Source organism: Cherax quadricarinatus, chromosome 20, assembly GCF_038502225.1.
Source record: "Cherax quadricarinatus isolate ZL_2023a chromosome 20, ASM3850222v1, whole genome shotgun sequence".
NCBI lineage: Eukaryota > Metazoa > Arthropoda > Malacostraca > Decapoda > Parastacidae > Cherax > Cherax quadricarinatus.
The window spans coordinates 32,451,356-32,595,534 of record NC_091311.1 but is presented as its reverse complement, the minus strand read 5'-3'; the positions used below and the strand labels follow the sequence as shown (position 1 = coordinate 32,595,534).

The following is a 144,179-nucleotide window of genomic DNA, read 5'->3' as shown; positions in this document are numbered from 1 at the left end:
TAGTAATTATGTCTTACCAGGTTCTCATTATTTGTGAAAATAAGGTCATGAGGGTCATACGGGTATGAGACATGTTGATCAAAAAGTGTCTGAGGGACATTGGCAAAATACTTTTTGCTTTAACAAATTGTTTTACCATCGTTTGATAGTGTCACATGCTGCTTTCTACTGAATGCTTCAAATACAGTGGACCCTCGACTAATGATAAAATTGGGTAATGATGCGTTTTTGCGTAAAAATATTGGCTTGACCTACTGAAAAAACTCGCGTAAGGACATTCATCCCAAATGCGTCCACTTGTCCATCCAGCCTGAGCACCTCAGCTGCCCTTCCTTTAGCTAGTGTGCCATTGTTTACAAGCCAGGGCGGATGGTTCCACGCATAAATTCGATACATTTTGTATTCCATTGTTTTTAGTGCTTGTAACTGCTAAATAAGCCACCACCGTCATCTGCTGCTGTTGCTGCACCACCGTCGGCTGCTGCTGTTGCTGCACCACCGTCGGCTGCTGCTGCACCACCGTCGGCTGCTGCTGTTGCTGCACCACCGTCGGCTGCTGCTGTTGCTGCACCACCGTCGGCTGCTGCTGTTGCTGCACCACCGTCGGCTGCTGCTGTTGCTGCACCACCGTCGGCTGCTGCTGTTGTTGCACCACCGTCGGCTGCTGCTGCACCACCGTCTGCTGTTGCTGCACCACCGTCGGCTGCTGCTGTTGCTGCACCACCGTCGGCTGCTGCTGTTGCTGCACCACCGGCGGCTGCTGCTGTTGCGGCGCCACCGTCGGCTGCTGCTGTTGCTGCACCACCGTCGGCTGCTGCTGTTGCTGCACCACCGTCGGCTGCTGCTGTTGCTGCACCACCGTCGGCTGCTGCTGTTGCTGCACCACCGTCGGCTGCTGCTGTTGCTGCACCACCGTCGGCTGCTGCTGCTGCTGCACCACCGTCGGCTGCTGCTGGTGCTGCACCACCGTCGGCTGCTGCTGCTGCTGCACCACCGTCGGCTGCTGCTGCACCACCGTCTGCTGGTGCTGCACCACCGTCTGCTGGTGCTGCACCACCGTCTGCTGGTGCTGCACCACCATCTCTGCTGTTGCTGCACCACCGTCTGCTGTTGCTGCACCACCGTCGGCTGCTGCTGTTGCTGCACCACCATCGGCTGTTGCTGCACCACCATCGGCTGTTGCTGCACCACCATCGGCTGTTGCTGAACCACCATCGGCTGTTGCTGCACCACCGTCGGCTGTTGCTGCACCACCGTCGGCTGTTGCTGCACCACCGTCGGCTGTTGCACCACCGTCGGCTGTTGCACCACCGTCGGCTGTTGCTGCACCACCGTCGGCTGTTGCTGCACCACGGTCGGCTGCTGCTGTTGCTGCACCACGGTCGGCTGCTGCTGTTGCTGCACCACGGTCGGCTGCTGCTGTTGCTGCACCACGGTCGGCTGCTGCTGTTGCTGCACCACGGTCGGCGGCTGCTGCTGCACCATGGTCAGCTGTACTACTCGAAGATGTGGAGAGTGTTGGTGTGGCTTAACGAGAAACAATTACCGAGAAACAACCCCAGAGGGTTAGCCACCCAGGATAACCCAAGAAAGTCACCGCTTCATCAAGGAATAACTTATTTCCATTGGGGTCCTTAATCTTGTCCCCCAGGATGCGACCCACACCAGTCGACTAACACCCAGGTGAACAGGAAAAAATGCCTGGAACTAATGCTCATATTGGTGAATTTAAGGCCAGCAGAGGTTGGTTTGAGAGATTTAAGAATCGTAGTGCCATACACAGTGTGATGAGGCATGGCGAAGCTGAAAAATTCCAACCCCAACAAGTGTTAAGTTGTGACGAAACAGGCCTGTTCTGGAAGAAAATGCCAAACAGGATCTACATTACTCAGGAAGAAAAGGCACTCCCAGGACACAAGCCTATGAAAGACAGGCTAACTCTAATGTTTTGTTGTAATGCTAGTGGGGATTGCAAAGTGAAGCCTTTACTCGTGTATCACTCTGAAAATCCCAGTGTGTTCAAGAAAGTGTCTCATCACTCATCAATACTCTTCAATGAACCTAAGTGTCATTTTTGTATTTATGTATTGTGCATGTCTCGTTGTTTTCTTTGTAGGGAAGTGTATATTTCATGTAAAAAAAAACTTTTTTTTTACTACTTTTGGCTGTCTGGAACAGATTAATTGGATTTCTATTATTTCTTATGGGGGAAATTAATTCGGCTCTGGAATAGATTAAAATTGTTAGTCGAGGGTCCACTGTAGTTACATAATGTCTTGCTCTACTGGTAGCCATTTTTGTAGCCACTTTGAAAGTGTGATCACTCGACCATTGTCACAGACATATGCAACAATGGTTAATTGCATTGCAATCACACTTCATGGGTTTTGACTTTTTTTATAGCAGTTTTTTCTTTGAGGCCAGTATTAATTCACACATATTTAATTAGAGTGTATGGACTTGTAAGAAATATACATTTGTGAAATTGCTATTCCTTGTATATAGTAGTTAAAAATGTTAAACTTCCCCAGGCTTTGCAACGAAGGCCAACCATGAGCAATCAAGTACCTGCTATTGCCAAGCCTGCACCTGTCTTCAAAGGAACTGCAGTTGTGGATGGTTCATTCAAGGAAATTTCTTTGGAAGATTATGTAGGCAAATACGTTGTGTTGTTCTTCTACCCTCTTGACTTCACCTTCGTCTGCCCTACAGAAATAATTGCCTTCTCTGATAGAGTAGAAGAATTCCGTAACATTGGCTGTGAAGTGGTGGCTTGTTCAACAGATTCCCATTTCTCACATCTTGCATGGTATGTATCGATCACAAATGTTTTAGTAATTGATGCTGGTCTTTTTAACTTGGTGTGATAGTATTGGTCAAATGTTTGTTAGTTGCTTATATTAAATTTTATCCTTATTTTTAATTGTATCTTTTTATGGCTGAGTGCTGTAAACATGCGATCAATTCTGTCAGTGTCACTACTACTACAAGTGTTCAGGTAGCTTTTGAAAAAAAAAAAATAAAGTAAAATGTAGGTACTCTAATGAAACCTAAATTTTTGTAGGGTCAACACTCCTCGCAAAGAAGGTGGCTTGGGAGCAATGAACATTCCCCTCTTGGCTGATAAATCTCTGGAAATTTCAAAGGCTTATGGTGTTCTCAAAGAGGATGAAGGAATAGCATTCCGTGGTCTATTCATTATTGATGGTCATCAAAATCTTCGTCAGGTATGTTAGCATTTAAAATGAAAATATTAACATTAAGAAACAAAATTGTTCTTTGTCCATGTATTTAAAACTTGGACAAGAAAGGCAGCTAGCATAACCCATAGCTGGTCCAGCAGGGTGGCTAGTGTAACTTGTAGCTGGTCCAGCAGGGTGGCTAGTGTAACTTGTAGCTGGTCCAGCAGGGTGGCTAGTGTAACTTGTAGCTGGTCCAGCAGGGTGGCTAGTGTAACTTGTAGCTGGTCCAGCAGGGTGGCTAGTGTAACTTGTAGCTGGTCCAGCAGGGTGGCTAGTGTAACTTGTAGCTGGTCCAGCAGGGTGGCTAGTGTAACTTGTAGCTGGTCCAGCAGGGTGGCTAGTGTAACCTGTAGCTGGTCCAGCAGGGTGGCTAGTGTAACCTGTAGCTGGTCCAGCAGGGTGGCTAGTGTAACTTGTAGCTGGTCCAGCAGGGTGGCTAGTGTAACTTGTAGCTGGTCCAGCAGGGTGGCTAGTGTAACTTGTAGCTGGTCTAGCAGGGTGGCTAGTGTAACTTGTAGCTGGTCCAGCAGGGTGGCTAGTGTAACTTGTAGCTGGTCCAGCAGGGTGGCTAGTGTAACCTGTAGCTGGTCCAGCAGGGTGGCTAGTGTAACTTGTAGCTGGTCCAGCAGGGTGGCTAGTGTAACTTGTAGCTGGTCCAGCAGGGTGGCTAGTGTAACTTGTAGCTGGTCCAGCAGGGTAGCTAGTGTAACCCGTAGCTGGTCCAGTGGGGCGGCTAGTGTAACCCGTAGCTGGTCCAGCGGGGCGGCTAGTGTAACCCGTAGCTGGTCCAGCAGGGTGGCTAGTGTAACTTGTAGCTGGTCCAGCAGGGGGCTAGTGTAACTGTAGTGGTCCAGCAGGGTGGCTAGTGTAACCTGTAGCTGGTCCAGCAGGGTGGCTAGTGTAACTTGTAGCTGGTCCAGCAGGGTGGCTAGTGTAACTTGTAGCTGGTCCAGCAGGGTGGCTAGTGTAACTTGTAGGTGGTCCAGCAGGGTAGCTAGTGTAACCTGTAGCTGGTCCAGCAGGGTGGCTAGTGTAACTTGTAGCTGGTCCAGCAGGGTAGCTAGTGTAACTTGTAGCTGGTCCAGCAGGGTGGCTAGTGTAACCTGTAGCTGGTCCAGCAGGGTGGCTAGTGTAACCTGTAGCTGGTCCAGCAGGGTGGCTAGTGTAACCTGTAGCTGGTCCAGCAGGGTGGCTAGTGTAACCTGTAGCTGGTCCAGCAGGGTGGCTAGTGTAACCTGTAGCTGAAAAAACCATACCCCCGGCCGGGATTGAACCCGCGGTCATAGTCTCAAAACTCCAGCCCGTCGCGCTAACCACTAGACCAGCTAGCCACAATAAGATTCATCCAACTAGGTATATTTCTACACCATAGGAAGGTTAGCACAGGCACCTCTGTGACCACAAATGCAAGTCACGGCCACGCTAGCTGGAGATTCGTCTGTAAAAACTTGCATTTGTGGTCACAGAGGTGCCTGTGCTAACCTTCCTATGGTGTAGAAATATACCTAGTTGGATGAATCTTATTGTGGCTAGCTGGTCTAGTGGTTAGCGCGACGGGCTGGAGTTTTGAGACTATGACCGCGGGTTCAATCCCGGCCGGGGGGTATGGTTTATTTGCAATCGTGTCATTACGATTTCTTAAGTCATGTTAACCTGTAGCTGGTCCAGCAGGGTGGCTAGTGTAACCTGTAGCTGGTCCAGCAGGGTGGCTAGCATAACCTGTAGCTGGTCCAGCAGGGTAGCTAGTGTAACTTGTAGCTGGTCCAGCAGGGTGGCTAGTGTAACCTGTAGCTGGTCCAGCAGGGTGGCTAGTGTAACCTGTAGCTGGTCCAGCAGGGTGGCTAGTGTAACCTGTAGCTGGTCCAGCAGGGCGGCTAGTGCAACCTGTAGCTGGTCCAGCGGGGCGGCTAGTGTAACCTGTAGCTGGTCCAGCAGGGTAGCTAGTGTAACCTGTAGCTGGTCCAGCAGGGTGGCTAGTGTAACCTGTAGCTGGTCCAGCAGGGTGGCTAGTGTAACCTGTAGCTGGTCCAGCAGGGTGGCTAGTGTAACCTGTAGCTGGGCCAGCGGGAGGGCTGGTGCCACCCGTAGCTGGGCCAGCGGGAGGGCTGGTGCCACCCGTAGCTGGGCCAGCGGGAGGGCTGGTGCCACCCGTAGCTGGGCCAGCGGGAGGGCTGGTGCCACCCGTAGCTGGGCCAGCGGGAGGGCTGGTGCCACCCGTAGCTGGGCCAGCGGGAGGGCTGGTGCCACCCGTAGCTGGGCCAGCGGGAGGGCTGGTGCCACCCGTAGCTGGGCCAGCGGGAGGGCTGGTGCCACCCGTAGCTGGGCCAGCGGGAGGGCTGGTGCCACCCGTAGCTGGGCCAGCGGGAGGGCTGGTGCCACCCGTAGCTGGGCCAGCGGGAGGGCTGGTGCCACCCGTAGCTGGGCCAGCGGGAGGGCTGGTGCCACCCGTAGCTGGGCCAGCGGGAGGGCTGGTGCCACCCGTAGCTGGGCCAGCGGGGGGGCTGGTGCCACCCGTAGCTGGGCCAGCGGGGGGGCTGGTGCCACCCGTAGCTGGGCCAGCGGGAGGGCTGGTGCCACCCGTAGCTGGGCCAGCGGGAGTAGCTGGGCCAGCGGGAGGGCTGGTGCCACCCGTAGCTGGGCCAGCGGGAGGGCTGGTGCCACCCGTAGCTGGGCCAGCGGGGGGGCTGGTGCCACCCGTAGCTGGACCAGCGGGAGGGCTGGTGCCACCCGTAGCTGGGCCAGCGGGAGGGCTGGTGCCACCCGTAGCTGGGCCAGCGGGAGGGCTGGTGCCACCCGTAGCTGGGCCAGCGGGAGGGCTGGTGCCACCCGTAGCTGGGCCAGCGGGAGGGCTGGTGCCACCCGTAGCTGGGCCAGCGGGAGGGCTGGTGCCACCCGTAGCTGGGCCAGCGGGAGGGCTGGTGCCACCCGTAGCTGGGGCTAACTGAAACTTGAGTGCATACAATTTTAGGGGTAGGTCTCTTGGAGAGGAAAAATATGCCCTGATGTGGTGTCCTGTAACTCGATCGCTGGTGCACTTAGCTCGCACTCTTGAGGTCTGAGGGTATGGGTGGAATAATTAGGACATGTTTCCTTAAGGCACTGGCTGTCCCTGTTCACCTATCAGTAAAATAAATACTTGGGTGTTAGTTGAGTGGTGTAGGTTGCATCCTGGGGACAAAATATACCTAATTTGCTTGAAATGTTCTGCATAACAAGGGGCTTTCTATTTAGCAGTATGTCATTGACATGAGCTAGTCTGTATACCTTGTACATATACTTATAGATATAATTATGTATGTATGTACCAGATTTGTTTTACATAAGCTGTTTTGCATTAGCTGTCACTTGTCCAAGAGCACTCTTGCAAGATGTGCATTCATGTCAGAATTAAATTGACCCTAAAATCTATAACATCGCCACCCATCCCTCAGAATTCAGGCTATTTACTTACCCATTCCAGAGCTCAAGTCAGCTTGAAGTTGTTTGTCTGAATCCTACATTATGGCATTTAAGGATTTTAACCCCTTGACTGTCGCAACCCCAAATCCTGAAGTGTCTCCTTGGGTCGCAAAATTTCCGAAAAAAAAAAAAATTTTCTTATGAAACGATAATCTTTTCCCGATTGTAATGACACCAAAAGAACAAAATTGATGGAAAACTGACAGAATTACTCTCACGAAGTTAGCGACCTTGGCAATATTTGCGAATCGGCGATTTCACCCACTTAGAGCCCAATTTTTGGCTAATTCCATCATTCTAGTGGACCAAACTCAGCTAATTCTTTAGAACTCCATTTTTTCTATCGATTGAGTACAAGAAACTGCCCATTTAATGATTTCAACCACCCAATAACGTGGTCAGAAATTTGCAATTTGGCCAATTTCATGAAAAATAAAAAATGACAATTTCAAAATAGTCCAGAATGAACATGCAGACACTTTCTCTGTTCATCAGTCACATCTCCAAGCCCCTCTGATATTACTCTTGCTTTCTATTTTGAATTTTTGTTCAGACAAAAAAATATTTACTGTTATGCAGACTACTGCAATATTGTAATAATTGTTTAAATAATGTCATCCCATTCATGACTGCATATTAGAATGGCTAGTTGGACATTTATTGGAAAATGACATCATTTGTTTACTTTTGAACGTCGGCAAAAATCAAACATTTCCCCTACTTTGAGCTCCATTTCAAGGTTCTTTTCATAGTAAAACCAATCAAAATCACCTCTATTTCTAATATGTTTTCAATTCTATCAAATGAGACCAAGGAAACGAGAATACAACCATAAATACTATACGAAAATAGACCACAAAGTCGGCATTTTAATTAAAAAAAAAAAAAAACGGTTGGAGTTTTTTTTTCCTCATTATGCACTGCGGTCTGCAGGATTTTTTTATATGGTGCACACAGATGCAGTCCCTCACATGTGGGCCTACCAGCTTTCTCCTGCTTGATTTGAAACTGCTAGAATTTGAGTATATATACATCAAACAGTGGCTCGTAAGACGTATATTTACGACCGAAACAGTCGAAGGGTTAAACAATTGTGTAAGAGGTGGAAAGCATATACAGTATTTTTTATTATAATCTGAGGAATTAGCCCATGTGTTGATGAAATATACAAAATGCATGGTTAAATTAGTGACAGGTTTGCCATTAGTGTATGTAGTTGAGCTGCTATATAGGGAGAAACTGATTATAGAGAAATTAGAGATTTTTTTTTAATATTAATGGTGTCAAGTAAATTGTACATCATTTTATATACTGTACCAATTGGAAATCTTAACCCTTAAATGGTCCAAACGTATATATACATTTTTTCAACATCTGAAAGTATGTAAAAAAAATGTAGATCTTCTTTTTTGTTTTACATTTGAAAATGTGTATATTTGTTATATTTGAAAATATGTAAAAAAAAAGTAGATATACTTTTGTAGCACTACGAATTTGAACGTCAGTCTCTTTGGACCGTTTAAGGGTTAATTGCATTGTTTCTTGTAAGAGTTTTTTTTAAAATAGGATATAGAGTAGGGCCCCCATTTACATGGCAGGTTAAGTACTAGGCTACTGCCGGAAAGCAGACATCGCCGGAAAGCAGAACGCCATTTATTTCTACTTATGAATGTTGGATAATAAGTTTACACTAACATATATTAAGTTAGCAATAGAACAAGGCATTAAAAAACAAGAAAAAATAAAATACACACACAGTACACTCATTACTTATCTCAAAATATTTGTAGTCTTAATGTAGGGTGAGGAGTGAGTAGTGTTTGTTGTAAGTTGTGTGGTAGGTATGATAACCAGCCAGGCAACCCCACCCCACTCACACACAATATACAGTGGACCCTCAACCAGCGATATTAATCCGTTCCTGAGAGCTCATCGTTAATCAAAATAATCGTTAGTCAAGTTAATTTTCCCTATAAGAAATAATGGAAATCAAATTAATCCGTGCAAGACACCCCAAAGTATTGAAAAAAAAATTTTTTTTACCACATGAAATTTTTTTTTTTTATCACACCGGCCAATTCCCACCAAGGCAGGGTGGCCCGAAAAAGAAAAACTTTCACCATCATTCACTCCATCACTGTCTTGCCAAAAGGGTGCTTTACACTACAGTTTTTAAACTGCAACATTAACACCCCTCCTTCAGAGTGCAGGCACTGTACTTCCCATCTCCAGGACTCAAGTCCGGCCTGCCGGTTTCCCTGAACCCCTTTATAAATGTTACTTTGCTCACACTCCAACAGCACGTCAAGTATTAAAAACCATTTGTCTCCATTCACTCCTATCAAACACGCTCACGCATGCCTGCTGGAAGTCCAAGCCCCTCGCACACAAAACCTCCTTTACCCCCTCTCTCCAACCTTTCCTAGGCCGCCCCCTACCCTGCCTTCCTTCCACTACAGACTGATACACTCTTGAAGTTATTCTGTTTCGCTCCATTCTCTCCACATGTCCGAACCACCTCAACAACCCTTCCTCAGCCCTCTGGACAACAGTTTTGGTAATCCCGCACCTCCTCCTAACTTCCAAACTACGAATTCTCTGCATGATATTCACACCACACATTGCCCTCAGACATGACATCTCCACTGCCTCCAGCCTTCTCCTCGCTGCAACATTCATCACCCATGCTTCACACCCATATAAGAGCGTTGGTAAAACTATACTCTCATACATTCCCCTCTTTGCCTCCAAGGACAAAGTTCTTTGTCTCCACAGACTCCTAAGTGCACCACTCACTCTTTTTCCCTCATCAATTCTATGATTCACCTCATCTTTCATAGACCCATCTGCTGACACGTCCAACTCCCAGATATCTGAATACGTTCACCTCCTCCATACTCTCTCCCTCCAATCTGATATTCAATCTTTCATCACCTAATCTTTTTGTTATCCTTATAACCTTACTCTTTCCTGTATTCACCTTTAATTTTCTTCTTTTGCACACCCTACCAAATTCATCCACCAATCTCTGCAACTTCTCTTCAGAATCTCCCAAGAGCACAGTGTCATCAGCAAAGAGCAGCTGTGACAACTCCCACTTTGTGTGTGATTCTTTATCTTTTAACTCCACGCCTCTTGCCAAGACCCTCGCATTTACTTCTCTTACAACCCCATCTATAAATATATTAAACAACCACGGTGACATCACACATCCTTGTCTAAGGCCTACTTTTACTGAGAAAAAATTTCCCTCTTTCCTACATACTCTAACTTGAGCCTCACTATCCTCGTAAAAACTCTTCACTGCTTTCAGTAACCTACCTCCTACACCATACACTTGCAACATCTGCCACATTGCCCCCCTATCCACCCTGTCATACGCCTTTTCCAAATCCATAAATGCCACAAAGACCTCTTTAGCCTTATCTAAATACTGTTCACTTATATGTTTCACTGTAAACACCTGGTCCACACACCTCCTATCTTTCCTAAAGCCTCCTTGTTCATCTGCTATCCTATTTTCCGTCTTACTCTTAATTCTTTCAATTATAACTCTACCATACACTTTACCAGGTATACTCAACAGACTTATCCCCCTATAATTTTTGCACTCTCTTTTGTCCCCTTTGCCTTTATACAAAGGAACTATGCATGCTCTCTGCCAATCCCTAGGTACCTTACCCTCTTCCATACATTTATTAAATAATTGCACCAAGCACTCCAAAACTATATCCCCACCTGCTTTTAACATTTCTATCTTTATCCCATCAATCCCGGCTGCCTTACCCCCTTTCATTTTACCTACTGCCTCACGAACTTCCCCCACACTCACAACTGGCTCTTCCTCACTCCTACAAGATGTTGTTCCTCCTTGCCCTATACACGAAATCACAGCTTCCCTATCTTCATCAACATTTAACAATTCCTCAAAATATTCCCTCCATCTTCCCAATACCTCTAACTCTCCATTTAATAACTCTCCTCTCATATTTTTAACTGACAAATCCATTTGTTCTCTAGGCTTTCTTAACTTGTTAATCTCACTCCAAAACTTTTTCTTATTTTCAACAAAATTTGTTGATAACATATCACCCACTCTCTCATTTGCTCTCTTTTTACATTGCTTCACCACTCTCTTAACCTCTCTCTTTTTCTCCATATACTCTTCCCTCCTTGCATCATTTCTACTTTGTAAAAACTTCTCATATGCTAACTTTTTCTCCCTTACTACTCTCTTTACATCATCATTCTACCAATCATTCCACCTGTAACCACAAACTTCTGCTGAACACTCTAACACTACATTTTTAAACCTACCCCATACCTCTTCAACCCCATTGCCTATGCTCTCATTAGCCCATCTATCCTCCAATAGCTGTTTATATCTTACCCTAACTGCCTCCTCTTTTAGTTTATAACTAAAGTGGTTCACAACATTGTCAGTGTACAGGTTGCCAACACGGCTTGCAGTAGCTGTGTCAGGGTGATTATCATCCATAAAGCTTTGCACTTTAAGCCACATTGCACAGACTTCCTTAATCTTAGAAGTAGGCAACTTCTTCAATTTCTCTCTCCCCTCCTCCAAAGCAGTTTCCTCAGGTCTGCCCTCTTGCTGTTCAAGATGATCTAGCAGCTCATCAGTGGTTAGTTCTTCACTGTCCTCCACCACCAACTCTTCCACATCCTCCCCACTAACCTCCAACCCCAAGGACTTCCCCAATGCCACAATGGATTCCTCAACTGGCATAGGATTCTCAGGGTTAGCCTCAAACCCATCAAGATCCCTTTTGTCTACACATTCTGGCCACAGTTTTTTCCAAGCAGAGTTCAATGTCCTCTTAGTCACTTCCTTCCAAGCCTTACCTATAGTGTTTACACAATTGAGGATGGTAAAATGATCTTTCCAAAACTCTCATAGAGTCAGTTGAGTTTGAGGTCACTACAAAGCACCTTTCAAACATAGCTTTTGTGTACAGTTTCTTGAAGTTGGAAATAACCTGCTGCTCCATGGGCTGCAGGAGAGGAGTGGTATTAGGAGGCAAAAACTTCACCTTAATGAAGCTCATGTCCCTAGAAAGTCGCTCTGCCACGTCTGTAGGATGACCAGGGGCATTGTCTAATACCAGGAGGCACTTAAGGTCTAATTTCTTTTCAATTAGGTAATTTTTCACATCGGGGGCAAATGCATGGTGTAACCAGTCATAGAAAAAGTCCCTAGTGACCCATGCCTTACTGTTTGCCCTCCACAGCACACACAAATTAGCCTTGAGGACGTTGTTTTTCCTGAACACTCTGGGGGTTTCAGAGTGATACACCAATAAAGGCTTCACTTTGCAATCACCACTAGCATTGGCACACATCAACAAAGTAAGCCTGTCTTTCATAGGCTTATGTCCTGGGAGTGCCTTTTCCTCCTGAGTAATGTACGTCCTGCTTGGCATTTTCTTCCAAAACAGGCCTGTTTCGTCACAATTAAACACTTGTTCAGGTTTCAGTCCTTCACTGTCTATGTACTCCTTGAAGTCCTGCACATATTTTTCAGCCGCTTTGTGGTCCGAACTGGCAGCCTCACCATGCCTTATCACACTATGAATGCCACTACGCTTCTTAAATCTCTCAAACCAACCTTTGCTGGCCTTAAATTTACTCACATCACTAGTTGCTGGCATTTTTTTAATTAAATCGTCATGCAACTTCCTAGTCTATTCACATATGATCGCTTGAGAGATACTGTCTCCTGCTATCTGTTTCTCGTTTATCCACACCAATAACAGTCTCTAAACATCTTCGAGTACTTGCGATCTCAGTTTCGAAAACATAGTTGCACCTTTGGCAAGAACAGCTTCCTTGATTGCCGTTTTCTTGCCCACAATAGTAGCAATGGTTGATTGGAGTTTATTATACAACCTGACCAGCTCAGAGATACGCACTCCACTTTCATATTTATCAGTGATCTCTTTCTTCATCTCCATAGTAATTCTCACCCTTTTTGCTGTAGGGTTGGCACTAGAAGCTTTCTTGGGGCCCATGGTGACTTATTTTGCAGGTGCAATCACTAAAAAGGCTGTGATAATATGAAATGTTCCAGTTGTATGTTTGGAAGCGACCGCGGTGGCTGGCTGGCTTGTAAACACTGGCACCAAAGGGACAAGTGAGGCGCGCTCAGGCCAAAGTGGACGCGTATGGTACGGAACGAAAAGCGCTGGTCGGGTTTTTAAGCGCTAGTCGAGGCAAAATTTTTGCGTTTAAATGAATCGCTAGTCAGATTTATCGTTAATCGATGCAATCGCTGGTTGAGGGTCCACTGTACATTATATACAGTATTGGTCTCTCAGGCCCCCAAATGTTAGTAGGAAAAGAAAAAAAATTGGAAAAGAAAAGAAAAAACTATAAAAACCGCTAAATAATGTAATGCGCGTATGTGGAATTCGTCGATGTTGCCGCCGCCACATCATTTTGGACAAACTTCTTGGCACTGTATCTCGGTAAGTACTGATCAGAAAATTTTTTTTTTGTCTTATTACCTTCACAAAAATATGCTCTTTAATTCTGTAAGAAAAAATAATTTTTTTTTTTTTTTTTTTTCAAAATTTCTTGGACACTGGAGCACCACTTCAGATTTTGGCCTTGGACCCTGAAGAGGTTAAATCAGGAGTGTGTGCACTTGTATATATTTGTCAGTGCAGTTTCAAGAAAGTTGAAATTTTCATTTTGTTTTCTTTTAGGCAACAATCAATGATTTACCCGTTGGACGTGATGTAGATGAGACTCTGCGTCTTGTGCAAGCATTCCAGTTTGTCGAGGAACATGGTGAAGGTAAGTTGTATGGTAATGTATTTTGATTTAGTATTAGAATTGGATATTGGGGCTGTGGCAAATTTTTTGCTGATACAGATATTTGATTTTAGGCAGATACAGTACAGAGACTCCTTTTGTGAGATATGTTTCAAGCTATACATTGGAAGTCCTACTTTTTCCTGGTCTGAAACTGAATCTGCAAGTTGTGGTTGTGGTTGTGTGTGTGTGGTTGTGTGTGTGTGGTTGTGTGTGTGTGGTTGTGTGTGTGTGGTTGTGTGTGTGTGGTTGTGTGTGTGTGGTTGTGTGTGTGTGGTTGTGTGTGTGTGGTTGTGTGTGTGTGGTTGTGTGTGTGTGGTTGTGTGTGTGTGGTTGTGTGTGTGTGGTTGTGTGTGTGTGGTTGTGTGTGTGTGGTTGTGTGTGTGTGGTTGTGTGTGTGTGGTTGTGTGTGTGTGGTTGTGTGTGTGTGGTTGTGTGTGTGTGGTTGTGTGTGTGTGGTTGTGTGTGTGTGTATGTATGTATGTATGTATGTATGTGTATATATATATATATATATATATATATATATAATAAACACACACACACACACACACACACACACACACACACACACACACACACACACACACACACACACACACACACACACACACACACACACACACAGTGGTCCCTCAATAATCGTCCATAATCCGTTCCTGGAAGTGGGACTATTATCGAAATGGACGATTTTCGAATCAATTTTCCCCATAAGAAATAATGTAAATCCAATTAATTCGTTCCAGACACCTAGAAGTATCAACAAAAAAAAATTTTTTACCTAAAAGATAGATTTACATGCACAAAAGAATGAACATTCAACATGACAGTTACCTTTATTGGAGGCTGTTGTTGTAATAAAGTTGGTAGAATTACCGACAATATGTAAAGTAAAAGGACACAAGTGCAACTAATGTGACATTTTATTGTGGCAACGTTTCGCTCTCCAGGAGCTTTGTCAAGCCGTTACAAACAATACATGGACACAGAGGGTATATATAGGCTCAGAGTGAGGTGCAATACTAGTGAGGTACCATTTCGATGTTAACTAGTGGTAGTAGTAGTAGTGACAAAAGTAATACAATATGGTAGAGCAATTAATTCGTACATGAGTAAAAGGATATAAAAACTATTACTTGGGTAACATAAAAATAGGTTGGACAAATATAGACTGGAAAGAGGCAGGTTGTTTCAGTGTTCACTCTCTGTAATGTGCTTTGTGTAGTATAACAGGAGAGACTATGTGATGGCAGGGTTTACTGTTTTCAGGAGGATTCTTGCTAAGACTGCAGAGATGGTGAAGCTGCCGTTGTTTTGTTTAATTGTATTCGAAACTGCGATCAGTGCTGATTCGAGGCACTTGCGTCTGCGGAAATTAGTTTCTTTGATCACTAATTGGGCGTCTCTGAATTTCATGAGGTGATTGGTGGAATTTCGGTGTTGTACACAGGCGTTGTGTAGCGTTGTTCAAGTTATCGTTCCTACATGCGTAAATGAGTTCACTGAAGAGCTCTTCAGATCATTAATTCTCCACGCATCAACACCACTCCCAACAAAGTTATAATTCTTCCCAACAGCAGGGAAGAGTATATGGAGAAAAAGAGAGAGGTTAAGAGAGTGGTGAAGCAATGTAAAAAGAGAGCAAATGAGAGAGTGGGTGAGATGTTATCAACAAATTTTGTTGAAAATAAGAAAAAGTTTTGGAGTGAGATTAACAAGTTAAGGAAGCCTGGAGAACAAATGGATTTGTCAGTTAAAAATATGAGAGGAGAGTTATTAAATGGAGAGTTAGAGGTATTGGGAAGATGGAGGAATATTTTGAGGAATTGTTAAATGTTGATGAAGATAGGGAAGCTGTGATTTCGTGTATAGGGCAAGGAGGAATAACATCTTGTAGGAGTGAGGAAGAGCCAGTTGTGAGTGTGGGGGAAGTTCGTGAGGCAGTAGGTAAAATGAAAGGGGGTAAGGCAGTCGGGATTGATGGGATAAAGATAGGAATGTTAAAAGCAGGTGGGGATAGTTTTGGAGTGGTTGGTGCAATTATTTAATAAATGTATGGAAGAGGGTAAGGTACCTAGGGATTGGCAGAGAGCATGCATAGTTCCTTTGTATAAAGGCAAAGGGGACAAAAGGGAGTGCAAAAATTATAGGGGGATAAGTCTGTTGAGTATACCTGGTAAAGTGTATGGTAGTTATTATTGAAAGAATTAAGAGTAAGACAGAGAATAGGATAGCAGATGAACAAGGAGGCTTTAGGAAAGGTAGGGGATGTGTGGACCAGGTGTTTACAGTGAAACATATAAGTGAACAGTATTTAGATAAGGCTAAAGAGGTCTTTGTGGCATTTATGGATTTGGAAAAGGTGTATGACAGGGTGGATTGGGGGGCAATGTGGCAGATGTTGCAGGCGTATGGTGTAGGAGGTAGGTTACTGAAAGCAGTGAAGAGTTTTTACGAGGATAGTGAGGCTCAAGCTAGAGTATGTAGGAAAGAGGGAAATTGTTTCCCAGTAAAAGTAGGCCTTAGACAAGGATGTGTGATGTCACCGTGGTTGTTTAATATATTTATAGATGGGGTTGTAAGAGAAGTAAATGCGAGGGTCTTGGCAAGAGGCGTGGAGTTAAAAGATAAAGAATCACACACAAAGTGGGAGTTGTCACAGTTGCTCTTTGCTGATGACACTGTGCTCTTGGGAGATTCTGAAGAGAAGCTGCAGAGATTGGTGGATGAATTTGGTAGGGTGTGCAAAAGAAGAAAATTAAAAGTGAATACAGGAAAGAGTAAGGTAATGATGATGATAAAAACATTAGGTGATGAAAGATTGGAGGGAGAGAGTATGGAGGAGGTGAATGTATTCAGATACTTGGGAGTGGACGTGTCAGCGGATGGGTCTATGAAAGATGAGGTGAATCATAGAATTGATGATGGGAAAAGGGTGAGTGGTGCACTTAGGAGTCTGTGGAGACAAAGGACTTTGTCCTTGGAGGCAAAGAGGGGAATGTATGAGGGTATAGTTTTACCAACGCTCTTATATGGGTGTGAAGCATGGGTGATGAATGTTGCAGCGAGGAGAAGGCTGGAGGCAGTGGAGATGTCATGTCTGAGGGCAATGTGTGGTGTGAATATAATGCAGAGAATTCGTAGTTTGGAAGTTAGGAGGATGTGCGGGATTACCAAAACTGTTGTCCAGAGGGCTGAGGAAGGGTTGTTGAGGTGGTTCGGACATGTAAAGAGAATGGAGCGAAACAGAGTGACTTCAAGAGTGTATCAGTCTGTAGTGGAAGGAAGGCGGGGTAGGGGTCGGCCTAGGAAAGATTGGAGGGAGGGGTTAAAGGAGGTTTTGTGTGCGAGGGGCTTGGACTTCCAGCAGGCATGTGTGAGCGTGTTTGATAGGAGTGAATGGAGACAAATGGTTTTTAATACTTGACGTGCTGTTGGAGTGTGAGCAAAGTAACCTTTATGAAGGGGTTCAGGGAAACCGGCAGGCTGGACTTGAGTCCTGGAGATGGGAAGTACAGTGCCTGCACTCTGAAGGAGGGGTGTTAATGTTGCAGTTTAAAAACTGTAGTGTAAAGCACCCTTCTGGCAAGACAGTGATGGAGTGAATGATGGTGAAAGTTTTTCTTTTTCGGGCCACCCTGCCTTGGTGGGAATCGGCCAGTGTGATAATAATAAAAAATAAATTTTTCAGCCGTCTTGTGGTCCGAACTGGCAGCCTCACCATGCCTTACCACACTGTGTATGCCAGTACGGTTCTAAAATCTCTCAAACCAGCCTTTGCTGGCCTTAAATTCCCTCTCATCACCACTAGTTGCAGGCAATTTCTTTACCAAATCGTCATTCAACTGCGTAGCCTTTTCACAAATAACGAAGTCATAAGAGTATCTCCTGCTAATTGTTTCTCGTTTATCCACACCAATAATAACTTCTCAACCTCTTCGAGTACTAGTGATCTCATTTTTGTCAGCATAGTTACCCCTTTTGCAACAACAGCATCCTTGATTTCCTTTTTCTTGGCCACTATGGAACATAAGGTTGTGTAGGGTTTCTTATACATCCTGCCCAGTTCGGCCACGCTTGTACCACTTTCATATTGGTCAATGATGGTTTTCTTAAATTCAATCATATTACTCACCTTCTTTACCACAGGCTTGGCACTAGCAGCTTTCTTTGGAGCCATGGTAGCTTATTTAGTACTTGCAAGCACTAAAATAAATGGAATATTATGAAATATTTTGCTGGAGCACGTGAAGGGACCTTCGCTCACAGGTAAACAATGCCAGACTGGCTGCTGCCATGGCTCAAGCCGTGGGTACGCGTCCCAGACGAACTACGACTCGCGAGTCAGCTTATGAAAAGCGAGTCCATGGCTCCAAAGAAAGCTTCTAGTGCCAGCCCTTTGGTGGTGATCACTTAACTCAGTGGTGACCTGTACTTAACTCAGTGGTGACTCCGTGGATTGAACCAAGATGGTGCCCAGAAGCGCTGAAAGGTATTTGGCAAGGTGGCCGGCTAGTCTGTGTGGTGCACTCCCTATGCCCGAAGTGATAGGCCGTAGTGGGATGCCAGGTTTGTGTGTCTTAGGAAGGCCATACAGGCGTGCTGGTTTCGGTTGACCTGGTAAAAGTTTAAGTAGTTTTTTGCCTTGTTCTGTTTTTTGTAAGATGCTACGAGCATCTTACAAAAAACTACTTAAACTTTTACCAGGTCAACCGAAACCAGCACGCCTGTATGGCCTTCCTAAGACACACAAACCTGGCATCCCACTACGGCCTATCACTTCGGGCATAGCGAGTGCACCACACAGACTAGCCGGCCACCTTGCCAAATACCTTTCAGCGCTTCTGGGCACCATCAGTCAAGCCCACCTCAAACACTCGGGTGACCTTCTCTCCTGAATTTCCAACCTGAATGTCAAAAACAAAAGCATGGCTTCCTTTGATGTCACAGCCCTCTTCACCAACGTTCCTACTGACGCTGCAATCAACATTCTGGGACAGAGGCTCACTGAAAACCATGACCTCCCTTTACCTCTTCTAGATTTCATCAATCTAGTGGAACTTTGTGTTAATTTCAACTTCTTCAAGTATCAGGACAACTGTTACAAACAGTGCTTTGGGATGGCAATGGGCAGCCCGCTCAGTGCTGTGCTTGCCAACCTCTTCATGGAAAACCTGGAGACTGAGAAATTCAGCACCCTCATTCCCAACACCGTTACTTGGCCAAGATACGTTGATGATGTATTGGTCTTTTATCCGAGACGTCTCAATATCCAGGCCCTTCTCAACAAGATCAATGCAGTTGAACCATCAATAAAGTTTACACTTGAACTCAAAAATGATGGCAAACTTCCTTTCCTCGACGTTCTACTATGCAGATCTCCCAACAGTGACAAACTTCTCTTCAAAGTGTATAGAAAACCTACCAACAAGGACGATCTTATATACTTTTATTCACACCAAGACACCTGCACTAAGAGAGGAGTCCTCATTGGCTTCTTCTTGAGAGCTCTTTGCATCTCCAGCCCTTGTTTTCTAGAAGAATGCACTTACATAACACAAGCCTTTACACGTCTTCAGTTCCCATCTTTCTTCATGCGAGATTGCAGACTCGAGGCATAAGCTATCCTCAACAAACCGCCCATGGAACAGCCCCGTAAGCTGACCTATACCTGCTAATCAGGTCTTCACTCCTACGTCTGCCAACATCGTTGCCTCCAGCACTGAGACAGATAATAGGATTGCTCCCATTACCTCTCATGATGTCATCCAGACGGCTAACAATATCCTCCATCCCAGCCCCAGGAAAGCAAACCCTTTGTCTCCTACTCCTGTCCTTCAAGCAGAACACCCTATCCATATACCTAACTTCTTACCTTCCTTGGTGTCGTTCGTCGTGACGTTTCCAGTAGTCGACTCACATTCGTCGGGTAGCCTCAATAACCTAGTTGGGTTATTGAGGTTAGGACTTTGGGTAGTTTCAAATTTAGGTTGGATAAGTACATGAGTGGGAGGGGTTGGGTTTGAGTGGGACTTGAACATCACAGTTTATTTCTTGGGTAGCATTGAAAATTGGGATGGGCAAATGTTTTGTTAGTGGGATGAATTGTAAAGGACCTGCCTAGTATGGGCCAACAGGCCTGCTGCAGTGTTCCTCATTTCTTATGTTCTTATAACGAGAGCTTCAGAACGAAGCCAACTCGGTGCACTGTTTACCTAGCTGTGGGAGCAGTTCTCTCCTGCTTTGCTTACATTTTTGACAGTAATTTGGCCAAATTTTGCTTTTCTAGTCATGGGTCCTAAGAAAGTAAGTGTAAAGGACAGTGCTGAGAAGAAAAAGATAATTTCCTTTTTTATTATTATTTATTTAGGGAACTAGAGCACATATCCAATTCCCTAGATCAAGAGCCTCTCACCAGTGTCAAGAAACCTTGATGCTGGTGAGGGACTTCAGTTCCCTAAATTATCAATGATAATACATAGTTATAATAATAATTATTACAATAACGATAGAGCTTCAGTTCCCTAAATTAATAATACATTATAACGAGAGCTTCAGAACAGTCAACTCAGTGCGCTGTTTACCTAGCTGTGGGAGCAGTTCTCTCCTGCTTTGCTTACATTTTTGACAGTAATTTGGCCAAATTTTGCTTTTCTAGGCATGGGTCCTAAAAAAGTAAGTGTAAAGGACAGTGCTGACAAGAAAAAAGAGGATGATTTCCATGGAATTAAAGCATGAAATCATAGATAAACAAGAGGTGTCTAGGTTTTGGGTTGGGGGGGGGGGAGCTGGCTCGTAAGTCGGAGCAAAAAATCGACCGATCGATGGCTTGTATCTCAAAAAAACTCGTACGTTGGGACACTCATAAGCCAAGGTTCCACTGTATTATTATATGTGTGTAAATAAACAATATTTTCACTTAAAATTTAAGTGGTAATTTTTTGGGTTATGGAATGGATTAATAAAATTTACAATTCTTATGGGAAAAATTGTTTTATCATTTAAAAAGCATCTTAGAATAGATTAAGCTCGAATATCGCGGTACCACTGTACTTGCTTATTACTTGGACTTCATGTAAAATAGAGGAACTGCATATACTTAATATACCCATTTCAGATGTACTCTTCTAGGAAAAAGTTGGCAGGAGCATAGTTGTTCAAACCTTTATTTATTATAGCATTCTACCATTTTTAATTCCTTCCTCTGTCCTGTAATTGCCTAGGATTGATCTTGTATTTAAATTGCCTAGACTTTTCCCTTTCCCTCAAATATAGGAAAATATCAGTCTTATTGTTTCACATTTTATTCTGTAAGATGTAACAGTTAACCTTTTGCTTTCCCACTTAAGACAAACCATCACAAGACTGGCTGCCAGCATTTATTTCCCCCCATCCTCTTAGTTATGTTGCAGGATACTAAATACATGTATATTGTGCCTCTTTTCTACTAGTTTGTCACCAGGAATTGTCATTCCATCTTGCTACTTCACTTCCCATATGCTTTAGTCTTACCTGGCTCCAGTTATACAAGCTCTAATTTGTAGTATGCAATAACTAAATTTGAAAGAAATCTGGTGTTTGACATGTTATATAAGCTGGTATTTGTAATAAGAACCTGATATACGAGTGTTCTTTACAGTTTGCCCAGCTGGATGGAAGCCTGGAGCTAAAACCATGAAGGCTGATCCTACTGGCAGCAAGGAATACTTCCAGAGTGAGAATTAAGAAATGAAGAAGAATGGACGTCTAGCTGCCTTAACATACATTAATGAACTGTGATTTTTTTCTCTTAAAATACTAAGTCATTTATTTCTAGTTACCCTTAATATGTGAAGCTTTTGCAGCTTAGCAGTTGAACTCAGTGGATGTATATTTTCAATATTAATATTTATGTATGTTATAAAATAGTACACATGGTAATACCTGTACTGTGTTAACTTTAGTACAGTACTTTAATGTATTTCTGGTAATTAAAATAAAGATTTAAAATACTAAGACTTTTAGTCAAATTCATTCAGAGTAGAGGTAATACAATTGGACCAGACTAATTTACTTGAGATTGCAGTCTAGTTTAGCTACTGATAGCTTATCAAAACCTATTTACAGTAGGGCCCCACTTATACGGCAGGTTAGGTTCCAGGCTACCGCCATGAAGTGGAAATCGCCGTAAAGTGGAACACCCTTATTTTCCACTCATAAATTCATATAAATACACCTACCATCTGACTTACGACCTGCTCGACATAAGACCAATCGACTTACGATCGTGTTTTCTATGCCAAATTTCTGGGAAATAAACAACTGTTTGTGTTGTACACAGTGTTTATCCTAAACCTTACAGAATAAAATACAGTACTAACAGCATAAAAAGTAAAGTAAAAAATGAAATACCAAAATAAAACAATAAAATAGTCATTACAAAAATGTGATGCTGATATTCAGTAGTAAGGTTCGACTTGCATCCATTTCGACTTACGACCAGTTTGTCGGAACCGAACTCGGTCGTAAGTCGGATGGTACCTGTACTAGGTAACAAGTTTACAATAACATATATTAAGTTAGCAATAGAACTAGGCATTAAAAAACAATAAAGTAAAATACACATATAGTACACTCATTACTTACCTTAAAATATTTGTAGTCTTAATCAAGGGTGAGATGAGTAGTATGTATGGTAGTCAGCTGGGCTACCATACCAGGCCATTCCACCCATACAATATTCTATGACATTTAACCCTTTGAGGGTCGACAGGCCCTCTCCGAGACTCGTTCTCAGTGTCGGCCAAATTTAAAAAAAAAAAAAAAAAAAATTTCTTATGAAAAGATAGAGAATCTTTTCCCGATCATAATGACACCAAAAGTATGAAATTTGATGGAAAACTTAGGGAATTATGCTCTCCCGAATTAGCGGTCTCAGCGATGTTTATGCATCTGCGATTTTGCCCACTTTGAGCCCCATTTTCGGCCAATTCCACTGTACTAGTCGACAAAAAACATGAATGTTTCGCTAGAACTCCATTTTTTCTATCGAACGAGTGCAAGAAACCACCCATTTACCAATTTCATCTATCCAGTACAGTGGTCAGAATTTAGCGATTTTGCCAATTTCACACAAATTTCAAAAGATGCCAATTTCCGAATAGGGTCCAGAATAAACAGACATTCCCTCTGTTCATTAGTCACATCTCAAGGCCCCTCTTACATTCTTTTGCTTTCCACTTTGAATTTTTATTCTCACAAAAAATAGAAGATTTACTGTTATGCAGACTACTGCATTAGTGTAAAAAATGGTATAAATAATAATGGCGCACTTGCAAAAGAATATTAGACTCGCCAGTTGACGCGTATTGGACGCTTGGCATGATTTGTTTACTTTTGAACTTTGGTAAAAATCGAACATTTCTGCTACTTTGAGCTCAATTTCAAGGTACTTTTCATTGTAAAACCAGTCAAAATCGTCTAAATTTCTGTAATATGCCTTCCATTCTATAAAATGAGACCAAGAAAACTATAGTACAACAATGAATACCATATGAAAATACAGTGCAAAGTCGCTGTTTTATTCCAAAAAAACGGTGTTTTTTTTCTCATTATGCACTGTGTCCTGCAGGATTTTCTTTATACTGTGCACACTGACCACATAGACCCATTCTTTCATATGTAGACCTACCAGCTTTCTCCCACTAGATTTGAGGGCGCTAGAATTTAGGCGTACTAGTACGTCAAAAACCCTGGAGCGTAAGCCGTACTAGTACGGCCGAAACCCTCAAAGGGTTAAGCATCCTAGAGCGATGAAATGCATATACAGTTCACTCAATACTTGCCTTAAAATATTTGTAGTCTTAATCTAGGGTGAGATGAGTAGTATTTATTGTAAGAAATCAAGTGTGGTGTGTATGGTAGCCAGCCAGGCCAACCCACCCACACATATTCTATGACGTTTAAGCGTCCCAGAGCGATAAAATGCATATACAGCTTACTCATTACTTACCTTAAAATATTTGTAGTCTTAATGTAGGGTCAGAGGTGAGTAAACAAAATAAAATGAATAAATGAGAGAGCGAGAGAGAATAAGTACATGAGGACACTCTTGGAGTTATGTAAACAAACCAGGTGAACGTGAGTTATGTAAACAGTGTACACTTCTGGTTTGTGTACAAGTTACATTGTGTACAAGTTGTCTCTACATTGACACGGAGGAATAAATAAAGAAGAACACTCCCATTCTCATGTAACACTATTTTTAGAAGAAATAAAGCTCTGAGTGAAGGCAATGGAAATAGTCACATGGACGTTTTTTGGGTTATCCTAGGTACTTTACACACATGCTGCTATGTATGATAATCTATGTAACTATTTGTGTATACCTGAATAAACTTGCATGCATACAAAAGGAATAATTTTTCTACAGTTACCCATCATAGATGGATTAATGAAAATGTGTATATTAACGTAATGTACGACATTTAATGAGACTCGGTGATGATTATTATTATTATTATTATTTATCATCATCATTAACATAGTGTCTCAAGACATAAGACACACTGATTTTAATGTGTACCTGCATCCCAGCACTGTGTAAGTTTATTTAGGTACAGGTATATATAAGTATAATTACCAGAGTATATATAAAGGAGGGGTTTCGGGATATTAGCAGTTTGGAGGGATATGTTGTGTATCTTTATACGTACAGTATATGTTTCTAAACTGTTGTGTTCTGAGCACCTCTGCAAAAACAGTGATTATGTATTAGTGAGGTGAAAGTCTTGAATGATGATGAAAGTGTTTTCTTTTTGGGGATTTTCTTTCTTTTTGGGTCACCCAAAAATATAAATATATATATACATATATAGACAGCAACCACCCAGGGAGGTACTACCGTCCTGCCAAGTGAGTGTAAAACGAAAGCCTGTAATTGTTTTACATGATGGTAGGATAGCTGGTGTCTTTTGTCTGTCTCCTAAATATGCAAAATTACAGGTATGTCTTGCTACTTCTACTTACACTTAGGTCACACTACACATACATGTACACGTTTATTTATACACACTCATCTGAGTTTTCTTTGATTTTATCTTAATAGTTCATGGTCTTGTTACTTTTCCTTTTATATCCATGGGGAAGTGGAATAAGAATCTTTCCTCCGTAAGCCATGCGTGTTGTAAAAGTCAACTAAGATGCCAGGAACATTGGGCTAGTAACCCCTTTTCCTGTAAAGATTACTAAAAAGAATAAGAAGAAGAAAATTGTCAAAGTGGGAAGTCTGAATGTGTGTGGATGTTGTGCAAATGATAAGAAAGAGATGATTGTGGATGTTATGAATGAGAAGAAGCTGGATGTCCTGGCTTTAAGTGAAACAAAGCTGAAGGGGGTGGGAGAGTTTCAATGGAGAGGAATAAATGGGATTAGGTCAGGGGTTTCAAATAGAGTTAGAGCTAAAGAAGGAGTAGCAATAATGTTGAAGGATAAGCTATGACAGGAAAAGAGGGACTATAAATGTATTAATTCAAGGATTATGTGGAGTAAAATAAAGATTGGATGTGAAAAGTGGGTTATAATAAGCGTGTATGCACCTGGAGAAAGAGAGATTTTGGGAAATGCTGAGTGAATGCATGGGGAGTTTTCAGTCAAGTGTGAGAGTAATGGTGGTTGGGGATTTCAATGCTACAGTGGGTAAAAATGTTATGGAGGGAGTAGTAGGTAAATTTGGGGTGCCAGGGGTAAATGTAAATGGGGAGCCTTTAACTGAGCTATGTGTAGAAAGAGATTTGGTAATAAGTAATACATATTTTATGAAAAAGAGGATAAATAAATATACAAGGTATGATGTAGCACGTAATGAAAGTAGTTTCTTAGATTATGTATTGGTGGATAAAAGGTTGATGGGTAGTCTCCAGGAAATACATGTTTATAGAGGGGCAACTTATATATCGGACCATTATTTAGTTGTAGCTACAGTTAGAGTAAGAGGTAGATGGGAAAAGAGGAAGGTGGCAACAACAACTAAGAGGGAGGTGAAAGTGTATAAACTAAGGGAGGAGGAAGTTCGGGTGAGATATAAGCGACTATTGGCAGAAAGGTGGGCTAGTGCAAAGATGAGTAGTGGGGGGGGGGGGGGTTGAAGAGGGTTGGAATAGTTTTAAAAATGCAGTATTAGAATGTGGGGCAGAAGTTTGTGGTTATAGGAGGATGGGGGCAGGAGGAAAGAGGAGTGATTGGTGGAATGATGAAGTAAAGGGTGTGATAAAAGAGAAAAAGTTAGCTTATGAGAGGTTTTTACAAAGCAGAAGTGTTATAAGAAGAGCAGAGTATATGGAGAGTAAAAGAAAGGTGAAGAGTGGCAAGAGAGTGCAAAAGGAGAGCAGATGATAGAATGGGAGAGGCACTGTCAAGAAATTTTAATGAAAATAAGAAAAAATTTTGGAGTGAGTTAAACAAGTAAGAAAGCCTAGGGAAAGTATGGATTTGTCAGTTAAAAACAGAGTAGGGGAGTTAGTAGATGGGGAGATGGAGGTATTAGGTAGATGGTGAGAATATTTTGAGGAACTTTTAAATGTTAAGGAAGAAAGAGAGGCGGTAATTTCATGCACTGGTCAGGGAGGTATACCATTTTTTAGGAGTGAAGAAGAGCAGGATGTAAGTGTGGGGGAGGTACGTGAGGCATTACGTAGAATGAAAGGGGGTAAAGCAGCTGGAACTGATGGGATCATGACAGAAATGTTAAAAGCAGAGGGGGATATAGTGTTGGAGTGGTTGGTACTTTTGTTTAATAAATGTATGAAAGAGGGGAAGGTACCTAGGGATTGGCGGAAGTTTTTATTGCATTTATGGATTTAGAAAAGGCATATGATAGTGGATAGAGGAGCAATGTGGCAGATGTTGCAAGTATATGGAATAAGTGGTAAGTTATTAAATGCTGTAAAGAGTTTTTATGAGGACAGTGAGGCTCAGGTTAGGGTGTGTAGAAGAGAGGGAGACTACTTCCCGGTAAAAGTAGGTCTTAGACAGGGATGTGTAATGTCACCATGGTTGTTTAATATATTTATAGATGGGGTTGTAAAGGAAGTAAATGCTAGGGTGTTCGGGAGAGGGGTGGGATTAAATTTTGGGGAATCAAATTCAAAATGAGAATTGACACAGTTACTTTTTGCTGATGATACTGTGCTTACGGGAGATTCTAAAGAAAAATTGCAAAGGTTAGTGGATGAGTTTGGGAATGTGTGTAAAGGTAGAAAGTTGAAAGTGAACAAAGAAAAGAGTAAGGTGATGCAGGTATCAAATGATTTAGATAAAGAAAAATTGGATATCAAATTGGGGAGGAGGAGTATGGAAGAAATCAATGTTTTCAGATACTTGGGAGTTGACGTGTCGGCGGATGGATTTATGAAGGATGAGGTTAATCATAGAATTGATGAGGGAAAAAAGATGAGTGGTGCGTTGAGGTATATGTGGAGTCAAAAAAGTTATCTATGGAGGCAAAGAAGGGAATGTATGAAAGTATAGTAGTACCAACACTCTTATATGGGTGTGAAGCTTGGGTGGTAAATGCAGCAGCGAGGAGACGGTTGGAGGCAGTGGAGATGTCTTGTTTAAGGGCAATGTGTGGTGTAAATATTATGCAGAAAATTCGGAGTGTGGAAATTAGGAAAAGGTGTGGAGTTAATAAAAGTATTAGTCAGAGGGCAGAAGAGGGGTTGTTGAGGTGGTTTGGTCATTTAGAGAGAATGGATCAAAGTAGAATGACATGGAAAGCATATAAATCTATAGGGAAAGGAAGGCGGGGTAGGGGTCGTCCTCGAAAGGGTTGGAGAGAGGGGGTGAAGGAGATTTTGTGGGCGAGGGGCTTGGACTTCCAGCAAGCGTGAGTGAGCATGTTAGATAGGAGTGAATGGAGACGAATGGTACTTGGGACCTGACGATCTGTTGGAGTGTGAGCAGGGTAATATTTAGTGAAGGGATTCAGGGAAACCGGCTATTTTCATATAGTCGGATTTGAGTCCTGGAAATGGGAAGTACAATGCCTGCACTTTAATCCTTTGACTGTCGCGGCCGTATATATACGTCTTACGAGGTACCGTGTTTGACGTATATATACTCATAAATTCTAGCGGCTTCAAATCAAGCAGGAGAAAGCTGGTAGGCCCACATGTGAGAGAATGGGTCTGTGTGGTCAGTGTGCACCATATAAAAAAATCCTGGAGCATGCAGTGCATAATGGGAAAAAAAAAACTCCGACCGTTTTTTTTAATTAAAATGCCGACTTTGTGGTCTATTTTCGTATAGTATTTATGGTTGTATTCTTGTTTTCTTGGTCTCATTTGATAGAATGGAAAACGTATTATAGAAATAGAGGTGATTTTGACTGATTTTACTATAAAAAGAACCTAGAAATGGAGCTCAAAGTAGGGGAAATGTTTGATTTTTGCCAATGTTCAAAAGTAAACAAATGCCATTGTCCAATAAATGTCCAACTAGCCATTCTAATATGCAGTCATGAATGGGTTGATGTTATTTATACAATTATTACAGTATTGCAGTAGTCTGCATAATAGTAAGTCTTCAATTTTTTGTTTGAATAAAAATTCAAAATAGAAAGCAAGAGTAATATCAGAGGGACCTGGAGACATGACTGATGAACAAAGAAAGTTATTTTAGAGCCAGGAATGTCTGCATTGTTCATTCTGGACCTTATTTTGAAATTGTCATATTTTTTAGTTTCGTGAAACTGGCCAAATTGCAAATTTCTGACCACATTATTAGGTAGTTGAAATCGGTAAATGGGCAGTTTCTTATACTCAATCGATAGAAAAAATGGAGTTCTAAAGAAACAGCTATGAGTTTGGTCGACTGGAACAATGGAATTAACCGAAAATAGGGCTCAAAGTGGGCGAAATCGCCGATTTGTAAACAGCGCCGAGGTCGCTAACTTCGTGAGAGCGTAATTCCGTCAGTTTTCCATCAAATTTCGTTTTTTTGGTGTCATTACAATCGGGAAAAGATTCTCTATCATTTCACTAGAAAAATATATATTTTTTTTTTAAATTTTGGGACACCAGGAGACACCTCAGGATTGGGGGTTGCGACAGTCAAAGGGTTAAAGGAGAGATTTGGGATATTGGCAGTTTGGAGGGATATGTTGTGTATCTTTATATGTATATGCTTCTAAACTGTTGTATTCTGAGCACCTCTGCAAAAACAGTGATAATGTGTGAGTGTGGTGAAAGTGTTGAATGATGATGAAAGTATGTTCTTTTTGGGTCACCCTGTCTCGGTGGGAAACGGCCGACTTGTTGAAAAAAAAAAAATATACACACACACACACACACACACACATATATATATATATATATATATATATATATATATATATATATTATATATATATATATATATATATATATATATATATATATATATATATATATGTCGTGCCGAATAGGCAGAATTTGCGATCTTGGCTTAAATAGCAACGCTCATCTTGCCATATGGCAAGTAAAAATTTGTGTATGCAGTGAACCTAACGAAAAAAAATATATTTCACTGTGTTTGTTTAGTATTAAATTATTGTAAACAAATCTAAAATATATTTAGTTAGCTTAGGCTAAAATAAATTGAGCTTGTTATGATTAGGTTAGGTAAGTTTTCTAAGTTCTTTTTGGTGCAAAATTATAAATTTTTACACCAACATTAATGAAAAAAAATATATCTTTGAACGTATAAGAGAAAATTTTAGAAAGGACTTATATATATATATATATATATAAAATATGAAATGACTTAACACTTGAAATGGAGAGAATTAGTGCTGACGGATCTCACATAGAATGTAAACAAACCGGGTGGGGCATGGTGACTGTATTAGAAAGTTAGGTGGGGGGAGCCGTATAGAGAGTTTTGGTCATAATTTGAAATGACTGTATTAGCGGAACACCATAAAGTGAAACGTTGTAAAGCGGGGCCCTACTGTACTGTATATTAATGGAAGTGCTAAACTCGTGTAGGTCATGGAGCTGGGGTGGTAAACAAGTGTTGGGGTGAGTAATTGGTTTAACCCTTTTGACTGTTGCAACCCCAAATCCTGAAGTATCTCCTGGTGTTGAAAAATATTTTTGAAAAAAAAAAAAAGAAAAATTCTCATGAAATGATAGAAAATCTTTTCCCAATGGTAACGACACCAAAAGTACAAAATTTGATCGTAAACTTATGGAATTACTCTTGTGAATTTAGCGACCTCTGCAATATTTACGCATCGGTGATTTTGCCCACTTTGGGCCCTATTTTCGGCCAATTCCATTATTCCAGTCGACCAAACTCATAGCTATTTCTTTAGAACTTCATTTGTTCTATTGACTAAGTAAAAGAAACTGCCCATTTACCGATTTCAACTACCCAATAAAGTTGTCAAAAATTGGTAATTTGGCCAATTTCACGCAAATTAAAAAATATGCCAATTTCAAAATGAGGTCCAGAATGAATAATGCAGACATTCCTAGCACTAAAATAACATTTTCTCTGTTCATCAGTCACGTCTCCAGGCCCCTCTTATATTACTCTTGCTTTCTTAATAATTCTATTTTGAATATTTATTTACACACAAAAAAAATAGATTTACTGTTATGCAGACTGCTGCAATATTGTAATAATTGAATAAATGTCAACCCATTCATGACTGTGTATTAGAATGGCTAGTTGGACATTTATTGGACAATGATGTCATTTGTTTACTCTTGAACATAGGCAAAAATCTAACATTTCAGCTATTTTGAGCTCCATTTCAAAGTCCTTTTCATAGTAAAACCAATCAAAATCGCCTCTATTTCTGTATGTTTTCATTCTCTCAAATGAGGAAGAAAATGAGAATACAACCATAAATACTATAAGAAAATACACCTCAAAGTCTGTGTTTTAATCCAAAAACACGGTCAGTTTTTTTTTTTTCCGTGCGCTGCAGGATTTTTTTTATACTGTGCAAAGTGAGTACACAGACCCATTCTCTCACATGTGGGCCTACCAGTTTTCTCCCACTTGACTTGAAGCTGCTAGAATTTTTGAGTATGTATACGTCGAACACATTGGCTTGTAAGACGTATATATACGACCGAAACAGTCAAAGGGTTAATCCAAAGGGGAGGGTATGTAACTCATACTTGATTGAAGAGCCCTTTTGCAGCTTAGAAGGCACCTCTTGATAGGTCTTGATAATAAAACATGTGCAGTCTGATATACATTCTCTGCCAGTTTGTTCACATCTCTGAAATTCATGATAAGTCACACTTGCAGGCTACCCATCAGTAATAGATGGGTTGTTACTTCTGACCCTTTGACTGTTTTGGTCGTATATATATAAGTCTTACGAGCCACCGTTTTTGACGTATATGTACTCATAAATTCTAGCGGCTTCAAATCAAGCAGGAGAAAGCTGGTAGATGCCCACATGTGAGAGAATGGGTTTGTGTGGTTAGTGTGCACCATATAAAAAAATCCTCCAGCACGCAGTGCATAATGAGAAAAAAAAATCCAACTTTTTTTTTTAATTAAAATTCCGAATTTGAGGTCTATTTTCGTAAAGTATTTATGGTCGTATTCTCGTTTTCTTGGTCTTATTTGATAGAATGGAAAACATATAGAAACAGAGGTGATTTTGATTGGTTTTACTATGAAAATTATTATAATAAAAAAGAAGCGCTAAGCCACAAGGGCTATACAGCGCTGCAGGGCAGGAAGGAAGCGAGGGCATCAGGTGGCATAAGGGAGATGGATGAGTAATAGGTTACAGATAACAGCGGGATAGTGGATGGTGAAAGGGTAAAGGGCAGCAAGAGACTGAACTAGAAAGGGCTGAGGGGAGTGCGAAAAGTATCATCAGCGTTTGTGGAGTAAATCAGTTGTTGTCAAGAAGTCAATGAGAGAGTCAGGATTAAAGGAGGGTCCATCAGCAAGAAGGGAAGGTAAAGAGAGAGTAGTAGAACGAAGACGACGTTGGAGGTAAATTCTGCGTGCTCGTTGATAGAGAGGGCAGTCTAACAGAATGTGGCTAATCGATACTGGAACTTGACACTGCTCACAGAGAGGAACAGGGTGCCTCTCCATGAGATACCCATGAGTAAGACGAGTGTGGCCAATGCGAAGGCGGGAGTGGTCTCCCAACCTCGGCACTGATGACAAGAAGACGGCCAGTAACCTATGCTCGGTTTAATAGAATGAAGTTTGTTACCGAGCAGAGATGACCAACGGGTGCGAAGGTGGGTAGCTATTGCAGCAAAATAGTCCAGAAATGGAACACCTCGATAGGAAATTGGTAGGTCATGCACTGCTGACTGCGCAGCAGTGTCTGCTTGTTCATTGCCCTATACGTCGACATGACCAGGGACCCAACAAAAAACAACATCTTTATGTTTGGTAGAGATACGGCATAGCCAAAGTTGGATACGGAGAACTAGGGGATGAGATGTATCAAATTTTCGTATAGCCTGTAGAGCACTAAGGGAGTCTGAGACTACTACAAATGATGACACAGGCATAGATGCGATACGAATAAGTGCTGCAAGAATGGCATACAGTTCAGCAGTAAAAATGCTAGCTGAAGATAGTAAATGCCCCCGCACGACGCTGTCCGGAAACACTGCTGCGAATCCGACGCCGTCTGAAGACTTAGAGCCATCTGTGTACACAGCGGTGGCATGAGAATGGGAGTGGAAGTGATCAAGAAAAAGAGAGCGGGAAGCCACCGTAGGCAGTTGAGCTTTCGAGCAAGGGAGGGAAAAAGAACAGACCCGAACAGCTGGAACTTCCCAGGGGGGTAGGGAAAAGTGAGATGCTACATGAACATATAAAGGTGGTAACTGAAGGGAAGACAAGAGTGAATGTAGGCGAAGAGAAAAGGGATGGAGCAAACAGGGGCGGTGAACGAATAAAGAATGTCTACTAATATCGGTAACCATTCTATAAATGGAAGGATTGTGTAGATCGTGAGAGCGTACATAATAGCGAAGGCAATGGGCATCACGGCGATCAGACAAGGATGGAACATTTGCTTCTGTATAGAGGCTCTCAACAGGGGAAGAGCGAAAAGCACCAAGGCACAAACGTAAGCCTTGGTGATGGATAGAGTTAAGGCTTGAGAGAGTAGCAGGAGAGGCCGCGGAATAAACCTGGTCACCATAATCGAGTTTCGATAAAACGAGGGCTGAATGTAGGCGAAGCAGAGTTTGACGATCAGCTCCCAAGGAAAGATGAGCAAGGGTTTTAAGAAGGTTTAGCCGGCTGTGACAAGTTGCATTCAGAGAGGTAATGTGAGGTTTCCAGGATAACCGACGGTCAAAGAGAAGGCCTAGAAACCTGACTGTATCACGTTCGGGGATATGGGAGCCATAGAGATACAAAGGATGATCGGAGATAACAGAGCGTCTAGTGAAAGTAATTTGGTGAGTTTTGGTACTTGAAAATTTAAACCCATGCGTGGTGGCCCAAGTGGAAACACGGTCGACCGCATGCTGGAGAGAAACTGCAATAAGGTGACAGTCAGCGCCTGCACAAGCAATAGCGAAGTCATCAACATAGAGTGATGACCAAATATTGGGTGGAAGAACAGAGGCCAAATCATTTATAGCAAGGAGAAAAAGTGTTGTGCTTAGAACACATCCCTGAGGGACACCTTCAGCTTGGACGAAGTCCGGGGAAAGAACATTATTGACTCGAACACGGAAATGTCTGTCAGTTAAAAAGTTCTTAAGGAAGGATGGTAGATTGCCTTGGAGGCCTAAGGAATGGGCCTGGGCCAAAATATTATACCTCCAAGTTGTGTCATATGCCTTCTCAAGGTCAAAAAATATGGCAATAACTGAGTGATTATTCGCAAAGGCATTACGAACATACGTATCCAAGCGTAGTAAGGGGTCTATGGTAGAACGACCCTTACGAAAGCCATATTGACTAGCGGAGAGACTGTTGTGAGTCTCTAAATACCACATTAAACGTCGATTTACGAGGCGTTCCATCACTTTGCAAACTGCACTAGTAAGAGCGACGGGGCGATAGTGGGAGGCATCATGTCCTGTAGTACCCGGTTTGCGGAAAGGGAGAACAATGGCAGATTTCCACAGCTGGGGAAGAATTCCTTGTGCCCAAATAAGATTGAAGAGGTGTAAGAGGACTACAAGGGCTGACCGATGTAAATGTTGTAACATACGAATATGAATGTCGTCAGGCCCAGCTGCCGATGGTCGGCAAGCTGAGAGCGTTGCCTCCAGTTCTTGAAGTGTAAAAGGCACATTATACTGTTCTTCTCTGAGAGAAGAAAAGTCCAAGGGTACTAACTCTCTGGCAGACTTTGAGGAAAGAAACGAGGGGCATAGATGGAGCCCTCGGGAAATACGGACCAGATGTGTGCCAAGTTCAATGGCAACGTCAAGAGGGTTTGCTACATCAACACCAGCGACCCGTAGAACAGGAGCCGGGTCAGGAGAGTATTTACCACTCAATTTCCTCACTTTTTTCCAGACTGCACTCATAGAAGAAGCAGAGGTGATGGTGGAAACATAGTCTCGCCAACAAGTGCGTTTAGCTTCACGGATGACATGGCGAGCGATCGCACGCTTCTGCTTAAAATCAAGAAGTCTCTCAGCGGTTCTATTGTACCGGTACCTGCCCCATGCAGCACGTTTCAAACGTACTGCACGAGCACAAGCAGGAGACCACCAAGGCACGCACTTCTGAGAATGCCTGCCTGAGGTTTGGGGTATAGAATGAGAAGCTGCGGTATAAACTGATGTCGAGAAGATGTGTAGGAGCTCATCAATGGAGGATGAAGGAACCTCACTAAAAGCAGTGAGGTGTGAGTAAAGATCCCAATTTGCCCGATCAAATTGCCAGCGAGGGCTACGGAAAGGTGGTGAATAGGAAGGAGAAGTAAGAATGATCAGAAAATGATCGCTGTCATGTAAGTCTGGTAGAACAGACCAGGTGAAGTCTAGTGCAGTGGAGGAAGAGCAGACTGATAGATCGATGCAAGAGAGAGTATGAGTACGAGGATCAAAATGGGTGGGAGTACCCGTATTTAAAACATGGAGGGGGTGAGAGGCGAGAAAAGCCTCCAACTGAATGCCACGTGAGTCACAATGAGACCCCCCCCAGAGGAAATGGTGGGCATTAAAATCACCAAGTAACAGAAGTTGTGGTGGTAAGGATGAAACAAGAAAGGCAAAGTCTGGGATAGAAAATGCTCGAGAAGGAGAGAGATATAAAGAACATATTGTAAACCACTTATTCAAGTGGATACGGGCTGCAGTGTAATGCAGCGATATATGGACAAATAGTTGACAGTACGGAATATCATTGCGTAGAAGAAGGGCACTTTCATTAAAGGTCCCATCTGAGAAAGGATCCGAAGAATACAATAAATTATAGCCTGAGATAGGTTGGAAAACAGCCGAGTGTAATTTTGGTTCTTGTAAGCAAGCACCAACAGGGGAAAACCTGGAAAGCAACATCTGAAGCTCACCCCGATTACCCCTGAGGCCGCGGATATTCCACTGTAAATAGGCCATGATTGGCGATGAAGAAAATATCAGGAATCTGTAGGTAAAGGCACCTACGGACTAGAGGGGTTAGAAAAGTCAACGTGTGGTGGCATTGGAAGACGTTCAAGTAGCGAAGGAACGGAGCGTTGCGAAGAATGGGGTTGTGAAGATGGAGGAGAGGGAAGAGAAGGAACAGGAAGTGAATCAGTGTCCATTGAAGGTTTAGTCTCTGCAATATATTCTGAAATGGCTTCAAGTGTTTCTGAATTCAAAGATGTATGGGAGACCATATTGGAGATAGAAGATTGGGACAGTAATGGACTGTACCAAAGTAGAGGGGGAGGGAAGAGTGTAAGGGACTGGAGATGAAGTGTAGGGGGGGACAGAAGAGGCAGAAACCTGGGAGGTGGCAGAAGAGGGAGAAACTTGGGAGGGGACGGGGGTGGAAGGCATAGTACGAGGAGGAGGGTGAATCTCCACACTTGTAATAGAGCCAGAGAGAGGGGAAGAACTAGGTACAGAGACTGGAAAGGTAAAGTGTGGAGGTGGAAGAAGGGAAGGAAGGGGAAAAGAAGATTTGAGCAATGTGGATTTTTTGGACTTCTGAGTAGAGGGGCGATTGGTATTAGGTGTCGTACGAGGTCTTGTCGATACTGGGGCTTGTGAGGAAGGACGCGAAGATGTGAGAACAGACTGAGTTGTAGTCGGGACGTCAGAGCCAAGGACAGCAAAAGGATTAGATGCCGTAGTGGCTATGGGAGGGGTAACAACAGAGGAGGCTGCAGAAGATGGGACCCCAGAAGTGGGGGCATGTTTGGAAACACGAGAATAAGAAACACGGGGTAGTCTCCCTTGGAGGCGGAGATGAGTAACTGCCATAGCATAAGGGAGACCTTCTGCCTCTTTGAGGCAACGGATTTCACGTTCATTTAAGTAGACCTGGCAACGGCGGGAGTACGAAGGGTGAGCTTCATTACAATTAAGGCAAGATGGAGGTTGACTGCAAGATGTATTAGAATGGTCGTCGGCACCACAGACTGGGCATTCGGCCATAGATCTGCAATATTTCGCTGGGTGACCAAAACGCCAGCAATTTCTACATTGTTGCGGTGTAGGTATCACCTTTCGAACTTGTAACCGATGTCCAGCGACATATACAGAGGACGGGAGTTCTCGGCTGTCAAAAGTTAAACGAGCCACATTGCAAGGGTAACGTCTCCGCCCCCGGGCAGGAAGGACATAAGTGTCTACTTTGAGGATTGGGAGATCCTGGGGTTCCAGCTGTTCAAAAATGTCATTGCCACATGACTGGAAATTCTGTTGGACTATGGTATGGGGCAGAATGACAGTACCACTACAAGAATTGAGAGAAAGATGTTTTTCCATAGTGATAGGAGTAGTATCGATATTCGAAAGGAGAGAAAGATCATGAGCTTGGTTAGCATTCTGGACAGTGACGATGCGCGTACCGCTCTTGAGAGCATGAAATGAAATATCTCTGCCAACATGACGCAGGAGCGCTTTGCCAATACTATGGTCAGAAAGGTAGGCAGAAGAAGAAGTCGGTCTTAAAGTAAAGAATTTTGTCCATTGTGTGGTCCGAAACTGAGCGTGGAGAGGGAGTGCTTGACGTGTCGGTCTTTTCCGAGTAGAATGGGAAGGTAACGAAGGAGCATCATCAGGAGATTGACGTTGGCGTTTAGGAGTAGGACCGGAGTTGGTCTGGCGTGAAATGGGCGGGCGATTCGAAAATTGCCGTACCGTAGAGGGAGAAGCCGGAAGCATAGTCAAAGAAGAGCGGAGTTCAGACAAATCGAAGGAGTCAGTCGAAGCCCCGGTACCTGAAGCGGGTGAGGAAACAGCACCAGCAATCAGGGGCATCAGGAGTGTCCGAAGAGTGGTCTAAACACAGGGCAGGGTCAGAATGGGGTGCGGTATCAAGAAGGGGCCCGGGGGTAGTGGGTTCATGGACTAGGGCTGCCATGGTTAGGTTACTCCTTTGCTTTTTGTTTTAAGAAAAAAAAGAAAAGAAAAGAAAATAAAAATAAAAAAAGAATAAATAAAGGGGGGAGCGGGGAGGAATAGTTCCCAGGAGGAATGAAAGGGCCGGAAATCTCCCTCCTCGCCCAAGAGGACCTCAACACCGCTAGTAGCGCAGATGCAGCATGGAACCCGTGCCATACCCTACCCTTCATGTCAGTAAACCAGCAATCCGGGATAGCAACCTCACATCTGCCGAGCTACCTCAGTGGACAAAAGAGAGGGTGGCCGGATATCCGCCACAAAGCATACCTCCTTCGGCCACCACCCCCGGAATCCGAAAGGTGGCTTCCAGAGATACACCCGTCGCCCGAAAGATACCCAAAGCTACTCCGGGATACCGGAGAGGGATCGGGACATCCCCAGGCAATCCAGATTCCACGGCAAACTACGCCACCGCCAAGAACCTCAACGGAATGGGATGGACCCCGGTGTTCTTTCCCCTACCTAGGAACTAGCGCGCCTGTGGGAGAAATCCCAAAGGCCAAAAAGAGGAAGGGCAAAAGGGAGGGGTGGGGAGGAGGAGGAGGAATGGAAAAAGGGGAGGATGGAGAGGATGGGATAGGGGAGGGGAGAATGGGGGGTAATTAGGTTCGGTCTGAGGAAGAAGACGGACAGGGCTAATTCCTCAGACCAAGAGCCTCTTCACCACGCCAAGGAGCCCCCCTTGAAGAGGTTTACTATGAAAAGAATCTTGAAATGGAGCTCAAAGTAGGGGAAATGTTTGATTTTTGCCGATGTTCAAAAGTAAACAAATGATGTCATTTTCCAATAAATGCCCAAGTAGCCATTCTAATATGCAGTTATGGATGGGTTGACATTATTTATACAATTATTACAATATTGCAGTAGTCTGCATAACAGTAAATCTTCTATTTTTTGTTTGAATAAAAATTCAATATAGAAAGCAAGAGTAATATCAGAGGGGCCTGGAGACGTGACTGATGAACAAAGAAAATGTTATTTTAGAGCCAGGAATGTCTGCATTGCTCATTCTGGACCCTATTTTGAAATTGTCATATTTTCTAATTTTCGTGAAATTGGCCAAATTGCAAATTTCTGACCATGTTATTGGGTAGTTGAAATCGGTAAATGGGCAGTTTCTTGTATTCAGTCGATAGAAAAAAATGGAGTTCTAAAGAAATAGCTATGAATTTGGTCGACTGGAACAATGGAATTAGCTGAAAATAAGGCTCAAAGTGGGTAAAATCGTCAATTCGTAAATATTGCCAAGGTCACTAACTTCGTGAGAACGTAATTCCGTCAGTTTTCCATCAAATTTCGTTCTTTTGGTGTCATTACAACCGGGAAAAGATTCTCATCATTTCGTAATTTTTTTTTTTTTTAAATTTTGCGACACCAGGAGACACCTTAGGATTTGGGGTTGCGACAATCAAGGGGTTAATCATTGCCTCTATTGCAAATCTGCTTTTTTTACTCTTGCTTCTCTACTGTTCATTAGTTTGCTCTGCCACCTTTAGAGATCCAGCAATCAGTATCTTTACCTCCCCAAGAAGGCAGATAAGGATAATTTGCCTTTAAAAAATGCAGGCAAAGTTGGGTTTCAGACTGGTTATGACTCCTTTTAAATGCCTGATTTTGCTTTTATGAAGGAAAAACACGTGAACAGTCAGTTAAGGTAGCAAGGATGGTTAAGTGTGATAGCTATGGTCCATTTCTCCAAAGATTTGACATTGTGATCTGCAATACATATGTAACTGGCTATCATACTTAGATGAAGTGCTAATACTGGTAGGGGTCATACATCATTGAGGAATGGGAGGTAATTGGGTTTGATCCAAGGAAAGGGAGAAAAAATATAATTCTTTGGATCAAGAACCCTTCATCATCACTGAACTTCCCTTTAAGGGATAAGCAGCTTTTTGGTGATTTTTCACTTTATGGCAGTACCCTGGAACCAGACTCACTGTATAAGTGGGGCTCTAGTATCTTTTCTACTGACAGTCACTTGAAATATTCAACAATGCAGTTGTACCTTTTAACCCTTTGAGGGTTTTGGCCATACTAGTACGGCTTACGACCCAGGGTTTTTGACGTACTAGTATGCCTAAATTCTAGCGCCCTCAAATCTGGTGAGAGAAAGCTGGTAGGCCTACATATGAAAGAATGGGTCTATGTGGTCAGTGTGCGCAGTATAAAAAAAAAATCCTGCAGCACACAGTGCGTAATGAGAAAAAAACTTTGACAGTGTTTTTGGATTAAAACAGTGACTTAGCACTCTATTTTCGTATGGTATTTATTGTTGTATTCTACTTTTCTTGGTCTCATTTTAGAATGGAAGACATATTACAAAAATTATGATGATTTTGACTGGTTTTACAATGAAAAGTACCTTGAAATTGAGAGCAAAGTAGCAGAAATGTTCAATTTTTACCAAAGTTCAAAAGTAAACAAATCATGCCAAGCATCCAATACACGTCAACTGGTGAGTCTAATATTCTTTCACAAGTACGCTGATATTATTTATACCATTTCTACACTAATGCAGCAGTCTGCATAACAGTAAATCTTCTATTTTTTTGTAATAATAGAAATTCGAAGTGGAAAGCCAAAGAAATATAAGAGGGGCCTGAGGATGTGACTAACGAACAGAGAACTTGTTATTTTAGTGCCAGGAATGCCTTTCTTGTTTATTCTGGACCCTATTCGGAAATTGGCATCTTTTGAAACTTGTGTGAAATTGGCAAAATTGCTAAATTCTGACCACTTTATTGGATAGTTGAAATTGGTAAATGGGTGGTTTCTTGTGCTCATTCGATAGAAAAAATGGAGTTCTAGCGAAATAGTTATGATTTTTGTCGACTAGTACATTGGAATTGGCCAAAAATAGGGCTCAAAGTGGACAAAATCGCCGATGCGTAAACATCGTTGAGATCACTAACTTCGCGAGAGCATAATTCTGTAAGTTTTCAATCAAATTTCATACTTTTGGTGTCATTATGATTGAGAAAAGATTCTCTATCTTTTCATAAAAAATAATTTTTTTTTTTGAAATTTGACCGACCCTGAGAACAAGTTTCGGAGAGGGCACCTGGGGGCACGTCAGAAGTATAGGGCCTGAAGTTTCTCATTGGCCACAACTTTCACAATAAATTGTGCACTTGTCCACCTATAGCCTTGTAGGTTTTTGTGAGCAAATTACATTTTATTTTTATGGCATATATAAAATCTACTCCTTTCATCAGCAATAGCACACCTCTTCCAGTTATGGACCTGTGGTAACAAGGCATGCTCCTTCAAACCAGCACCATCTGCAGAGGATACCAAAGATTCTTGCCACTCTGTCCTTTTTTCTGGTCTACACAATGGTGCCTCTTCAAGTGGGGGCTCCTCGTAGTTGTGAAGAGACTTTTGATTTGAGGAATTGGACCTTTCGTTCTTCTGCTGAACCTAATTACCCCCCCCCCATTCTTCCCTTCACATTGTACCATACCTGGAGGGGGTATTCCGGGGATCAATGCCCCTGCAGCCCGGTCCATAACCAGGCCTCCCTGTGGATCAGGGCATGATCAACCAGGCTGTTACTGCTGGCCACATGTAATCCAATGTACAAACCAGAGCCCGGCTGTCCAGCTCCCTCTTGAAGGCAGCCAGGGGACTATTCGTAATTCCCCTTATACATGGTGGGAGGCTGTTGAACAGTCTTGGGCCCTGGACACTTACGGTATTTTCTCTTAGTGTACCAATGGTACCCCTACTTTTCATTGAGGGTATTTTGCACTGCCAGCCCAGTCTTTTACTTTTGTAGGGAGTGATTTCTGTGTGTAGATTTGGGACCATTCCCTCTAGGATTTTCCAAGTGTAGATTATATCTCTCGCCAGCATTCCAGTGAGTACAAGTCAGGTGCCTCCAAGCGTTCCCAGTAGTTAAGGCGTTTGACGGAACTTATATGTGCAGTAAAGGTTGTCTGTACATTCTCTGGTTCTGCAATTTCACCTCTTTGAATGGAGATGTTCATGTACAGCAATATTCCAGCCTAGAGAGAACAAGTGATTTGAAAAGGATCTTCATTGGCTTGGCATCTCGTGTTTTGAACGTTCTCATTATCCATCCTATCATTTTCTTTGCAGTTGTGATCGTGGCACTTGTGATTCTTGAAAGTGAGATCCTCAAACATTACAACTCCAGGTCCCTTGCATTATTTTTCTGCTCTATTGTATGGTCAGTTTGTAATATACTCAGTTCTAGTTTTTTTTTTTTTAATAAGTCGGCTGGCTCCCACCGAGGCAGGGTGACCCAAAAAGAAAGAAAATCCCCAAAAAAGAAAAATTTCATCATTCAACACTTTCACCTCACTCACACATAATCACTGTTTTTGCAGAGGTGTTGTGTATAAAGATACACAACATATCCCTGCAAACTGCCAATATCCCAAACCCCTCCTTTAAAGTGCAGGCATTGTACTTCCCATTTCCAGGACTTGAGTCTGGCTATATAAAAATTACCGGTTTCCATGAATCCCTTCGCTAAATATTACCCTGCTCACACTCCAACAGCTCGTCAGGTGCCAAATACCATTCGTCTCCGTTCACTCCTATCTAACACGCTCACGCACGCTTGCTGGAAGTCCAAGCCCCTCGCCCACAAAACCTCTTTTACCCCCTCCCTCCAACCTTTTCGAGGATGACCCCTACCCCGCCTTCCTTCCCCTACAGATTTTTACGCTCTCCATGTCATTCTACTTTGATCCATTCTCTCTAAATGACCAAACCACCTCAACAACCCCTCTTCAGCCCTCTGACTAATACTTTTATTAACTTCACACCTAATTTCCACACTCTGAATTTTCTGCATAATATTTACACCACATACTGCCTTTAGGACATCTCCACTACCTCCAACTGCCTCCTCACTGCAGCATTTACAACCCAAGCTTCACACCCATATAAGAAAGTTGGTACTACTATACTTTCATACATTCCCTTCTTTGCCTCCATAGATAACATTTATTGTCCCCACATATACTTCAATGCACCACTCGCCTTTTTCCCTTCATCAGTTCTATGATTAACCTCATCCTTCATAAATCCATCCGCTGACACGTCAACTCCCAAATATCTGAAAACATTCACTTCTTCCATACTCCTCCTCAATTTGATATCCAATTTTTCTTTATCCAAATCATTTGATACCCTCAATTTTCCATAACGAAGTAGTTGGAATTTGTCTTCATTGAACATCATAGTTTTCTGTTGCCCATTGGAAACCTTGGTTTATATCTTGGTTAACAGTATCCTCAATAGATGGCAGTCTCATGCAGATCCTAGTATTGTCTGCAAAGGATGATACAGTGCTGTGGATTACATCTGTCTGATATGAGGAACAGGATGGGGGTGAGGACTGTGCCTTGTGGAACAGAGCTTTTCACTATGCCAGCTTCTGATTTAACTCTGTTGACCACTACCGTTTGTGTTCAATTGGTTAGGAAGTTGAAGATCCATCTCCCCACTTAGCCAGTTATTCCTTTAGCATGTATTTTGTGTGCTATTACGCCATGATCATGCCTGTCAAAGGCTTTTGCAAAATTAAACATTAATAAAAGACAGTTGCCCATGGCTTACTAACAGCATTCTAAGACTCGTCAATATGAAAAACAATATAGAAGGGGCTTAATAACTAAAGAATTTATCACACGCTATACATCGGTTGTCACCAAATTAATCAAAGTCCAAGCAATTATACTATTCTAATAGTCACTGAAACTAGAAGAGATAAAAAACATTTCTGCTGGACCACAATGACAAGGTTCTGGATACTTTAGAGGATAAACAAAATGCAGATGTATACACAGACTTCGCAAAAGCTTTTGACAAGTGCGACCACGGTGTAATAACAAAATGCATGACAAAGAAAACAGGAAAAGTTGGTAGATGGATCTGTAACTTCCTAACAAACAGAACACAAAAAGTAATAGTAAACAGTCAAGTCTGAGGCACAATGCTTGTTCCCATCTTGTTCCTCCTCATATCTGACGTAGACAAAGATGTAAGCCATAGCTCCGTGCCTTCTTTGCGGATGGCACTCGAATTGCCATGAGTGTCCTCTATCAAAGACACTGCAAGACTCCCAGAAGACATCAATCAAATCTTTAAATGGGCTGCAGAAAACAATATGAAGTTCAACGAAGAGAAATTTCAACTACTCGGATATGGAAAACTTGAGTTAATTAAAATTTTATCAGGGTATAAAAAATTCTAACCACACAACAGAGTGAACAACTAATGTGAAGGACCTGGGAGTGATAATGTCAGATAGATAATGAGATACATTGTTGTCTTTGAAGGACCTCTCCTTCAAAGACAACAATGTACAGTGGACCCCCGCATAATGATTACCTCCGAATGCGACCAATTATGTAAGTGTATTTATGTAAGTGCATTTGTATGTGTATGTTTGGGGGTCTGAAATGGACTAATCTACTTCACAATATTTCTTATGGGAACAAATTCGGTCAGTACTGGCACCTGAACATACTTCTGGAGTGAAAAAATATCGTTAACCGGGGGTCCACTGTATCTATCTCATCTGCTAGAAAAATGATGGGATGCATAATGAGAACCTTCAAAACTAGGGATGCCAAGCCCATGATGATTCTCTTCAAGTTGCTGCTTCTCTCTAGGCTGGAATACTGCTATACACTAACTACCCCCTTCAAGGCAGGCAAAAATGCTGACCTTGAGAATGTATAGAGAACTTTCATGGCACACACAAGTATGATAAAGCACCTACATTACTGGGAATGGTTGAATCCCTTTGATTTGTATTCCCTGGAATGCAGGTGAGAAAGATGCATGATAATATACACTTAGAAAATCCTAGAAGGATTAGTACCAAACTTGCACATGAAAATCACTTCCTACAAAAGCAAGAGATTCTGCATGAGATGCAACATTACCCCCATGAGAAGTAGGGGGGCCATGAGTACACTAAGAGACAACACACTAAGTGTCAGGGGCCCAAGACTGTTCAACTGCCTCCCAGCATACATAAGGGGGATTACAAATAGACCCCTGTCTTCAAGGTGTTGGACACACACCTAAAGTCAGTATCTGATCAGTCGGGCTGTGGTTCGTACATAAGTTTACATGTGGCCAGCAGTAACACCCTGGTTGATCAGACCCAGAGCCACTATGAGGCCTGGTCTTAGACTGGGCCGTGGGGAAGTTGATCCCCGAAACCCTCTCCAAATAACTCCAGGTAGACAACATCCCCCCCCCCCCCCTACACACTTCAAAGACCTAAACCTACTCATGTACAAAACATTCACACCTGCTACTGTGCAACCTACATTTACAGAACCATAAATTCTAATATTAATCCCAAACTAAAACACTTGATAGTTGCAACAGGACCCATAGACAATTTTTTTTTTTTCAACAAGTCAGCAGTCTCCCACCGAGGCAGGGTGACCCAAAAAAGAAAGAAAATCCCCAAAAAGAAAATACTTTCATCATCATTCAACACTTTCACCACACTCGCACATTATCACTGTTTTTTGCAGAGGTGCTCAGAATACAACAGTCTAGAAGCATACACATATAAAGATACACAACATATCCCTCCAAACTGCCAATATCCCAAACCCCTCCTTTAAAGTGCAGGCATTGTACTTCCCATTTCCAGGACTCAAGTCCGACTATATGAAAATAACTGGTTTCCCTGAATCCCTTCACTAAATATTACCCTGCTCACACTCCAACAGATCGTCAGGTCCCAAGTACCATTCGTCTCCATTCACTCCTATCTAACACGCTCACGCACGCTTGCTGGAAGTCCAAGCCCCTTGCCCACAAAACCTCCTTTACCCCCTCTCTCCAACCCTTTCGAGGATGACCCTTACCCCGCCTTCCTTCCCCTATAGATTTATATGCTCTCCATGTCATTCTACTTTGATCCATTCTCTCTAAATGACCAAACCACCTCAACAACCCCTCTTCTGCCCTCTGACTAATACTTTTATTAACTCCACACCTTTTCCTAATTTCCACACTCCGAATTTTCTGCATAATATTTACACCACACATTGCCCTTAAACAGGACATCTCCACTGCCTCCAACCGTCTCCTCGCTGCTGCATTTACCACCCAAGCTTCACACCCATATAAGAGTGTTGGTACTACTATACTTTCATACATTCCCTTCTTTGCCTCCATAGATAACGTTTTTTGACTCCACATATACCTCAACGCACCACTCACCTTTTTTCCCTCATCAATTCTATGATTAACCTCATCCTTCATAAATCCATCCGCCGACACGTCAACTCCCAAGTATCTGAAAACATTCACTTCTTCCATACTCCTCCTCCCCAATTTGATATCCAATTTTTCTTTATCTAAATCATTTGACACCCTCATCACCTTACTCTTTTCTATGTTCACTTTCAACTTTCTACCTTTACACACATTCCCAAACTCATCCACTAACCTTTGCAATTTTTCTTTAGAATCTCCCATAAGCACAGTATCATCAGCAAAAAGTAACTGTGTCAATTCCCATTTTGAATTTGATTCCCCAAAATTTAATCCCACCCCTCTCCCGAACACCCTAGCATTTACTTCCTTTACAACCCCATCTATAAATATATTAAACAACCATGGTGACATTACACATCCCTGTCTAAGACCTACTTTTACCGGGAAGTAGTCTCCCTCTCTTCTACACACCCTAACCTGAGCCTCACTATCCTCATAAAAACTCTTTACAGCATTTAGTAACTTACCACCTATTCCATATACTTGCAACATCTGCCACATTGCTCCTCTATCCACTCTATCATATGCCTTTTCTAAATCCATAAATGCAATAAAAACTTCTCTACCTTTATCTAAATACTGTACATAATACCAGACACAAAAGTCTCTGATATTCATAGTGTCCCGCTAAATCTCTTAAAAAATTCAATATACATAAAAGGACCCAAAATCAGGAAAACACTGCCCGAAATCTCCAGAATGGCTGACGAAGTCCTGTCCTCGGGAATGAAAATATTCATTGCTAGTGTAATCCTGTATTAATGGTTTACAAAACTGACAAGTACGCAAGTATCTTTGTCTTGTACTAGCTGCAATGTGGCGTTCTGTACTGGATTAATACAACCACTGGTTGCAGTGCTGTGTAACCCTTGTGGTTTAGCGCTTTTTGATTATAACAACCACCACCACCGGTGGGTGAAATGTCTCCGCAATAAAGATGCCCAAGTGTTGCATTTGTATCATACAGCTCGTACAAAAATAATGCAAAAACAAACAAAAAAAAAAAAAATACCATGAAAAAAAAAAATTAACTTCCAAGCAATATAATGATTTCTCACATTATCAAGGAACTGTTCCTTGATAATATACACAGCCTCTCCTCACTTAACGATGGAGTTCCGTTCCCAAGACCACATTGGTAAACGAATTTGTCGTTAAGTGAGGAGCATACTATAATGGAAGTGGGTTTGTGTCAACCATCTTTGATATTGTTTTAATGTCACCTCTGCACCAATTATAACATTTCTGGTATATCTTTAAATGTTTATACAGTAGTGTACTGTATATTGTAATAAACAGAATAGAGGAAATCAGCTCTAATATACATTATTTAGGTATGCAAACTGGTCAGAGAGCCTGTCATAAGTCAGTCTTTAGTAAATGAGTATGTTGCTAAGCGAGGACAGGCTGTATATTATGGAAAAATTGCGAATAAGCAAATAATTTGAGCTTAAATGCTTCCTCTGATCGTATTTGCTTGGACCACCACCACCTCTTTTCTACAACATTGCAAATGCAGCTTATGGCAACCATGAAAGTGTCTACCACTCTAAAAACACACACACAAAAGTGGATGACTAAAACTGCTAGTTTTGCTCTGAAAGACTTAAATGTCTAGTATGGTAGCAATGTACAAGCTTACAGGACAAATCATAAAGAATAATTATTGGGTGAGAACCAAAATAAGACCAGTATTTTATTTCATTTAATTCCATAGATACAACCAGGTCTGACATCACTAGCATAAAATCTTAAAACTAATTCCAGTACTCAAAACATTATGTAAATATTTATACATTCATGGGGGAGCACTAAACATTCAGCACCTGGGGGGCATGGAAAGTAATCAGGTTCAGTCCAGGGAAGGGAAGGTTATCCAGTTTCTTGGAGCATATGCTTCTCATTGGCATCAAGGAACCTTCCTTGAGAGGTTAGGTCATTATAATTAAGCACTAAACCCATAAGGGTCATACAACAATGTGGGGGTTATGTAAATAACTGAAAATTGCAGACTGACTACTAAATCATTTTAAGATACTAAGTGCCTGCAACTCCTTGGCTAGCAGAAGTGTTATAAATTATTCCAACACTAGTTTAACCAATCTACATTGCAAGTAATTTGTTTTATGAATCTGAAGGGTTTATAGAGTGTAACCTACTCTTTCATTAAGGCATTTCCCTTGTAGGGCAAATTGCCAAGAGCACTTGATCCAGAGAACTGGAATTACTCTCCACTTCTTCAGATCAAATCTGTTAGCCATTTCCCCACTTACTTTATGACCCCCCTATGGCTTTAGTGTTTCTCCAGAAACGATACAATCTTGTTCAACTTAACGACCAAACTAACAATATTCTTAACTAATATTTAAGGGTGTTGAAGCTTTACAAAAGAGGCAACTAACTTGCAGGCAAGTGCACCCATATTACTCTGAAGTGATCAATATAAAATATTACAAATTAGAAAGCCAAGAGCCAAATAGCAGAACTGAGAAACCATGAAAAAGCTGCTTTCAATAAAATGGCATATTGCACTTGCTTATGATTATAATAATCTAAATTCCTTATGAGTAAAATATTCACAACAGAGCTGGCAAACTACAATTTACCACTGCCAGCAGAGAAGCTACATCTCTTCGTTAAAGCTTAGGTGGCTTCCAGTTATCTTTTTCTGCTCTAATGGCAGCCATGGTTGCTACTGGGTCAGAAGTGTTAGCGTGTTGCTGGACTGAAGCTTCTGCTACTCTCATGAAGGGATTAATCTGCTTCTCTTCTCCTGAAATTTGAAATAATTGACATCATATAAACTTAATAGTTGATAGCAGGCATATGTGAACAAATAAGAGAATGGAGATGAATGCTTTTTTTGGGACCTGATGAGCCGAGTGTGAGGAGGGTAATATTTTGTGAAGGGATTCAGGGAAACTGGTTAGCTGGACACGAGTTCTGGAGGTGGGAAGTACAATGTCTGCACTTTGGACCCCTCAAAGGGTTTGAGGTTTGGCCTCTGAGGGACAGCCAGGTATTTTCTCTTATGAAATGGTAGAGAATCTTTTTTTGAAGGTAAAAAAAAAAAAAAAAAAGTACGAAATTTGATGGAAGATTTACAAAATTATGCTCTCTTGAATTTTGATGCATCAGCGATATTTACACATCGGCGATTTTGCCAACTTTCACACCCATTTTAGGCCAATTACATTATTCCAGTTGACCAAATTCTTAGCTATTTCACTAGTATTACTTTTATTTTATCGATTGAGCATAAGAAATCGCCTGGTCAACTGTTTCAACTACCCAATAAATTGATCAGAAATTGGTAATTTGGCTAATTTAACACAAAGTTCAAAATACAGTGGAACTTCAAATATCTAACTGCTCCCAACTCAACCAATTATGTAAGTGTATTTTTGTAAGTGCTTTTATAAGTGTATTTTTGAGGGTCTGAAACGAACTAATCTAATTACATTATTCCCGCTGGGAATAAATTCATTTGGTAACGGCACTCGAACAGCTGTCTGGAACGTAGAAAGTTCGATATTTGAAGTTCCACTGTATTCTAATTTCAAAATAAGGTCCTGAATGAACAATGCAGGGATTCCTGGCAGTAAACTAACATTTCCTCTGCTTATTAGTTACATTTTCAGGCTTTGCAAATGAATTCCCTTTTTATATTTTATTCACATAATGTATTTTTATTCACGCCAAAAAATAGATTTACTGTTATGCAATATTGTAATAATTGTATAAATAATATCAGCACATTTGTGAACATACATTAGACCCACCAGCTGATGTGTATTAGTCTTGTGATGACATTTGTTTACTCTTGAACATCAGCAAAAATTGAAAATTTCTGCTACTTTGAGCTCAGTTTCAAGCCATTTTCAGTACTAAAACCAATCAAAAGCAACTATTTCTGTAACATATCTTCCATTCTATCAAACAAGATCAAGAAATTGTGAATACAAATGTAAAAAACTTACAGAAAAACACAGCAAAGTTGCTGTTTTAATCCAAAATTACGGTCAGTTTTTTTTCTCTTGTTATGCACTGTGCGGGATTTGTTTTATGTGGTGCACACTTACCACATAGATGTATTCTCTCATATCTAGGTCCAAATTTACTGCTCATAGGTAATCCAAGTGAGCTGAGCTCATGGCGTAGATCTACGGCTTGGACCCTGGCTTCAAAGCCGTAGATTTATGGGACGGACCCTGAAAGGGTTAAAGGAGGGGCTTGGGATATTGGCTGTTTGGAGTGACATCTAAACTGTTGTATCAGAGCACCTCTGGAAAGACAGTGATTGTGTGAATGATGGTGTTTTTCTTATTTGAGTCACCCTGCCTCTTTTTAACTTTAGCAATGTATACAGGAGAAGGGGTTACTAGCCCCTTTCTCCTGGCATTTTAGTTGCCTCTTTTGACACGCATGGCTTATGGAGGAAGAATTTTGTTCCACTTCTCCCCTGGAGGTATGAGGAAATAAACAAGAACTAGTAAGAAAATAGAAGAAAACCCAGATGAGTGTGTATACATAAACGTGTACATGCACGTGTAGTGTGAAGTAAGTCCAAGTGTGTATGTATGTATGTATGTATATGTGTGTGTGTGTGTGTGTGTGTGTGTGTGTGTGTGTGTGTGTGTGTGTGTGTGTATGTGTGTATTTTTTTTTTTTTTTTCAACAAGTCGGCCGTCTCCCACCGAGGCAGGGTGACCCAAAAAAGAAAGAAAATCCCCAAAAAGAAAATACTTTCATCATCATTCAAAACTTTCACCACACTCGCACATTATCACTGTTTTTGCAGAGGTGCTCAGAATACAACAGTCTAGAAGCATACACATATAAAGATACACAACATATCCCTCCAAACTGCCAATATCCCAAACCCCTCCTTTAAAGTGCAGGCATTGTACTTCCCATTTCCAGGACTCAAATCCGACTATATGAAAATAACCGGTTTCCCTGAATCCCTTCACTAAATATTACCCTGCTCACACTCCAACAGATCGTCAGGTCCCAAGTACCATTCGTCTCCATTCACTCCTATCTAACACGCTCACGCACGCTTGCTGGAAGTCCAAGCCCCTTACCCACAAAACCTCCTTTACCCTCTCTCTCCAACCCTTTCGAGGACGACCCCTACCCCGCCTTCCTTCCCATATAGATTTATATGCTTTCCATGTCATTCTACTTTGATCCATTCTTTCTAAATGACCAAACCACCTCAACAACCCCTCTTCTGCCCTCTGACTAATACTTTTATTAACTCCACACCTTCTCCTAATTTCCACACTCCGAATTTTCTGCATAATATTTACACCACACATTGCCCTTAAACAGGACATCTCCACTGCCTCCAACCGTCTCCTCGCTGCTGCATTTACCACCCAAGCTTCACACCCATATAAGAGTGTTGGTACTACTATACTTTCATACATTCCCTTCTTTGCCTCCATAGATAACGTTTTTTGACTCCACATATACCTCAACGCACCACTCACCTTTTTTCCCTCATCAATTCTATGATTAACCTCATCCTTCATAAATCCATCCGCCGACACGTCAACTCCCAAGTATCTGAAAACATTCACTTCTTCCATACTCCTCCTCCCCAATTTGATATCCAATTTTTCTTTATCTAAATCATTTGACACCCTCATCACCTTACTCTTTTCTATGTTCACTTTCAACTTTCTACCTTTACACACATTCCCAAACTCATCCACTAACCTTTGCAATTTTTCTTTAGAATCTCCCATAAGCACAGTATCATCAGCAAAAAGTAACTGTGTCAATTCCCATTTTGAATTTGATTCCCCATAATTTAATCCCACCCCTCTCCCAAACACCCTAGCATTTACTACCTTAACAACCCCATCTATAAATATATTAAACAACCATGGTGACATCCCTGTCTAAGACCTACTTTTACCGGGAAGTAGTCTCCCTCTCTTCTACACACCCTAACCTGAGCCTCACTATCCTCATAAAAACTCTTTACAGCATTTAATAACTTACCACCTATTCCATATACTTGCAACATCTGCCACATTGCTCCTCTATCCACTCTATCATATGCCTTTTCTAAATCCATAAATGCAATAAAAACTTCCCTATCTTTATCTAAATACTGTTCAAATGTATGCTTCAATGTAAACACCTGATCTACACATCCCCTACCCACTCTAAAACCTCCTTGCTCATCCGCAATCCTACATTCTGTCTTACCTCTAATTCTTTCAATTATAACCCTACCGTACACTTTTCCTGGTATACTCAGTAAGCTTATTCCTCTATAATTTTTACAGTCTCTTTTGTCCCCTTTCCCTTTATATAAAGGGACTATACATGCTCTCTGCCAATCCCTAGGTACCTTCCCCTCTTTCATACATTTATTAAACAAAAGTACCAACCACTCCAACACTATATCCCCCCCTGCTTTTAACATTTCTGTCATGATCCCATCAGTTCCAGCTGCTTTACCCCCTTTCATTTTACGTAATGCCTCACGTACCTCCCCCACACTTACATTCTGCTCTTCTTCACTCCTAAAAGATGGTATGCCTCCCTGACCAGTGCATGAAATTACTGTCTCTGTTTCTTCCTTAACATTTAAAAGTTCCTCAAAATATTCTCGCCATCTACCCAATACCTCCATCTCCCCATCTACTAACTCCCCTACTCTGTTTTTAACTGACAAATCCATATTTTCCCTAGGCTTTCTTAACTTGTTTAACTCACTCCAAAATTTTTTCTTATTTTCATTAAAATTTCTTGACAGTGCCTCTCCCACTCTATCATCTGCTCTCCTTTTGCACTCTCTCACCACTCTCTTTACCTTTCTTTTACTCTCCATATACTCTGCTCTTCTTATAACACTTCTGCTTTGTAAAAACCTCTCATAAGCTACCTTTTTCTCTTTTATCACACCCTTTACTTCATCATTCCACCAATCACTCCTCTTTCCTCCTGCCCCCACCCTCCTATAACCACAAACTTCTGCCCCACATTCTAATACTGCATTTTTAAAACTATTCCAACCCTCTTCAACCCCCCCACTACTCATCTTTGCACTAGCCCACCTTTCTGCCAATAGTCGCTTATATCTCACCCGAACTTCCTCCTCCCTTAGTTTATACACTTTCACCTCCCTCTTACTTGTTGTTGCCACCTTCCTCTTTTCCCATCTACCTCTTACTCTAACTGTAGCTACAACTAAATAATGATCCGATATATCAGTTGCCCCTCTATAAACATGTACATCCTGGAGCCTACCCATCAACCTTTTATCCACCAATACATAATCTAATAAACTACTTTCATTACGTGCTACATCATACCTTGTATATTTATTTATCCTCTTTTTCATAAAATATGTATTACTTATTACCAAATTTCTTTCTACACATAGCTCAATTAAAGGCTCCCCATTTACATTTACCCCTGGCACCCCAAATTTACCTACTACTCCTTCCATAACATTTTTACCCACTTTAGCACTGAAATCCCCAACCACCATTACTCTCACACTTGATTCAAAACTCCCCACGCATTCACTCAACATTTCCCAAAATCTCTCTCTCTCCTCTACACTTCTCTCTTCTCCAGGTGCATACACGCTTATTATAACCCACTTTTCACATCCAATCTTTATTTTACTCCACATAATCCTTGAATTAATACATTTATAGTCCCTCTTTTCCTGCCATAGCTTATCCTTCAACATTATTGCTACTCCTTCTTTAGCTCTAACTCTATTTGAAACCCCTGACCTAATCCCATTTATTCCTCTCCACTGAAACTCTCCCACCCCCTTCAGCTTTGTTTCACTTAAAGCCAGGACATCCAGCTTCTTCTCATTCATAACATCCACAATCATCTCTTTCTTATCATCTGCACAACATCCACGCACATTCAGACTTCCCACTTTGACAATTTTCTTCTTCTTATTCTTTTTAGTAATCTTTACAGGAAAAGGGGTTACTAGCCCATTGTTCCCGGCATTTTAGTTGACTTTTACAACACGCATGGCTTACGGAGGAAAGATTCTTATTCCACTTCCCCATGGATATAAAAGGAAAATTATATATATATATATATATATATATATATATATATATTATTTTTTTTATTATTATCACACTGGCCGATTCCCACCAAGGCAGGGTTGCCCGAAAAAGAAAAACTTTCACCATCATTCACTCCATCACTGTCTTGCCAGAAGGGTGCTTTACACTACAGTTTTTAAACTGCTACATTAACACCCCTCCTAGTAGGTTGGTAGACAACAACCACCCAGGGAAGTACTACCGTCCTGCCAGATGACTGTGAAACAGAAACCTGTAACTGTTTTGCATGATGGTAGGATTGCTGGTTTCTTTTTCTGTCTCATAAACACGCTAGATAACAGGGATATCTTGCTACTCCTACTTACACTTTGGTCACACTTCACAGACACGCACATGCATATATATATACATACATCTAGGTTTTTCTCCTTTTTCTAAATAGCTCTTGTTCTTCTTTATTTCTTCTATTGTCCATGGGGAAGTGGAAAAGAATCTTTCCTCCGTAAGCCATGCGTGTCGTATGAGGCGACTAAAATGCCGGGAGCAATGGGCTAGTAACCCCTTCTCCTGTAGACACTTACTAAAAAAGAGAAGAAAAACTTTATAAAACTGGGATGCTTAAATGTGCGTGGATGTAGTGCGGATGACAAGAAACAGATGATTGCTGATGTTATGAATGAAAAGAAGTTGGATGTCCTGGCCCTAAGCGAAACAAAGCTGAAGGGGGTAGGAGAGTTTCAGTGGGGGGAAATAAATGGGATTAAATCTGGAGTATCTGAGAGAGTTAGAGCAAAGGAAGGGGTAGCAGTAATGTTAAATGATCAGTTATGGAAGGAGAAAAGAGAATATGAATGTGTAAATTCAAGAATTATGTGGATTAAAGTAAAGGTTGGATGCGAGAAGTGGGTCATAATAAGCGTGTATGCACCTGGAGAAGAGAGGAATGCAGAGGAGAGAGAGAGATTTTGGGAGATGTTAAGTGAATGTATAGGAGCCTTTGAACCAAGTGAGAAAGTAATTGTGGTAGGGGACCTGAATGCTAAAGTAGGAGAAACTTTTAGAGAGGGTATGGTAGGTAAGTTTGGGGTGCCAGGTGTAAATGATAATGGGAGCCCTTTGATTGAACTTTGTATAGAAAGGGGTTTAGTTATAGGTAATACATATTTTAAGAAAAAGAGGATAAATAAGTATACAAGATATGATGTAGGGCAAAATGACAGAAGTTTGTTGGATTATGTATTGGTAGATAAAAGACTGTTGAGTAGACTTCAGGATGTACATGTTTATAGAGGGGCCACAGATATATCAGATCACTTTCTAGTTGTAGCTACACTGAGAGTGAAAGGTAGATGGGATACAAGGAGAATAGAAGCATCAGGGAAGAGAGAGGTGAAGGTTTATAAACTAAAAGAGGAGGCAGTTAGGGTAAGATATAAACAGCTATTGGAGGATAGATGGGCTAATGAGAGCATAGGCAATGGGGTCGAAGAGGTATGGGGTAGGTTTAAAAATGTAGTGTTAGAGTGTTCAGCAGAAGTTTGTGGTTACAGGGAAGTGGGTGCGGGAGGGAAGAGGAGCGATTGGTGGAATGATGATGTAAAGAGAGTAGTAAGGGAGAAAAAGTTAGCATATGAGAAGTTTTTACAAAGTAGAAGTGATGCAAGGAGGGAAGAGTATATGGAGAAAAAGAGAGAGGTTAAGAGAGTGGTGAAGCAATGTAAAAAGAGAGCAAATGAGAGAGTGGGTGAGATGTTATCAACAAATTTTGTTGAAAATAAGAAAAAGTTTTGGAGTGAGATTAACAAGTTAAGAAAGCCTAGAGAACAAATGGATTTGTCAGTTAAAAATAGGAGAGGAGAGTTATTAAATGGAGAGTTAGAGGTATTGGGAAGATGGAGGGAATATTTTGAGGAATTGTTAAATGTTGATGAAGATAGGGAAGCTGTGATTTCGTGTATAGGGCAAGGAGGAATAACATCTTGTAGGAGTGAGGAAGAGCCAGTTGTGAGTGTGGGGGAAGTTCGTGAGGCAGTAGGTAAAATGAAAGGGGGTAAGGCAGCCGGGATTGATGGGATAAAGATAGAAATGTTAAAAGCAGGTGGGGATATAGTTTTAGAGTGGTTGGTGCAATTATTTACTAAATGTATGGAAGAGGGTAAGGTACCTAGGGATTGGCAGAGAGCATGCATAGTTCCTTTGTATAAAGGCAAAGGGGATAAAAGAGAGTGCAAAAATTATAGGGGGATAAGTCTGTTGAGTGTACCTGGTAAAGTGTATGGTAGAGTTATAATTGAAAGAATTAAGAGTAAGACGGAGAATAGGCTAGCAGATGAACAAGGAGGCTTTAGGAAAGGTAGGGGGTGTGTGGACCAGGTGTTTACAGTGAAACATATAAGTGAACAGTATTTAGATAAGGCTAAAGAGGTCTTTGTGGCATTTATGGATTTGGAAAAGGCGTATGACAGGGTGGATAGGGGGGCAATGTGGCAGATGTTGCAAGTGTATGGTGTAGGAGGTAGGTTACTGAAAGCAGTGAAGAGTTTTTACGAGGATAGTGAGGCTCAAGTTAGAGTATGTAGGAAGGAGGGAAATTTTTTCCCAGTAAAAGTAGGCCTTAGACAAGGATGTGTGATGTCACCGTGGTTGTTTAATATATTTATAGATGGGGTTGTAAGAGAAGTAAATGCGAGGGTCTTGGCAAGAGGCGTGGAGTTAAAAGATAAAGAATCACACACAAAGTGGGAGTTGTCACAGCTGCTCTTTGCTGATGACACTGTGCTCTTGGGAGATTCTGAAGAGAAGTTGCAGAGATTGGTGGATGAATTTGGTAGGGTGTGCAAAAGAAGAAAATTAAAGGTGAATACAGGAAAGAGTAAGGTTATGAGGATAACAAAAAGATTAGGTGATGAAAGATTGAATATCAGATTGGAGGGAGAGAGTATGGAGGAGGTGAACGTATTCAGATATTTGGGAGTGGACGTGTCAGCGGATGGGTCTATGAAAGATGAGGTGAATCATAGAATTGATGAGGGAAAAAGAGTGAGTGGTGCACTTAGGAGTCTGTGGAGACAAAGAACTTTGTCCTTGGAGGCAAAGAGGGGAATGTATGAGAGTATAGTTTTACCAACGCTCTTATATGGGTGTGAAGCGTGGGTGATGAATGTTGCAGCGAGGAGAAGGCTGGAGGCAGTGGAGATGTCATGTCTGAGGGCAATGTGTGGTGTGAATATAATGCAGAGAATTCGTAGTTTGGAAGTTAGGAGGAGGTGCGGGATTACCAAAACTTTTGTCCAGAGGGCTGAGGAAGGGTTGTTGAGGTGGTTTGGACATGTAGAGAGAATGGAGCGAAACAGAATGACTTCAAGAGTGTATCAGTCTGTAGTGGAAGGAAGGCGGGGTAGGGGTCGGCCTAGGAAAGGTTGGAGGGAGGGGGTAAAGGAGGTTTTGTGTGCGAGGGGCTTGGACTTCCAGCAGGCATGCATGAGCGTGTTTGATAGGAGTGAATGGAGACAAATGGTTTTTAATGCTTGACGTGCTGTTGGAGTGTGAGCAAAGTAACATTTATGAAGGGATTCAGGGAAACCGGCAGGCCGGACTTGAGTCCTGGAGATGGGAAGTACAGTGCCTGCACTCTGAAGGAGGGGTGTTAATGTTGCAGTTTAAAAACTGTAGTGTAAAGCACCCTTCTGGCAAGACAGTGATGGAGTGAATGATGGTGAAAGTTTTTCTTTTTCGGGCCACCCTGCCTTGGTGGGAATCGGCCAGTGTGATAATAAAAAAAAAAAATATATATATATATATATATATATATATATATATATATATATATATATCCAATAAACGTCAACTGGCAAGTCTAATATTCTTTCACAAGTGCGCTGATATTATTTATACCATTTCTACACTAATGCAGCAGTCTGCATAACAGTAAATCTTGTATTTTTTGAAAGAATAAAAATTGAAAGTGGAAAGCCAAAGAAATATAAGAGGGGCCTGGGGATGTGACTAACGAACAGAGGAAATGTTATTTTAGTGCCAGGAATGTCTTTGTTTATTCTGGACCCTATTTGGAAATTGGCATCTTTTGAAATTTGTGTGAAATTGGCAAAATTGCTAAATTCTGACCACTGTATTGGATAGTTGAAGTCAGTAAATGGGTGGTTTCTTGTACTCATTCAATAGAAAAAATGGAGTTCTAGAGAAATAGTTATGATTTTTGTTGACTAGTACATTGGAATTGGACGAAAACAGGGCTCAAAGTGGGCAAAATTGCCGATGCGTAAACATCGTCGAGACCGCTATATTCGCGAGAGCATAATTCCGTAAGTTTTCCATCAAATTTCATACTTTTGGTGTCATTATGATCGGGAAAAGATTATCTACCTTTACATAAGAAAAAATAATTTTTTTTTTTTAAATTTGGCCGACCCTGAGAACAAGTCTTGGAGAGGGCCTGTCGACCCTGAAAGGGTCGACAAATATATTAGACAAGAGATAACCGTAATGAAGTGTTGCTTTGTACACATAAAAAGAGGTAAACACGAGTTTGTGTGATTGACTGAATGACAAAGACTCCAGTACAACCATCGATTTCAGTGCCAGAACCTCTACAATCCACCTCAGCCCAGAAGAGCACAATCCACCTCAGCCCAGAAGAGCCACGGTATAACTCTCCACTCTCTTGACAATCATCCACAAACACCAACACCCACAATTTAAGGTAAGAAATACTATTACAGTGGACCCCCGCATACCGTTGGCCTTGCATAACGTTAAATCCGCATACCGCTACATTTTATCCCCAAGATTTTGCCTCGCATACCGCTAAAAAACCCGCTCAACGCTGTTCGTCCGAGACGCGTCTAATGTGCGCCCTTAGCCAGCCTCACATGTTCCGCCGGTGGCATTGTTTACCAGCCAGCCTCCGCGGTAACATCCAAGCATACAATCGGAACATTTCGTATTATTACAGTGTTTTTGGTGATTTTATCTGCAAAATAAGTGACCATGGGCCCCAAGAAAGCTTCTAGTGCCAACCCTACAGCAATAAGGGTGAGAATTACTATAGAGATGAAGAAAAAGATCATTGATAAGTATGAAAGTGGAGTGCGTGTCTCCGAGCTGGCCAGGTTGTATAATAAACCCCAATCAACCATCGCTACTATTGGTGGTACAGCTGCTGCTGCTGCTGTACCACCGTCAGCTGCTGCTGCTGCTGCTGCTGTAGTACCGTCTGCTGCTGCTGTAGTACCGTCTGCTGCTGCTGTAGCATCGTCTGCTGCTGCTGTAGCACTGTCAGCTGCTGCTGCTGCTGTACCACCGTCAGCTGCTGCTGCTGCTGCTGCTGTAGTACCGTCTGCTGCTGCTGTAGCATCGTCTGCTGCTGCTGTAGCACTGTCAGCTGCTGCTGCTGCTGCAGTAGCACCGTTGTTGGTGTGGCTTATTGAGAATACCAAGAAACAATTAACCCCAGAGGGTTAGCCACCCAGGATAACCCAAAAAAGTCAGTGTCATCGAAGACTGTCTAACTTATTTCCATTGGGGTCCTTAATCTTGTCTCCCAGGATGCAACCCACACCAGTCGACTAACACCCAGGTGAACAGGGAAAAATGCCTGGAACTAGTGCTCATATTGGTGAATTTAAAGCCAGCAAAGGTTGGTTTGAGAGATTTAAGAATCGTAGTGGCATACACAGTGTGATAAGGCCTGTTCTGGAAGAAAATGCCAAACAGGACCTACAGTACTCAGGAGGAAAAGGCACTCCCAGGACACAGTGTCTCATCAGTCATTGCTGCATCTTCAATAAAGGTGTCATTTATTCTTCATTTAGTAGAGTAGTACATGCACAATATATATTGTGCATGTACTACTCTACTATTGTGCATGTATCCTTCTCTTTGTGTGTAGGAAAATGTATATTTCATGTGGTAAAATTTTTTTTTTCATACTTTTGGGTGTCTTGCACGGAATAATTTGATTTCCATTATTTCTTATGGGGAAAATTCATTCGCATAACGATAATTTCGCATAACAATGAGCTCTCTTGCACGGATTAATATCGCTATGCGGGGTCCACTGTATTTCTATTACATTTGTAGTCTTAAGCAGTAAAAACAACATAATACATCACAACAATGAATTACAATTACATATTCACTTTTATTTTTATAAGAGGTGGAGGCCTAAAAAAATTTTTTTTTTTGGGGGGGGCTCTCAGGAATGTTACCCTATTCCCCCCCCCCCCTAAGTTCTTCAGTTTATCTAACACGGGGTTTTCAGGTACATAACTACCATGTTACATGATGGTCTACTGTATGTCTTTCTTTCTTTCAACACACCAGCCATATCCCACCAAGGCAGGGTGGCCCAAAAAGAAAAATGAAAGTTTCTCTTAAATTTAGTAATTTATACGGGAGAAGGGGGTTACTAGCCCCTTGCTCCCGGCATTTTAGTCGCCTCTTACAACACGCATGGCTTACGGAGGAAGAATTCTGTTCCACTTCCCCATGGAGATAAGAGGAAATAAACAAGAACAAGAACTAGAAAGAAAATAGAAGAATACCTAGAGAGGTATGTATATATATGCTTGTACATGTATGTGTAGTGTGACCTAAGTGCAAGTAGAAGTAACAAGACATACCTGAAATCTTGCATGTTTATGAGACAGACAAAAGACACCAGCAATCCTACCATCATGTAAAACAATTACAGGTTTTCGTTGTACACTCACTTGGCAGGATGGTAGTACCTCCCTGGGCGGTTGCTGTTTACCAACCTACTACCTAGGGTCTACTGTTTATTTATTTATTTTCAACACATCTACCATCTCACACCGAGGCAGGGTGACCAAAAAAAAAACAGTTTCACCATCATTCACACAATCACTGTCTTTGCAGAGGTGCCCAGATATGACTGTTCAGATGTCACTCCAAACAGCCAATATCCCAAACCCCTCCTTTTAAGTGCAGGCACTGTACTTCCCACCTCCAGGACTCGTGTCCAGCAAAGCAGTTTCCCCGAATCCCTTGAAAAAATACTACCCTGCTCACACTCCAACAGCTAGCCAAATCCCAAAAACCATTCGTTTCCATTCACTCCTATCTAGCATGCCCACACATGCCTGCTGTATGTCCAAGCCCTTTGCACACAAAACCTCTTTTACCCCTTCCCTCCATTCATGCCTCTGCCTAAGGTCAGTTTTTTGAAAAATATTGAATAGTCTATTACTTAAAAGACTTGAGAAAATGCTACCTAAGGTGCAAAACTTTTAAATGGTTAAATAACTTACCTATGTACAGGTCGGCCATCACTAATGCACCGATCCGTAATCTGGTTCCATCCTTAATCCGGCACTAATTTGGGCTAGCATAATTTCAAATTTCCAGGGTTGCCACACCTTCCTGCCACTACTGTTTGGTGGTGCTACTTGCTACACAAGTCATTCCAATTTCTTTATCTGCATTTATTGTTATAACCTGCTCACTTTTAACCCTAGCCATGGTTCCAATGAATAAAAGAAATGTTTCTCGTTGTGTAAAGCACATACACCATACATTGTCCATAAAGATAAGCTGGCTTTGAAGCCACTGTCGGTCACCATAAGTTCAGCTCAGCTCAGATAAGCTGTGATTGGTTAATTTGGGCCTACATGTGTGTGGTATGTGTGCACTATATGAAAAAATCCTGCAGCATGCAGTGCAAAATGAGAAAAAACTGACGTATTTTAGGTGTAAAACAGTAACTTTGCGGTGTATTTTCATATGGTTTTTATGGTTGTATTCTCGTTTTTTGGTCTCATTTGATAGAATGGAAGATATATTACAGAAACAGATATGATTTTGATGGGTTTCATAATGGAAAGTACCTTGAAATTGAGCTCAAAGTAACAAAACTGTTCGATTTTTGCCGATGTTCAAGAGAAAACAAATGACGTCGCCGTCCAATGTGTGTCCAACTGGCTGGTCTAAAACGCAGTCATGAATGGGATGACATTATTTATACAATTATTACAATAATGCAGTAGTCTGCATAATAGTAAATCTATTATTTGTGTGAATAAAAATTCAAAATGGAAAGTAAGTATAAGAAAATGGCATCTCTTGAAATTTGTGTGAAATTGGCCAAATTACTGATTTCTTACCACTTTATTGGGTAATTAAGATAGGTAAATGGGCGGTTTCTTGTACTCAGTCGACAGAATAGAACGAATAGTAGTGAAATGTCTATGAGTTTGGTGGACTGGAACAATGGAATGGGATGAAAATAGGGTGTAAGGTGGGTGAAATCGTTGATTCATAAGTATTGCTGTTGGGTTAAGTGTATACTAACCTAACCATTCTGTAATCTGGCAAAATCACTATTCCGGTGATGCCGGATTAGTAATGGCCAACCTGTACAAAGAACATTAAGAAATTTAATACAATATATGCAATCTGAATTTACAAGTCTGACAAACATATGCACGCACAGTACTGAATCCTATACATAATTACCTATAGTAGAAGGGACAGATGGTAGGCCCTCATCACGTCGTTTCTGAACCCAAGCTTTTTTCTCAAGTATTGCAGCATTATTTGGTTCTACATGTGAACCGAACTTAAGATTTTGCAGGGCATACTCATGTCCACAGTAAACATACTGAAACACAACAATAATATTTAAGACACTGCAAATCATATGGCATTATACTTCTTAATTATGTGGAAAAAGCTCGTACAATGGCAGGTGATGATAAAAAAAAATTCTTTAATATTATTTTATCACATTACTCCATAAATGTCTAGTGAAAATACAAATCGTCTTACATCATGAACTAATAAAATCTGTTTGTATAGGTAAGTCCCATACTTCATGAAATGGTTTAACATACCTACTACACACTATTATCTTTCATTACTAAGGCACCATATAAGGAAATAACATGTAGGATAAAATTAGGCATGGCATATGGAAAAATTTAGTTGAAAATAGTACATGTATTGCAATTATTATTCATCTAGTGTTTCTCGGCTCTCAGCACAAGAATATCTGAAGGTTTCAATAACTTACTGTGTGGTCAGGTAAAGTGCCAAGTATCTCAATCAAAGCTTTATGCATCTCGGCAGCATTACCCTCAAAAAACTTGCCACATCCTCCAAGGAACAGAGTATCTCCTGTAATACAGATATCAGTAATTCCACCACTTTTATGTTATGTGCCCTGTAAACCAGATCAGTCCAATAATTACAAAATATTCATATCTTAAGCAACTTTTCTTTTGGGGCAAGAAACACGTACCTGTGAATACTGCAGGTTTGTGTTGTGGGTCATCAGAAGTAATGTTATAACAAATGTGTCCCTGAGTGTGACATGGTGTGAAAAGGCACTCAATCTTTAGGGAGCCAACAGTGAAGGAATCACCGTGACTCACTTTCTGGGTGAGTGCACCAATACGGTCATCACCACCTACTACCTTGAGAGGTTTCCCAAATAGCTCAACCAATTCCTTATTTCCTCCAGCATGATCCCTGTAAGTAAACAAAACCTTGTACACAAAAAAGTAAGAGTGGTCCATCCAAAGAATACAAATTGTGATAAAATATGTGAGAAATCAGAGGGGGTAATCGGCAGTAAGGAGGCACCACTGAGAAAAAGCATAGTAAAATATCAAATTAATGAAGGAAAGAGAAAGAGAGGCAGTGGCAGCAGCAGTAGCAGCAATAGCAACTGCTCACCAGCTTACAGCTATATCAGCTTGGAAAAAACAATGGCAGGTTAAATTTACTTCTGATAAAACACAAATGATGATGTCTCTAGGCACCATGATTGTAATGCTTTAGTAGTAGTAAGACTGAATAGGAGTGTTGGAACCGAGGGATGAGGTTGATGTCCTGGAGTGGAATTTGATTCCAAAATGATTATGAAGAACCACGTGGTAAAGTTAGCAAGCACAGTGGCCAAGAAGCTAACAGCAGTAAGGCATATCTTGTGTCTGCTCAACAGTAGAAGCTTCAAGACTGTGTATGAGGCACAAGTACACTCACACTTTGAATATGCTTCACTTTCTTGGACTGCCTACACTCCATCTCATCTATGACTTCTTGACAGAACAGAGAAAGATAACTCATCTCTCACCTGGACCCAGCCTAGATAGATCTGTCATTTCAGCAGAGCCTTCAGCACTGGAGAGATGTGGGGTGGCTTTACTGTTATGTACAAGGCCCATGTTTTCTAGGTATGATAGTTGGCACCACTTCATGAGCAATGAGAAGACAGTTTCTCCATAAGATGGGCAGCAAACTGCAACTACACTTTGGCTGTAACCTTCTCAAGAACATCACTTCATTTGAGATAATTCATTCCTAGAACGAATCAAATCTGGAACATGTTTGTACAGTATTACGACACTGATGAAATAAAGCCAGCTCACCAAATGGAATCGCTGGCCCACAGATGGCTCCAACTTCATCCTGTTCCCTATTTGTATGTTTCATAATAATAATAATAATAATAATAATAATAATAATAATAATAATAATAATAATAATAATAATAATAATAATAATAATAATAATAATAATAATAATAATAATAATAATAATAATAATAATAATAATAATAATAATAATAATAATAATAATAATAATAATAATAATAATAATAATAATAATAATAATAATAGACTTTGAAGCAAGTTGAGGTAACATCTCTTAGCTTGTAAATAAAGGTAGAAACTGTTAACCTAAACCTTTATAAAACTGTACGAAAAGTAAGAGAGAGAGAGAAAGAGGGGGGGGGAGGGGGGAATGAGGAAATGAGTTTACCAGTGGTGGTGAGTTGTGAGAACTGTAGTAAGGGTAGCTCCAGCTTCTTCAACAGCTGCTAACACAGTCTTGGGTTCTACAGGGTCAACTATAGCTGCTTCCTTGCTATGTTCATCCATCAACTGTAAACAGATTTACATTACAGTTACAGCATATTAATTTTAAATTACTGAGACAGAGAGCTTTCCAAGTAACTAAACTTTTCATTAATTAGAGGAGCATGGTAACACTGAGGAACACTATTTACCCATATACTAGTAATAATTAATTTTTTGGTAGTAAAAAGACACAGCAAAGAACTCACTGAGAATTGTCAAATGCTTTATTATAACTGGTAATTAATAAAACCAAAATCTAGGGATTCAGAGAAAATGGTTTCTCTGAATCCTTCTCTATGTACAGTAAGTAGGTTCTCAGAAAAAGTACATTACAGTATGCTCTCCAAAGTGTAACCAAATACTGCATTTATTAACCACATGAAACATTAGAACACCTGGCAGATCTAGATTTTCAAACTGGGGGCTCACAGACCATTTTCCACTTGGACAAGTAAGGCTTTTAGTGTGTCCTGGTACCTTTACTGTTTCTTATCCTCATAGTGGCCATAAATAAAACACATTCACCACAGTTTCAAATCATTTGTAAATGATACCAAAATAAACACGAAAATCACCTCAGTAGAAGACACAAAAATTTTAAGAAATTATAATCAAAATCTTTCAAAAATAACATTATGTTCAATGGTGATAAGCTCTAAGTTCTTAGATATGGAAAGAATGAAGAACTCAATAGGAACACTGTACGTATGTATATAAAACACAAGGGAAGCACCAAATAGAATGAGAGGAAAATCTGAAGGATCTGGGTGTAATAATTTCAGCTGACCTTTCAAGGAACACAAGGCAAATGTCACAACGGCCAGAAAAAACACAGGGTGGATAACGAGGGCTTCCAGGACAAGGAAAATAATGCTAATGGTGACACTTTAAAAACTGCTAGTGCCTTCTTGCTTGGATTACTGTTTGGTGTTGACGGTTCCATTCAGGGTAGGAGAGATATCAGAGCTAGAACGGTAAAGCATTTAAATTACTCGGAACACCACCAAGGCCTAAATATGCATTCACTGGAACTAAAGAGAAATACATGATAATATATACGTAAATAAAAAGTACTCAAGGGCCTGGTCCCAAATCTGCACACTGCTAAAACATACTGAAGTGAGAGATATGGAAGAATGTGTGGAATAAACTGTAAAAGGCATGGGCCCTATGGGCAAATAAAGGAACACTGTACAGGTCGGCCATCACTAATCCGGCAATCAGTTATCCGGTTCCATCAGTAATCCGGCACTAATTTTGGCTAGCAAAATTTCAAACTTCATCATTATACTGACTCAGAAATTGTGCAGATGGTTGTAAATCCTTCCATGGAGAAGTGGAACAGAATTCTCCCTCCGTAAGCCTTGCTTGTCATAAGAGGTGACTAAAATGCCGGGAGCAAGGGGCTAGTAACCCCTTCTCCTGTATATATTACTAAATATATAAGGAGAAACTTTCGTTTTTCTGTTTGGACCACCCCGCCTCGGTGGGATACGACTGGTGTGTTGAAAGAAAGGTTGTAAATCCACATCAGCAAGTCAGTGGAGGAGAAAGCAGTGATGAAAATGAGGAAAATGTAGCAGAAAGTCTCTATTGATAGGCTAATTAAATGTATTCTAACCTAACCACTCTGTAATCTGGCAAATTCACTAATCCGGCACACTACAGGTCCCAATGATGTTGGATTAGTGATGGCCGACCTGTATCAACACAAGCAAGTCCCAGACTTTTTAACATCTTGCTAGATATCAGAAACACTGCTGGAACACACACACACACACACACACACAAAAGTCTTCAAGAGGAAACTAGACAATTTCTTCTGCCAAGTGCCAGATCAACCACCAGGCTGTGACATATGTGGGCCAGTGGGCCACCAGCAGCAATAGTCTGGTTGACCAGGCAAGCACCAGGCAAGCCTGGCCTAGGGCTAAGCTTCGAGAGTAGGAAAATTCTTGAAACCTACTGAGGGTATACCAAAGGTATATCAATAGTGTCTCACAAAGCACCCTGCATCCCATCCCCTTCCCAACCCAGGAAAAGTTGGAGGGAGGGAGCAAGGGAGATGCTGAGTGCTAGGGGCATAGACATCCAACAGGTTTGTGCAAGCATGTTAGACAAGAGTAGCAGCAAGTGGTTTTTGATGACTTGACATATTGTTGATGTGAGCAAGGTAACATGTATGAAGGGATTCCAGGAAACCAGTTAGCCTCACTCTGAAGGAGGAGTTGGGATGTTGCAGTTTGAAGGGCCATCTGAACTGTGACGTCAACCCATTTCTGGCAAGACAGTGACTGAACGAGTGATGGTGCAAGTGTTCCTTCTTTTTAGGGTCACCTTATCTTGGTGAGAGATGGCTGATTAAAAAAAAAAAAAAATTCTTATGTATATAGATACATTTAAAACTTACTCCATATTTGCAGATTCTCCTGGCATAGTACACTTAACATATTTTACCACCTTTGCCTTTTTCTGTGGAAGTTGTTTCTTGTTTATGGTGAAGTGTTCCAATTTTCCTGACTATTCTTCTCTGAATAAATTTCTTCAGATTGTGTTGTTTTATGTTTCTGTGCTACTGACGCTTCTTCAGTTTATGTTAATCATGTTGAAACCTCAATTAAACGAACTAATAGGGAAGTGGGGAAAGAATTGTCTGGAAATGCTGACTGTACTTGTCCCTGGTTGTAACAATGGAAAATTATTAAAATCACCAAACATCACCTGTAGTTTTCAAAATAAATTTAATCAGTGGATTGTAAGAATAATGGATAATTTTAGAAATGTTCACTGTTTACAGACTTTGCCATCCAGACTTTTATGTTAAATTTGAAACTTGTTACAACAAGGTCTATTAACCCTTAAACGGTCCAAAGAGATCGACGTTCAAATTCATAGTGCTACAAAAGTAGATCTACTTTTTTTTACATATTTTCAAATATAACAAAAAAATATGTATATAAAAGTTTTTTTACACATTTTCAAATGTAAAACAAAAAAGAAGATCTACATTTTTTTTACATACTTTCAGATGTTGAAAAAACGTATATATACGTTTGGACCGTTTAAGGGTTAAAGTAAGGTTTTATTTGCATCACTTTATCCACTTCATCCCTGTTATGTACACATGTTTCTGCCCTTTTACTGTATCTAACTTTTATCTACTTCATTTTCCCACTTTTCCTATCTTTCTGATAAGCTCTCAGAGAAAGGTTTTTGTTATCCTAGTTAGGGTTTAAGTGAACAGTATAGCTAGGCTTAAAAATTGCATATACAGCATGCACACACACACACACACACACTACTTCTCTTTCAACAAACCGACCACATGCCACCAAGGCAAGGTGGCCCAAAAAGAAAAACGAGAGCTTTTCTTTTTAACTTTAGTAATGTATGCAGGAGAAGGGGCGCTTATGGAGTGAGAATTCTGTTACACTTCCCCTTGGAGAAAAGAGAAAATATACAAGTAGTAATAAGAAAATAGAAAACCCCAGAGGGGTGTGTATATAAATGCTTGGACATGTAAGTGTAGTGTGACCTAAGTGTAAGTAGAAGTAGCAAGATGTACCTGAAATCTTACATGCTTGAGACAGAAAAAGAGACCAGCAGTCTTACCATCATGTAAAACAATTACAGGCTTCCAGTTTACACTCGCCTGGCAGGACAGTAGTACCTCCCTGGGGAGTTGCTGTCTACTAACCTACTACTTACCTTAAAATATTTTTGTTTTTAACATACAGCGAGTGGTGAATATATTTATTGTAGGAAATCTGAATAAATGAAGAATGGGTATAACTGAAAACCATTGTATTAGCAAAACACTGTAAAGAGGGGCCTGCCTGTACCTCACAAATTCAGTAACATTTTCCTTGCTCAATCACATTACTAGCAGCTGAATTAATTCCAAAACAGGAAACATGCCAGTGTCTGCATATCTCGTACTGTATTCCTTTGATGAATTTCCAGTCTGGTGCTTGCCTGGTCAACCAAGCTGTTGCTGCTGGAGGCCCATTGCCCCACATATCCATCACAGTCTGGTTGATCTGGCACCTGGTGAAGATATTTGTCCAGTTTCCTCTTGGAGGCTTCTATATTTGTTCTGGCGGCATTTCTGATATCTTCTGGTAAGATGTTGAACAATCTGGGGCCATGAATGTTGATACAGTGTTCCTTTATTGTCCCCACTGCACCTTGGCTCCTCACTGGGTTTATTTTATACTTCCATATCTCTCACTCCAGTATGTTGTTATGGCAGTGTGAAGATTTGGGACCAGGCCCTTGAGTACTTTCCAGGTATATATTTTCATACATCTCTCTCTTCCGCTCCAGCGAGTTCATGTTCAAGACTAAGGCGTTCACAGTAATTTAAGTGCTTTACTGGCTCAATTTGTGCTGTAAACAATCTCTATTTGTTCCAGCTCCGATATTTCTCCTGGTTAGAATGGGGCTGCCATCACTGAGTAATATTCGAAATGAGGGAGCACTAGCGATTTGAAGAATATCGCCAATGGCATTATTTCCCTTGTTTTACAAGTTCTCAATACCCACCCCAACACCCTCCTGGCTGTCGTGAACTTTGTCACGTTATGTTCTTTAAAAGAAAGGTCAGCTGACATAATTATCCCCATGAAATTGCAAATATTGAACTTAGGCTGAAGGAATCTTACAGGAGACAAGAATCACAGGAAGAACTAAAAGCCATAAAGGAAACTGAAAAAAAACAAAATACTTCTTCTCTTATGCAAAATCTAAGGGAAAAACAACATCCAGTATTGGGTCCCTGATTAGGCAGGATGGGACATACACAGATGACAGCCAAGAAATGAGTGAGATACTAAAGTCCCAATATGACTCAGTGTTCAGCGAGCCACTGCCCAGACTAAGGGTGGACAACCCAAATGAATTCTTTATGAACGAAGCCCAAAACTTGGACATCCCAAAAATCTTGGATATTATCCTAGCTTCACAAGATTTTGAAGAGGCAATAAATGACATACCCATGCACTCTGCCCCAGGCCCAGACTCATGGAACTCTGTGTTCATCAAGAACTACAAGAAGCTCCTACTGCATGCCTTCGGCATTTTATGGAGAGGAAGCATGGACACAGGGCTCATCCCACACACACACTAAAAACAACAGACATAGCCCCACTCCACAAAGGTGGCAGTAAAGCAATTGCAAAGAACTACAGACCGATAGCACTAACATCCCATATCATAAAAATCTTTGAGAGGGTTCTAAGAAGCAAGATCACCAACCACCTAGATACCCATCAATTACACAACCCAAGGCAACACGGGTTTAGAGCAGGTTGCTCCTGCCTGTCCCAGCTACTGGACCACTATGACAAGGTCCTGGATGCTGTAGAGGATAAACAAAATGCAGATGTAGTATACACAGACTTTGCAAAAGGTTTCGACAAGTGTGACCATGGTGTAATAGCACACAAAATGCGTGATAAAGGAATAACAGGAAAGTTGATAGATGGATGCATAACTTCCTGACAAATAGAACACAAAGAGTAATAGTAAATGGAGTAAAGTCCCAGGCAGCCATGGTAAAAAGCTCTGTTCCACAAGGCACAGTACTCGCTCCCATTTTATTCCTCATCCTCATTTCTGACAGAGATGTAAGTCATAATGCCATGTCTTCCTTTGCGGATGACACCCAGATTACCATGGCAATGACTTCCATCGAAGACACCGTGAGACTCCAAGCGGACACGAACCAAATCTTCAAATGGGCCACTCAAAACAATATGAAGTTCAACGAGGAGAAATTTCAACTACTCAAATATGGGAAACTTGAGGAAATTAAAAATGTATCATGGTATATGACAAATTCTAACCATACAATAGAGCTGAAAAGTAATGTGAAGGACCTGGGAGTGATAATGTCAGAGGACCTCGCCTTCAAAGACCACAACAATGTATCTACCTCATCTGCTAGGAAAATGGTAGGATGGATAATGAGAACTTTCAAAACTAGGGATGCCAAGCCCATGATGATTCTCTTCAAATCGCTTGTGCTCTCTAGGCTGGAATACTGCTGTATACTAATGACCCCCTTCAAGGCTGGTGACATTGCAGACCTGGAGTGTGTACAAAGAGAGATACATGATAATATACACTTGGAAGGTTCTGGAGGGATTGGTACCAAACCTGCACACGAAAATCACTCCATATGAAAGCAAAAGACCCGGCAGGAGATGCAACATTCCCCAATTAAAACCAGGGGCGCAATGAGTACATTGAGAGAACACAGTAAGTGTCTGGGGTCCAAGACTGTTCAACTGCCTCCCAGCCTATATAAGGGGGATTACCAATAGACCCCTGGCTGTCTTTAAGAAGGCACTGGACAAGCACCTAAAGTCAGTACCTGACCAACCGGGCTGTGGTTCGTATGTCAGCTTGCGTGTGGCCAGTAGTAACAGCCTGGTTGATCAGACCCTGATCCACTGTGAGCCCTGGTCTCAGACCAAGCCGTGGGGGCGTTGACCCCCGAAACCCCCTCCAGGTCAACTCCAGGTAATGTGTTCCTTTCATTCTATTTGGTCACCCTCTTGAGTTTTGTATACAGTGTTCTTTTCAAGTTCTTCATTCTTTCTGTACCTAAGCAGCTGGAACTTATCACCATTGAACGTCATGTTATTCTCCACTGCCCACTGGAAAACCCTGTTTATGTCTTCCTGTAATTTTTCAGTGTTTTCTACCATAGTGACTTTCATGCTTATTTTAGTGTCATCTGCACATGATGATACAAAACTGTGACAGGTGTTATCTATGTCTGCTATGAGGATGAGAAATGGCAGAGGTGCTAGGACAGTGCCTTGGGGAACTGAGCTTTTTACCTTCCTGATGCTGGATTTTGCTCTGTATACTACTACTTTCTGTGTTCCTTGTGTTAGGAAACTGAAAATCCATCTGCCTACCTTCCCTGTAATGCCTATGGCCCTCATTTTGTGCGCTATCACTCCATGATCGCATTCATCAAATGTCTTTGCAAAATCTGTGTAAATCACATCTGCGTTTTGGTCGTCTTCCAACGTCACCATAATTCTGTTATAGTCGTTCAGCAGCTGCGACAGGCATGATCGTCTTGCTCTAAAACCATGCTGGTTTGGATTAATGGCAGTTGTGCTGGTCCATGAAATTTGTAATCTGCAGTCTCATCACTCTTTCGAAGATTTTTATGCGAGAAGTTAGGGCTACTTGTCTGCAACTTTTAGGTAGTGCTCTACTACCTCCCTTATGCAAAGGATCTATGTCTGCACTCTTTAAGGCCTTCAGTATTTCACCTAGATCTAGGCTCTTTCTCCAAAGAATACTGAGGGCTCATGCTAATAGTACAGTGGACCCCCGCATACCGGACGCCTTGCATAACGTAGCATCGTCTGCTGCTGCTGTAGCATCGTCTGCTGCTGCTGTAGCATCGTCTGCTGCTGCTATAGCATCGTCTGTTGCTGCTGTAGCATCGTCTGTTGCTGCTGTACCACCGTCAGCTGCTGCTGCTGCTGTAGCATCGTCTGCTGCTGCTGCTGCTGTAGCATCGTCTGCTGCTGCTGTAGCATCGTCTGTTGCTGCTGTAGCATCGTCTGTTGCTGCTGTACCACCGTCAGCTGCTGCTGTAGCATCGTCTGCTGCTGCTGCTGCTGTAGCATCATCTGCTGCTGCTGTAGCATCGTCTGTTGCTGCTGTAGCATCGTCTGTTGCTGCTGTACTACCGTCAGCTGCTGCTGCTGCTGTACCACCGTTGTTGGTGTGGCTTATTGAGAATACCAAGAAACAATTAACCCCAGAGGATTTGCCACCCAGGATAACCCAAAAAAGTCAGTGTCATCGAAGACTGTCTAACTTATTTCCATTGGGGTCCTTAATCTTGTCTCCCAGGATGCAACCCACACCAGTCGACTAACACCCAGGTGAACAACTTAAGTCGTTCCTGATTTGGTTCGACACCCAAATCAATTATTCCCATAAAGAATAATGTAAATAGAATTAATCCATTCCAGACCAAAAATGACAATATAATAATTTACCAAACATGACAATATAATAATTTATTAACCCTTTCACTGTCGAGACTTCTGCTCACAAACTTGCTCTCAGTGTCGGAAAAAAAAAAAAAATTATATATACAGTAAGGCCCCGCTTTATGGCATTTCGCCTTACGGTGTTCCACTAATATGGCAATGTCAAATTATGACCAAAATTTGCTATATGGCAAGCGGTCTTTCAAATACGGCGCCCCCCACCCTGTTTGTTTACATTTTCCATGACCACATCTATTATGTCAGGAAACTTTCCAAAATTTCAAATGTTTTAAAGTTACTGCATATTTTATATGTACTCTGATAATTATACTTATGTGTACCTGTACCTAAATATACTTACACACTGTGCTGGTGTGCAGATACACATTAAAATCGCTAAGTCTCTCTCTACTCATGATGCCAATACTACGTAATAATAATCACTCTTGGGCACATTAAATGTCTTATTTTACATCAATATAGACATTTTCATTAATCCATCTATGATATTTTCCTCAAAATTATATATGAAACCCATTACACAGCATATAAACATGAGACATACACTCAGAATAAAAATTGATATAAATATGAGATTTGTTTACAAAGCAGCTGAGTAGTGTCAAATTCAAATTCAAAGTTTATTCTCTATAAAGATTACAATGTTGAATTTACAGAATTTGGTTGTTGTGTGGTTTACATGTAGTTAAATAATGATTACAGAGTGTACCACTAGAACGCCTAGCATGGCTAGGCATTTCGGGCAGACTTAGTTTAATTCTTTATTTTAAAATATTACAAATTATGAGGTAAGTTGGTATTAGGGCTAAGTGACTAAATACTAGTTTGTGAGTTTAGCAATGTGAATGCTTTTGTTTTGGCACAGTACATAGTTTCAGTATTGGAGCATCATAGGATTCATTATTTTAAGATTGAGATTAATATTTCTGTTTATGGTCAAATGGGTGAGTGAAAGTGTGAACCACCAGGTGGTATTCGTGTAGTTAGTTGATGGGGTGTATCAAGGAGATAAGATGTTTTCTAATGGTAGTTTTGAAGGTGATGAATGTGTCTGCAGTTCTAGAGTTCTCAGGTAGGGTGTTCCAGATTTTAGGGTCTTTGACATACCTTGAATTTTTGTAAAGGTTTAGTCGGACACGGGGAATGTCGTAGAGATGTTTGTGTCTGGTGTTATGCCTGTGGGTTCTGTCACAACTATCAAGAAAGCGTTTTAGGTCAAGGTTGATATTGGAGTTTAAGGTCCTGTAGATGTAGATTGCACAGTAGTAAGTGTGGATGTACTGAACATGGAGTAAGTTTAGATCTATGAAGAGTGGGGGGGTGTGTTGCCAGGGATGGGATTTAGTGATTATTCTTACTGCAGCTTTTTGTTGGGTTATTATTGGCTTTAGGTGTGTTGCTGCAGTTGATCCCCAAGCACAAATAGCATAGGTGAGGTATGGATAAATGAGTGAGTGGTACAGTGTGAGAAGGGCATTTTGCGGCACGTAGTATCGTATCTTGGAGAGGATCCCAACCGTTTTGGATACGTTTTTGGTTATGTGTTGGATATGGGTGCTGAAATTCAGGTTGTTATCAAGGTATAGGCCTAGGAATTTGCCCTCATTATGTCTGGTAATTAGAGTGTTGTCGATCTTAATGTTAATTTGTGCATCTCCTGCTCTGCTACCAAACATAATATAGTAAGTTTTGTCAGTGTTAAGCGTAAGTTTATTGGCTGTCATCCAAGTCGATATTTTGATCAGCTCCTCGTTAACAATGGTGTTGAGGGTGGCAAGATTAGGGTGAGAGATGACATAAGTCGTGTCGTCAGCAAAGAGAATGGGTTTCAGGTGTTGGGATACGTTTGGAAGATCATTGATGTATATGAGGAAGAGCAGGGGACCAAGGACACTTCCCTGCAGAACTCCAGTATCAAGTGGCCGTGTTGTTGATGCTGTGTCTTTAATGGTGACATACTGATACCTATTAGTAAGGTAAGATTTGAAATAAGCAAGCACATGGCCTCTTATACCGTAATGGTCAAGTTTGTGGAGTAGGATGTCATGGTCTACTGTGTCAAAAGCTTTTCTTAGGTCAATAAAAATTCCTAGTGGATATTCCTTATTTTCCAATACTGTGTAAAGCAGATCTAGCATTTTTATGATTACATCATTAGTGCTTTTATTTTTCCTGAATCCAAATTGGCAGGGGTTGAGTATGTTTTGTGCTGTTATAAATGAATATAGTCTCCTGTGCACGAGTTTCTCAAAGATTTTGGATAGCAATGGTAAGTTTGATTTTGGCCTATAGTTGTTTAAGTCTGTAGGGTCACCACCTTTATGTATTGGTGTAACCCTTGCCATCTTGAGTAGTTTCGGGAAGGTGCTAGTTTCTAGTGACTTGTTAAAAAGTAATGAAATAGCATGCGAAAGGATATGGGCCGCTCGCTTATACAGTAATGGTGGGACATTAGACAGATTCCCTGAGTTGTTTTTAAGTGACTTTATGATCTTGGTGACTTCCGAGGGCTCAGTTGGTGCAAGATAGAAGGAATTTGGGAAATTCCCATCTAGGTAGTCCCCGGCATGGGCATTGGTATGTGGGATTTTATTGGCGAGATTAGATCCTATGGCTAAAGCCTGATAGTACAGATGTCTATGCCATTCCTGGTTACACAGCCATACACAACTGTAGGCCAGACCAACAAGGGGGTGGCACAGCCATATACTACTCAGACCAACTAGAATGTATCACTAATACTTGCACAAGGGATGAACATGGGGAATATATAATAGCTAAATTCAAATCCAAATACCTACAAAAACCTCTCACATTGATAAACATCTACAGAGTTCCACAGTCAAACATTAGCCAATTTAGTCAAAACCTAGGAAGTATGATAACTGATGCACGCATGAACAAAGATCACTTACTACTCTCAGATGACTTCAATATAAATCTCCTGCAAGACCAGGACCCACACGTTACTGAATTCACAAACACAATGAGTAACTGTATATTGCTACCAACAGTAACAAAACCTACAAGAGTTACAGAGACTAGTGTTTCCCTACTTGACCACATCTGGACCAACACCATATCCCCTTTAAAATCAGGCATAATTACAGATAATACCACAGACCACTACCCTACTTTCCTAATAACAACTCTTGGTTAACTACCCCAAGACACTACTAAAGTCACCTTCAGACTTCACAATGAGGCAGCCATTAATAACTTCACAACAGCAGTAGCAAACACTGACTGGCACACTGAGCTAGAAGTCTATACAGATATTGACGAATGTATTAATAATTTTCTAAAAAAGACCCAATACCTCTATAACAAGCACTGCCCTAAAAAAACTAAACAGATGACAGCTAAGAGACTGAACAGTCCCTGGCTAACACCCAGCATTCTCAAATCCATAAATACAAAACACCAATATGAAAAACAGTACAGAATGGGTCACATAACCAGAGACCAAACAAAACGTTGCTCGTCAATCCTAACCAGCCTGATAAGAAGGGCAAAAAAATTGTATTATGAGAACAGATTATCCAACTTACGAGGTGATATAAAAAAGACCTGGAAAACCCTAGCAGAAATTCTGGGAACAAAAAAGATATCACGAAATAGCGAAATAAAATTAGCAAAATCAGACGAACCCCAACTCCCACCAACAGAAACAGCAAACAGACTCGATGATTTCTTCTCCACTATAGGACAAAACCTTGCCAATAAAATCCCAAGCTCAGATACCCCACCAAATGACTACCTCACCGGCAACTACCCGAACACACTGTTCCTAGCTCCGACTAACCCATACGAAGTCTCCCTTATTATCAACGCACTAAAAAACAAGGCAGGAGATTTAAATACCTTACCACCCTTTATATACAAAAAAGCGTCACAAGTGCTATCACCAATCATTGCAACACTCTTTAACAAATCCATTGAACCCTCCACCTTCCCTACAGTACTCAAAATAGCAAGGGTCACCCCGATCCACAAAGGAGGAGACCAAACAGAGTTGAATAACTATAGGCCAATATCCAACTTACACCCTCTCTCAAAAATCTTTGAAAAATTAATTCATAAACGAATCTACTCCTACCTTATCTCCCAAAACATACTCAACCCCTGCCAATTTGGATTCAGGCCTAATAAAAATACTAATGAAGCTATTATACACATGCTAGAACTTATATACACTGCAATAGAGAAAAAAGAAGTCCCACTGGGGATCTTCATTGACTTACGTAAAGCTTTTGATACAGTTGACCATGACTTGCTCCACGTAAAACTGTCACACTATGGTATAAGAGGGCACTCCCTCAACTACCTCAAGTCATACCTCAGCAACAGAAGCCAATATGTGTATGCAAATGGGGCAAACTCTTCTGCACAACCAATTACAGTTGGTGTCCCACAGGGAAGTGTCCTTGGCCCTCTTCTCTTTCTCCTATACATAAATGACCTACCAAATGCTTTGCAATTACTCAAACCCACACTATTTGCAGATGACACTACATACGTCTTCTCTCACCTGAGCCCAGTCACGCTAGCCAATACGTACTGTAAATACCGAATTACAGAAAATATCTACCTGGATGAGGACTAACAAACTTACACTAAACATTGACAAAACCTACTTCATTCAGTTTGGTAACAGAGCTACAGATGTCCCTCTTAACATAATGATAAACGGATCACCTATCACAAAGCTAACAGTGGGAAAATTCTTAGGAATCCACCTTGATAATAGACTCAAATTTCATACACATATACAACAAATTTCTAAGAAAATTTCCAAGACTGTAGGCATACTATCGAAGATACGGTACTATGCTCCGCAGTCAGCCCTCCTGGCCCTATATCACTCTCTTATTTACCCCTATCTCACCTATGGAATTTGTGCATGGGGCTCAACAACAATTAACCATCTCAGACCACTAATTACCCAACAAAAGGCTGCAGTTAGAATGATAAAAAATTCTCACTACAGGCAGCACACTCAACCAATATTCAAAACACTCAACCTACTCACCATACAAAACATCCATACTTATTACTGCACCTATTACATACATAGAACACTTAACTCTGATATTAACCCTCCCCTCAAACATCTCCTTGCCAACCTCAACAGAACACATGACCATAACACAAGGCACAGATCACTCTTTGATGTTCCTCGTGTCCATCTCACACTATGCAAAAACTCAATGCACATAAAAGGCCCTAAAATCTGGAATTCATTACCTGTAAATATAAAAGAAACACTACCTGTTTATAAATTCAAGTCTCTTCTCAAAGATCACTTACTCACCCAAAACCAAATAAATGCTGAATAACTGAACCTTATAAATTGTATATCTTAAATGTTTCTCACAATTATATCACATAAATGTTAAACCTAAAACCCAATCTAACTTTATTATTTTTTAAATACACTACCTAACAGAATACTCCATACGACTGAATGTACAACAATGCATGCAACCATATGACCTGTCTTTGTAATACTCATTTGTGCTTTATAGTTATCTGTTTACAATAATGTTTTATCACTGACTTCATCATTGCTTAGTTAATCTTAAGTTAATTTTAAGCCAGCCCGTAATGCTATGCATAGTATAAGTGGCTTTGGCATGCTGCTCTTATCTGTATTTTTTTGTACCTCTGTATGTATGCTCAAATAAATAAATAAATAAATAAATAAATAAATAAATAAATAAGAAGTCGTCGTTTATCTTGTTAGCTGTGTCAGTGGGATGTAGTGGTGTTTCATTAGGTTTAGTTAGGACAATATTCTTGTTTTTTTTTCAGTTTGTGGGTCCCTAGAATCTGAGAGGGTGTTTTCCAGGTCTTTTTTATATCTCCTCTAGTGTCTGTGAATCTACTGGAGTAGTATAGTTGTTTGGCTTTCTTTATTACTTTGGTGAGAACTGATGAATAGTGTTTAAGAATATCTTTGTGTATTAAGCCCTGTCTATATTGCTTTTCATATTGGTGTTTCTTGTCAATGGATTTCAGAATGGTGCTGGTTAGCCATGGGCAACCAAGCCGTTTGTTTGTGATCCGTTTCGTTTTTATAGGACAATGTTTGTTGTATAGTCTAAGTAATTTGTTAAGAAAAATGTCTGTCGAGTCATCAATACCATTGGCCTTGGAGAATTCTGTAGGCCAGTCAACAATCTCTAGGTCAGCTGTGAACTTCCTTATTGAGGCCTCGTCACGGAGTCTAAATGAGACTTTGTTGTATTCAAGTGGTTTACTAATGTTTGTCAGGAGGAAGGTAGGGTAGTGGTCTGTAGTGCTATCTGTGATTATCTCTGATTTAAGGGGGGCTAGTATATTGGTCCATATGTGGTCTATTATGGTTGCACTTGTCTCAGTGAGCCTGGTTGCTTTAGTTATTGTTGGTATGAGAAGTGTGTTGTTCATATTGTTGATGAAATCAGTTACAGGCTGATCATCTAGTAAGCCAAGGTTGATGTTGAAGTCTCCAGCTAAGAGAAGGTGGTGCTTATTCATTTGTCTGTTTGTTATTAGTGACTTTAATTTCTCACTGAAATTTGGGATGTTTGTGTGAGGTATCCAGTAAATGGCACCGATTGTTATAGGTGTCTTAAGGTCTTTTACAGTAAAATTAGCAAAAATGTATTCCCAATATTCATCACTTTTTTTTTTTTAATAATTTAAGCGCTAAACCCATATGGGTCATTCAGCGCAAGACGTGGTGGAGGCTTGATCCTCCGTCTGCTGAGCTCGACACAGACGCCTTCCTATTCATACTCACCCGTTTGCCATATTCATCACTAAAGCAAGTGGTGCTAATACAAGATAATTGGTTAGAGTAATAGATTGCAATACCACCCCCAACTTGGTTTGGTCTGCAGTTGTGAATTGCTGTGTATCCTGGCAGAGGGTAGATATCTATTGTGTCCTGCTTAAGCCAGGTCTCAGTAAGAATAATGCAGGAGAAGGGTGTCTTTAGTGATTCAAGGAGTGCCAGGAGGTCATCATAGTGTTTGCTTAAGGACCTGATGTTGTAGTTAAGTACTGATAGACTTTTAGCATTGTTTAGGATAGTGCTGGCTTGTGATGCTGTGTAATAAAGGCAGTTACTTTCCAATAGGTTTTGATTGGGTGTCAGATTATGGAGGTTTAGATCAGGGTCAACGTGATCAATTATCTTCTAGGTTTAAATTATGGTTATTTATATCCTGAGTTATGTGTTGAGTTCTAGTACTGATATCTGTAGTGGTGGGAAGTTTGGATAAGTATATAGCTAGAGTATTTTGGTCATATAGAGTATAATCACTACTACACATAGTGAAGTTGATGTTGTCTGTGTGTTGTGCTGGAATGAACTAAAGTACAACTAGGTATAAACTAGTAATATAAAAATACAAATTTAAAATAGAACAAGACTCTCACTTGTAACTGCACTAAGGTCTAATATAATGACTTTTGTGGAGTCTATGTTTTGAGCTAGAATGAGCTATAGTACAACTAGATTTAATCTAATAATATAAAAATACAAATTAAAAATAGCACCAGTCTCTCACTAGTAATTGCACTATGGTCTAATATAATGAATTTGGTATTGACTATAGTACAACTGAGTTTAATCTAATAATATAAAAAAGGCACAAGACTCTCAATTGTAATTGCACTAAGGTCTTATGTAAGTTGTTTACAAGAATTAGAGTATAACTAGATTTAAATTGACAGGATAAAATACACAAGTTAATGTAGCAAAAGAATAAAAAAAAAAAAAAAGATAAAAATAAAAATGGCAATGACTTGCTTATAATATGCTAGTAAGATGGTAGACAGGATAATATAAAAGTTGTAGTTGAAAATACTAGTTTAAAAATGTATAGAATAAAATGGTCAATAAAAGAAGTTTACAATAAGTTTGATCAATATAGTTTAAAGCAAAATTGGGCAATAATAGGGATTTTAGAATAAAATTGGGCAATTGAGTATTTCTTAAAGTGAGGTAGAATTATTGAGGACAAGTTATGGCTAGTTTATAATAAAATAAGATGGAACAGTGATGCGGTAAGTTGTAAAAAAAGGAGATAGATTCTGTAGATATTAAACAAATTAAGACTATGAGGTAGAATGGTCGTTGAATACAACAATGACAATCAAAAGTAGTTGGGGTATTAGAATTTTAGGGGGGCACAAATTTATGACAATATAACACTAACTGTGGACTGTGGGTATTATCTGCACTTTACTCTGATTCTGTTAGTCCAGCCTCACTTAGGAATGTTTTAAGGTCATGTTCTGTATTATTATTATTATTATAATCAAGGGGGAAGCGCTAAACCCGGAGGATTATACAGCGCCTGGGGGGGGATATGTGGAAGGCATTCAGGCTTAATTCAGGGAACTGGAGCACAGATCCAATTCCCTAAATCAAGAGCCCCTCACCAACATCAAGGAACCTTCCTTGAGGGGCCTCATGTTCTGTAGAGATGAAGTATCTCTTCCCAGTGGGCTGTTTCCTAACTGCGATTTTTCCATCCCTCACAAAGCACTGGTGGATTTTTTGAGCATAGCGTAATTTTCTTAGCCGATAAAGAAGGTTTTGTCTTATTTTGGTAAGGCACTCATTGACGTAAACATCAGTTTTCATAGAAATAGATGTTTTTAGTAGGTTGTTTCTTTGTAGGCTAGTTTGGAATTTTAACAGCACTGTTTTTTTACCTGCTTGGTAGCCCATCAGTTTGCAATCCTTTAGGTCATCACTACGTATGTTAAGGCGAAGGTGGTCCTTGATAAGCTGTAGGGTGGTCTCCATGCAGGTCTCTTGGGTGACTGTGGGTGGGAGATGTTTGCTGTTAACTACAACAGCGTCAGATAGCTGCTGTTGGTCATTATGGTCTTGGAAGTTGGTTATGACATTGGCAAGTTGTTGGTCCACTCTTGATCTTTCCTCTGTAATGTTTTTAGTAAGTAGGGTGACTTGGTCTTTTAGAGTGTTGATGGTGTCTAGGGACTGGGTGTGGGTGTTGCTTTGTTGTGCCAGAGTGTCTAGTTTATGTTCAAGAGCAGTGATCTTGTTGAGGTAATCTGCATTGCTAGCTTTTAGTTCCTGCATTTCTTGAGTTAGTTTGGTGATCGTTTGGTTCTGAATCATAAGGAGTTTAGCTATTTCTGGGTCGGTGATCTTCTTGACATCAAATACTGGGAAGGAGTTATCTTGGACTGTGGCGGCGGCCATGTTTGTTGTTGTCTGTCGTGTGTTGTGGTGGTGCCGGTGGGTGATGAGGGTTGTGTCCTGGCTGGCAGTACCACAAGTTTTCCTCGTGTTATTACTGCTCTCACCTTTGATGTTAGGGGTCCTTAGCTGGTTACTGGATCTTCTTTTATTGCTCTGACCCTTGTCCATTGGCTGTGGCTGTCGGAAGAATTACGTTTTCTCTAGTCAAACACTGGGGGGTAACTGTAGAAAAATATTCTTTTCGTATGCCTTAACTCTATGTATAGCAATTCACCACCCTTGTGGGTTTAGTGCTTTTTATAATTAATAATAATAATTATTATTATTATTATTAATATTAATAATAATAATATTATTTTTAATAATAATAATAATATTATTATTATTATTATTATTATCTTCATTCACTCTAAAAATGGTGTGTTGCTGTTTGTTTATTCTGAACTAAATTGTACAATGTGTACACAATGTAAGAGTATTTGTATTGTGAGGTAATTATTATTAAAATAAAAAAAATATTGAGGTAAATGTTTTACAAACTCTTACAAATGGACGTGAATGAACTAAAAGTAGACACACATTAATACGCATTTATTTTGCCTGACCAAGTGATCGTCCACTACCTGTTCAGTTTGTGTTCTTACCTTGTCTCAACTCTGTATCTCGTACTCTCTCTCGTTTACTCTTTCGTTAACTAGTTGGCTCTCATTGACGATGGCGTCTAAGGTTAGATGTAGTAAAAAGAGAAGTCGTAAGCCTCTTGCTTTAAGTGCCAAGTTAGAGGATGATGGTGTGCCATTCTGATTTTATTCAATAAACACCCTGCCATTCACCTCTCACACATTAATATTAATATTTTAAGGTAAGTAATAAGTGTACTCTGTGTGTATCTTACCTTTTATTGTGTTTTTAATGCCTATTTCTATTGTTAACTTAATATAAGTTAGTGTAAACTTGTTGTCTGGCATTTATTGCATATTTTATGTGTGCTCTGATAATAATACTTGTGGAGTTGTGTGGTAGCCGGATGGAGGGACAACATTACGTTTTCTCTGTTCAGCCATCAGAGAAAACGTGTATGAATCTGCGTTTGGCCCAGCCACTCCCTCACTCCGCTTTTGTTTACAATTTTCGGCATGAATTATTCATTACTTCTACCTTCGTTTATGATGGCATCTAAAGGTAGTTGTTAGAAATGATTAAATTCAGTGAACAAGGCATGTCGATGTTAATAATATGGCTCTGGGCCACAGTGTAGGTAGCCGGTAGGTGTAGCCCAGGCAGGCTACACCTACTGGCTACCTACACTGACTTTATACAAATAAATACTACTCACCTCTCTTCCTATATTAAGACTACACATATTTTAAGGTAAATAATAAGTGTACTGTATGTGCATTTTACCTCTCTGGGATGTTTTAAACATCGTATATTAAGTATGAGACGGGGAGCCAGTGCTACCTACACCTGGGCTACCTGCACCTGACTTCCTACAAATAAGTACTACTCACCTCTCTCCCTACATTAAGATTACAAATACTTTAAGTAATGAATTTACTGTGACTGTATTTTACTTTGTGTGTTTTTAATGCCTAGTTCTATTACTAACTTAATACAATTTAGTGTAAATGTGTTGTCTGGCATTTATATGCATTTATAAATGGAAAAAAATGGAGTTCTGCCTTCCGGTGATGTCTGCTTTCCAGTGACAGCCTGGAACCTAACCCGCCGTATAAGTGGGGCCCTACTGTGTGTATGTGTATGTGTATATATATATCTATATATATATATATATATATATATATATATATATATATATACAGTAGACCCCCGGTTAACGAACTTTTTTCATTCCAGTAGTATGTTCAGGTGCCAGCACTGACCGAATTTTTTCCCATAAGGAATATTGTGAAGTAGATTAGTCCATTTCAGACCCCCAAACATACACGTACAAACGCACTTACATAAATACACTTACATAATTGGTCGCATTTGGAGGTGATCGTTAAGCGGGGGTCCACTATATATATATACACACACACACACACACACACACACACACACACACACACCCGGGGTACCCGTTTTAATACTGGGCGAACATAGACAGCAGGTGTCTTAAGGAAGGACGCCCCGGTGTTTCATCCATGCCGGGGATCGAACCACGGACCTCAATGAGTGGGCAGGGTGTGCTACCAACCTAGCTACGGGACACCTTCTGAACAAGATACAAGAAACGTTCTTGTTAATCTGAAACAGTGAGACTGACACCAGCTGATCCATCACATTGTTAAGACGTATATCTGTTATCCGTTAGGTTAGGAAATGCTTGTCAGGATACAGGACAAGTGTTTCCTGACTCGGGTCTCAGGCATAAGATGACCCACAGCTAGGGCTTTTGGCCATCTGACTGAGGCCTTCCACTGGCTTACCCCTCCACCCCTTTAAAAATTATAATCATGATTTAAAAATAAAATTTGTATTATCCGTTATAACCATTAATGGTGGCCCAGCATCGTATATCTAAACCAGAAACACAACATAACTGTAGTCACGAGAAAAGTGAATTATAAATTCAGTAAGAACTCGTAAGATTTACCTGTCATGTCCACGAGTCAGGAAGAGAAAACCAGCGAGCCTTCCAAGGTGCAAAACTTTTAATAGGCTTCCGTTATAAGCTTCCTTGAGAGAACGGTAGTACCTCCATGGATGGCTGTTGTCTACCAACCTACTACCCGCTGCTGGTGGTGTGTGACGAGGTTCTCCAGGGAAGCATATCCTTCACCAGCCTCTATGATAGCTAAGGGCTCTTGATTGAAGGAAATGGAACTACTCTACCCTTCCTGGGATCAGACCTCATTATCCTCCCAAAAAACGCTTTTGTGTGACCATGTGTAGTCATTGTTCATGTGCAGTTTACTTTACTTTGAATAAATATATTAATTATGCAAGGCAACCACTGTGAAAGTATGGTGAGGTTCCGGGCGCTTTCGTGACTTCTTACATTATCAAGGAACATTATCATAGTTCCTTGATAATGTGAGAAGTCACGAGTGCGCTTGGAGTTTCACTGTTTTTTCACAGTGGTTGTTTTGCATATTCTGATATCACCTGTTTACTGTGATCTTATTGCATATATTAGTATAGATCTGATTTGATTTTGCCACCCAATGTCGACTTTGGAATGTTAGACTAGCCATTAAATGCAACTCACTGCAAGTTTTCACCTATATATGATAACAAAATCACGTGAGGGAGTTGGGTAGCAGCTCTGGGCCTTTCACACTGTCTCCAGGAGTTTACGATTAATTTGGATATATTTTACACATCTTTATTTCTGTGTGTGTGTAAAATGCAGAATCAATTAGAGTAGCAATGAAGAACAGATGTCAGACGGTACTGGAACATATGTTTTTACTTCGTGGTTGGTCACTGGCATGTGTTGACCCACAAACATCTGTTTAATAACATATTGTAGACACGTGTTCTTATGCTGTACACGCATATGTGCACACACGCACACGTGCACATACACACACACACATACACAGAAGCTCGGACTCGACCCTTGCAACCTCAACTAGGTGAGTACACACACGTACACACACACGCGCACACACACACACACACACACACACACACACACACACACACACACACACACACAAGCACGCATATACAACAGGCCTAGTGTCTAATCGACATGTGCCTAGGACAAAATGGTAACTAACTAACTAACACACACACACATACATACACACACTTATGAAATGATAGAGAATATTTTTCCAATGGTAATGCCACCAAAAGTACAAAATGTGATGGAAAATTTACAGAATTACACTCTCATGAAGTTAGCGGTCTTGGCGATATATACGCATCGGCGATTTTTGCCCACTTTGAGCCCTATTTATGGCCAATTCCATTGTTGCAGTTGACCAAACTCATGGCTATTTCGCTAGAACTCCATTTGTTCTATCGACTGAGTACAAGAAACTGCTCATTTACTGATTTCAACTACCCAATAAAGTGGTCAGAAATTGGCAATTTGGCTAATTTCACACAAATTTCAAAATAGGGTGCAGAATAAACAATGCAGACATTTCTGGCACTCAAATATAATTTTCTCTGTTCATTACTCATATCTCCAGGCCCCTCTTATATTACTCTTGCTTTCTATTTTAACCCTTAAACTGTCCAAACGTAGATCTACGTTTGCACACGTAGCACTCCAAATGTAGATCGTTTTATTTTTCATTCCTTCAAATTTGGCACAATAGGCTTGAGTTGCCTAGACATGAAAGAATGGGTCTGTGCACTCAGTGTGCGCAATATTAAAAAAATCTGGGAGCACTTAGTACCTTGTGGAAGTACCAGTTCAAGTGAGCACCAGCTAGAGCAAATAGTGTGGCAAATACCAGGGATTCACTGATGCTATGTCAGATTAACACTCCCATTGTAAGAGGAAAGTGAAAATAGGTTAGATAAATACATGAGTGAGTGTGGGTGGGTGTGAGTTGGACCTGACTAGCTTGTGCTACTAGGCCTGATGTCATGCTCCTTCCTTCAATGGATGTGACCTGACTAGGCGGGTCATTTGTCTAAGCCAGGGGAGGGGGGGGTGACATGTACCTGCCTTGCATGGGCCAGTAGGCCTGCTGCAGTGTTGCTTCTTTCTTATGTTCTTATGTATTCGGCAGGCTGGCTGGCTGGCTTGCTTTGGCTGTCTCTGGCTGTTTCTCTGTCTATATCTCTGTCTATATCTCTATCTATATATCTATCTATCTATATATCTATCTATATCTCTGTCTCACATGTACACATAAGTACAGTTATTATACATAGTGTAAATTACCTAAAATAATACATAGTGTAAATTACCTAGGATAATCCAAAAATTCCAGGCAAAGATAGATAAATAGATAGATAGATTGACAGACAGACAGACAAACATGTTTGTATCACTGAAAACAAATAAAGCCAGGGTTCCCCCAAGCACCCGTTTATCAAATGTCGCCGAGCTGATAACAGATGTCACAACACGATTCTTCAAGGAGTTTGATATCCTATATTCCAGGTAGACAGGCAGACAGATAAGCAGAGACAGGCAGACAGAGACAGACAGATAGGCAGACAGACAGAGACACAAGACATGTTTGTGTGTAACAGTGATAACAAATACAGCTAGGGTTAGCTGGAGCAGTGGGCATTTATCAAATGTCACTAGGCTGTCAACAGTATAGGGATGCCTTTCGTAATGACATGCTTCAAGGTATATGCCAGGGTATCTAAAACATTGCTGGGACCTATAAATACTTTGTATATATTTCTAGACAATAGTAAATAACCCAGGCAGGTGTAAATGTTCACCTGTCAATGTGATTGTGACTATTTGAGCACTATTTCAGTACCTAATATTAGTGTCAGAACAAAGATTGGCTATGAAATTACAAGAACTATTATAAATTGTAATTATCAGAACATAAAAAATATATAAATTAAAATAAAAATGAGAAAAAAAGGTATATCGGCAACACTTCTGCAAGCGGCAGGAGTTGATGTTGCCGGCAGGTGAGCATCCAGTGCCAACTTCATGGTCTTATATCTCGGTAAGTACTGACCCTAAGCACTTGTTGGGGGGAGAAATCCCTCAGCTTCTATGTACTCTTGGAATTCAGCAACATACTTTTCAACAATCAATGTCAACAGTGGCAGCCTCCCCATGCCTAGCTACACTATGAATGCCACTTGTCTCCTTAAATTATCAAACCAACCCTTACTAGCCTTGAAGAATTGCATTTCAGCACTTTTTTTTTTTCCAGGAGGTCATCATGCAACTGCCTCGCTTTTTCACAAATAATGGACTCTGAAGCATTATCACCATGTAACTGCTTTTCGTTTATCCAAATTAACAAGAGTTTTTCAACCTCTTTCAATAATTTGTGGCCTTTGCCTTGATATCACTTTTGTGCCTATTGCAGGGACAATTGCTTTATTTTTTTCCCTTTGGCCCAGCATTGTGCTAATGGAAGACTTTGATTTACTAAAAAGTTTTGCCTTATCAACCACACAGAGCCTATCTTCATACTTTTGAATAACTTCCTTTTTAAACTCAGTGTTATTACACAAGAACATAAGAAAGAAGGAACACTGCAACAGGCATACTGGCCTATGCAAGGCAGCTCCAATTCTCCCACCGGCTTAAGCCAATGCCTTGACCTAGTGAGGTCAGACATGTCACTTAAGAGAGGAGCAGTGCATCCAACCTAGTAGCACAAGCTAGTCAGGTCCAACTCACACCCACCCACACCCACTCGTGCATTTATCCAACCTATTTTTAAAACTACACAATGTTGTAGCGTCTATGACGGTACTCAGGAGTTTGTTCCACTCACCCACAACTCTATTACCAAACCAGTGCTTTCCTATAACCTTCCTGAATCTGAATTTTTCCAATTTAAAGCAATTGCTGTGAGTCCTGCCTATGTTAGATATTTTTAGAATGCTATTTACATCCCCTTTATTAATTCCAGTTTTCCATTTATACACTTCAATCATATCCCCCCTAATTCTACACCTTTCTAGAGAGTGCAGGTTCAGGGTCGTCAGTCTATCCTGATAAGGAAGATTTCTGATACATGGGATCAGCCTTGTCATCCTCCTTTGCACATTTTCCAGTGCATTTATATCCATCATCTATCCATCACAAGTTTTCTTTTTGCTTTCATCTCTATCCTTCTTTGGACTCATGATGGTTTATCTCACAATAAAAAATTGCACCAAAACTGCAAAAAACAAGAAAAGGTCACAAAATGCACAGGAAGAGCTCAAGAGTTGTTTACAGCACACACATTAGTTGCTATACCGAGACCCACACTGTGGACTCTGTCTGGAGATCATGTGATCCGAGCACTGTTGGTTGACAACCAAGACTACGTACAAAAACCAAATTGAACAAATCGGTTCGAAAACTGATTTGTTCAACAACTAGTCTGTTTGATAACCAAAGTTTCACTGTGCTTTGCACTTCTTTATAAAAAGAGCACTCCATGAATCTGGTCGAGGTGCTGAATAAGTGGGCCTGTTATCCATTTCTTTTTCGAAATCTATGGGATCTGTATTAATGCCAGTTAGTTGGTCTGAGCGGCCTTCTGCTGGAGTGAAAAATGTTTCTGTATTCTCTACCCTGCTGTCACTTAGTGGGTTACTGAACACTGACTCGTACCATTCATTTACAATTTCACTCATTTCCTGTTCATCGTCAGTATACAAATCTCCTCTCAATAATGGTCCAATTCTCCATGTAGTTCTTAGCTTGGATTTTGCATAGAAATAGAAATATTTTGGGTTTCTTGCAATATCCTGTATGGCCTTTTGTTCCCTTTGTACTTCTTCTGTGAGGTATAACATCCCAAGTTTTTGCTCTAATTCAGTGATCTCTCAGCTAAGGCTATCTTTCCTCTGTTGCAACATATCTGTGTTCTTAAGCAATTCAGTAACCCATTTTCTTATGTACCATCTCCTACACTCTCTCACTCTTTATATTTGATTTTCTTCTGGCCTCCCTCAATGGTACACGTTTAATACAGACCCTGCATGCTTCTATATTTAGCTTCTCTAGGCACTGGTGGAGATTTTGGGTGTGCACGTCTGATAGCTCTTGGTTTATACTTTCCCAGTCAATTCTTGTAGTATTTCTTATAATTTCTTTTATAATTTCCACAACACTCGGTGTGTGCAGTATTAAAAAAATCCGGGGCCACTTAGTACCTTGCGGGAGCACCAGTTCAATTAAGTGCCAGGTAGAGCAAATGGTGTGGCAAACCACCAGGGATTCACTGATGTTATGTCACATTAACACTCCCCTTTTAACCCTTTCAGGGTTTCAGCCGTACTAGTACGGCTTATGCACCAGGGCTTTTGACGTACTAGTAGGCCTAAATTCTAGTGCCCTCAAATCTAGTGAGAGAAAGCTGGTAGGCCTACATATGAAAGAATGGGCCTATGTAGTCAGTGTGCGCAGTATAAAAAAATCCTGCAGCACACAGTACGTAATGAGAAAAAAAAACTTTGACCGTGTTTTTGGATTAAAGCAGTGACTTTGCACTGTATTTTCGTATGGTATTTATTGTTGTATTCTAGTTTTCCTGGTCTCATTTTATAGAATGGAAGACATATTACAGAAATTGAGATGATTTTGGCTGGTTTTACAAAGAAAACTACCTTGAAATTGCTCTCAAAGTAGCAGAAATGTTCGATTTTTACCAAAGTTCAAAAGTAAACAAATCATGCTATGCGTCCAATACACATCAACTAGTGAGTCTAATATTCTTTCACAAGTGCGCTGATATTATTATACCATTTCTACACCAATGCAGTAGTCTGCATAACAGTAAATCCTCTATTTTTTTGTGAGAATAAAACTTCAAAGTGGAAAGCAAAAGAATGTAAGAGGGGCATGGGGACATGGCTAATGAACAGAGGATATGTTATTTTAGTGCCAGGAATGTCTTTCTTGTTTATTCTAGACCCTATTCGGAAATTGGCATCTTTTGAAATTTGTGTGAAATTGGCAAAATTGCTAATTTCTGACCACTGTACATGTATTGGATAGTTGAAATCGGTAAATGGGTGGTTTCTTGTACTCATTCGATAGAAAAAATGGAGTTCTAGTGAAATAGTTATGATTTTTGTCGACAAGTACACTGGAATTGGCTGAAAATAGGGCTCAAAGTGGGCAAAATCGCTGAAGCGTAAACATCGTCGAGACCGCTAACTTCGTGAGAGCATAATTCCGTAAGTTTTCCATCAAATTTCATACTTTTGGTGTTAAGAGGAAATTAAAAATAGGTTTGATAAATAAATGAGTGGGTGTGGGTGGGTGTGAATTGGACCTGACCAGCTTGTGCTACTAGGTCTGATGCTGTGCTCCTTCCTTCAGTGAATGTGACCTAAGTGGGTCATTGGTTTAAGCCCATGCAAGGCCTACTGGCTTTGCATGGGCCAGTAGGCCTGCTGCAGTGTTACTTCTTTCATATGTTCTTATGTGTTTGGCAGGCTGGCCAGCTGGCTGGCTTTGGCTGTCTCTCTGTCTATATATGCGTGTCTCCATCCGTCCGCCTACGTCTCCGTCTATCTATATACTATATCTGTCTATATCTATCTTACATGTACACATAGTTATTAGAGTGTAAATTACCCAGGATAACCCAAAAATTCCAGTCAAAGTGCTATACTGTGCTTGTAGACATAAGACATAAATAACCATGAGGCAATATGCATTTTCACTTGCTTAGGAATCAGGGAGCGGCTCATAAACCAACAGTTTTATGAGCCGCTCCCTGAGACAGAGACAAGCAGACAGAAAGACAGACACATACAGGCAGACAGATAAGCAGAGCTAGACAGATAGACAGACAGACAGACAATGTTTGTGTGTAGGTGAAAACAAAGTGAGGGTTCCCTGAATGCGCATTCATCAAGTGTCACGGGGCTGTCAGCAGTTTACCAGCACTTGTCATAACACCATGCTTCAAGGTATACTCCAGTGTGTCTAAAACATTGCTGGAACCTATAAATACTCTGTATATATTTCTAGACAATAGTAAATGACCCAGGCAGGTGAAAATGTTCACTTGTCGGTGTGACTGTGACTATTTGAGTACTATTTCAGTATCTAATATTAGTGTCAGAAAGATTGGCTACGAAATCACAAGAACTATTTTAAATTGTAATTATCAGAACATAAAAAAATATATAAATTAAAATAAAAACAAGAAAAAAGGTATATCGGCAACACTTTTGCAAGTGCAGGAGTCTATGTTGCCATCAGGTAAGCATCCAGCACCAACTTCATGGGCTTACATTTCGGTAAGTACCAACCCTAAAAAATTTTTTTTTACCCTCTAACATGTCGAAAAATGCACTCTTCATTTAAAAAAATTTTTTTTTTTTTAAATGAAGAGTGCATTTTTCGAAATGTTTTACATATTTGGAGCGCTACACAAGTGAACATAGATCTACGTTTGGACAGTTTAAGGGTTAATGACCAATTTGTTTACTGACCTACTCTTAGGAATGGAACTCTGCTAAGTGAGGAGAGACTGTACTAGCAACAGGTTTGCAGTACATGAACATGAGAATTATAAAACTACAGTAGAACTTCAGTATGCGCCCTTAATTCATTCCAGAAGACTGTTCGAGTGCTGCTCTGTTTGAGCATTGAACAAGTTCTTCCCAACCAATTTTCTGTTTGGTTGGCTGTTATTACTAATTGTCGTAGGCCCCATGGTGACTTATTTTTACAAATACAAAAAAAACACCAAAAAATGTGAAGAAACACGAAATAGTTTACAGCAAAGTTCTGGCAGGTTGTATTTGTTTGGTCGAGTGCTGAGCTTCGTTCGAGTAGGGAGCTGGTTGTATACCGAGGTTCCACTGTACATGATTTTTACTGAAGGGCCTCCTGGGAATAAATAATTCCCAGGAAACCCTCAAACCTCATATAGAGTATGTATATATTTTGTCACATTTCTTTAATCTTCTGTATACAGTACAGCATTCAACATGTACAGTAATAAGATACCCCTATACCCAAATAATTTGAGTATACAGAAAAATATTTAACTAATGTTCCTGTTGAGTTATTTATTTAAACTCCTCAGTTATTAAATACAAACAGCTACACTAGGTATAATAGGAATGAAAACAGCAGTTTCTACCTACCAGGTACATGTAGTTATCGGAGAGTGCTGGTAAAATTTTAATTTTCATTGTAGTGTGATCAACAGATGACTGAGAACTGTGAAATTTATCCCCACCAATGTTGTACCAAGCGCTGGCTGAAATTAAAACAGATAATTGACTGGTGCATATATTAACTGAGTAAAAGAAAACTGACCATATTGGAAAACTTTAGAAGATGGTTCACGTGAGCATGTTCTATTAAGATGGGAGGTAAGTAAGACATACAATGATAAGGAAAGGAGAAGTAAAATACTACAAAGGCAGTAGATGAGACAATAATGCAGTCAATAAGGAGTTCAAATAAGTTTAAGAGATACATGGTAGTTCTGAATTCTCCCCAACCCTGTAATTATGCTCATGTAATTATGCTCAAAAGCATCACTATAAAAGTGACATTTCTTTAATTTTTTAAGCAGCATATCTATGGATTTGTAATTTCAGAACCTGGCAGAGTTACAAAGGGAAGGGGATGTGTAGATCAAGTGTTTACGATACAGAACATAAGTGAACAGTTCTGTACTTTGTTATATGTGGCATGATTAAAAAAAGTCCAAGGTTCACCCATGGTTTAATGTCTTGGAGATTTTCTTGGAAATTTGTTGCATGTGTGTCTGGAATTTGAGGCTACTGGCAAGGTGGATTCCTAGGAATTTTCCCTCTGCAAGTCTTGTGATGGGTAATCAGTTTAACATTATGTTAAGTGGAACATTTGCAGCTCTGTTTCCAAACTGAATGAAACAGGTTTTGTCATTACTGAGGGCAAGATTATTAGTCATCATCTAGGTAGACATTTTCTGCAATTCAGCATTAACAGTGTTGGCCAGTATGACTGGGTTTGGGTGAGAGAAGATGTATACAGTGCCATCTGCAAATAATATGGGTTTCAGTAATTGTGATGCATTCAGTAGGCCATTGATGTAAATAAGAAAGAGTAGTGGGCCAAGGACACTTCCTTGTGGAACACCGACTGTGATTGGTCGAGTGGAAGAGTATGCTCCATTTGTGTACACATATTGGCTTCTGTTACTAAGGTATAACTTTAGGTAGTTGAGGGGGTGCCCTCTTATACCACAGTGTGTTAATTTAACATTCAGCAAATCATGGTCAACAGTATCAAAAATTTTATGTAAATCAATGAAGATTCCCAGCAGGACATCTTTCTTCTTAAGAGCAATGTATATTAGTTCCAGCATGTGTATAATAGCATCATTTGTGCTTTTATTTCTGAATCCAAACTGACAGGGGGTTTAGTATGTTGTGTGAGACACGGCAGGAATAGATCTGTCTATGAATTAATTTTTCAAAGATATTGGAGGCCAGAGGTAAGTTAGAAATTGGTCTATGGTTATTGAAGTCTGCTTGATCACCTCCTTTGTGGATCGGGGTGACCCCTCGCTATTTTGAGAATTGCTGGGAAGGTGAAGGATTGATGGATTTGTTAAAGAATGTTGCAATTACTGGTGGCAGTACTTTTGAAGCTTTTTTGTACATAAAAGGTGGTAAGTTATTTATGTCTCCTGCCTTGTTTTTGAGGGTGTTGATGATGAGTGAGACTTCTGTTGAGTTGGTTGGGGCTAGGAATAGTGTATTCGGGTAGATGACCGTTAGGTAGTCTGATGGACAGGCGTTTGACATTGGGATTTTGCTTGCTAGATTCTTTCCTATGGTGGAGAAGAAAACATCGAGTCTGTTTGCCATTTCAGTTGGTGAGAAAAGGGGTTCATCAGATTTTGTTAATTTGATTGTTTTGTTTTTGGATATCTTTTTAGTTCCTAGAATTTTGGATAGGGTTTTCCAGGTCTTTTTCATATCACCTTTTATGTTATGTAATCTGTTTTCATAATACAATTTTTTTGACCTTATCAGGCTGGAAAGGACTGGCGAGTAACGTTTAGAATGGTCTCTAGTTATCTGACCCATTCTGTACCGTTTTTCATATAGTAAGTGTTTTGTGTTAATGGATTTAACCCTCTGACTGTTTACGCCGTATAAATACGTCTTACGTGTCACTGTTTCTGACGTATATATACTCATAAATTCTAGCGGCTTCAAATCAAGCAGGAGAAAGCTGGTAGGCCCACATGTGAGAGAATGGGCCTGTGTGGTCAGTGTGCACCACATAAAAAAAATCCTGCAGCACACAGTGTGTAATGAGAAGAAAAAAACTCTGACTGTTTTTTTGGATTAAAACTCCGACTTTGAGGTGTATTTTCGTATAGTATTTATCGTTGTATTCTCGTTTTCATGATCTTAGGTGATAAAATCGAAAACATATTACAGAAATAGAGATGATTGTCATTACTTTCACGATGAAAACGACCTGGAAACTGAGCTCAAATTAGCGGAAATGTTCGATTTTTACCAATGTTCAGGAGTAAGCAAATCACACCACACGTCCAATACATGTCAACTGGGGAGTCTAATATTCTTTCACTTGTGCACTGATATTATTTATACCATTTATAAAATAATGCAGTAGTCTGCATACCAGTAAATTTTGTATTTTTTTGTATGAATAAAAAATCAAAATAAAAAGCAATAGTAATATAAGAGGGGCCTAGAGATGTGACTAATGAACAGAAGATATGTTATTTTAGTGCCAAGAATGTCTACCTTGTTTATTCTGGACCCTATTTTGAAATTGGCATCTTTTTTGATTTGTGTGAAATTGGCCAAATTGCCAATTTCTGACAACTTTATTGGGTAGTTTAAATCGGTAAATGGGCGGTTTCTTGTACTCAACTGATAGATAAAATGGAGTTCTAAAGAAATAGCTATGAGTTTGGTCAACTGGAACAACGGAATTGGCTAAAAACAGGGCTCAAAGTCGGCGAAATCGTCGATACGTATATGTTGCCAAGACCGCTAACTTCGCGGGAGCATAATTCCGTGAGTTTTCGACCAAATTTCGAACTTTTGGCGTCATTACCATCGGGAAAAGATTCTCTATCATTTCATAAGAAAAAATAATTTTTTTCTCAATAATTTTGCGACATAGAATGACAGTTTCAGAAAGGGGCCTGCGGCAGTCAAAGGGTTAAGGATGCTGGGTGTTGGCCAGGGACTGTTGTCTCTTAGCTGTGATCTGTTTAGTTTTTTTTTAGGGCAATGCTTGTTATCGAGGTAGTTTTTTTTTTTTTTTTAGAAAATTATTAATACATTCATTCATATCTGTACAGTAGGGCCCCACTTATATGGCAGGTTAGGTTCCAGGCTACTGCCGGAAAGCAGACATCGCTGGAAAGCAGAACGCCATTTTTTCCACTTATAAATGCCAGGTAACATGTTGACACTAACATATATTAACCCTTAAACTGTCCAAACATAGATCTACGTTCACATGCGTAGTGCTCCAAAAATCGATCTACTTTTTTCTACATATTTTTTAAAAAAAAAGTAGATCAAAGTTTTTTAACACGCTTTCAAATGTGAAAAAAAAAAAATCTGTTTTTTTTACATTCAAATGTTGAAAAAACGTAGATCTATGTTTGGACAGTTTAAGGGTTAAGATAGCAATAGAACTAGGCATTAAAAACAATAAAAAGTAAAATACACACACAGTACACCCATTACTTACCTTAAAATATTTGTAGTCTTAATGTAGGATGAGAGGCAAGTTTAATTTGTAGGAAGTCAGGTTTGGGAGGTATGGTAGCCAGCCAGGTCACCCCACCAACACATAATATACTACATTTAATTAAAGCTCACCAGAATGATGAAATACATATACAGTACATTCATTAATTACCTTAAAACATTTGTAGTCTTAACCCTTTGACTGTCGCGGTCGTATACATACGTCATGGGAGATACCGTGTTTGACGTATCTATACGCATAAATTCTAGCGGCTTCAAATCATGCGGGAGAGGGCTGGTAGGCCTACACGAGAGAGAATGGGTCTCAGTGGCCGGTGTGTACCCTGTGAAAAAAATCTGGGACTCAGCGGTGCATTGTGGGAACGCCATCTTGGTAGTCCATTTTCACCATGCCTCGTGGTAAGAAGTTCCTCACTCCTCGGCGGATTGGAGGTCTTTTGTTCCCAAGTGATAGCTCAAACAGTGATGATAGTGTCAGTGAAAGTGAATTCCCTGTTTTTGAAGTGGGTGTGACCAAAAAAATTACCCAGGATAACATAATTAGTGATGAAAACCCAGATGACCCACAACCTTCCACCTCAGGTGCTGGGCCGGCTCGTTCATGTTCACCCGTACCAGGACGAAAGAGGAAACTATTTGCCCATGTACAAGACTCAGATGTGAGCAGTGCAAGTGATAGTGATAGTGATTTCAAGGTTATTGAAAGCAGTTCTAGTTGTGACAGTGAGGGTGAATATTCCCCAGTGAAGAGGCAGTATATACGACGTCGCATGCGGTCTGGTAGTCTGCCATATGCTCTTCCAAGAGGAAGGAGTACATCTCGGAGCACATCCCGCGGCCCTACACCACGTCCTGATAGTGAAGATGATGATATTGTTACGATGGGTATCAATGATGCAAGTGAGGCAGCAGGCGGTGGTGGTGATAGCGATGGTGGCACGAGTCATGTGACACCAGCAGCAGGCCACGCTACTACCCGCGCTGCTGACTCTGCACAACTACAACCAGCCTCACCCGACCCCACACTCCCACAACCACAACCTGCACAACCACATTACAATATCCAGAACGCACCAGCTGACTGCATCTGGGATTGGCAGCAAGATGACGAGTTTGTTCCCAATCCCCATGACTTTGATGGAGGACAAAGTGGAATACGGCCATCGTGTACACTTGGGAACAATCCCACTGAACTGGAATGCTTTCAGTTGTTCTTTGATGAACCCCTGATGGACATTATTGTCAGGGAAAGCAATACATACTATGAGTACACCATGGCAAACACTATTCTGTCACCAAGATCACGCCTACACCAGTGGAAGGACACAACTGTGGCAGAGATGTATCTGTTCTTTGCCACAAGAATGCTTATGCCACATGTGTATAAGCATAGTGTCAACACATACTGGGCGACAGACCGCCTGATTTCAACCCCTGCTTTCAGTGACATTATACCAGTGAATAGATTTGTGTTACTGTTACGTATGTTACACTTTTCAGACAAAACCAGGCCTGACAGAAGCGACAGGTTATATAAGATCAGACGTGTGTTTATGTACCTGAAACAAATGTGCTGTATGTATTTTTATCCCTTCAGGAAGCTTGTTATTGACGAGTCTTTGATTTTGTTCAAAGGAAGACTCTCATTCAAGCAGTATATACCAAGCAAGAGGAAACGCTTTGGTATAAAGTTATTTGTTCTGTGTGATTGCAAAACTGGTCTGGTTTTGGATATAATGGTGTACACTGGCGGTAAAACAATGGAAGATACCAGAAAGTTACTGGGTATCTCTGGTGATGTGGTTAGAACAATGATGGAGCCATATCTTGGTAAGGGGCATATTTTATATACTGACAACTGGTACACAAGCCCTATACTCAGTGATTTCTTGCGAGTGAACACGACAGATGTGTGTGGCACAGTGCGTAGAAATCGTAAACATATGCCTAGGTTCGATGCTGGCAGTCGTAGAGGTGAAGTGCAGGTGTTTGCTGCCAATGGCATCATGGCATTTCAGTGGCATGACAAACGTGATGTCACACTGCTGACATCAGTTCACCGACACGAAATGGTAGAAACTGGCAAGCAGAATAGAGAGACCAATGAACCCATTGTAAAACCTGCAGCTGTGATGGATTACAACCTCAATATGCGCTTAGTGGACAAATGTGACATGCAGATTGGATTTGCTGACTGTGTCCGCAAGAGTTATAAGTGGTACATAAAACTGTTTTTCCATCTTCTTGACATTTCCATGCTGAATGCTTATAATATGTATAAGTTGAAGACCAAGAAGAAACCCAAATATGGTGAATTTTGTTTGTCAGTCATCAGACAAATAATATTCAAGTACCAAGAAACAACACCTGCAATAGACCAGCGCCCACGAAATTATCAACACATGTCCTCTCGTCTGAGGCCTGGTGATCACTACCCCATACCACTGCCTGCTACTACTGCCAAGAAAATTGCTCAGAAGAGGTGTTTTGTCTCTGGACATACCACAAAATGCCCACAAAAGCGCAGAGACACTCGTTTTATGTGTGAGGAGTGTAAGACACCATTGTGCTTTTACCCATGTTTCAAAGAATTCCACAAGCTACAGCACTTCTAGAAAAGTGTCCAGTGATTGTACATATGTATATACGTATTTTATAAAACAATCGTAATAAACATTTGTTTACATTGTTTGTTTGCGTAAACAAGTTTTAGCAACATTATAATGATATGAGTGTTTTTGCTATAATTGTGTTACATTCAACAAGTGTATATTTGAACATTGCACAATAATTTGGTCTCACAGGCCACAAAAGTTATGTGAAAAAATAAAATAGTGAAAAAAAACAAGAAACCATCGAATACAAGTAAATCAAAGTTTACCGGGTGAGCGGCAGTCGCTGCTGTTGCCGCTTGCAGATCAATTTCAGCAAACTTCAGGACTCTATATCTCGGTAAGTACTGATGGGGAAATTTTTTTTTTGGGGACTAAAACAATCAGAAAAATAATCTTAACATTTTCATAACAAAAGATAATTTTTTTTTTTCGAATATTTTGCGACACCAGGAGACACTTCAGGATTGGGCCTTTCGACAGTCAAAGGGTTAATGTAGGGTGAGAGGTGAGTTTTATTTGTAGGAAGTCGGGTTTGGGAAGTATGGAATCCAGCCAGGGCAACCATCACCACCCCACCCACACATAATGTAAACAAACCAGACGAACGCGTCTGGTTTTCATCACTTTACATTGTGTACAAGTTGTCTCCAAGTTGACACAGTAGAATCAATAAAGAGAAACACTCCCATTCTCGTGTAATACCATTTTTAGAAGAAATGGCCCCCTGAGTGAAGGCATACTTAGGTACAAGTACACATAAGTATAATTATCAGTTATAATAATAATGTAGGCCCCCTCAAGGGAGGTTCCTTGATGCTGGTGAGGGGCTCTTGATCTGGGGAATTGGCTCTGTGCTCCGGTTCCCTGAATCGAGTCTGGCTACCTTCCACCCCCCACATGCGCTGTATAATCCTACGGGTTTAGTGCTCCCCCATGATTATAATAATAATAATAATAATAATAATAATAATGTAGGTATGTAGTCTGCCTGGGCTCATAGCTACACGATATTTAATGTGGCCCAGAGCCATATTATTACCATCGACATACTATGTTCACTGAGTTTAATCATTTCTGATGACTACCTTGAGATGCCATCATAAATAGAGAAGTAATGAATAATTTATGCTGAGAATTGTAAACAAAAGCATCATACCTACTACATACATAGAACACTTAACTCGGATATAAACCCTCCCCTCAAACTTCTCCTTACTAACCTCAACAGAACACATGACCATAACATAAGGCACAGATCACTCTTTGATGTTCCCCGTGTCCATCTCACACTATGTAAAAACTCAATGCACATATACTCCAGGTGTACATAAAAGGCCCAAAAATCTGGAATTCATTACCTGAGAATACAAAAGAAACACTGTCTGTTTATCAATTCAAGATTCTTCTTAAAAACCACTTACTCACCCACAACTAAATAAATATTGAATAACTGTATCTCATAAATGTATAACCTGTGACCCTATCAAACTATGTTTTTTTCTTTTTTTAATTACATTACCTAATAGAATACTCCATTCTCTTGAATGCACAGTAACTTGTCTAATGACCATATGACCTGTTTCTGCACTACAAAACATTGATTTTATTCGATTTGATTGGATTAATAAACTGTATGACTTCATATAGTATATTGATCATTTTGTTACATTATACATTGTTATGCTACAAATCTGTACAACTATAATGCTTCTTATTTGAAATATTCATTTGTACTTCATGTTGTAATTTGTTTACTGTAATTTTTACCACTGAATATGTCATTGCTTAGTTAATTTTAAGCCTGCCCATAATGCTCTGCATACAAGGGGCTTTTGGCATGTACACCCAACCACTATATTTCCTTGAACAACTATGTATCATGTTCAAATAAAAAAAATAAAAAAAATAAATAAATAAAAATGTATTAAGGGGAGTGATGTAATGTTTTCCCTCTGCCTGGCTACCACACCTCCATGTTATATAAACAAAATGTTGATATGATATGTAATGTGTTTATTATATAATTTTGAAGAAAATATCATATCATAGATGGATTAACCCTTTCAGGGTCCGTCCCGTAGATCTACGGCTTTACGTTCAGGGTCCAAACCGTAGATCTACGCCATGAGCTCAGCTCACTCTGATAAACTGTGAGTGGTACATTTGGGCCTAGATATGAGAGAATACATCTGTGTGGTATGTGTGCACCACATAAAACAGATCCTGCAGCACACTGTGTATAATGAGAGAAAAAAAATGAAATCATGATTTTTCGATTAAAACAGCAACTTTGCAGTGTTTTTTCGTATGTTTTTTATAGTTGTATTTGCGATTTCTTGGTCTCATTTGATAGAATGGAAGACATATTACAGAAATAGAGATGATTTTGATTGGTTTTAGCACTGAAAATGGCTTGAAACTGAGCTCAAAGTAGCAGAAATGTTAAATTTTTGCCGATATTCAAGAGTAAACAAACGACCTCACACGTCTAATACACGTCAGCTGGTGGGTCTAATATACATTCACAAATATGGTGATGATATTTATACAATTATTACAGTATTGCATAACAGTAAATCTTCTATTTTTTGGTGTGAATAAAAATTCATTATGTGAATAAAAATCAAAATGGAATTTATTTGTAAAGCCTCAAAACATAACTAATGAACAGAGGAAATGTTAGTTTAGTGCCAGGAATGCCTGCATTGTTCATTCTGGACCCTATTTTGAAATTGGAATATTTTGAACTTTGTGTTAAATTGGCCAAATTAACAATTTCCGATCACTTTATTTTGTAGTCGAAACAGTTGACTTGGCGATTTCTTGTGCTCAATCGATAGAACAGAAGTAATACTAGTGAAATAGCTAAGAATTTAGTTGATTGGAATAATGTAATTGGCCTAAAATGGGAGTCAAAGTCGGCAAAATCGCCAATTCGTAAATATTGCTGACACATCAAAATTCGCGAGAGCATAATTTCGTCAATTTTCCACCAAATTTCGTACTTTTTGTTTTATTACCTTCACAAAAAGATTCTCTACAATTTCATAAGAAAAAATAACAAATTTTTTTTTTTAAAATTCTTGGACACTGGTGTGTGACTCCAGATTTGGGCCTTGGACCCTGAAAGGGTTAATGAAATGTCTATATTGACAAATTAAGACATTTAATGTGCCCAGGAGTGATTATTATTAGTACAGTGGACCCCCGCATACCGTTGGCATCACATAACGTTAAATCCTCATACCGATACATTTTATCGCTAAGATTTTGCCTCGCATACCGCTAAAAAACCCGCTCAACGCTATTCGTCCGAGACGCGTCTATGTGAGGCCTGAGCCAGCCTCACATGTTCCGCCGGTGGCATTGTTTACAAGCCAGCCTCCGCGGTAACATCCTAGCATACAATCGGAACATTTCGTATTATTACAGCGTTTTTGGTGATTTTATCTGCAAAATAAGTGACCATGGGCCCCAAGAAAGCTTCTAGTGCCAACCCTGTGGTAAAAAGGGTGAGAAATATTATCGAAATACTGTGGTACCATGGTCAACTGCAGATGCTGCTGCTGCTGTAGCACTGTCAGCTGCTGCTGCTGCTGCTGTAGCACCATCAGCTGCTGCTGTAGCACCATCAGCTGCTGCTGCTGCTGTAGCACCATCAACTGCTGCTGCTGCTGTAGCACCATCAGCTGCTGCTGCTGCTGTAGTACCGTCTGGTGCTGCTGCTGTACCACAGTCAGCTGCTGCTGCACCACCGTCAGCTGCTGCTGCTGTGCCATGGTCAGCTGCTGCTGCTGCTGTACCACAGTCAGCTGCTGCTGTACCACAGTCAGCTGCTGCTGCACCACCGTCAGCTGCTGCTGCTGTACCATGGTCAGCTGCTGCTGCTGCTGTACCTCAGTCAGCTGCTGCTGCTGTACCACCGTCAGCTGCTGCTGCTGTACCACCGTCAGCTGCTGCTGCTGTACCACCGTCAGCTGCTGCTGCTACTGTAGTACCATCTGCTGCTGCTGTAACACCGTCTGCTGCTGCTGTAGCACTGTCAGCTGCTGCTGCTGTTGCTGTAGCACCATCAGCTGCTGCTGTTGCTGTAGTACTGTCTGCTGATGCTGTAGCACTGTCAGCTGCTGCTGTAGCACTGTCAGCTGCTGCTGCTGTAGCACTGTCAGCTGCTGCTGCTGTAGCACCATCAGCTGCTGCTGATGCTGTAGCACCGTCTGCTGCTGCTGTAGCACTGTCAGCTGCTGCTGCTGCTGCTGCTGTAGCACCGTCAGCTGCTGCTGCTGCTGTAGTACCGTCTGCTGCTGCTGTAGCACCGTCTGCTGCTGCTGTAGCACTGTCAGCTGCTGCTGTACCACTGTCAGCTGCTGCTGTAGCACCATCAGCTGCTGCTGCTGCTGTAGTACTGTCTGCTGCTGCTGTAGCACCGTCTGCTGCTGCTGTAGCACTGTCAGCTGCTGCTGCTGCTGTAGCACTGTCAGCTGCTGCTGCTGCTGTAGCACCATCAGCTGCTGCTGCTGCTGCTGTAGTACCGTCTGCTGCTGCTGTAGCACCATCTGCTGCTGCTGTAGCACTGTCAGCTGCTGCTGTAGCACTGTCAGCTGCTGCTGTAGCACTGTCAGCTGCTTCTGTAGCACTGTCAGCTGCTGCTGTAGCACTGTCAGCTGCTGCTGTAGCACTGTCAGCTGCTGCTGTAGCACTGTCAGCTGCTGCTGTAGCACTGTCAGCTGCTGCTGTAGCACTGTCAGCTGCTGCTGTAGCACTGTCAGCTGCTGCTGTAGCACTGTCAGCTGCTGCTGCTGCTACTGTAGCACTGTCAGCTGCTGCTGCTGCTACTGTAGCACTATCAGCTGCTGCTGCTGCTACTGTAGCACTATCAGCTGCTGCTGCTGCTACTGTAGCACTGTCAGCTGCTGCTGCAGCACCGTTGTTGGTGTGGCTTATTGAGAATACCAAGAAACAATTAACCCCAGAGGGTTAGCCACCCAGGATAACCCAAAAAAGTCAGTGTCATCGAAGACTGTCTAACTTATTTCCATTGGGGTCCTTAATCTTGTCTCCCAGGATGCAACCCACACCAGTCAACTAACACCCAGGTGAACAGGGAAAAATGCCTGGAACTAGTGCTCATATTGGTGAATTTAAAGCCAGCAAAGGTTGGTTTGAGAGATTTAAGAATCGTAGTGGCATACACAGTGTGATAGGGCATGTTCTGGAAGAAAATGCCAAACAGGACCTACAGTACTCAGGAGGAAAAGGCACTCCCAGGACACACTGTCTCATCAGTCATTGCTGCATCTTCAATAAAGGTAAGTGTCATTTATTCTTCATTTAACAGAGTAGTACATGCACAATATACAGTGGACCCCCGGTTAACGATATTTTTTCCACTCCAGAAGTATGTTCAGGTGCCAGTACTGACCGAATTTGTTCCCATAACAAATATTGTGAAGTAGATTAGTCCATTTCAGACCCCCAAACATACACATACAAACGCACTTACATAAATACTTACATAATTGGTCACATTCGGAGGTAATCGTTATGCGGGGTCCACTGTATATTGTGCATGTACTACTCTACTATTGTGCATGTATCCTTCTCTTTGTGTGTAGGAAAATGTATATTTCATGTGGTAAAATTTTTTTTTTCATACTTTTGGGTGTCTTGCACTGATTAATTTGATTTCCATTATTTCTTATGGGGAAAATTCATTCGCATAACGATAATTTCGCATAACAATGAGCTCTCAGGAACGGATTAATATCGTTATGCGGGGGTCCACTGTACAGTGGACCCCCGCCTTACGATATTAATCCGTTCCTGAGAGCTCATCGTAAGCTGAATTAATTTTACCCATAAGAAATAATGGATATCAAATTAGTCCGTTCCCGACACCCCAAAGTATGAAACAAATTTTTTTTTACCACGTGAAATATTAATTTTAATACACACAAACTGAAGAAGACATGCACAATTACTACTCTACTATGAATAGAATACATGACACTTACCTTTATTGAAGATCTGGTGATGACTGATGGGATGGGAGGAGGGGAGTGTGTGGAAGTTATTGTTTAGAAGGGGAATCCCCTTCCATTAGGACTTGAGGTAGCAAGTCCTTTTCTGGGGTTACTTCCCTTCTTTTAATGCCACTAGGACCAGCTTGAGAGCCACTGGACCTATGTCGCACAACAAATCTGTCCATAGAGCTCTGTACCTCCCGTTCCTTTAAGACTTTCCTAAAATGGGGCATAAAATTGTCATTGTACGGGTTGCCAACACGGCTTGCAGTAGCTGTGTCAGGGTAATTTTCATCCGTAAAGGTTTGCAGTTCAACCCACTTTGCACACATTTCCTTAATCTCTTTTTCATTTCCATACTAATTCTAAGAGCCCTTTTTACCACAGGGATGGCACTAGAAGCTTTCTTGGGGTCCATGGTGACTTATTTTGCAGTTACAAGCACTAAAAACACTGGGATAATGTGAAATGTACTAATTGTATGCGTAGATGCGACCGCACTGGCTGGCTTGTAAACACTGGCACTGAGGCCACACGTGGGACGCGTCCCAGATGAATCACGTAAGGCGAGGCAAAATTTTTGCGTTCAAATGCTTCATATGGCGGATTTAACGTAACGCGATGCGTTCGTAAGGCGGGGGTCCACTGTATTACGTAATGTTTTCCCTCCATCCGGCAACCACACCTCCATAGCACATAAGAAACATGTGTATATGCTATGTAAGGTGTTTCTTATATAATTTTGAAGAAAATACCATAGGTGGATTAACGAAAATGTCTATATTGATGTAAAATTAGACATTTAATGTGCCCAAGAGTGATTATTATTACATAATAGAGAGATGTGCTCGTGAAGAATGTAAACCGGGTGGCGTGTGCCGTATTTGAAAGACCACTTGCTGTATAGAAAGTTTTGGTCATAATTTGAGATCGCCGTATTAGTGGAACGCTGTAAGGCAAAACGCCAAAGACTTCAACATCAACCTTGGCCTACCAGATGATCAGCCCGTAACTGATTTCATCAACAATATGAACAACACACTTCTCATACCAACAATAACTAAACCAATCAGGCTGACTGAGATAAGTGCAACCATAATTGACTATATACATGTACATGTATTGACCAATATACTAGCCACCCTTAAATCAAGGATAATCACAGACAGCACTACTGACCACTACCCCACTTTCCTCTTAACAAACATTAATAAACAACCACTGGAATACAACAAAGTTTCATTTAGACTCCATGACAAGGCCTCAATAAGTAACTTCACAGCAGAGCTAGAGACGGTTGACTGGCCTACAGAATTCTCCAATGCCAATGGTATCGATGACTGGACAGACATGTTTATTAATAAATTACTTAGACTAAATAACCAACATTGCCCTATCAAAATGAAACGGATTATGAATAAATGGCTAGGTTGCCCTTGGCTAACTAACAGCATACTAAGATCCACTGATAAGAAACATCAATATAAAAAGCAATACAGACAGGTCTTAATACACAAAGATATTATTAAATACTATGCATCAGTTCTCACCCAACTAATAAAAAATGCCAAACAATTGTACTACTCCAGTAGAGTCAGTGAAACACGAGGAGATATAAAAAAAGACCTGGAAAACTCTCTCTCAGATTCTGGGCACCCACAAACTGAAATAATTAGGGATACTGTCCTAACTAAACTGAACGAAACACCACTACAGCCTACTGATACAGTTAACAAGATAAATGATGACTTCTCCATAGGATCAAATCTTGCCAGTAAAATCCCAGGTACCAATGCCCAAACAACCGATTACTTAGATGGGAATTTCCCAACCGCCTCCTATTTTGCACATACTGAGCCCACTGAAGTCACCACAATTATCTAGTCACTTAAAAATAAATCAGGGAATCTGTCACAAGTCCCACCATTATTGTAGAAGCGGGGGCGGCCCATGTCCTTTCGCGTGCTATTCCATTACTTTCTAACAAATCATTAGAAACTAGCACTTTCCCGACACTACTCAAGATAGCAAGGGTTACACCAATACACAAAGGTGGTGACCCCACAGATGTAAACAAGTATAGGTCAATATCAAACTTACCGTTGCTATCCAAAATCTTCGAGAAACTCGTGCATAAGAGAGTATATTCATTTAAAACAGCACAAAGCATACTCAACCCCTGCCAATTTGGCTTCAGAAAAAATAAAAGCACAAACGATGCGATTGTAAAAATGCTAGATCTGCTTTACACAGCACTGGAAAATAAGGAATATCCATTAGGACTTTTTATTGACCTAAGGAAAGCTTTTGACACAGTACACCATGGCATCCTACTCCACAAACTTTATCATTATGGTATAACAGGCCATGCATTTGCATATTTCAAATCCTAGCTTACTAATAGGTATCAGTACATCACCATTAAAGACACAACTTCATCAATACAACCACTTGATACTGGAGTGCCCCAGGGAAGTGTCCTTGGTCTCCTGCTCTTCCTCATATACATCAATGATCTTCCCAACGCATCACAACACCTGAAACCAATTCTCTTTGCTGACGACACTACTTATGTCTTCTCCCACCCAAATATTACCACACTCAACACCACTGTTAACGAGGAGCTACTAAAAATATCTACTTGGATGACAGCCAATAAACTTACACTCAACACTGGCAAAACCTTCTATAACATGTTTGGTAACAGAGCAGGTGTTGCACAACTGAACATTAAGACTGACAACACTCTTATTGCTAAACATAATGAGGGCAAATTCCTGGGCCTACACCTCGACAGCAACCTGAAATTTAGCACCCATATCCAACACAACAAAAAAAGTATCCAAAACAGTTGGGATCCTCTCCAAGATACGCCATTACGTGCCACAATCAGCCCTTCTCACACTATACTATTAACTCATCTATCCCTACCTCACCTATGCTATTTGTGCTTGGGGATCAACAGCAGGAACACACCTAAAGCCCATAATAACCCAACAACAAGCCGCAGTAAAAAGCATCACACAATCCAATACTAGGCAACAACCCCCCCACTCTTCAAAGACCTAAACTTACTCACTGCATAGAACATCCACACTTACTACTGTGCAACCTACATTTACAAAACCATAAATTCCAATATTAACCATGAACTAAAACACTTTCTTGGTAGTTGTGACAGGGCCCACAGGACTACAAAAATCTCTGACATTCCCCGTGTCCGGCTAAACCTATACGTACAAAAATTCAATGTACATTAAAGGGCCTAAAATATGAAACTCCCTGCCTGAAAACTCTAGAACTGCAGACACAACCATCACTTTCAAAACTACTGTTAAAAAACATCTCATCTCCCAGACACACCCCATCATCAGCTAGCTACATGAAAACCACCTATTCTCTTATATCATGCATACATAAAAAATAAACCAGACCTACTCTCGATATCTGCGATTCCCCCAATTTACACTTACACTCACCCAAATGACTGTAAACATAAAATTTTGAATAAAGCTACTCCCTAACAAATCTTAAACTAGTCATAAGTATGCCTGAGATTCTCCAATATAGGAGATTTAACCCTTTCAGGGTCGCCAGGCCCTCTCAGAGACTTGTTTTCAGGGTCGCCCAAATTAAAAAAAAAAAAAAAAAATTCTTATGAAAAGATAGAGAATCTTTTCCCGATCATAATGACACCAAAACTATGAAATTTGATGGAAAACTTACGGAATTATGCTCTCGTGAAGTTAGCGGTGTCGACGATGTTCATGCATCGGCGATTTTGCCCACTTTGAGCTCTATTTTTGACCAATTCCAGTGTACTAGTTGACAAAAATCATAACTAGAACTCCAATTTTTCTATCGAATGAGCACAAGAAACCCATTTACCAATTTCAACTATCCAATAAAGTGGTCAGAATTTAGCAATTTTGCCAATTTCACACAAACTTCAAAAGATGCCAATTTCCGAATAGGGTCCAGAATAAACAAGAAAGACATTCCTGGCACTAAAATAACAAGTTCTCTGTTCGTTAGTCACATCCCCAGGCCCCTCTTATATTTCTTTGGCTTTCCACTTTGAATTTTTATTCTCACAAAAAAAAAAAAGATTTACTTTTATGCAGACTACTGCATTAGTGTAGAAATGGTATAAATAATATCAGCGCACTTGTGAAAGAATATTAGACTCACCAGTGGACGTGTATTGGACGCTTGGCATGATTTGTTTACTTTTGAACTTTGGTAAAAATCGAACATTTCTGCTACTTTGAGCTCAATTTCAAGGTACATTTCATTGTAAAACCATTCAAAATAATCTCAATTTCTGTAATATGTCTTCCATTCTATAAAATGAGACCAGGAAAACAAGAATACAACTAGAAATACCATACAAAAATGCAGAGCAAAGTCGCTGTTTTAATCCAAAAACACGATCAAAGTTTTTTTTTTTCGTTACGCATTGTGTGCTGCAGGATTTTTTTTATACTGCACACACTGGCCACATAGGCCCATTCTTTCATATGTAGGCCTACCAGCTTTCTCTCACTAGATCTGAGGGCGCTAGAATTTAGGCGTACTAGTACGTCAAAACCCTGGGGCGTAAGCTGTACTAGTACTGCCGAAACCCTGAAAGGGTTAATAGAAACTGTGTATCATGCCAAGACAAAACAATTCTCATTGCTAAATTTATAAACTGTAATGCTTTAACCTGTCTTTATCCCTTTGACTGTCACAAGCCCATTTCTGAAACTGTCATTCTATGTTGGAAAAAAAAAAAATCTCATGAAATGAAAGAGAATCGTTTCCCAATGGTAACGACACCAAAAGTACGAAATTTGGTCGAAAACTCACAGAATTACGCTCCCGCAAAGTTAGTGAACTCAGCGACATATACGCTGTATCAATATAGAGTTAGACTTATTATTAGTCTGCTCGAAATGCCTAGTCATGTTAGGCATGATAGTGGCCCTCTTTGTAATTAGCATTTGTAATCAATATTTTATAATATGTAAACCCCACATTGTAATCTTTACAGAGAAATAAACATTTGTATTTGTATAATAGAGTCACATTTAAGCATTTTGTCCTGTCTCCAAACAATAAACTTGCCTCTCTCTCCGCTCCTCGTTGTTTTGCATACACCAACAAGACTCTTCAATAAAGGTAAAAGTTATTTAAATGTTCATTTATCCATTTCATTAGTCATTTTATTTAGTTCTCTCATTGTTTTGTGTATGTAAAACTATTGTTAATCTTCAAAAAAATGTATTTTTGGTTAATATTTTTGGGTGTCTGAAATGGATTAATTGGATTTACATTAATTCTTATGGGAAATATTATTTCAGCTTTTGGCCATTTCGGTTTTAGGCCGACTTTCTGGAACGAATTGCAGCCGATATCCAAGGGTCCACTGTATATATAAGCAAACAATAGCAGACAGGCAATTTTAACAATGCAAGACTAACCACTGGGAAGGGAGGGAAATCTTCAGCTCAAGTACTTTCACACTTCTCGGTGCACCATGAAGAGCTATGCAATGCTGCAAGGCAGCAACTGAAGAATTGAGGGGAAGTTTTTTGCCAAACAGGTAAAACTGGTCAATCAGCAAGAACTCATTATAAATAAGTCCTGTCTAAAAATTTCTTTACATGTTTAAAGATATATTTTTTCATTTATGTTAATGTAAAAATTGATAATTTTGTATCAAAAGAACCTTAGAAAACTTGCCTAACCTTATTATAACAGGTGCAATTTAATTTAGCCTACTCCAACTAAATATGTTTTAGATAAGTTTATAATACAGGTCCTCCATCACAAATCCGGCATCATTGGGACATGTAGTGTGCCGGATTACTGAGTTTGCCAAATTACAGAGTGGTTAGGTTAGAATACACTTAATAAAATTAACCAACTTGACTTACACAGTTCATTGAACATCGGCAAAAATTGAACATTTCCGATACTTTGAGCTCAATTTCAAGGTACTTTTCGTCATGAAAGCAATCAAAATCATGTCTATTTCTGTAATATATCTTCCATTCTATCAAATGAGTCCAAAAAATGAGAATACAACCATAAAAACCATACGAAAATATACTGCAAAGAGGCGGCTAATGGCTGAGAAGTGAACTCCCTTGTTTATCATCCGTCTTTTTTATTTTTGTTGCACGTTAAGAAGCATCTTTCCATCATACATTGCCCAAGTTTCAATGAGATAGCCCAACAAACAACCGAGAAAAAAAAATATTTACCAAAAATCATATATGGCAAACCCAAGCCAGGTACTGGAAATAAGTCCCTTTGTCTGACTTTTTTGGGTTATCCTAGGTTCTCTATACATACACTGCTATGTATGATAATCTATGTAACTGTATTTGTGTATACCTGAATAAACTTATTTACTTCTAGTCTGTCAACTGAGTACAAGAAACCACCCATTCACTTTCAACTACCCAATAAAGTGGTCAGAAATTGGCAATTTGGCCAATTTCACACAAATTTCAACAGATGCCAATTTCAAAACAGGACCCAGAAAAACAATGCAGACATTCCTGGCACTAAAATAACATTATCTCTGTTCATTAGTCATGGCTACAGGCCCCTCTTATATTACTCTTGCTTACCATTTGGAATTTTTATTCACAAAAAAAAAAAAAAATTAGAAGATTTACTGTTATGCAGCCTGCTGCATTATTGTAATAATTGTATAAATAATGTCAATCCATTCTTGACTCTGTACTGGAATTTGGACTGGCAGGCGGACAGGTATTGGACGGTGATGTCATTTGTTTACTCTTGAGCTTCGCTAAAGAATAGAACATTTTCGCTACTGTGAGTGCAATTTCAAGGTACTTTTCGTCATGAAAGCAATCAAAAATCATATCTATTTCTGTAATATTTTTTTCATTCTATCAAATGAGGCCGAAAAAATGATAATATAACCATAACAACCATACAAAAATATACCGCTAAGCGGCCGCTAATGGCTGAGAAGTGAACTCCGCTATTTATGGTCTGATTTCCATCATACATTGCCCAAGTTTGAATAAGATAACCCAACAAACAATTGAGAAAATAATAATATAATAATAATAATAATAATAATAATAATAATAATAATAATAATAATAATAATAATAATAATAATAATAATAATAATAATATCTTTATTTACTACACCTACATGTACAAGGTATACAGGCCTAGCTGACATCAGTGACATACTACTGTATAGAAAGGCACTTTTTATGCTGAGTATTTCAAGAAAATTAGGTCAGTGTCCCAGGATAACACCAACACTAGTCGACTAACACCCAGGTACCCATTTACTGATGGGTAAACATAGACAACAGGTATAAAGAAACACACCTGTTTCTACCCTGGCTGGGAATCGAATATTTACCAAAAATCATATATGGCTAACCCAAGCCAGGTACTAAAAAAAGCCATGTTGACTTTTTTTGGGACACGGGAGGAGGAAGAATTAGGATTAGGGCAATTGCAGCGGGCATATATAGAACGGTTTGCAGAAACAAACTTATTTACGGGGGACAGTGGAGGACACGTTTTCCGGAGACCATCCTAGGTTCTCTACACATATACTGCTATGTGTGATAATCTATAGAGAGAAAATAACTTTTTTGTTTCATGTTTATGGTGGAGTACGAGTGTATATCATAGTTAGCCTGTGCTATACTCCGTTTTCTCTAATATAAGCCACCAAGATAAGGATAGGAGAATGGTATTTGTTTACCATAACCTCTTCATAACTCTGTCGAACTGCTCGGTGTTATGCCAAATATTATTCATTCTGGAGTATTTAACACGTTTTATGTTATTTATATTGTTTCTTATGTCATATTAGATCAACTGTGATAGGCAAATAAGCTGTAGTGTTGATATTAGCGTAATAATAAAGCATATTCTCCCGCTTCACAAGACTCAGCTCACAGCAACCGACAGTGGCTTCAAAGCCACCTTATCTTTAATGGATAATGTACTGTGCAGGTGTTTTACATAATGAGAAGCATTTCTTTTATTCATTGGAACCATGGCTAGGGCTAAAAGTAAGCAGGTTAAAACAATAAATGGAGAAAAAGAAATTGGAATGGCTTATGCAGCAAGTAGCGCCACCAAACAGTACCAGCAGGTTGGTGTGGCGACCCTGGAAATTTGAAATTATGTTAGCCAAAATTAGTGCCGAATAACTGAAGGAACCGAATAACTGATTGCTGGATTTGTGATGGCGGACCTGTAATTTAATAATAAACAAACACAATGAAATATATTTTTTTTTGTCAGGTTCAGAATGATTTTTGCGAGACTGCATACACAAATTTTTGCTAGTCTTATTCGGCTATTTAAGCCAAAATTGCAAGTTTTACCTATTTAGCATGATTATATACATCTATATATATATATATATATATATATATATATATATATATATATATATTTTTTTTTTTTTTTTTTTTTTTTTTTTTTTTATTTATAATATTTATTTCAACAAGTCGGCCGTCTCCCACCGAGGCAGGGTGACCCAAAAAAGAAAGAAAATCCCCAAAAAGAAAATACTTTCATCATCATTCAACACTTTCACCACACTCGCACATTATCACTGTTTTTGCAGAGGTGCTCAGAATACAACAGTCTAGAAGCATACACATATAAAGATACACAACATATCCCTCCAAACTGCCAATATCCCAAACCCCTCCTTTAAAGTGCAGGCATTGTACTTCCCATTTCCAGGACTCAAGTCCGACTATATGAAAATAACCGGTTTCCCTGAATCCCTTCACTAAATATTACCCTGCTCACACTCCAACAGATCGTCAGGTCCCAAGTACCATTCGTCTCCATTCACTCCTATCTAACACGCTCACGCACGCTTGCTGGAAGTCCAAGCCCCTTACCCACAAAACCTCCTTTACCCCCTCTCTCCAACCCTTTCGAGGACGACCCCTACCCCGCCTTCCTTCCCCTATAGATTTATATGCTTTCCATGTCATTCTACTTTGATCCATTCTCTCTAAATGACCAAACCACCTCAACAACCCCTCTTCTGCCCTCTGACTAATACTTTTATTAACTCCACACCTTCTCCTAATTTCCACACTCCGAATTTTCTGCATAATATTTACACCACACATTGCCCTTAAACAGGACATCTCCACTGCCTCCAACCGTCTCCTCGCTGCTGCATTTACCACCCAAGCTTCACACCCATATAAGAGTGTTGGTACTACTATACTTTCATACATTCCCTTCTTTGCCTCCATAGATAACGTTTTTTGACTCCACATATACCTCAACGCACCACTCACCTTTTTTCCCTCATCAATTCTATGATTAACCTCATCCTTCATAAATCCATCCGCCGACACGTCAACTCCCAAGTATCTGAAAACATTCACTTCTTCCATACTCCTCCTCCCCAATTTGATATCCAATTTTTCTTTATCTAAATCATTTGACACCCTCATCACCTTACTCTTTTCTATGTTCACTTTCAACTTTCTACCTTTACACACATTCCCAAACTCATCCACTAACCTTTGCAATTTTTCTTTAGAATCTCCCATAAGCACAGTATCATCAGCAAAAAGTAACTGTGTCAATTCCCATTTTGAATTTGATTCCCCATAATTTAATCCCACCCCTCTCCCAAACACCCTAGCATTTACTTCCTTAACAACCCCATCTATAAATATATTAAACAACCATGGTGACATTACACATCCCTGTCTAAGACCTACTTTTACCGGGAAATAGTCTCCCTCTCTTCTACACACCCTAACCTGAGCCTCACTATCTTCATAAAAACTCTTTACAGCATTTAATAACTTACCACCTATTCCATATACTTGCAACATCTGCCACATTGCTCCTCTATCCACTCTATCATATGCCTTTTCTAAATCCATAAATGCAATAAAAACTTCCCTACCTTTATCTAAATACTGTTCACATATATGCTTCAATGTAAACACTTGATCTACACATCCCCTACCCACTCTGAAACCTCCTTGCTCATCCGCAATCCTACATTCTGTCTTACCTCTAATTCTTTCAATTATAACCCTACCGTACACTTTTCCTGGTATACTCAGTAAGCTTATTCCTCTATAATTTTTACAGTCTCTTTTGTCCCCTTTCCCTTTATATAAAGGGACTATACATGCTCTCCGCCAATCCCTAGGTACCTTCCCCTCTTTCATACATTTATTGAACAAAAGTACCAACCACTCCAACACTATATCCCCCCCTGCTTTTAACATTTCTGTCATGATCCCATCAGTACAAGTACATGTACAAAAGGTATACACCAGTGCCTAGCAGACTATCAATGACATACTAATATGTAGCTCTCCTTTTGCAAAGCCCTTTGCTTATCTCATAAGGTAAGCAATTTAATACTGGGCTAATAGTTAGATCAGTTTATTTTGTTGTTGCCCCTTCCTCTTTTCCCATCTAAATGTGACAACCACAGTTGCCAGTTGACTAACACCAAGGCTAACCTATTTTACTGATACTTATTACCAAATTTCTTTCTACACATAGGTGAACATACTCCCTCCATAACATTTTTACCCACTTTAGGACTGCAGCATTCACTCAACATTTCCCAAAATCTCTCTCTCTCCTCTACACTTCTCTCTTCTCCAGTGCATACTTATTATAACCCACTTTTCACATCCAATCTTTATTTTACTCCACATAATCCTTGGAAATCACATTATTGTACTCTTCTTTAGCTCTATCTATTTGTTTCCACCTGTACTGGAAATTGATCCTTGGACCTTAGTGCGAGAGCTGATACACTAGCAATCAAGCTACAGGACATACATACATATCTACATATAGTAAATAATTTATGTTTATGTCATTATTTTTAACACACTGGCTGTCTTCCAAAGAGGTAGGGTGACCCACAAAGTGGTTATTACCATACCATTTCGTTACTGAAAGCTATCTATACCTCAAGCATCTATTCATGAGCAAAATACCTCGGAAATATGCAGCAGTGAGAGACTGGATAGCTCGGTCTGGTAAGAAGGAGGCGGCTAACCGAAACATTGAATCAACATGTCATTCACACACTGTAATAAAAAAAAAATTGTACATAGAATAATGAATATACTACTACTATTGCACTTTAAACAATTAAAAATTTTAATTATATACTGTAGTGTATTCTCCAGTATCTAAATTTGCAATATAGGAGTTGTACAGTGGACCCCCGAGGTTTGTGAGCCTCGTGCTTCATGAATTTCGACTTTCGGCAACTTTTTTCGTCAAAATGTAGCCTAGCGTTTTGTGATTTGCCTTGTCATTTGTCGGTCATACGGAACATGTCCAAGCGGCATCCCAGCATCCCCGCATGCACAAAGGCACCCCACACACCTTTCAGAGTCAAGTGTGCCATTGTTTCTGGGCGAGTGACTATCACCTCACATGTTCATGAGATACATTTTGTAATACGTATCCCATTCTTTTTTGTGCCTGCAACTACTAAATAAGCCATCATGGGCCCAAAGAAAGATCCTAGTGCCAGGCCTTTGGTAAAGAAGGCGAGAACACGAATGTGAACGTGGAGTGCGTGTGGCTGACCTCAGCAGGATGTACGTGTAGCCCCTTCAACAATCAAATGATCACTTCCATCGTGGCGAAGAAAAAGAAAATCAAGGAAGCTGTTGTTGTGAAAGGGGTAGATAGGCTGACAAAAAAAAGACTGCAAATAATTGAAGATGTTGAGAATTTGTTGTTGGTGTGGATCAACCAAAAACAGTTAGCAGGAGATAGTGTTATACAGTCGATAATCTGTGAAAAGGCAAAGCAGTTGCATGCTGATCTTGTAAAGAAAATGCCTGGAATGAGTGCTGATGTTAATGAATTTAAGGCCAGGAAAGGCTGGTTTGAGAGATTTAAGAAGTGTAGCGACATACACTGTGGTAAGGCATGGCGAGGTTGCAAGTTCTGACAAATGAGTGGTTGAAAAATTCGTGCACAAATTCAAGGTGTACATAGTGGATAAAAGAGTCCTGCCCCCAACAAGTGTTCAATTGTTATGAAACGGGCCTCTTTTGGAAGAAAATGCCAACGAGGACCTACATCAAGCAGAAGGAAACAGCACTGCCAGGACAAGCCTATGAAAGATAGGCTAACTCGCTTGTTCTATGGCAATGCTAGTGGAGATTTCAAAGTGAAGCCTTTAATGGTGTATCACTCTGAAAATACCAGTGTTCAAGAAAAACAGTGTTGCCAAGAGTAAACTGTGTGTGATGTGGAAGGCTAACAGTAAGGCATGGTTCACAAGAGAAATTTTCCTTGACTGGTTCAATGAAGTGTTTGGCCTGAATGTGAATGAATACCTCATGGAAAAAATTGCCATTGCCTTCTGGTAATGGACAATGCACCTGCTCATCCTCCAGACTTGGATGACCAAATGGTGGAGGAGTTTAATTTCATCATAGTGAAGTTCTTGCCCCCTAATACCAATTCTCTCATCCAGCCCATGGACCAGCAGATAATTTCAAACTTCAAAAAACTGTACACCAAAGCAATGTTTCAAAGGTGCTTTGATGTGACCTCAGACACTGAATTGACCCTAAGAGAGTTCTGGAAGGATCACTTCAATATCCTCAATTGCATAAGCCTTAGAGATAAGGCTTGGGAGGGAGTGACTTCCAGGACTTTGAACTCTGCTTGGAGAAAATTGTGGCCAGAATGTGTCCTCAACAAGGATTTTGAAGAGTTTGAGGCTGACCCTGTCGACCCTACACCTGTTGTGGAATCTATTGTGACATTGGGGAATTCCATGGGGTTGGATGCGAGTGACGAGGATGTGGAAGAGTTGGAGGAGGACCACAACGAAGAGCTAACCACTGAAGAGTTGCGAGAGCTTCATCTGCAACAGCAACAGACCACAGCTGAGGAAATAGCTTCAGAGGAGGAGGAAGAGAGATGGAAGAAGGTGCCTTCTTCAAAGATTAACCCTTTGACTGTTGCAAGCCCCTTTCTGAAACTGTCATTCTATGTTGGAAAAAAAAAAAAAAAATTCTTATGAAATGATAGAGAATCTTTCCCCGATGGTAATGACACCAAAAGGACGAAATTTGATCGATAACTTACAGAATTATGCTCCCGCAAAGTTAGCGATCTCAATGATACATACGCATCGGTGATTTCCCTGACTGAGCCCTATTTTCAGCTAATTCCATTGTTACAGTCGACCAAACTCATAGCAATTTCTTTAGAACTCCATTTTTTCTATTAATTCAGTACAAGAAACTGCCCATTTACTAATTTTAACTACCCAATAAAGTGGTCAGAAATTGGCATTTTGACCAATTTTATGCAAATTAAAAAAGATGCCAATTTCAAAATAGGGTCCAGAATAAACAATGCAGACATTCTTGGCACTAAAATAACATATCTTATGTTCATTAGTCACGTCTCCAGGCCCCTTTTATATTACTCTTGCTTTCTATTTTGATTTTTTATTCATACAAAAAATAGAAGATTTACTGTTATGGAGACTACTGCATTATTGTAAATATGGTATAAATAATATCAATGCACTAGTGAAAAAATATCAGACTCCCCAGTTGACGTGTATTGGATGTGTGGTGTGATTTGTTTACTCCTGAACATCGGTAAAAATCAAACATTTCCAGTACTTTGAGCTCAATTTCAAGGTCGTTTTTGTCATGAAACTAATAAAAATCACCATTATTTCTGTAATATGTCTTCCATTCTATCAAATGAGACCATGGAAACAAGAATACAACCATAAATACTATAAGAAAATACACCTCAAATTCTGCGTTTTAATCCAAAAAACACAGGTTTTTTCTCATTATGCACTGTGTGCTGCAGGATTTTTTTTATATCACGAGCCTTTTCCATCCTATGGAGAGGGAGCATGGACACGCGGGTCGTCCCACAGTTACTAAAAACAACAGACATAGCCCCACTCCACAAAGGGGGCAGTAAAGCAACAGCAAAGAACTACAGACCGATAGCACTAACATCCCATATCATAAAAATCTTTGAAAGGGTCCTAAGAAGCAAGATCACCACCCATCTAGAAACCCATCAGTTACGCAACCCAGGGCAACATGGGTTTAGAACAGGTCTCTCCTGTCTGTCTTAACTATTGGATCACTACGACAAGGTCCTAAATGCACTAGAAGATAAAAAGAATGCAGATGTAATATACACAGACTTTGCAAAAGCCTTTGACAAGTGTGACCATGGCGTAATAGCACACAAAATGCGTGCTAAAGGAATAACAGGAAAAGTCGGTCGATGGATCTATAATTTCCTCACTAACAGAACACAGAGAGCAGTCGTCAACAGAGTAAAGTCCGAGGCAGATACGGTGAAAAGCTCTGTTTCACAAGGCACAGTACTCGCTCCCATCTTGTTCCTCATCCTCATATCCGACATAGACAAGGATGTCAGCCACAGCACCGTGTCTTCCTTTGCAGATGACACCCGAATCTGCATGACAGTGTCTTCCATTGCAGACACTGCAAGGCTCCAGGCGGACATCAACCGAATCTCTCAGTGAGCTGCAGAAAACAATATGAAGTTCAACGATGAGAAATTTCAATTATTCAGATATGGTAAACACGAGGAAATTAAATCTTCATCAGAGTACAAAACAAATTCTGGTCACAAAATAGAGCGAAACACCAATGTCAAAGACCTGGGAGTGATCATGTCGGAGGATCTCACCTTCAAGGACTATAACATTGTATCAATCGCATCTGCTAGAAAAATGACAGGATGGATAATGAGAACCTTCAAAACTAGGGAGGCCAAGCCCATGATGACACTCTTCAGGTCACTTGTTCTATCTAGGCTGGAATATTGCTGCACACTAACAGCACCTTTCAAGGCAGGTGAAATTGCTGACCTAGAAAATGTACAGAGAACCTTCACGGCATGCATAACGGAGATAAAACACCTTAATTACTGGGAGCGCTCGAGGTTCCTAAAACTGTATTCCCTGGAACGCAGGCGGGAGAGATACATGATTATATACACCTGGAAAATCCTAGAGGGACTAGTACCGAACTTGCACACGAAAATCACTCATTATGAAAGCAAAAGACTTGGCAGACGATGCAACATCCCCCCAATGAAAAGCAGGGGTGTCACTAGCACGTTAAGAGACCATACAATAAGTGTCAGGGGCCCGAGACTGTTCAACTGCCTCCCAGCATGCATAAGGGAGATTACCAACAGACCCCTGGCAGTCTTCAAGCTGGCACTGGACAAGCACCTAAAGTCGGTTCCTGACCAGCCGGGCTGTGGCTCGTACGTTGGTTTGTGTGCAGCCAGCAGCAACAGCCTGGTTGATCAGGCTCTGATCCACCAGGAGGCCTGGTCACAGACCGGGCCGTGGGGGCGTTGACCCCCGAAACTCTCTCCAGGTAAACTCCAGGTACAGCACACACTGATCACACAGACCCATTCTCTCACATGTGGTCCTACCAGCTTTCTCCTGCTTGATTTGAAGCCACTAGAATTATCGAGTATATTTTTTATTATTTTTTTATTATCACACTGGCCGATTCCCACCAAGGCAGGGTGGCCCGAAAAAGAAAAACTTTCACCGTCATTCACTCCATCACTGTCTTGCCAGAAGGGTGCTTTACACTACAGTTCCCATCTCCAGGACTCAAGTCCGGCCTGCCGGTTTCCCTGAATCCCTTCATAAATGTTACTTTGCTCACACTCCAACAGCACGTCAAGTATTAAAAACCATTTGTCTCCATTCACTCCTATCAAACATGCTCACGCATGCCTGCTGGAAGTCCAAGCCCCTCGCACGCAAAACCTCCTTTACCCCCTCCCTCCAACCTTTCCTAGGCCGACCCCTACCCCGCCTTCCTTCCACTACAGAATGATACACTCTTGAAGTCATTCTGTTTTGCTCCATTCTCTCTACATGTCCGAACCACCTCAACAACCCTTCCTCAGCCCTCTGGACAACAGTTTTGGTAATCCCGCACCTCCTCCTAACTTCCAAACTACGAATTCTCTGCATTATATTCACACCACACATTGCCCTCAGACATGACATCTCCACTGCCTCCAGCCTTCTCCTCGCTGCAACATTCATCACCCACGCTTCACACCCATATAAGAGCGTTGGTAAAACTATACTCTCATACATTCCCCTCTTTGCCTACAAGGACAAAGTTCTTTGTCTCCACACACTCCTAAGTGCACCACTCACTCTTTTTCCCTCATCAATTCTATGATTCACCTCATCTTTCATAGACCCATCCGCTGACACGTCCACTCCCAAATATCTGAATACGTTCACCTCCTCCATACTCTCTCCCTCCAATCTGATATCCAATCTTTCATCACCTAATCTTTTTGTTATCCTCATAACCTTACTCTTTCCTGTATTCACCTTTAATTTTCTTCTTTTGCACACCCTACCAAATTCATCCACCAATCTCTGCAACTTCTCTTCAGAATCTCCCAAGAGCACAGTGTCATCAGCAAAGAGCAGCTGTGACAACTCCCACTTTGTGTGTGATTCTTTATCTTTTAACTCCACGCCTCTTGCCAAGACCCTCGCATTTACTTCTCTTACAACCCCATCTATAAATATATTAAACAACCACGGTGACATCACACATCCTTGTCTAAGGCCTACTTTTACTGGGAAAAAATTTCCCTCTTTCCTACATACTCTAACTTGAGCCTCACTATCCTCGTAAAAACTCTTCACTGCTTTCAGTAACCTACCTCCTACACCATACACTTGCAACAACTGCCACATTGCCCCCCTATCCACCCTGTCATACGCCTTTTCCAAATCCATAAATGCCACAAAGACCTCTTTAGCCTTATCTAAATACTGTTCACTTATATGTTTCACTGTAAACACCTGGTCCACACACCCCCTACCTTTCCTAAAGCCTCCTTGTTCATCTGCTATCCTATTCTCCGTCTTACTCTTTATTCTTTCAATTATAACTCTACCATACACTTTACCAGGTATACTCAACAGACTTATTTTTTTTATTATCACACTGGCCGATTCCCACCAAGGCAGGGTGGCCCGAAAAAGAAAAACTTTCACCATCATTCACTCCATCACTGTCTTGCCAGAAGGGTGCTTTACACTACAGTTTTTAAACCCATCTCCAGGACTCAAGTCCGGCCTGCCGGTTTCCCTGAATCCCTTCATAAATGTTACTTTGCTCACTCTCCAACAGCACGTCAAGTATTAAAAACCATTTGTCTCCATTCACTCCTATCAAACATGCTCACGCATGCCTGCTGGAAGTCCAAGCCCCTCGCACGCAAAACCTCCTTTACCCCCTCCCTCCAACCTTTCCTAGGCCGACCCCTACCCCGCCTTCCTTCCACTACAGAATGATACACTCTTGAAGTCATTCTGTTTTGCTCCATTCTCTCTACATGTCCGAACCACCTCAACAACCCTTCCTCAGCCCTCTGGACAACAGTTTTGGTAATCCCGCACCTCCTCCTAACTTCCAAACTACGAATTCTCTGCATTATATTCACACCACACATTGCCCTCAGACATGACATCTCCACTGCCTCCAGCCTTCTCCTCGCTGCAACATTCATCACCCACGCTTCACACCCATATAAGAGCGTTGGTAAAACTATACTCTCATACATTCCCCTCTTTGCCTACAAGGACAAAGTTCTCTGTCTCCACAGACTCCTAAGTGCACCACTCACTCTTTTTCCCTCATCAATTCTATGATTCACCTCATCTTTCATAGACCCATCCGCTGACACGTCCACTCCCAAATATCTGAATACGTTCACTTCCTCCATACTCTCTCCCTCCAATCTGATATTCAATCTTTCATCACCTAATCTTTTTGTTATCCTCATAACCTTACTCTTTCCTGTATTCACCTTTAATTTTCTTCTTTTGCACACCCTACCAAATTCATCCACCAATCTCTGCAACTTCTCTTCAGAATCTCCCAAGAGCACAGTGTCATCAGCAAAGAGCAGCTGTGACAACTCCCACTTTGTGTGTGATTCTTTATCTTTTAACTCCACGCCTCTTGCCAAGACCCTCGCATTTACTTCTCTTACAACCCCATCTATAAATATATTAAACAACCACGGTGACATCACACATCCTTGTCTAAGGCCTACTTTTACTGGGAAAAAATTTCCCTCTTTCCTACATACTCTAACTTGAGCCTCACTATCCTCGTAAAAACTCTTCACTGCTTTCAGTAACCTACCTCCTACACCATACACTTGCAACAACTGCCACATTGCCCCCCTATCCACCCTGTCATACGCCTTTTCCAAATCCATAAATGCCACAAAGACCTCTTTAGCCTTATCTAAATACTGTTCACTTATATGTTTCACTGTAAACACCTGGTCCACACACCCCCTACCTTTCCTAAAGCCTCCTTGTTCATCTGCTATCATATTCTCCATCTTACTCTTAATTCTTTCAATTATATCTCTACCATACACTTTACCAGGTATACTCAACAGACTTATCCCCCTATAATTTTTGCACTCTCTTTTATCCCCTTTGCCTTTATACAAAGGAACTATGCATGCTCTCTGCCAATCCCTAGGTACCTTACCCTCTTCTATACATTTATTAAATAATTGCACCAACCACTCCAAAACTATATCCCCACCTGCTTTTAACATTTCCATCTTTATCCCATCAATCCCGGCTGCCTTACCCCCTTTCATTTTACCTACTGCCTCACGAACTTCCCCCACACTCACAACTGGCTCTTCCTCACTCCTACAAGATGTTATTCCTCCTTGCCCTATACACGAAATCACAGCTTCCCTATCTTCATTAACATTTAACAATTCCTCAAAATATTCCCTCCATCTTCCCAATACCTCTAACTCTCCATTTAATAACTCTCCTCTCCTATTTTTAACTGACAAATCCATTTGTTCTCTAGGCTTTCTTAACTTGTTAATCTCACTCCAAAACTTTTTCTTATTTTCAACAAAATTTGTTGATAACATCTCACCCACTCTCTCATTTGCTCTCTTTTTACATTGCTTCACCACTCTCTTAACCTCTCTCTTTTTCTCCATATACTCTTCCCTCCTTGCATCACTTCTACTTTGTAAAAACTTCTCATGTGCTAACTTTTTCTCCCTTACTACTCTCTTTACATCATCATTCCACCAATCGCTCCTCTTCCCTCCTGCACCCACTTTCCTGTAACCACAAACTTCTGCTGAACACTCTAACACTACATTTTTAAACCTACCCCATACCTCTTCGACCCCATTGCCTATGCTCTCATTAGCCCATCTATCCTCCAATAGCTGTTTATATCTTACCCTAACTGCCTCTTCTTTTAGTTTATAAACCTTCACCTCTCTCTTCCCTGATGCTTCTATTCTCCTTGTATCCCATCTACCTTTTACTCTCAGTGTAGCTACAACTAGAAAGTAATCTGATATATCTGTGGCCCCTCTATAAACATGTACATCCTGAAGTCTACTCAACAGTCTTTTATCTACCAATACATAATCCAACAAACTACTGTCATTTTGCCCTACATCATATCTTTTATACTTATTTATCCTCTTTTTCTTAAAATATGTATTACCTATAACTAAACCCCTGTCTATACAAAGTTCAATCAAAGGGCTCCCATTATCATTTACACCTGGCACCCCAAACTTACTTACCACACCCTCTCTAAAAGTTTCTCCTACTTTAGCATTCAGGTCCCCTACCACAATTACTCTCTCACTTGGTTCAAAGGCTCCTATACATTCACTTAACATCTCCCAAAATCTCTCTCTCTCCTCTGCATTCCTCTCTTCTCCAGGTGCATACACGCTTATTATGACCCACTTCTCACATCCAACCTTTACTTTAATCCACATAATTCTTGAATTTACACATTCATATTCTCTTTTCTCCTTCCATAACTGATCATTTAACATTACTGCTACCCCTTCCTTTGCTCTAACTCTCTCAGATACTCCAGATTTAATCCCATTTATTTCCCCCCACTGAAACTCTCCTACCCCCTTCAGCTTTGTTTCGCTTAGGGCCAGGACATCCAACTTCTTTTCATTCATAACATCAGCAATCATCTGTTTCTTGTCATCCGCACTACATCCACGCACATTTAAGCATCCCAGTTTTATAAAGTTTTTCTTCTTCTCTTTTTTAGTAAATGTCTACAGGAGAAGGGGTTACTAGCCCATTGCTCCCGGTATTTTAGTCACCTCATACGACACGCATGGCTTACGGAGGAAAGATTCTTTTCCACTTCCCCATGGACAATAGAAGAAATAAAGAAGAACAAGAGCTATTTAGAAAACGGAGAAAAACCTAGATGTATGTATATATATATGCATGTGCGTGTCTGTGAAGTGTGACCAAAGTGTATATATACATCTGAAATACTGGCTCTTAAGATGTATATATACAGCTGAAACAGTCAAAGGGTTAAGGAGATTCGTGCAATGTGGAGCAGGGTGCAAACATTTGTGGAGAAACATCACCCTAACAAAGCTTTTGCAAGCCGTGTCGGCAACATGTACTATGACACTGCCTTGTCCCATTTTAGGCAAATTTTAAAGAGACGCCAGAAACAGAGCTCTCTGGAACAATTTTTTGAGTGACAGGGGTCCGGCGATTCTCAAGCTGGTCCTAGTGGCATTAAAAAACAAGCAGTATCTCTGGATAAGGACTTGGTAAGAAAAGTCTTTATGGAAGGGGATTCCCCTTCCAAACAATAGTGTAATTTCTCCATCCTTTCCCCTCCACCTGTCTTCCATACACCAACAAGAGTCTTCAATAAAGGTAAGTGTGATGTTATTGTTTTATACTTGATTTCTCATTCTTTTCTGTATGTAAATCTATATTTAATCATTAAAAAAAAATAATTTTTGTTAATACTTTTGGGTGTCTGGAACAGATTAATTGGATTTACATTATTTCTTATGGGGAAAAATGGTTTCAACATTCATGAATTTCGACTTTCGGCAGACTCTCTGGAACAGATTAATCATGAAACTCGAGGGTCCACTGTATTATACTGTACATATGTCCAATTACTCATGATTTGCAACATGCACATATAGTACTATTAGGTTATACATTTAATTCCATAAATAAAATTAGTCATAAAAATGGAGGACAGTTGTGCTTGTTTATCAGAGTGTTTTTTGTCCATTCTATGCTATGTAGATTACAGCTGGGTGTCTCATTCCTTCTGATTTTAGGAGCGTTTTCTCACCAAATTCAATTTGGGTTGCTAAATGTCTTTGTTAGTATTTTGTCCATTCTATGCTATGTGGATTAGAGCTGGGCATCGCATTCCTTCTGATTTAGGGGTGTTTTCTCACCAAATTCAATTTGGGTTGCTAAATGTCCTCATTTGTTAAAAAACAAAAATCATAAGTTTACTAAGTATCTAGTTGAAATAGTATTCTTATTCTTTTTTTTTTGTTTGTTTGTTTGTTTATCTGTATGTAACATTTTGGTATCTGAGTTATCTCATTGATGTAACCACATTTTTTTTTTACCTGATGGGCTTCCCAACTAAATTTATTAAATGTCTTGGTTTTTGGTTTTCAAAAATGGGATCCCTAACTAGAGTGCATATGAAAGATAGGTAGTGAGCCAACAGGTAAAACAGCTAAGAATAAGTCACAATACCATGGCTGGAACATTACACAAATAACCCAAATTTAGGAGACAAACTTGTAAAGAAGTTTCAATCTAACTTGGACCATTAACAAGTCACACAAGAGATAAGGAAAGGAGGCCAGAATACAGTGGAATCCCTGTTTTTATCCAGCCTGGTTATTGTCCAGTTCAGTCTGACCACTTTTTTCGGCGAAATTTTCCCAGATTTCGTACATCCACTCGGAAATTGTCTTTACCAGACGTGTCTGCCTGCCTGAGGGACACAGCCGCTCATACGTTCATATCTCAGTCTGCCTCTGTTACTCGTAGAGGGTGGTAGTGATAACCTCTCTTCTCCTCACCGTCTTCCATATGCCAGCAAGATTCTTCAATAAAGGTAAAAGGATTGAAATGTTTATTTATCCATTTCATTAGTCTTTTATGTATATTTATTTCTCATTGTTTTCTGTATGTAAAACTGTAGTTATTTTCTGTAAGATGTATTTTTTGTTAATATTTTTGGGTGTCTGGAATGGATTAATTGGATTTACATTATTTCTTATAGGAAATATTACTTCAGTTTTCTTGCAATAAGTTTTCAGCCGACCTTCTGGAATAGATTAATGGCAAAAACTGGGGTTCCACTGCATATAGAAGAGGAGTGGGGGAAGGCAGTGGTAGAACGGTAGGAGTCATAGTCGTGGGTGGTGAAGTAATAGTGCAGCAGTAGAAATAAATAATGGTGGTAGTGTTGGCGGCAGCGGTGGTATTAGTAGTAGTATTAGTAGTAGTAGTAGTATTAGTATTAGTAGTAGTATTAGTATTAGTAGTAGTATTAGTAGTAGTAGTATTAGTAGTAGTAGTATTAGTAGTAGTAGTATTAGTAGTAGTAGTAGTATTAGTAGTAGTATTAGTAGTAGTAGTAGTAGTAGTAGTATTAGTAGTAGTAGTAGTATTAGTAGTAGTATTAGTAGTAGTATTAGTAGTAGTATTAGTAGTAGTATTAGTAGTAGTATTAGTAGTAGTAGTAGTAGTAGTAGTAGTAGTAGTAGTAGTAGTATTAGTAGTATTAGTAGTAGTATTAGTAGTATTAGTAGTACACCTACCATCCGACTTATGACCTGCTCGACCTACGACCACTCGACTAGTAGTATTAGTAGTAGTAGTAGTATTAGTATTAGTATTAGTATTAGTAGTAGTATTAGTAGTAGTAGTATTAGTAGTAGTAGTATTAGTAGTAGTAGTAGTATTAGTAGTAGTAGTATTAGTAGTAGTAGTATTAGTAGTAGTAGTATTAGTAGTAGTAGTATTAGTAGTAGTAGTATTAGTAGTAGTATTAGTAGTAGTAGTATTAGTAGTAGTAGTATTAGTAGTAGTAGTATTAGTAGTAGTAGTATTAGTAGTAGTAGTATTAGTAGTAGTAGTAGTAGTAGTAGTAGTAGTAGTAGTAGTATTAGTAGTAGTATTAGTAGTAGTATTAGTAGTATTAGTATTAGTAGTATTAGTAGTAGTATTAGTAGTAGTACACCTACCATCCGACTTATGACCTGCTCGACCTACGACCACTCGACTTACGACCGTGCTTTTGTGCCAAATTTCTGGGAAATAAACAACTATTTGTGTTGTACACAGTGTTTATCCTAAACCTTACAGTATAAAATACAGTACTAATAGCATAAAAAGTAAAGTAAAACATGAAATACCAAAATAAAACAATAAAATAAAGTTATTACAAAAACGTTCTGTTGATATTCAGTAGTAAAGTTCGACTTACGACCATTTTGACTTACGACCGGTTTCTTGGAACCGAACTCGGTCGTAAGTCGGATGGTAGGTGTAGTAGTATTAGTAGTAGTAGTATTAGTATTATTATTAATATTATTATTATTCATAAAATGGGATCAAATACAGTGGAACCTCGGTTTTTGTGATTAATCCATTCTAAAAAATCCGATTAAAACCAAATTGTACGAAAACTGAAGCAATATTTCCCACAAGAAATAATGTAAATCCAATTAATCCATTCCAGACACCCTAAAATATTAAAAAAATACATTTTATGGAGAATAACTATAGTTTTATATACAGAAAACAATGAGAAATAAATATAAATGACTAATGAAATGGAAAAATGAACATTTAACATCACTTTTACCTTTATTGAAGACTCAGGAGGGGAGAGGGAGGAAGTTAGTTAGTTTAATATGTTTATTATGCACCCCATACCCATCCTGTGGAGGAAGAGAGGTTATTGTTTGGAAGGGGAATCCTTTTCCATAAGGACTTCAGGTATCAAGGCCCTATCCGGGGTTATTTCCCTTCTTTGTCTTTTACTGGCACTAAGACCAGTTTGAGAGTCACTGTACCCATGTCGCACAAAAAATCTGTTCGGAGAGCTCTGTTTCTAGCATCTCTAAGATTTGCCTAAAATGGGACAAAGCACTGTCATTGAACATGTTACAGACACGGCCTGCAACAGCTTTGATAGGGTGATATTTCTTCACAAAACTTTGCAACTCACTCCACTCTGCACACATGCCCTTAATCACTGAAGAAGGTACATTTTCCCCTCTCTCTTCCTCCTCCTCCTCTGAAGCAATTTCCTTAGCTGTGGTCTGTTGCTGTTCCAGTTGAAGGTCTTGCAGCTCTTCAGTGGGTAGCTCTTCCCTGCAGTCATTCACCAACTCTTCCACATCCTGGCCACTCACATCCAACCCCATGGACTTCCAGAAAGACATAATATTCTATCATGTTTCTCGCCTTCTTTATCAAAGGGCTGGCACTCGGAACTTCCTTTGGCCCCATGGTGGTTTATTTAGCAGTTGCACTCGATAAACGAGCACAAAAAACAATGGATTACAGTGGACCCCCGGTTAACGATTTTAATCCGTGCAAGAGGGCTCATCGTTATGCGAAATAATCGTTATGCGAATTAATTTTCCCCATAAGAAATAATGGAAATAAAATTAATCCGTGCAAGACGCCCAAAAGTATGAAAAAAAATTTTTTTTACCACATGAAATGTTAATTTTAATACACACAAACTGAAAAAGGCATGCACAATTACATGACACTTACTTTTATTGAAGATCTGGTGATGATTGATGGGATGGGAGGAGGGGAGAGCATTATCTTCTTACTGTTTAGAAGGGGAATCCCCTTCCATTAGGACTTGAGGTAGCAAGTCCTTTTCTGGGGTTACTTCCCTTCTTCTTTTAATGCCACTAGGACCAGCTTGAGAGTCACTGGACCTCTGTCGCACAACAAATCTGTCCATAGAGCTCTCTACCTCCCGTTCCTTCAAGACTTTCCTAAAATGGGCCATAACATTGTCATTGAAATAGTCACAAGCACGGCTTGCAACAGCTGTGTCAGGGTGATTTTCATCTATAAAGGTTTGCAGTTCAAACCACTCTGCACACATTTCCTTAATCTTTGAAGTAGGCACAATGGATTCCACAACTGGCATAGGCTTCTCAGGGTTAGCCCCAAACCCTTCAAAATCTTTCTTAATTTCCATACTAATTCTCACCCTTTTTACCACAGGGTTGGCACTAGAAGCTTTCTTGGGGCCCATGGTCACTTATTTTCCAGAAACACCACCGAAAACACTGTAATAATACGAAATATTCCGAGTGTATGCTTGGATGTTACCGCGGAGGCTGGCTGGTAAACAATGGGACGGCCGGCACATGTGAGGGCACATTGGACGCGTCTCGGACGAAAATCGGTATGCGGGTTTTTAATCGGTATGCGGGGCAAAAATTTTGCGATAAAAGTAATCGTTATGCGGAAAAATCGCTATGCGATGCCATCGTTATGCGGGGGTCCACTGTATTACAGAATGTTTCGGATGAACCTGCAGGTTGATGTTCACTCAATGAGAAACAAAGGCAGACTGAGTCACGAACACATGGGACGCTTTGTGTGGGCGCTTGAGTGGCCGAGTCACGTGGACGCGTTTGGTGCGGACCATTTTGAACTGTACGAAAACCGAGCGGTTGTACAAAAACTGGGACAAAATTTTGACGAAAAGTCATCGAAAACCGAATCCTACGAAAACTGGGGCATACGAAAACCGAGGTTCCACTGTAATTGTAGAGTGTGTAGTATTAACTAGTAGCCGTAGTAATAATAGTTACAGTATTAGTAGTATCAGTTGCAATTTTGCAGAAGTGGTTGCAGTAGTAGTGGTTGTTGCAGTAGAAGTATAGTAGCAGCTACAGTAGTAGTAGTAGCTACAGTAGCAGCTGTGGTAGTAGTAATAATAATGATATTTATTTCTACAAGTACAGGATCCAACTTTTACAGACTTAGCTGACATATAACATACTACAGTGGTACCTCGAGTTTCAAACCCCTCCCAACTTGAACAATTATGCAAGTGTATTTTTGCAAGTCTATTTTTGGGGGTCTGAAATGGACTAATCTAATTTACATTATTCCTTATGGGAACATATTCATTCAATATCAGCACTCGAACGGCCATCTGGAATGAATTAAGTTCGTAACTCGAGATACTACTGTATATAGAAAGCCACTGGTTATGCAGAGCATTTCAGGCAAATTAGGTTAATTTTGTCCCCAGTATGCGACCTACACCTGTCAGCTAACACCCAGGTATTTACTGCTACGTGAACATGAACAGCAGGTGCCTTAAGGAAACATGCTCCAGTGTTTCCACTCATACCAGGGAACGAACCATGGACACTCGATGTGCGAGCTGAGCGCACTACCAACCAAGCTACAGAACACCTCATTAGTAAAGTAAGTTTATTCAGGTACGAACAAGCACATACAAATACAGTTACATAATTGTATTAATGTTAGTAGAATTACCGACAATATGTTAGGTAAAAGGACACAAGTGCAACTAATGTGACATTTTATTGTGGTAACATTTCGCTCTCCAGGAGCTTTATCAAGCCGTTATGTAACAGCTTGACAAAGCTCCTGGAGAGCAAAACGTTGCCACAATAAAATGTCACATTAGTTGCACTTGTCCTTTTTACCTAACACAGTTACACAACATAACACAGTTACATAACTCAGTCGCTAGCACACTCTGGTCCAGAGTTCAAATCTCCTTCGGTACAGCTGGAAAACATTAGGGATGCGTTTCCATAAGACACCTGCTGTCCCTGTTCGCTCATCAGTTTAAAATGAGTACCTGGGTGTTAGCTGACTGGTGTGGGTCGCATCCTGGAACAAAACTGACCCAATTTGGCCAAAATGTCAGCAGAACAAGTGACTTTCTATATAGTAGTGTGTCACTGATGTCAGCTAGGCCTGTATACCATGTACATGTACTTGTAGTCAATAAAAAATATTATATTATTATATCATACATAGAAGCATGCATGTAGATTACCTAGGATAACCCAAGAAAGTCAGACAAAGTGACAATTTCCATAGGGGTTCTTTGTTATAGTAGTAGTAGTAATAGTTGTTAAAGTAGTAGTAGTAGTTATAGTAGTAATGATAGTACACTATAGGATATGCTAAGTCATCATATCATGTCAACTTTGCCCTTGCTGCAGCTTCAGTTGCTAGGTGCTTGATCACTTTAACAATGAACTGCCCAATGATGAAACTCACTTTACCTAGGTTTGGTAATTTTTTAAAGCCCTTTATATTTGGTTAAAAGGTTTGTGCTACTTACTGCTTGCACTGAACAATTCAAAACTGTATTTACTTGCTCCTTCCTTAAGTGGATGTGATTTGGACCTACATTGCATGGGCCAGTAGGCCTGATGCAGTGCTCCTTTCTCATGTTAAGTATGTTGGTTGTGATTCTTAAATACAGTGTTTCTTGTGATTCTTAAATACAATATTTGAGACAAGGTGGTATATGGGACACTTATTGGAGATTTTGTATACAATATATGTATTGTCTATTTGTTTTACAGTGTCAATTTTGGCATTTAAATATAAATACTGGTAATGATAAACTGTCATAAAGAATTTTTAAAAAAGAACAAAACACCAATTAAAATGCACTGGCATAACATACAATAGTGTTACTTGAGTTACTGTTGCTGATACAACACAAGTCAACAAGTAACACTTACAGTACTAAGTAAGCTTTATTCAAATTAAATGCTTTTTTCATTTGCTTGTTACTTAGGTGATGCAGTAAACTGTAAAACTGCAGTGCAAATGACAAATTTGTATTATCATTAATCATTACAAAATTCTTAAGTTATAGATATAAAAGTGACATTTAATGATGACATTACTGAAACTTATCACTGTAATCTTTTTTTTTTTTGTAAAACTATGTAAAACCATTTGTAAATATACCTTCAATACAGAAATGTAGTATACATTATAAATATAGCCTAACAATTATTAGTATTATATATTGGGGGAGCGCTAAACCCGAAGGGGTCACAACCTTAGTGGGAATACGAATCAATCGGATTTAATACAATGAAAGAGAGGATAGGTTCAATTCCTTGGATGAAGAGCCTTCACTGACATCAAGGGACCTCATATGACAAGAATGTACAGCAATAAATGAGAATAAATTTGCACAAATATTTCCTTGACAACTGATAATTATGCATGTTATGTAAACTATCAATAAAGTGTAGCTTATCTCAAGTTATACATGACTTGATTATTTGCTTACCAGTGAATGTCAGTCTAAACAAATATTTACTGGAAATGCTTGAGACTAGGTATGAGCAGTGTAAGTCAGGGAGACAGGCAGGTTGTGACGGTGTAAATGTTGTGACGGCCTTAGCATGGTAACTTTATGACGCTGCCTCTCCACTACACTAAGTCATTATTTATAATTATAACTAAGCGCTTAACCCACAAGGGTCAGGTCATTAAGTACGCTTATTTAGGTACAGGTACACATAAATACAGTTACACAAATTATCATACATAGTAACGTATTCTTACATTGAGCTGATAAAGGGGCTTTTGGCATGTACAGTACACACAAGTATTATATTCCTTTGTACAAACATGTATCATGCTGAAATAAATTATTATTATTATTATTATTGTGTGTTATAGTAACATATGTGTAAATTACCTAGGATAACCCCAGAACGGCGAAGTGACTTATTTCCATTGGAGGGCCTTGACCCCATACATAAAACAGGGATTAAAGTAAGCTGTCAGCATATACAGACTCAGTGAGATACCTCTCGATGTATATATCCTATATGGCCCCAGGGCCGGGCTATCAACCCCCCACCAACACCTCCCTCCATCAGAGAAATATAATTTTTTCCAAACCACTATCCCACACTTTCCCACAAAGAACTTCATTACATGACAAGCAAACCTTCAACCTACGGTCAAGTATATTAAGGTACATAGATAATTCAGTCACAACATCTCTCTCGTCAACTATGTACAGTGAGGCTCTGACCAGTTAGTAGTGTCCTTGTACACATCTATTTGTTGCTCCTGGAGCTGCCTCTTAACTTGTTGCTTATTTGGTTACCTTCCAAAGTCTCGTGTGATAAGTTATAACATTCTTAAAAATATATATACAAACAGGTTCTGCCACTTCTTTCTTAGGGTCATGGTCATTCCACTTCCTGGAAAAAAGTCACTTTATCTGGCTTTTTTTTTGGGGGGGGGGAGAGGGGGTTAGCCTAGGTAATTTACACTATCTATGGTAATCGTACTTATGTGTACCTGTGCCTAAATAAGCTTACTAACTTAAAAATGTGTCCTCTTCTACCACTGCCGCCTCTCGATCTGTCGTTATCAAGTCACCGTTGGTCCTAATTTCTAATGTCATCAGGCGCGGTTAATTTAGTTTCTCCTCATTGTTCATACCCGTTACAGTATTCCCCAGTATTGTCTAGTTGTAAACTTACACATTTTCTTGATGTGCTTAACAAGATATAAACATGTAAATAGTTCATTACCACTGTAACTTTTTAACTATCAGAACTTCGGGGTCCCAGTCCCTGGACACATTATGTCTCTGTAATATCTTCTGACTACCTGGAGTCTACCTGGAGGGCATTCCGGGGATCAACGTCCCCGCGGCCCGGTCCACGACCAGGCCTCCCGGTGGATCAGGGCCTGATCAACGAGGCTGTTACTGCTGGCCGCACGTAGTCCAACGTACGAACCACAGCCCGGCTGATCCGGCACCGTCTTTAGATATCTGTCCAGCTCCCTCTTGAAGACAACCAGGGGTCTTCCCGTAATGCCCCTATGGAAAATTTTATAGATTGCTTACCTGTATGTACCTCAACATTATATACATACCAGTAATCTCATTGGGAGACAACCATATTGTTTACCGTAGTCACCCCGTGTAGACATGTGAGAAAACTTAACCACCCCTGGTCGCGGCAAGTGGTTCCTTCGACCTCACAATCTTATCCATATCTATCCGAGACCAGTATGGATTGGATAGCACCCACAAGTACGGTGCTACTAATTAATTGTGGACTGTATAGATTATATTAGTGTAACTGAATGAAGGGGGGGGGTAGGTTACACATGGATATATCCATCAAGGAAAACCTCTTGTACATAATCTCTCCACTTACCAGATATTCTCTGGTGGTCACTTGATGTAGCTGGATCACTCATAACCTATCCAATTACAACATACCTAACTGGCCAGCATCAGTCTGTTATAACTAGAAGGGTTACTTAACTGTGGGTGATTGATACTCCTTATTTCCTCCATTCACCATCTCATTTCGATGTCCTGCTACACCGACACGGTTCTCATTCCAGCAGGACGAGGTATCCATTGGTTTGTCCCGCTTTAGAAGTCGTGACTCAATGAACTTCCCTTTCCTCGTCTCGGGAACAACGAGGTCTAACGTGTTCACTCGGAGCAAGGCGACTTATTTCACTTCACGCATTATCTTAACTTAGCGTTATTATCATTAATTACATTACAATTCACAAGACGATTTAATGTCTCATAATTATTATACACATTAGAGATCACTCCATTAAGATCTGAGACCGATGAGTGATGATTAAACCAAGGGTAATTTTCCTCAGGACACAGTCTATGGTGACGCGCCAGTCACCCGGTCCTACCCTTATTCACTCATTTTACCACTTTATTACGGTGGTCCCGTAAATCACGTTCCCTCACTCTCCACCAGGAACAGTTACGACACTTCCTATTATGAAATGAGGCCTATATTAATCCTTAGGCCGCCGTGAATGCCAATTTCGTGGTTCCATGCTTTCCCAGCCTCCTCACCACATTCAAAAAACCCGCTCCCCCCATGGCCCGAGTCGCCCCAAACCCCCGCACATCCGCGCATGCGCAAAGGGAACTCTTGGTTCTACCCTATTGTCAAATACATTTTTGACTCACATCGACACATCAAACACCTACCAGGCGCCACAGCTTCGGAAAATCAAAAATTTTCCACAGCCCCTTATTGCTGGTGGGAGGTTGTTGAACAGTCTTGGGCCCCGGACACTTATTGTGTTTTCTCTTAGTGTACCTTGATAATATTGCACCAGTTAAAGAGGTTAGGATTAAACGAAGAACTGAACCCTGGATGAATACTGAGATATTAGATAATATGAAATTCAGAGACCAGCTGCTAAAAAGATTTAAAGCAAACAGACAGGATATTGCAGCACTAAATGAATTCCAAAGGGTGAGGAACAGAGTACAGAGACTTATAAAAGGAGCAAAGGCAAAGCACTACTGCTCAAAAATTGAAGAGTATAAGCATAACCCCAGAAAGCTCTGGCAACAACTAAAACAGTTGGGGTATAGCCATAAGCCAGTAGATAGGTCTAACATAGTACTCACTATCGATAATGAGGTATGCCACGAAACATCTAAGGTGGCAAATTGCTTTAATTCCTACTACACATCTGTTGCATCAACACTAGTAAGTAAACTACCAGCTGCATCAAATACCTTTAACACAGACTCTGATAAGTTTCAAACATACTATACCAATAAAGGGGTAACCCCAAACAGTTGTCAACTAGTAAGTGTATCTCATGACTTTATTCAAAAAGAACTAAGCAGGTTAAACCCAACTAAGAGCACAGGCCCTGATAACATCCCGTCTAAGTTCCTAAAAGATGGTGCTTCTGAACTGTCAATCCCTATTGCTCACATAATAAATCTATCAATCACCACTAATACAGTACCAGAGGGGTTCAAGGAGGCCAGAGTCACTCCTATCTTCAAGAAAAATAGTAGGTCTGATGTAAGCAACTATAGGCCTGTTAGTATACTCAGTATAATATCTAAAATTCTAGAGAGGGCGGTGTATTCTCAAGTAGTTAAGTACCTTAATGACAACAACATTCTCCATAGCTATCAATCGGGCTTTAGAAGATCCTACTCAACCGACACCTCCCTTATTAATCTGATGGATTACCTGAGAACTGAAATGTCAAAGGGGAACCTCATAGGCATGGTAACCTTAGACCTGCAAAAGGCCTTTGATACTGTCAACCACAATATATTATGTAATAAACTTCAAGCTATTGGTATAGGTTCTGTAGACTGGTTTAAGTCCTACCTTAGCAACAGGAGACAAATAGTCAAAATCAACAAAACAGAATCAGAACCCCTGCCGATAACATGTGGAGTTCCCCAAGGTAGTATTCTGGGTCCCTTATTATTCTTATGTTATGTCAATGATATGCCTATCAGTGTCAAGTGCAAACTCCTACTGTATGCAGATGACAGTGCTCTGTTAGTGTCAGGTAAAGACCCACAAGATATTGCTAATGTTTTATCACTGGAACTGGAGTCCTGCAGCAAATGGTTAGTAGACAACAAACTATCATTACACCTAGGGAAAACTGAAGCCATTCTCTTTGGCACGAAACATAAACTGAGAAGGGTAAATAATTTTAATGTTCAATGTAATGGGGAGCCCATCACTTTGGTTTCATCAGTAAAATATTTGGGAATCCCCTTTGACCCATGCATGTCAGGAGAATTGATAGGGAACAGTGTAGTAAAGAAAGCGAATGCCAAACTGAAGTTCCTGTATAGACAAGCACAGTGTCTACCTACTGAGGCTCGCAGGACCCTATGTCTAGCCCTTATACAATGCCATATGGATTACGCTTGCTCTTCTTGGTACTCTGCCTTGACAAAAAAACTGAAAGATAGACTGCAAATCACCCAGAACAAAATCGTAAGATTCATCCTGGGGCTGGGACCAAGAGAACATGTAGGCCAGGATGAATTACAGCAGTTGGATATGCTAAATGTTGAAGACAGAGTAAAACAACTGAAGCTAAATCATGTTTATAAAATTGCTCACAAACAATGTCCAGAATATCTTGCTGTCAGTTTTGTCAAGGTTGGGAACCAAAGCAATCATAGTACTAGGGGGAGAGAGCACAACTTTGTAGTACCCACAGTCAGTGGCCAGGCTTCAAACACCTTTTATTGTACAGCAATAAAGGAATGGAACAGACTACCCGCACATGTCAAAGCCAGTCATAGCGTGAACCAGTTCAAGAAGAGTGCCAAAAGGTGTCTGATGAATGTAGCTACAGAAAGGGAGGGGAATGATTTTCTATTTTTTAGCTAACATACGTGTAAATTTTACCTTATTCCTTGTAATGACCCTCGTATTGTAGATAGTCTTAATGACCTTGGTGTAGCAGATAGTCTTTTTAGTATGATAATAAGATGTTATCTTCATTGTAGAATAATAAGAAAATATTATAACCTTTATACTATAATAATAAGGTAAAAGGACCCCAATGGAAATAAGTCACTCTGTCTGACTTTTTTGGGTTATCCTAGGTTCCCTACACATATGCTGCTATGTATGATAATTCTATGTAACTGTATTTGTGTTTACCTGAATAAACTTACTTACTTACTTACTTACTACTTGTACCAGTGACGCCCCTACTTTTCACTGGGGGTATGTTGCATCGCCTGCCAAGTCTTTTGCTTTCGTATGGAGTGATTGTTGTGTGCATATTAGGGACCAGTCCCTCTAGAATCTTCCAGGTGTAGATTACGATATATCTCTCTCGCCTGTGCGCTAATGAGTGCAAGTCAAGTGCTTCCAGGCGCTCCCAGTAGTTAAAGGTGTTTGATGGAACTTATACGTGCAGTAAAGGTTCTCTGTACACTCTCTAGCTCTGCAATTTCACCTGCCTTGAATGGGGATGTTAATGTACAGCAGTATTCCAGCCTAGAGAGAATAAGTAATTTAAAAAGGGTCATTATTGGCTTAGCATCTCTTGTCTTGAATGTTCTCATTATCCATCCTATCAGTTTCCTAGCAGATGTGGTAGTGGCATTGTTGTGGTCCTTGAAGGTGAGGTTTTCGGACATTACCACACCCAGGTCCTTCACATTACTTTTCCGCTCTATTGTGTGATTGGAGTTTGTAGTATACTCGATTCTAATTATTATTTCTTCCAGTTTTCCATAACGGAGTAGTTGGAATTTGTCTTCACTGAACATCATATTGTTCTCTGTTGCCCATTATAAAACTTGGTTTATATCTTCTTGGAGCTTTGCCGTGTCCTCAATAGATGACACTCTCATGCAGATCCTAGTATCGTGTGTAAAAGTTGATACACTGCTGTGGTTTACATCTCTGTCTATGTCCCACTATGGGTATGGTATGCATAATCAAGATGTTAAACTAAACAGGAGTAAGTTTATGCAGGTACAATTACACAATTTTAAATTATTATAGTTCTCTTATACAGCAACATACGCGTAAATTACCTACGAGTTAGGTTTAATATCTTTATTATATACTCCATAGCCATGGTGTGGACGGTAGCCAAAAGAGACACATAATGGGTCCAGGAGCTGGACTGCAAAGTTTTGATAGCTGTACAAGTTACGGTGGTAATGAGTTATTTACATGTTCATATCTGGCTACAATCGTGGAGTTATTTATGCAGACATAAGTTAGGTGACAAAAATAGCAAAAAAGATATTACCTTATATTTTAACAAGGTATGCTGGTAAAAGAAAAATCTAAGTGGTTATGCGTTATTTATAGTGGGGCAAAGTCAAAGTATTTTTCCAGAATGGTTGATAATATGCCACTGAGAATAAAATACTTTGACATTTCTTGAACATTTCTGAGCAAGTTATCTATGAATTCATTAATTTTATCGCATTCTAGTACATAATGATGTAAACTGTGACAATTTTGTCCATCCGGCAAAATTTACATATAGTTGGTCTACATCATCTGGTGTTGATGATTTAAACTACCAGAGATACTGTTAACTCAGCCTGAGCCGGACAGTGATGATACCCAAAATTACCTGATATAACTCATACCCCTAAAAAAAAGTCAAATTGACTCATTTCCATTCTGGTCCTTGTTGTGGAAAATTAAATTTACCTGGATGTAACTCATAAGGTACATACCAGTAAATAGTAACAAAGATAATTATTCTTTATCAAGGTTACAGAGACAAGTAGGAATTTTAGGACACCTAGGTCGCAAAAAATGTCCCCCTTCAATACCTACCATAATCTATCTCTCCACAAGTCACTCTAGACCCATATTAATTTCAAATAAATATACATCACCAGGAATTCTGGCAAAACATTAATATAAATATGTGGACTGTATATTAAATTTAAAATGTGAATACATATACATTGAAGGAGAATTTATAATAGTAAGACTCACCAATTAGTCTGTAGATTATGGTGTGTCATACCCTCCCTGCCTAAATATGAAGAAAATACTTGCCAGAATCTCAACATAAATAGACAACGACTTAGCTGGGGTTCCTAAGATGTCCTGTTCATCTGCTTAATGCTCACGTTATGCAAGACTGCAAATCCAACAATTTCGGCTCCTATTTGGGAAGTTTCAAACACAATTTAACTTCCAGAGCGACGAAATTTATGCACATTTCATTGGCGTGCCTGTACCACATTCAAAAACAATGGTGTCTCCTCTCTACTCAGTGCAGGCGCAGAGATTCCCTGTCAGTTCACTTCTTTAAAATACACTTTAGAGCAATAGTAATGTATTAATCAGGTATATTTACATTATAAAAAATATACAGCATAATTTTTGGGAAATTATTTTCCACAATCTTAACACCACAGGACATTGAAAAGACAATAAATGACATGCCCATGCACTCTGCCCCAGGCCCAGACTCGTGGAATTCCGTGTTCATCAAGAACTGCAAGAAGCCCCTTTCACGTGCCTTAAGCATTCTATGGAGAGTGAACATGGACACAGGGATCATTCCACAGTCACTAAAAATAACAGATATTGTCCCACTCCACAAAGGTGACAGTAAAGCAATTGCAGAAAATTGCAGACCGATAGCACTAACGTCCCACATCATAAAAATCTTTGAAAGGGTCCTAAGAAGCAAGATCACCACCTACTTAGATACTCATCAGTTGCACAACCCACGGCACCATGGGTTTAGAACAGGTCGCTCCTGCCTAGCCCTACTACTGGAGCACAATGACACAGTATTGGATGCTCTGGAGGACAATCAAAATGCAGATATAGTGAACACAGACTTTGCAAAAGCCTTCGATAAGTGCGATCATGGTGTAATAGAACACAAAATGCGTGATAAAGGAATAACAGGAAAAGTTGGTAGATGGATTTATTACTTCCTAACAAATAGCACAAAGAATAATATTAAACAGAGTAAAGTCAGAGAAGGCTGCAGTGAAAAGCTCTGTTCCACATCCTGCTTTCATTCTATTCCTCATCCTCATATCAGACGGACAGATGTAAGTCACAGTACCGTGTCCTCCTTTGCGGATGACACATGAATCTGCATGACAGTGTCATCCATCGAAGACACTGCAAGTCTCCAAGCGGACATCAACCGAATCTTTAAATGGGCCGCAGAAAACAATTTGAAGTTCAATGAAGACAAGTTTCAATTACTCCGCTATGGAAATCTCGAGGAACTTTAAACAATAACGGAGTATAAAGCAAGTTTATGCAAGTTTTAATTTGCTAATTTTATTAAACAAACTGGTTTTCAAGAAATGACTGAAGAATATCTTATTATCGGCTTTGAACAGTAGAACCAGGAGAATCTGACAGAAAAAATGGATTGATTTCTGCCTAGCATTTTTATTGAACAAATTTGAACGACTGAAATACTGGTTTTTATGCAATAATTTGTGACTGCCTCATTTGTTTGAAAATTGCAATACCACTAACTTAATATTGCAACTTCTGAGCGGCTTTAAACTTAGTTCTGGTGTGTTTTAGGATATTGAGCTCTGTGAAATAACTAGATATTACCTCTTCAAATTGGTTTTAAATTGTCAAAATTGGTGTTAATGGAAGATTTCAATTATTTTAGGGCTGTGTAGGTAATAATTTGTTATTTTTAATAAGAAAAAAGAATAGAATATTAGTTTCCATGCTTTAAATTGTGAATGCCTCTTCTGATTCTCATGAAATCTTCAACTCATTAGAAACGTATGCCACACTCTGCACTATTCCTATCGCGTGCAGTGAGGTACTGGGGACTGGAGTTATGCAGTACGGGGATACCTTTCTCGGATCGCTCAGCGACCGAAGTAGATTTAGTTTTATCTATTGGTGTCCATATTATGAAGAATTAGAGTGAGTAGCTCTGCTGTCTTCATCATTCACCATATATGCTTGATCATACCCCATCAATCCACAAAATAAAATATATTTTAAATATCACGACAAACATGATGATATCATAAATCCATGACGTCACACTTTACTCCAAATACGGCTAGCCTATCACATATGGGCTCTGACATCAATATCTATAAAAGCGAATTATAAGCGTAAAATCCCAAAGGAATGAGAGTTAACATTAAAATTAGATTTTCACTGATATATCATCTCAAAGAAATTAAGTTATTTAATATTTAACCTTCCTGGCTAGAACGAAAAGAAATACAATATCAAAGTCACCAGAGACATGGTCCTCAAACGACTTAATAGACTGATACTTAACAAGTCTCTGGGCTCTGATGAGCTGTTTTCAGGAGTTCTAAAGGAATGTATGGAGGAACTTAACAAGCAATTAGCTAGCTCCTTCAGTATATCACTACAAATAGGTATTGTACTGGATAAGTGGAAAATGGCAAATGTAATACCCTATGACAAAGCAGGAGATAGGTCCTTAGCTTCAAATTATAGACCAGTCAGCCCTACCTCAATTGTGGGAAAGTTGATGGAATCAATAATAGCTGATGCAGTTCGAAGCCATCTTGAAAGATATAACATGATCAACGAATCTCAGCACAGTTTTACTAAAGGGAGTTCTTGTCTTATGAATTTACTAACATTTTTCACCAAGGTATTCGAAGCCCTTGATATACTGAGTTCCACCCTGGAGATTGATTACGAAAGTAACGATACATGGTATGAGAAATTACCTCCTTGACTGAGGCAAGGCTCTGCAAAAACAGTGATTATGTGCGAGTGAGATGAATGTGTTGAATGATGATGAAAGTATTTTCTTTTTTGGGGGATTTTCTTTCTTTTTGGTTCGCCCTGCCTCGGTGGAAGACGGCCGACTTGTTAAAAAAAAATATCCCCCTAATTCTACGCCTTTCCAGAGAGTGCAGATTCAGGGCCCTCAGTCTATCCTCATAGGGAAGATGTCTGATACATGGGATCAACTTTGTCATCCTCCTTTGTACATTTTCCAGTGCATTTATATTCATTCTGTAATACGGTGACCAGAACTGTGCAGCATAAGCTAAATAAGGCCTAACCAAAGATATATAGAGTTGAAGAACAACCTGAGGACTTCTATTATTTATACTTCTTGCTATGAAGCCAAGGATTCTGTTAGCTTTATTGCGAACACTTATGCACTGCTGTCTTGGTTTTAGATTACTGCTAACCAGTAGATTACTGCTAACCAGTAATCTAAAACCAAGACAACAGTGCATAAGTATTCGCAATAAAGCTAACAGAATCCTTGGCTTCATAGCAAGAGGTATAAATAACAGAAGTCCTCAGGTTGTTCTTCAACTCTATATATCTTTGGTTAGGCCTCATTTAGATTATGCTGCACACTTTGGTCACTGTATTACAGAATGGATATAATGCACTGGAAAACGTACAAAGGAGGATCACAAAGTTGATCCCATGTATCAGAAATCTTCCCTATGAGGATAGACTGAGGGCCCTGAATCTGCACTCTCTGGAAAGGCGTAGAATTAGGGGGGATATGATTTTTTTTAAGCAAGTCGGCCGTCTCCCACCGAGGCAGGGTGACCCAAAAAGAAAGTCCCTCCAAAAAGAAAATACTTTCATCATCATTCAACACTTTCACCTCACTCACACATAATCACTGTTTTTGCAGAGGTGCTCAGAACACAACAGTTTAGAAGCATATACGTATAAAGATACGATATGGGGATATGATTGAGGTGTATAAATGGTAAACAGGAATTAATAAAGGGGATGTAAATAGTGTGCTATAAATGTCTAGCATAGACAAGACTCGCAGCAATGGTTTTAAATTAGAAAAATTCAGATTCAGGAAGGATATAGGAAAGCACTGGTTTGGTAACAGAGTTGTGGATGAGTGGAACAAACTCCCGAGTACCGTTATAGAAGCTAAGACGTTGTGTCGTTTTAAAACTAGGTTGGATAAATACATTAGTGGGTGTGAGTGGGTGTGAGTTAGACCTAACTAGCTTGTGCTACTAGGTCAGATGCTGTTGTCCTTAAAGTGATGTGTCTGACCTCACTAGGTCAGTGAGCTTAAGGTCACTAGGTCAGTGAGCCTAAGCCGGTAGGGGAATTGGACTTGCCTCGCATGGGCCAGGAGGCCTTTTGCAGTGTTCCTTCTTTCTTATGTTCTTATGTAACCGACAAGCAATGGATAGTTTGCCTTAGAGGGAAGAAATCAGAATAGGAGACCATTACAAGCGGTGTGCCACATGGCTCAGTGTTAGGACCCTTGTTCACAATCT

The 144,179-nt window shown here is 40.3% G+C and overlaps 2 protein-coding genes across 9 annotated transcripts in view; one reads left to right on the top strand and one right to left on the bottom strand.

Moving 5' to 3' along the window:
* Prx2 (Peroxiredoxin 2) overlaps nucleotides 1–21,526 on the top strand; it is a 60,833-nt gene extending 39,307 nt beyond the window's left edge. For both annotated transcript variants that reach the window (XM_070086915.1, XM_053793332.2), the window contains exons 2-5: nucleotides 2,532–2,809; nucleotides 3,065–3,227; nucleotides 13,427–13,517; nucleotides 21,175–21,526. In XM_070086915.1, coding sequence (XP_069943016.1) covers nucleotides 2,553–2,809; nucleotides 3,065–3,227; nucleotides 13,427–13,517; nucleotides 21,175–21,260 — 597 coding nt within the window. In that variant the 5' untranslated portion in view covers nucleotides 2,532–2,552 and the 3' untranslated portion in view covers nucleotides 21,261–21,526. The remainder of the gene's footprint in view (nucleotides 1–2,531; nucleotides 2,810–3,064; nucleotides 3,228–13,426; nucleotides 13,518–21,174) is intronic.
* Nucleotides 21,527–47,064: 25,538 nt separating this feature from the next.
* On the bottom strand, nucleotides 47,065–134,089 carry tzn (tenzing norgay). Of its 7 annotated transcripts, none has more exons than XM_053793302.2 (8): nucleotides 133,961–134,020; nucleotides 115,611–115,703; nucleotides 92,346–92,461; nucleotides 64,243–64,364; nucleotides 62,717–62,946; nucleotides 62,489–62,592; nucleotides 61,933–62,077; nucleotides 47,065–48,146 (listed from the first exon to the last, which is right to left on the bottom strand). In XM_053793302.2, the coding sequence occupies exons 2-8, from the start codon at nucleotides 115,678–115,680 to the stop codon at nucleotides 48,010–48,012; spliced, it is 924 nt and encodes a 307-aa protein (XP_053649277.1). In that variant the 5' UTR covers nucleotides 115,681–115,703; nucleotides 133,961–134,020; the 3' UTR covers nucleotides 47,065–48,009. The 7 variants fall into 7 exon arrangements, with proteins under 7 accessions (XP_053649277.1, XP_053649270.1, XP_053649262.1 ...); XM_053793295.2 differs by lacking the exon at nucleotides 133,961–134,020 and adding an exon at nucleotides 132,909–133,056; XM_053793287.2 differs by lacking the exon at nucleotides 115,611–115,703 and having other exon boundaries at nucleotides 133,961–134,089.
* Nucleotides 134,090–144,179: the final 10,090 nt, after the last annotated feature.

Coding starts and splice junctions, on each gene's coding strand:
- tzn (XM_053793287.2), bottom strand. CDS start 134,042: ATGACATTAGAAATTAGGACCAACGGTGACTTGATAACGACAGATCGA. Junction 62,947..64,242: donor CTCACAACTCACCACCACTG/GTAAACTCATTT, acceptor GTTTACTTACAG/GGATCATGCTGGAGGAAATA. Junction 62,593..62,716: donor CAAACCTGCAGTATTCACAG/GTACGTGTTTCT, acceptor TCTGTATTACAG/GAGATACTCTGTTCCTTGGA.